At 52.0% G+C, this 144,179-nt stretch overlaps 2 protein-coding genes and 1 long non-coding RNA gene across 4 annotated transcripts in view; 1 reads left to right on the top strand and 2 right to left on the bottom strand.

Annotated features, from left to right (window-relative positions):
• Positions 1–6,963, top strand: part of AGPAT2 (1-acylglycerol-3-phosphate O-acyltransferase 2) — a 37,606-nt gene extending 30,643 nt beyond the window's left edge. Inside the window, exons 3-6 of the mRNA XM_040405982.1 lie at positions 1,699–1,874; positions 2,035–2,130; positions 5,988–6,060; positions 6,606–6,963. Of these exons, the coding sequence (XP_040261916.1) occupies positions 1,699–1,874; positions 2,035–2,130; positions 5,988–6,060; positions 6,606–6,769 (509 nt within the window). The 3' untranslated portion in view covers positions 6,770–6,963. The remainder of the gene's footprint in view (positions 1–1,698; positions 1,875–2,034; positions 2,131–5,987; positions 6,061–6,605) is intronic.
• A 1,666-nt stretch (positions 6,964–8,629) lies between these two features.
• EGFL7 (EGF like domain multiple 7) lies at positions 8,630–28,254 on the bottom strand. Of its 2 annotated transcripts, XM_040405980.1 has the most exons (10): positions 28,099–28,254; positions 25,162–25,214; positions 18,064–18,206; positions 16,551–16,673; positions 15,830–15,936; positions 15,163–15,258; positions 14,901–15,087; positions 14,040–14,106; positions 10,099–10,258; positions 8,630–9,152 (listed from the first exon to the last, which is right to left on the bottom strand). In XM_040405980.1, the coding sequence occupies exons 3-10, from the start codon at positions 18,144–18,146 to the stop codon at positions 9,130–9,132; spliced, it is 846 nt and encodes a 281-aa protein (XP_040261914.1). In that variant the 5' UTR covers positions 18,147–18,206; positions 25,162–25,214; positions 28,099–28,254; the 3' UTR covers positions 8,630–9,129. The 2 variants fall into 2 exon arrangements, with proteins under 2 accessions (XP_040261914.1, XP_040261915.1); XM_040405981.1 differs by lacking the exon at positions 8,630–9,152 and having other exon boundaries at positions 10,023–10,258; positions 14,040–14,104; positions 14,917–15,087.
• Positions 28,255–41,081: 12,827 nt separating this feature from the next.
• Positions 41,082–125,471, bottom strand: LOC120977748. Its single transcript, XR_005773951.1, has 4 exons — positions 125,367–125,471; positions 106,615–106,794; positions 42,249–42,395; positions 41,082–42,125 (listed from the first exon to the last, which is right to left on the bottom strand). It is a non-coding gene; the product is annotated as an uncharacterized LOC120977748 (long non-coding RNA).
• Positions 125,472–144,179: the final 18,708 nt, after the last annotated feature.

The raw sequence follows: 144,179 nt of genomic DNA, 5'->3' as shown, positions 1-144,179 counted from the left end.
CCACTATGCACCACTATGTGATCGGGGTTAAAAGGCAGCTCCACCCACAATGCACCGCTATGTGATCAGGGTTAAAGGGCAGCTCCACCCACTATGCACCACTAGGTGATTGGGATTAAAGGGCAGCTCCACCCACAATGCACCTCTATGTGATCAGGGTTAAAGGGCAGCTCCACCCACAATGCACCGCTAGGTGATTGGGATTAAAGGGCAGCTCCACCCACAATGCACTGCTATTTGATCAGGGTTAAAGGGCAGCTCCACCCACAATGCACCACTATGTGATCGGGGTTAAAGGGCAGCTCCACCCACAATGCACCGCTAGGTGATTGGGATTAAAGGGCAGCTCCACCCACAATGCACTGCTATTTGATCAGGGTTAAAGGGCAGCTCCACCCACAATGCACCACTATGTGATCGGGGTTAAAGGGCAGCTCCACCCACAATGCACTGCTATGTGATTGGGATTAAAGGGCAGCTCCACCCACAATGCACTGCTATGTGATTGGGATTAAAGGGCAGCTCCACCCACAATGCACTGCTATGTGATTGAAATTAAAGGGCAGCTCCACCCACAATGCACTGCTATGTGATTGGGATTAAAGGGCAGCTCCACCCACAATGCACTGCTATGTGATTGGGATTAAAGGGCAGCTCCACCCACAATGCACTGCTATGTGATCGGGATTAAAGGGCAGCTCCACCCACAATGCACTGCTATGTGATTGGGATTAAAGGGCAGCTCCACCCACAATGCACTGCTATGTGATCGGGATTAAAGGGCAGCTCCACCCACAATGCACTGCTATGTGATCGGGATTAAAGGGCAGCTCCACCCACAATGCACTGCTATGTGATTGGGATTAAAGGGCAGCTCCACCCAAAATGCACCGCTAGGTGATTGGGATTAAAGGGCAGCTCCACCCACAATGCACTGCTATTTGATCAGGGTTAAAGGGCAGCTCCACCCACAATGCACCGCTAGGTGATTGGGATTAAAGGGCAGCTCCACCACAATGCACCACTATGTGATCGGGGTTAAAGGGCAGCTCCACCCACAATGCACTGCTATGTGATTGGGATTAAAGGGCAGCTCCACCCACAATGCACTGCTATGTGATTGGGATTAAAGGGCAGCTCCACCCAAAATGCACCGCTAGGTGATTGGGATTAAAGGGCAGCTCCACCCACAATGCACTGCTATGTGATTGGGATTAAAGGGCAGCTCCACCCACAATGCACTGCTATGTGATTGGGATTAAAGGGCAGCTCCACCCAAAATGCACCGCTAGGTGATTGGGATTAAAGGGCAGCTCCACCCACAATGCACCGCTAGGTGATTGGGATTAAAGGGCAGCTCCACCCACAATGCACCACTATGTGATCGGGGTTAAAGGGCAGCTCCACCCACAATGCACTGCTATGTGATTGGGATTAAAGGGCAGCTCCACCCACAATGCACTGCTATGTGATTGGGATTAAAGGGCAGCTCCACCCACAATGCACTGCTATGTGATCGGCATTAAAGGGCAGCTCCACCCAAAATGCACCGCTATGTGATCGGGATTAAAGGGCAGCTCTACCCACAATGCACCGCTATGTTATTGTGATTAAAGGGCAGCTCCACCCACATTGCTGCTCACAGCTCTGTAGGTTGTCGTTACAATGTACCACCTGTCCCTCTTACATCTCTTGCAGGTTTGATGGAAATCCTGCCGCCTCGCTGCGTGCAGATCGCCAAGAGGGAGTTGATGTTTGCCGGCTCGGTGGGCCTCGTCACCTATCTCGGAGGGGTCATTTATATCAACAGGAAACACACACGTGACGCCAAGTCTATCATGGCCGGGGTAGCGCAAGCCATGACAGATGACAATGTAAGCAGTGCCTGGGTTAATGGGCCCCTGTGTCTTTATAAAATGCTGACCGTGCGGACTGCGGCAAAACTACTCAAAAACACTTGACGCTGATTAAATGGCGTCATACGTGATTCTTCCAGTGCGATCTCCCGTCACTCACTCCTGTATTTCTCTGTAGTTGAAGGTCTGGGTGTATCCTGAAGGCACCCGGAATAACAGCGGAGATCTGCTGCCCTTCAAGAAAGGAGCCTTTCATCTGGCGCTTCAGGCGAAGGTAAGAATCGGGCGGCGGTGACGGGAGGAGACAACGCCCGGATTTACTCCAGCCGATCGGGCTGGAAGACAGATCTGGTGTAGACGATCGTGTCTACATTACACAGAATAGGTCTGCATCTTATCCACAAAAAAACGGATCCGCATTTTTGCAGACAGCATAGGGCCATCTGAATGAGACCTTACATGCACAGTTCTGTAAAGTATCACACAGGATAAGATTAGATACACAACTGAGGAGACAGTATCACACAGGATAGGATTAGATACACAGCTCAGCAGTAAGTATCACACAGGATAGGATTAGATACACAGCTCAGCAGACAGTATCACACAGGATAGTATTAGATACACAGCTCAGCAGACAGTATCACACAGGATAGGATTAGATACACAGCTCAGCAGACAGTATCACACAGGATAGGATTAGATACACAGCTCAGCAGACAGTATCACACAGGATATGATTCGATTTTATTATTCACACTTATATATCACTGACATATTCCACAGCGCTGTACAGACATTCTCATCCCTTATATATCACTGACATATTCCACAGCGCTGTACAGACATTCTCATCCCTTATATATCACTGACATATTCCACAGCGCTGTACAGACATTCTCATCCCTTATATATCACTGACATATTCCACAGCGCTGTACAGACATTCTCATCACTTATATATCACTGACATATTCCACAGCGCTGTACAGACATTCTCATCACTGATATATCACTGACATATTCCACAGCACTGTACAGACATTCTCATCCCTTATATATCACTGACATATTCCACAGCACTGTACAGACATTCTCATCACTTATATATCACTGACATATTCCACAGCGCTGTACAGACATTCTCATCACTGATATATCACTGACATATTCCACAGCACTGTACAGACATTCTCATCCCTTATATATCACTGACATATTCCACAGCACTGTACAGACATTCTCATCACTTATATATCACTGACATATTCCACAGCGCTGTACAGACATTCTCATCACTGATATATCACTGACATATTCCACAGCGCTGTACAGACATTCTCATCACTGATATATCACTGACATATTCCACAGCACTGTACAGACATTCTCATCCCTTATATATCACTGACATATTCCACAGCACTGTACAGACATTCTCATCACTTATATATCACTGACATATTCCACAGCGCTGTACAGATATTCTCATCACTTATATATCACTGACATATTCCACAGCGCTGTACAGACATCACTTCTATATCACTGACATATTCCACAGCGCTGTACAGACATTCTCATCACTTATATATCACTGACATATTCCACAGCACTGTACAGACATTCTCATCACTTATATATCACTGACATATTCCACAGCACTGTACAGACATTCTCATCACATATATATATCACTGACATATTCCACAGCGCTGTACAGACATTCTCATCCCTTATATATCACTGACATATTCCACAGCACTGTACAGACATTCTTATCCCTTATATATCACTGACATATTCCACAGCACTGTACAGACATTCTCATCCCTTATATATCACTGACATATTCCACAGCGCTGTACAGACCTTCTCATCACTTATATATCACTGACGTATTCCACAGCGCTGTACAGACATTCTCATCACTTATATATCACTGACATATTCCACAGCGCTGTACAGACATTCTCATCACTTATATATCACTGACATATTCCACAGCGCTGTACAGACATTCTCATCACTTATATATCACTGACATATTCCACAGCGCTGTACAGACATTCTCATCCCTTATATATCACTGACATATTCCACAGCACTGTACAGACATTCTCATCCCTTATATATCACTGACATATTCCACAGCACTGTACAGACATTCTCATCACTTATATATCACTGACATATTCCACAGCGCTGTACAGACATTCTCATCACTGATATATCACTGACATATTCCACAGCGCTGTACAGACATTCTCATCACTGATATATCACTGACATATTCCACAGCACTGTACAGACATTCTCATCCCTTATATATCACTGACATATTCCACAGCACTGTACAGACATTCTCATCACTTATATATCACTGACATATTCCACAGCGCTGTACAGATATTCTCATCACTTATATATCACTGACATATTCCACAGCGCTGTACAGACATCACTTCTATATCACTGACATATTCCACAGCGCTGTACAGACATTCTCATCACTTATATATCACTGACATATTCCACAGCACTGTACAGACATTCTCATCACTTATATATCACTGACATATTCCACAGCACTGTACAGACATTCTCATCACATATATATATCACTGACATATTCCACAGCGCTGTACAGACATTCTCATCCCTTATATATCACTGACATATTCCACAGCACTGTACAGACATTCTTATCCCTTATATATCACTGACATATTCCACAGCACTGTACAGACATTCTCATCCCTTATATATCACTGACATATTCCACAGCGCTGTACAGACCTTCTCATCACTTATATATCACTGACGTATTCCACAGCGCTGTACAGACATTCTCATCACTTATATATCACTGACATATTCCACAGCGCTGTACAGACATTCTCATCACTTATATATCACTGACATATTCCACAGCGCTGTACAGACATTCTCATCACTTATATATCACTGACATATTCCACAGCGCTGTACAGACATTCTCATCCCTTATATATCACTGACATATTCCACAGCGCTGTACAGACATTCTCATCCCTTATATATCACTGACATATTCCACAGCGCTGTACAGACATTCCCATCACTTATATATCACTGACATATTCCACAGCGCTGTACAGACATTCTCATCACTTATATATCACTGACATATTCCACAGCTCTGTACAGACATTCTCATCACTTATATATCACTGACATATTCCACAGCGCTGTACAGACATTCTCATCACTTATATATCACTGACATATTCCACAGCTCTGTACAGACATTCTCATCACTTATATATCACTGACATATTCCACAGCTCTGTACAGACATTCACATCACTTATATATCACTGACATATTCCACAGCGCTGTACAGACATTCTCATCACTTATATATCACTGACATATTCCACAGCGCTGTACAGACATTCTCATCACTTATATATCACTGACATATTCCACAGCGCTGTACAGACATTCTCATCCCTTATATATCACTGACATATTCCACAGCGCTGTACAGACATTCTCATCACTTATATATCACTGACTTATTCCACAGCGCTGTACAGACATTCTCATCACTCTGTCCCCAGGAGCTCACATTCTAGATTTCCTATCTAAGTCTTTGGAGTGTGGTAGGAAACCGGAGAACCTGGAAGAAACCCACACAAAGACAGGGAGACTACAGACTCCATGCAGATGTTGTCCTTGGTTGGATTTGAACCCTGGACCCCAGCGCTAACCACTAAGCCTCCATGCTGCCATTAGATACACAGCTCAGCAGGCAGTATCACACAGGATAGGATTAGATACACAGCTCAGCAGACAGTATCACACAGGGTAGGATTAGATACACAGCTCAGCAGACAGTATCACACAGGATAGGATTAGATACACAGCTCAGCAGACCGTATCACAGTATAGGATTAGATACACAGCTCACACATGACAGGATTAGATACAGTAGATCAGCAGGATTAGATACACTGTATTATGAAGCACAGATGTCTGGTGTCCTCACATTGAGGTGACTTCCCTGACACATTGTAGCAGACTCTTGCTGCGGTTGTAGATTTCCAGTGTCCAGGGCTCCGCTCCCTGTCACTCTCTCTCTTGCAGGTTCCCATCATCCCGGTGGTTTATTCCTCCTTCACCAGCTTCTACGACAAGAAGAAGAGTTTATTCACGGGCGGTACGTGCTGAGATTTACCTCTGGAGCCTGTTTTTTGGAGGCATCTGCTCTTTAAGTTTTCGGTCTTGTATTGATGGGGGGATTATTTACTTTCTGGGTCTGGAGGGGGCGCAGAGATTTGTCTCACATTTGTGGAGCGCAAACTGGTGCAGATCTAGGATGATACAGGGTTATGTGGAGGAGCAGAAAAATGGGGTCGGATTCCCCACCATCCACTTGCTGGATCTCTTGGTTGTTCCAGTCAGTTTTTTTGCCATTTGCCCTCAATGTAGCAGCAAATCTCAGACAAGCCGCCTGCTCTCTCCAGAGGGCGTTACGCGCCATAGAATAGAGGGAGAAGTATGTGGCCACCGTTCCTGCGCAGTTCCTCTTCTTTGACCACCCATTCATAATCGGTCATGATTAGGACTTTGGCCTGCTGGTTCCTACTAAATTTAGTCCAAGGTTTGGGGGGCTCCAGTCCCCATCTTGGTGCTGAACTTGTTTGCCACTTTCTTCTGGGAGATTCTTAGTTTTGTTAACCTTTTTCTTCCTTAAACTTTCAGGAATAATCAAAGTAGAAGTCCTTCCGAAAATAGACATTTCAGGATTGAAGGAAGAGGACATCTCGGGCCTTACAGAACGCTGCTTCAATGACATGAGGCAGGTCTTCTTCAGACTCTCCGGTAAACCTTACACCCCCATAAAACAAAGCTCCTCAAGACAATAGAGCTGCTGAAAGACTGAGAATGGGAGCCTTAATGGACTGTGCTGCGCAGGTCTCTGCACCAAGTGCTCGCACCTCTCAAATTGTGAGGTGAAGTCATCCAAGCTGCTTCATTGCTTTATGTCCGAGAAACTTTGGAAGTGCCTCAAATTTTCACTTTACATCTTTATTATTTTAGGGACTGGACCAAGTCCCTACACAAGTGACCAAAAGTCACATCTGATCTGAGGACCTGATGATGCCAGAGGGTATTGATGCCTGAACGGTGAGCCCTCCGTGATGCTAGACAATGGTGGACCACAGCGAGGTCCATCTCATGTCAAGCAGAGAGCAATATTTGGCCTCAGCACTGAGCGGAGGGCTCTCCGGGCACCAACTCTCTCTATTTGTAAAGTTCTTTAAGAGACTCTGTAATTGGGACACAACTTACTGAACCCAGGAGCTGCTGCTGAGGAGCTCGCAGCTTTGGTGGCCATAGTCTGTGCCGAATGTAACCAGCCAGGGGTTCTGGATACCTGCACCATCCGCCCCTATTGCTGAATACCCATTCTGATAATAGAACCATTGGGCAAGCACCTACAGCGGCAGCTTTACCGGGGGACCACCTCTGGAGGTAAGTGTCCATGTCACTCCGAGACGCTGGGGCCCCCATGGCACATGATCTTCTCTATTCTATGTGCTGTGATGTAATTGCAGGCAGCACTGATTCTGCGGTTATTATAGGAAGCGGACGGGTGTTATTGTGCACTGTTCACACCACGTCTCTATGTATTTTTATACATTCATGTTGCCAAAGCTTTGTTATAACATTCCAACCTTAAAGGGGAAACCCACATCTACAAACCCATTTCGGAAGCAGGTGCACAATGTTTTTATCTATTTATTTCATTACTGGGTTTCCCCCTTCAGGGGGCTCCACGCTCCAGCTCTGCACCCACAATACCACACCCGACCTTCATCAGGGGCGAGGTCGGAGGCTCACAGACGCGCGGGGCCCCTTATGTGCTTCCTGCTCTTTGCAGTGATAATCGATATGTTGAAATGTGCTGGAATTGTCCGGGTTTCTAATCTTTTAGGGAAATCGGTGACTTGGTTGTTGTTGTAGCAAATGTTCATAATCGAACCGGAGTGCCTTCAATAAAACCAGCCAAACGCCGTTCTGTGGAGTCGGAGTCTGTGGTTTTCATCCCCCCACCATTCAATATACTGTAAGGGTAAAAGGGCAGCTCCACTATACGCTGAGGCCGCACCACTATGCGCTGAGGCCGCACCACTATGCGCTGAGGCCGCACCACTATGCGCTGAGGCCGCACCACTATGCGCTGAGGCCGCACCACTATACGCGGAGGCCGCACCACTATACGCGGAGGCCGCACCACTATACGCGGAGGCCGCACCACTATACGCGGAGGCCGCACCACTATACGCGGAGGCCGCACCACTATGCGCGGAGGCCGCACCACTATGCGCTGAGGCCGCACCACTATGCGCTGAGGCCGCACCACTATGCGCTGAGGCCGCACCACTATGCGCTGAGGCCGCACCACTATGCGCTGAGGCCGCACCACTATGCGCTGAGGCCGCACCACTATGCGCTGAGGCCGCACCACTATGCGCTGAGGCCGCACCACTATGCGCTGAGGCCGCACCACTATGCGCGGAGGCCGCACCACTATGCGCGGAGGCCGCACCACTATGCGCGGAGGCCGCACCACTATAGGCGGAGGCCGCACCCATTAGAAAGGGTTTGAGGTTTCATAAATGGGGCGCTCGGCCCAGACTCATCTGCCCCATCGTCTCTATTTGTTGTGACATCACTCTCAGAGCTCCACCCATTACTGGGTTTTTAAAGGACACCATCACTTGGTGCAGATTATATTTTATTGTGCAGCAAAATATTCAAACAAATCGGTCATAAAATACAAGTTATTTCTACAAATCTGAGTCCGGTACCGTGAAACAATAGTGATAAAAGAGTGAAAAGACTCGACTAGTGATCGCGACAACCGTCATCTGCTGCGTCCTGAACGGGAATTACGGCCGTTTTTCTTCTCTCCTTCATTTATGCGGCTGTGATGTGTCTTCTCTCTCCTGTCGTCGAAAACGGACACAGCCTGTAATACCGCTACCCTCCTGTGCATCACCCTTATATTGGTGCATTATATGTTCATATAACGTGTCATGAGCGGCGACCAGCGCACACAAGCCGTTATAATCAGACGGCAGCATGGCGCGATGCGCAGTATAGTCCGGTATGTCCTTCCTGCAGAACTGTTTGCAGTAACGCTGTGAGATACCCAGAGCCGACAGACATTTCCAAGCTGCTCATCCACAGCCGTGATGTGTCCCATTACTTGTGGAGGTCAGAGGTCATTCTTACAGGAACCTAAAATGAGAAGAAAAAAATATGTAAATGCTTCACAGTGACCTAAAAGAGGAAAGGTCACCAAGAAGCTCAGGGAGCCCTGTGACGGCTGCAGCAACATTCACTGGTGTAGTTACCTGCAGCCACCACCAGGGGGAGCCCACTGCTCCTATAGCACTATGCAGAGAGCTCCCCCTGGTGGTGGTGACTGCAGGCAGCAGAACTGTACAATGGATGGATTTGGAGCTCTGTATCATAAAAAGAAATCTTCCCATCGTATGGAATCATTGCTTGGAGGAGGACAGAGACCACATAGCTAAGATTTCTATACTACCGGCAGCTTGACTTTCCTACGTGGCTGGTGTATGACGGGTTATTACCCCGCTTCAGTATAATGATTTTGCGCTGCGGTGTAATTACCAGCGAGCCTGCGTTCAGCCGCCCTCCCAGGAGGGGAGAGTCTATTGTAGATGTCATACGTTCCAGGAGTTTATGGTTTCCAGTCCCGTGGAGATCGCTGTTGGGAAAATATTCAATAATTGTCACGTCTAATGGGATATTTAAATGTGCGCTTCGCGCGGCCCTTACATCCTCTCCGAGTCGGAAGCTTCATGAGCCTTGACGAGGTTTGGATTAAGATCAAGGACAGATTGTGATTTCCGATTATTGGACGCTGTCCTAATAAGCGCAGGAACCTCGTCATAATGTCCAAGCAGAAGCCGAGCAGTAAAAGTGGATGTGAGTCTGGAAACCCAAACTAATTACTGAGCAAACCACCATGTCCGCGCCGGGGCTGTGCGCGGTCCTGACCAGGACAGATGGACCATAAGACGTGGAGGAGGATACGTTAATAGTCGTCACTAATTATGGCGTAATGATGCGATATAGAGGCCAGGAATCAAACGTCACCACTTTCTATTTGGGAAGTTTCCAGATCATGGGACTGACATGCGTGTGTCATACTTACATGTCTCCAGCCGCTCTTCCAGGAATGAGATCTGCTCGCTGAGCGAGTCTATCCTGTCGAGTTGCTGGAAGGAATGCGTTAGGAAGGTGATGGGGCCCGGGCTATCTTCAGGGGACACAGTCGACAGGCCATGAAATGGAGCCAAAACCAACTGCAGTTTCTGTAGGGAGAGAACACAAGAACAGGGTGACCCCCCCGTGATACAAGGGACACGCCCCTTCATAGTCACAGACGATCGGTGCGCGCCATGTTTAGTCCTCAGTATCTCCAGCCCACCAGGATGATGAGGTCTATCTGAGGTCCACACATCACACATATGTAATGGCTGCCGGCGGCTCAGGGCTCTGTGTGCGGTAGCCCTGTCCGCTCCTGGCGAGCCTGCGCCTGCACTTTACTGCAAATCACGTATGACGGTGGATGCTAACAGATGGCGGTCATCAGGGGCGGAAGGGCAGTTCAGTGTGGGCCGATGCCAGTGGAAGTTTTTGGGGATGTATTTTGTGATGAACTGTGGTATTTGGCTCTTTTGAGGCGGTATAATCTGCCACAATATGGTACTGCTGGCCCTGCCTTCCATCAATTTGGATCCGACTACAAAACGGGGCCACTTTTAGTATTTTTTCCAGGGCCGCTTTAAGTTCCCAGTCCGCCCCTGGCGGTCACGTGTGATCACTATATGGAGCAAGGTCACGGAGGTCTAACCCCTTGTGTACCAGTGAAGTTTGGGGTCACAGTCGATATCTATCCTCCATGGTCGGCACACGAGGGGCGAGTATTGGGCTTGGGTTGACTTGTACTGTCTTTGACATGCGGTTGGGCTCATTCAGACGACTGTATTAATAGGTCTGCATCTGTTCCGCAAATTTGTGTCGCCGTTCCATGGCCCCGCAAGAAAGATACAGCAAGCCATGTCTAGCATAGTGCTGGCAAAATACAGAACGCACGCCGTCTGAATGAGCCCCTACTCTGCATATTAAAGCCGTGGCCCAGTACATATTCCTATCTGGTGCCCGGCAAGGTTTTGACTGGTCCCTCCCCATTGTGTGGCACCACTGGTCCTATAGTGATTACTGTCTGCCCCCGAGCCGTCGATTTCCCAGTCTGGTCATTTCTTAATCTTGCCCGTTATTAGATCAGGGTAATAAAGGGTCACCCTCGTCAGGGCTGCTACCCAGGGTAATACAGGGTGGGCGGAGGGCAGGGTCACCCAGGGTAATACAGGGTGGGTGGAGGGCAGGGTCACTCACGTCAGTGCTGCTACCCAGGGTAATACAGGGTGGGCGGAGGGCAGGGTCACCCTCGTCCGGGCTGCTACCCGGGATAATACAGGGTGGGCGGAGGGCAGGGTCACCCTCGTCAGTGCTGCTACCCGGGGTAATACAGGGTGGCGGAGGGCAGGGTCACCCTCGTCAGTGCTGCTACCCGGGGTAATACAGGGTCGGCGGAGGGCAGGGTCACCCTCGTCAGTGCTGCTACCCAGGGTAATACAGGGTGGGCGGAGGGCAGGGTCACCCAGGGTAATACAGGGTGGGTGGAGGGCAGGGTCACTCACGTCAGTGCTGCTACCCAGGGTAATACAGGGTGGGCGGAGGGCAGGGTCACCCTCGTCCGGGCTGCTACCCGGGATAATACAGGGTGGGCGGAGGGCAGGGTCACCCTCGTCAGTGCTGCTACCCGGGGTAATACAGGGTCGGCGGAGGGCAGGGTCACCCTCGTCAGTGCTGCTACCCGGGGTAATACAGGGTCGGCGGAGGGCAGGGTCACCCTCGTCAGTGCTGCTACCTAGGGTAATACAGGGTGGGCGGAGGGCAGGGTCACCCTCGTCAGTGCTGCTACCCAGGGTAATACAGGGTGGGCGGAGGGCAGGGTCACCCTCGTCAGGGCTGCTACCCAGGGTAATACAGGGTGGGCAGGGTCCCCCTCGTCAGGGCTGCTACCCAGGGTAATACAGGGTCCCCCTCGTCAGGGCTGCTACCCAGGGTAATACAGGGTGGGCGGAGGGCAGGGTCACCCTCGTCAGGGCTGCTACCCAGGGTAATACAGGGGGGGCGGAGGGCAGGGTCACCCTCGTCAGTGCTGCTACCCGGGGTAATACAGGGTCGGCGGAGGGCAGGGTCACCCTCGTCAGGGCTGCTACCCAGGGTAATACAGGGTGGGCAGGGTCCCCCTCGTCCGGGCTGCTACCCAGGGTAATACAGGGTGGGCGGAGGGCAGGGTCACCCTCGTCAGTGCTGCTACCCAGGGTAATACAGGGTGGGCGGAGGGCAGGGTCCCCCTCGTCCGGGCTGCTACCCAGGGTAATACAGGGTGGGCGGAGGGCAGGGTCACCCTCGTCAGGGCTGCTACCCAGGGTAATACAGGGTGGGCGGAGGGCAGGGTCACCCTCGTCAGTGCTGCTACCCGGGGTAATACAGGGTCGGCGGAGGGCAGGGTCACCCTCGTCAGGGCTGCTACCCAGGGTAATACAGGGTGGGCAGGGTCCCCCTCGTCCGGGCTGCTACCCAGGGTAATACAGGGTGGGCAGGGTCCCCCTCGTCCGGGCTGCTACCCAGGGTAATACAGGGTGGGCGGAGGGCAGGGTCACCCTCGTCAGTGCTGCTACCCAGGGTAATACAGGGTGGGCGGAGGGCAGGGTCACCCAGGGTAATACAGGGTGGGTGGAGGGCAGGGTCACTCACGTCAGTGCTGCTACCCAGGGTAATACAGGGTGGGCGGAGGGCAGGGTCACCCTCGTCAGTGCTGCTACCCGGGGTAATACAGGGTCGGCGGAGGGCAGGGTCGCCCTCGTCAGTGCTGCTACCCAGGGTAATACAGGGTCGGCGGAGGGCAGGGTCACCCTCGTCCGGGCTGCTACCCAGGGTAATACAGGGTGGGCGGAGGGCAGGGTCACCCTCGTCAGTGCTGCTACCCAGGGTAATACAGGGGGGGCGGAGGGCAGGGTCACCCTCGTCAGTGCTGCTACCCAGGGTAATACAGGGTGGGCTGAGGGCAGGGTCACCCTCGTCAGTGCTGCTACCCAGGGTAATACAGGGTGGGCGGAGGGCAGGGTCACCCTCGTCAGTGCTGCTACCCAGGGTAATACAGGGTGGGCGGAGGGCAGGGTCACCCTCGTCAGTGCTGCTACCCAGGGTAATACAGGGTCGGCGGAGGGCAGGGTCACCCTCGTCCGGGCTGCTACCCAGGGTAATACAGGGTGGGCGGAGGGCAGGGTCACCCTCGTCAGTGCTGCTACCCAGGGTAATACAGGGTGGGTGGAGGGCCACCCTCGTCAGTGCTGCTACCCAGCACGTCTAGGGACAGATCAGGGTTACGCCCTTGCAAATACTTTTCTGCTTTTGGTATTTTTGTTAATCCCGGCTGCCATATTTTAGGGGGTTATGAAAGATGATGTTGCATATTCCCTAATGTAAGAGGTGCGCCTCTGCTCAGTGACTCTTGGGTTCTGCGTTGTTCCCTGCGATGCCTTTTAGTCAATTTGTTTTTGGATTGTGGTGCAGTCACCCCTGCAGGTATTAGAAAGGGAGACGTGACCAGATGCGCCCGGCCCCGGCAGAATGCCTGCTCTTCTCCATCCACAACAAGAACAGCGCCCCCTACCGCCAGACACTTATAATGCGTCTAGTGAAGTGGAAAACTAAGAAGTGACTTCAAAGGATTCAATCACGACTTAGTCCGCTGATGTCATCCCCTTTAAGTATGAGGCTGGTCGCACACGGCTCAATATGGCGATACTGTCACATGCCAGATGAGAAATACACCGAGACAGGGACTGAGCGCTCGTTTCTGAGGCACCTGTACTTCTGTCTGAACCAATCCAGGTGCACCCAGCAGGAAGCGGCATGGGGCTCCAGGGGCCCGAAGAAACTCTGATGAGGCTGCAGTGTAAACACCACAGTCCCTCTGCTTGAGAACCCGCAGACTGGCCCGGACATCGCTCTCACCTGCTCTAGAACCTCGATTTTGCTCCTGAGTTCTTGCATTTCTCGCCACACGGTTTCCGCGTCTCCTGATGGACAGGACAGAGCGTTAGTGAACGGCACAGAAACCAGCTGTTCATATTCTGTGCAAATACAAGAGTTACGGCCGCCATTCCGGCATCCACAGGAGCGGTCACCCAGCTTTCCTGAACCCCTAAAGGGCATACGGGACACGTTATGAAATGCTCATTCCCCGGCTCCTTTCAGGACACTAGGAAAGCTGGGTGACCATTCTTTGTGGAGATTTTATTTCCATTCCTGTAAGTCGTCCTCCAGGATCACGCTTATGTAGGAAAGCTGAGTGACAGCCAACATGGCCGCCACAGCAGGTCTACCTCGTTATGCAGACATTCTGGAGCTGGCACCCAGCTTTCCCAGGAGGAGATGTAACCTGCATATTATTACTATTATTCCTGGGGACGGCTGTTCAGTGACTGGTTCCGCAGGTTCATCCTCCACGTAAATCGATCTCCGATAGTCGCGTCGGCAGCTGCGCATTATTACTCACGGTACGAGTTTGATGTGTCACAGCGCGTACCAAAAGTAATAATGTGCAGCCACCAACCTCACAGGCCTCCGGGACTGTAGTACAACTCTCATCATGTGTAATGCTGCGACCCAGAAGATTCCAGTTTCCTTTTGGCTGCTCCAGATCTGAGCCCTTATTATGCATCGAGGCTGCAGTAAAAATAGATTTCGTCTGGATGTGGAGAATCTGCGAATATAAAGCGTCTGCACCTAATCCACAACCTGCGCCAACATGTTCAGATTCATTATCTCCAGATCCACCTGACATTACTTGTAGTTTCACGTCTTGTCCACAAGGTGGCATTACACTGACCTGTGCCGTTCCCGGGTGCTGGCGGAGCAGTCGCAGGTTCTTCCACTTTACGACACGACTTCCCATCATCAGAAAGGCTGAATCCTCTATGGCAGCCGCAGCGGAAACTTCCTGAGGTGTTGATGCAGCTTTGAGAGCAGCGGTGCCGACCGCTCTCACACTCGTTCACATCTGGAGAGCACAGGAGATGAGACTGAGCCGCTGAGCGCCACGTCACACGTTCTACCGCCGCGCCACGTGTCCTACCTGTCTGGCAGTGGTTTCCACTCCAGCCCTCGGCGCACTGACACCTGTTGTGGCCGACACAAGTTCCTTCATTCTGACATGGAAGCCGGCAAGTCCCTGCAGGAGGAAGGATAAGCGTTACATCAGTCACATGACACCCCTGGACTTTCAGGCTTTGCTGCCCCCGTCCCCCTCTGGTGGAGAGATTTCAGGTGTCTTCTGACCAATACCAGGAACTCTACATTCTGCAAATCACTACAGCTGCTGCAGAAGCTCTTGGCTGGACACCGGTCAGTCCTTAGGCCCCAGTGCCCCCCCCCCTCCTGCCGCTCTGCCCTCCCGGCTGGGACGCTTTACGGCCAATTCTACGCAATAATCAATTACTTCTGTCTGCACAACATCAAAGGCTTTTATGACTGAGACACTTTGGAGCCATTTGGCGGTGACACAATGGGGCACGTCACGGACTCTGACGGCCTGCGGCAAAAATACAAGCCCTGAAATGCGCAAATAACGGGCAACAGCTGCAGGACTCGCTGCGTGATGGGAATAACGGAGACGCAACCAGTAAGTGAAATGCTGGATTATCAGCCCTATATTTCTATATTGTGCTACAGAATGGGCGGGGCTTACAGCGCCTGTGCGCACAGGGGGCGGAGCTCTGCCCTGTATATAAGGACTGCGTTACCTTTGTTACAGCTGTGAGCGTCCGTCCTCCTCCAGCCCGGGCAGCACGTGTACAGCGGCAGCGACGTTTTCTTAGATACTTGTCTGTACGAAATCTTGTACGTCGTTCTACAGAGGAAAAAACGCAAGAAATAGCGGCTGCTGACACAGTGTGACGAATGGGTGAAGTGGCGCAAAATGGCTGACAGCTCGCCAGCCTTGGGTGGTCCTGGTCCCTACAAGGGCATCTGTCAGCAGTTCTGTCCCTCCACTGGCTGACCTGTTACATGTGCGCTCGGCAGCTGAGGACATCCGTGTTGGTCCCGTGTTCATATGTGCCCGCACTGCTAAGAAAAATGGTGTTTTACTATATGCAAATGAGCCTCTAGGTGCAATGGGGGCGTTACCATTACACCTAGAGGCTCTGCTCTCTGCCCTTTGATTAACAGGCAGGCGTGATCTCATTGACACAGCCTGGCCGTGTCAATCACAGTGTAGAGAGCTGAGCCTCTATGTGCAACAGCAACGCCCCCATTGCTCCTAGGGGCTCATTTGCATACATTAAAACATAATTTTTCTTAGTAATGCGGGCACATATGAACACGGGACCAACACGGATGTCCTCAGCTGGCGGGAGCCCATGTGAGAGGTCAGCCAGTGTCAGAACTGCTGACAGATGCCCTTTAATGCAGAAACCTGAATGAAATTGGCGCTGGCGCTGTGAACATAAAACGACCACTGACCTGTAAGTGCTGCAGGCTCGGTGCCCCTCACACATGGTGATCAGCGGCTTGTAAACCGGCTGAACGAACGACTGCGTCACGGACACGAATCCAGTCTGACCGCCGGAAGAACAAATCCGCCTTCTGGAAACGTCAGATGAAAGTTATTGATCAGTGAAATCCCACAAGAAAATGATGATAAAAAACGGTATTATTATAAAGGTACAGGAGAGCGCTGATGTGGCCACTAGATGGCGCCATTTCTATCAGTTACACCTTAAAGGGGTTCTATCCCATGAGCAGCGACCACAGGATAGGAGATGAATGTCTGACCTCATGGACCCCCAGCGACAGAGAACCTGGCCCCTGACTGCGCACGAGGTGACGATGGAGGGGCGGAGAGAAATGCATCCAAGTAACGCAACATTTCACTGGACTACAACTCCCAGCAATTGGCCGCTGAGACTCCATTTCCAAGCATGGCCTGACAGCCTGGGGGTTGTAGTTGCTGTGTAACCTGCTGGGGCTCCTGGGGCCCGAGGATCGCGGGCTGTGACCTGCCGCCGAGTGCGTCTGATAACTGCAATTACCTGTAATCGGCGGGATGTGTAATTAGCGATAACGTGCAGACGATAAGAGGCGACTGTGTGCGGGGGAGGGGAGCAGACGACGAGCATTAGCGCGTATTCAGACGCAGCACTGCTGTGTTTTTCGATGCGCTTGCAGTTTTTACAGGACACATTTAATTTGCGCAGTTCGGCTGCGGTGTTTGAACACATCCCGATGCGGAGTCATGGCGCGGGCCTGACCCCCTCCGGCGGAGCCGCCACGTATGGTTCCCCTTAACCCCCTCTCCAATCGCATGTTTATAAAAACTGCGATTTCTCATAAAACCCCTTTTACAGCCCCCATCACTCCTGGATTACATTCTGCGCCAGGAACAATCCCCCCCATCGGAATGTGGACCCCCACTCTCTCAGCTCCGTATCTCCGAAAATCTGATATCCCCCTTTACCTTCTACAGCGATGGGGGGGTCCTCGCCGCAATCAGCACAGCTTTATAGGTGCCATAAAGACTATTAATTATAACGAGCGGCGATTAACCCCTTCTCATCCCTGCTGGTCATCCGAGGTGACAGACCTGTGCGTATTACGGGACGTAATGAAAACCACATGTCACCTCCGGACTGAGGGAAGGATTCCAGGTACCTGTCAGGCCACACCCACAGTGGGAGGGGCCACCGGACAGGTCCTGACAACCCAGGGAGCAGGTTGTGCCGCCATTAATTAACAGATCAGATATTAATTATTCTGCCGTCGTCCTTCATTATCTGATCCCCCCATAGCTTCTCCACACCTGAGAACTACAACTCCCAGCATGCCATGCAAGCGGCATCATGGTTTATGATCATTATGTTGTCAGACTGTGCACACTGGTTGTCACTTCCTCCCCCCCACACAGCAGGATCCGGTGGGCCTCTGGGTCCATGACAGAGGGGAGACCCCCATGAGAGTCAGAGGACGAGGGTCTTACCCGGAGCGGTGGAGGAGATCGGCGGCCGAGGCCTCCAGGATGAGCAGGCAGCCGGTGACCCAGCAGGCGACTACTCCCCACATTCTGGATTACTGGATGGTGCGTCCTCGGAGCTCCGCGGCCCCCGGCTCTGGAGGAAACCCCTGAAACACAAAGCACACGAGCGATCAGCGGCGCCAATTCACATTTACCTCCGAGACGAGCGCTAAACTATAGCAGATGAACACACGTGTAATACAGCGGGGGAGGAGGAGGAAGAAAAGGGGCGCACCGCCGTACATACATGATCAGGAAGAGCACCCAAAGAGCGGGCACAGCAGACCGTATCACACAGGAGAGGATTAGATACACAGCTCAGCAGGCAGTATCACACAGGACAGGATTAGATACACAGCTCGGCAGACAGTATCACACAGGATAGGATTAGATACACAGCTCGGCAGACAGTATCACACAGGATAGGATTAGATACACGGCTCAGCAGACAGTATCACACAGGATAGGATTAGATACATGGATCAGCAGACAGTATCACACAGGAGAGGATTAGATACACGGCTCAGCAGACAGTATCACACAGGAGAGGATTAGATACACAGCTCAGCAGACCGTATCACACAGGAGAGGATTAGATACACAGCTCAGCAGACAGTATCACACAGGATAGGATTAGATACACAGCTCAACAGACAGTATCACACAGGATAGGATTAGATACACAGCTCAGCAGACAGTATCACACAGGATAGGATTAGATACACGGCTCAGCAGACAATATCACACAGGATAGGATTAGATACGTAGCTCAGCAGACAGTATCACACAGGAGAGGATTAGATACACAGCTCAGCAGACAGTATCACACAGGATAGGATTAAATACGTAGCTCAGCAGACAGTATCACACAGGATAGGATTAGATACACAGCACAGCAGACCGTATCACACAGGAGAGGATTAGATACACAGCTCAGCAGTAAGTATCACACAGGATAGGATTAGATACACGGCTCAGCAGACAGTATCACACATAGTAGGATTAGATACACAGCTCAGCAGACAGTATCACACAGGATAGGATTAGATACACAGCTCAGCAGACAGTATCACACAGGAGAGGATTAGATACACAGCTCAGCAGACAGTATCACACAGGAGAGGATTAGATACACAGCTCAGCAGACAGTATCACACAGGATAGGATTAGATACACAGCTCAGCAGACAGTATCACACAGGATAGGATTAGATACACAGCACAGCAGACCGTATCACACAGGAGAGGATTAGATACACAGCTCAGCAGACAGTATCACACAGGATAGGATTAGATACACGGCTCAGCAGACAGTATCACACAGGATAGGATTAGATACACAGCTCAGCAGACAGTATCACACACGGCTTAGATACACAGCTCAGCAGACAGTATCACACAGGATAGGATTAGATACACAGCTCAGCAGACAGTATCACACAGGATAGGATTAGATACACAGCTCAGCAGACAGTATCACACAGGATAGGATTAGATACACAGCTCAGCAGTCAGTATCACACAGGATAGGATTAGATACACAGCTCAGCGGACAGTATCACACAGGATAGGATTAGATACACAGCGCAGCAGACAGTATCACACATTATAGGATTAGATACACAGCTCAGCAGGCAGTATCACACAGGATAGGATTAGATACACAGCTCAGCAGACAGTATCACACAGGATAAGATTAGATACACAGCTCAGCGGACGGTATCACACAGGAGAGGATTAGATACACAGCTCAGCAGACAGTATCACACAGGATAGGATTAGATACAGAGCTCAGCAGACAGTATCACACAGGACAGGCTTAGATACACAGCTCAGCAGACAGTATCACACAGGACAGGCTTAGATACACAGCTCAGCAGACAGTATCACACAGGATAGGATTAGATACACAGCTCAGCAGGCAGTATCACACAGGACAGGATTAGATACACAGCTCGGCAGACAGTATCACACAGGATAGGATTTGATACACAGCTCGGCAGACAGTATCACACAGGATAGGATTAGATACACAGCTCAGCAGACAGTATCACACAGGACAGGATTAGATACACAGCTCAGCAGACAGTATCACACAGGATAGGATTAGATACACAGCTCAGCAGGCAGTATCAAACAGGAGAGGATTAGATACACAGCTCAGCAGACAGTATCACACAGGATAGGATTAGATACAAAGCTCAGCAGACAGTATCACACAGGAGAGGATTAGATACACAGCTCAGCAGACAGTATCACACAGGAGAGGATTAGATACACAGCTCAGCAGACAGTATCACACAGGATAGGATTAGATACACAGCTCAGCAGACAGTATCACACAGGACAGGATTAGATACACAGCTCAGCAGACAGTATCACACAGGATAGGATTAGATACACAGCTCAGCAGACAGTATCACACTGAATAGGATTAGATACACAGCTCAGCAGACAGTATCACACAGGACAGGATTAGATACACAGCTCAGCAGACAGTATCACATAGGATTAGATACACAGCTCAGCAGAGAGTATCACACAGGATGGGATTAGATACACAGCTCAGCGGGCAGTATCACACAGGATAGGATTAGATACACAGCTCAGCAGACAGTATCACACAGGATAGGATTAGATACACAGCTCAGCAGACAGTATCACACAGGAGAGGATTAGATACACAGCTCAGCAGGCAGTATCACACAGGATAGGATTAGATACACAGCTCAGCAGACAGTATCACACAGGATAGGATTAGATACACAGCTCAGCAGACAGTATCACACAGGATAGGATTAGATACACAGCTCAGCAGACAGTATCACACAGGATAGGATTAGATACACAGCTCAGCGGACAGTATCACACAGGAGAGGATTAGATACACAGCTCAGCAGACAGTATCACACAGGATAGGATTAGATACAGAGCTCAGCAGACAGTATCACACAGGATAGGCTTAGATACACAGCTCAGCAGACAGTATCACACAGGACAGGCTTAGATACACAGCTCGGCAGACAGTATCACACAGGACAGGCTTAGATACACAGCTCGGCAGACAGTATCACACAGGACAGGCTTAGATACACAGCTCAGCAGACAGTATCACACAGGACAGGCTTAGATACACAGCTCGGCAGACAGTATCACACAGGATAGGCTTAGATACACAGCTCAGCAGACTGTATCACACAGGATAGGATTAGATACACAGCTCAGCAGACAGTATCACACAGGATAGGATTAGATACACAGCTCAGCAGACAGTATCACACAGGATAGGATTAGATACACAGCTCAGCAAACAGTATCACACAGGATAGAATTAGATACACAGCTCAGCAGGCAGTATCACAGAGGATAGAATTAGATACACAGTTCAGCAGACAGTATCACACAGGATAGGATTAGATACACAGCTCAGCAGACAGTATCACACAGGATAGGATTAGATACAGAGCTCAGCAGACAGTATCACACAGGATAGGATTAGATACACAGCTCAGCAGGCAGTATCACACAGGATAGGATTAGATACACAGCTCAGCAGACAGTATCACACAGGATAGGATTAGATACACAGCTCAGTAGACATTATCACACAGGATAGGATGAGATACACAGCTCAGCAGACAGTATCACACAGGATAGGATTAGATACACCGCTCAGCAGATAGTACCACACAAGATAGGATTAGATACACAGCTCAGGAGACAGTATCACACAGGATAGGATTAGATACACAGCTCAGCAGACAGTATCACACAGGATAGGATTAGATACACAGCTCAGCAAACAGTATCACACAGGATAGAATTAGATACACAGCTCAGCAGACAGTATCACACAGGATAGGATTAGATACACAGCTCAGCAGACAGTATCACACAGGACAGGCTTAGATACACAGCTCGGCAGACAGTATCACACAGGATAGGCTTAGATACACAGCTCGGCAGTGCACGGTCTCTGGTGACTATGAGTAAATGTCTCTCACGGTCTTAGCTGGCGGATGACAGATGAGTAGTTAATGGCCTGTGATCGGCAGCACTCCCATCATTGTCACATGGCAGCTGTCTGGGGTCAGGCCTGAGAATGCACTTATAATGTACAGTCCTCTATAATAAAGGGTGGCAGGCGAGGAGTCTGCCGCAACACGTGAGCCAGAGACCATGAGCCGGGCCCCTAATAACAGGGGCCCCACACTGTGCCGTCAATGGAGGGTCGATCAGCATCGGGAGCAGTGGTAAAAGATTAATTACAGATTATTGATTACCCTCCAGAGACGCAGTACCACCAGACAGCCAGCAGGCGGCACTGCTCCGGCACTATCAGTTCTGCTGGGGGCAGCACATTCCTGGCACTATCCCCGATCCCCCCCATACACTGATACAATGTATCCAATTATCACATGACAATTGTAATTATGTCTCAACACTATCAGCTGATACAGACTTACAAACAGGAATTTTAAAGGGCCGGTACCCAATCCAGCAGGTTCTGTGAGAACTTCCCCCCCAGGTTCTGCTTTCCATTAGACTGACAGCTGCAATATTGTTGGATGTAATTAACCTTTTCATTCCCAAGGGGAGCGGGCCAAGTAAAAGTCAGCAATCCCAGGGCCGCCCCTCTCCTTGATCTGGACAATGGACCCATACACTGGGGGCGTGCAATGTGACACAGAACATAAGCCGCCATCTGGAGCCCCTCACTATTAATATAAGACCCTGTGAGTGATGTACTGGAGAAGGGGGGGTACAGCACTGGGAGAACTGGAAGCCAGGACAAAGTGCGTAGAAGTTATGACACAGAATATGGGGGCACAGCAATCATGGGGTTAACAATCAGGGGGTGACCCCTGAGGGACCATAGGTCCCAGCATTACCGCCTGCCCAGTGGATCCACTCTTGGACTACACATCCCAACATGCACTGGACCCAGTTCAGACTGCAGCTACAAGTGCAATGACAGCGGGCTTAACTCCTGCACTGCCAGGATACAAGGAAGAGTGGAGGCTGTACTCACTGTTACTCCCAGGTGCAGGACGGGGCTTAGATACAGGAGATACGCTTAGATACACTCGTCCCTGGAGATGGTAATTGCCGCTGGGTTGTTGGTTTAATCCATGGAGTGAACTATACATTGATCTGTAGTGGAAAGTGACAGGGAGTTCTTGGGGCCCCCTCCCCCACGTGCCAGAGGGAATGCCCCCCTCCTCCTCCCATTGGATGGGGCCCAGCACTTACATGACATCACACAGATGATCACCTGGGCCCCTCCCCTCGTGCTGCAGCCTGGACCCCTCGCCAGAGGCAGCAGATGATGGGGCTCCGCAACCTGCAGGTGTCCTCAGCGAGGGGGCAGAGCAATGTGCTGCAGATCTCTAGAGGGGTCAGAGGTGTAATAATCTGCAGGACATATCACTATGTATTTGTCAGGAGGTAGAAAGAACAGAGTGATGATCTGCAGATCTCTAGAGGGGTCAGAGGTGTAATAATCTGCAGGATATATCACTATGTATTTGTCAGGAGGTAGAGAGGACGGAGCGATGTTCTGCATATCTAGAGAGGTCAATGGTGTAATAATCTGCAGGATATATCACTATGTATCTGTCAGGAGGTAGTGAGGACAGAGCGATGTTCTGCAGATCTCTAGAGGGGTCAGAGGTGTAATAATCTGCAGGACATATTACTATGTATTTGTCAGGTGGTAGAGAGGACAGAGCAATGTGCTGCAGATCTCTAGAGAGGTCAGAGGTGTAATAATCTGCAGGATATATCACTATGTATCTGTCAGGAGGTAGTGAGGACAGAGCGATGTTCTGCAGATCTCTAGAGGGGTCAGAGGTGTAATAATCTGCAGGACATATCACTATGTATTTGTCAGGTGGTAGAGAGGACAGAGCAATGTGCTGCAGATCTCTAGAGGGGTCAGAGGTGTAATAATCTGCAGGATATATCACTATGTATTTGTCAGGAGGTAGAGAGGACAGAGCGATGTTCTGCAGATCTCAGGAGAGGTTAGAGGTGTAATAATCTGCAGGATATATCACTGTGTATGTGTCAGGAGGTAGAGAGGACAGAGTGATGTTCTGCAGATCTCTAGAGAGGTCAGTGGTGTAATAATCTGCAGGATATATCACTATGTATCTGTCAGGAGGCAGAGAGGACAGAGCGATGTTCTGCAGATCTCTAGAGAGGTCAGTGGTGTAATAATCTGCAGGATATATCACTATGTATGTGTCAGGAGGTAGAGAGCACAGAGCGATGTTCTGCAGATCTCAGGAGAGGTTAGAGGTGTAATAATCTGCAGGATATATCACTATGTATCTGTCAGGAGGTAGAGAGGACAGAGCGATGTTCTGCAGATCTCTGTAGAGGTCAGTGGTGTAATAATCTGCAGGATATATCACTATGTATCTGTCAGGAGGTAGAGAGGACGGAGCGATGTTCTGCATATCTCTGTAGAGGTCAGAGGTGTAATAATCTGCAGGATATATCACTATGTATTTGTCAGGAGGTAGAGAGGACAGAGTGATGTTCTGCAGATCTCTAGAGAGGTCAGTGGTGTAATAATCTGCAGGATATATCACTATGTATCTGTCAGGAGGTAGAGAGGACGGAGCGATGTTCTGCATATCTCTGTAGAGGTCAGAGGTGTAATAATCTGCAGGATATATCACTATGTATCTGTCAGGAGGTAGAGAGGACAGAGCGATGTTCTGCAGATCTCTGTAGAGGTCAGAGGTGTAATAATCTGCAGGATATATCACTATGTATGTGTCAGGAGGTAGAGAGGACAGAGCGATGTTCTGCAGATCTCAGGAGAGGTTAGAGGTGTAATAATCTGCAGGATCTATCACTATGTATCTGTCAGGAGGTAGAGAGCACAGAGCGATGTTCTGCAGATCTCAGGAGAGGTTAGAGGTGTATATATCACTATGGGAGAGGAGCCGACCCCGACAGGCCCAGCGCTCACCGCTCCTAGCCGCCATTCTTGCACAGTGAGAACAGGGGCAGAAACGGCGCCGCTTATCACAGTCCCCTCTGCACTCACCGCGTCTTCTCCCGGGAATCCTCTGCTCGTGGCGCCGGCTCCTCCTCATGTGACTGCAGGGAGGAAAAGAGAAGACGTTCAGCCTGGGAAAACTGCGCCTCCGGCTAAATCCTATATTTAATGGAGTATTTATAGAGGACAAGCAGAGCGGCGCAGCCCGAGTGCGGAGGGCGGGCTACTGGGGGGTCAATGCAGTGTATAGAATAATATGAATGACCAGAACCAGCGCCGCTCAGTCATTTAACATTCACTACAAACAGTTAGGAGGCGGCTGCACGGACGGCACCGGAGCGCCAGCATCACCGGGAACTTCATGGCGGGGGGGGGGGGGGGGGGGGGGGGTTGCCCCTTTTGGTCTCTTATTTCATCCATGTTTGCAGTAAAACATGCGTGTTACTTAACCCTATAAACCCTGCAGAGCACTTCATGTCCGAGCGGAGGAAGAGCGCGGCTGCAGCCTCGGGGGGCTCTGCCCGTATAAGGCGACTTTCACACCTGCGTTAGGTGCGGATCCGTCTGGTATCTGCACAGACGGATCCGCACCTATAATGCAAACGCTTGATCCGTTCAGAACGCATCCGTCTGCATTACCATGAGCAAAAAAAAAATGTATTTTTTTTTTTGTGTTCATGATAATACAAACGGATCCGTTTTGACTTCCACTGAAAGCCAATGGGAGGCGGATCCGTTTTTAATTGTGTCAGTGACAACGGATCCGTCCCCATTGACTACATTGTAAGTCAGGACGGATCCATTTGGCTCTGCATCGTCAGGCGGACATCAAAAACGCTGCAAGCGGCCTCCAGAGCGGAATGAGGCTGAACGGAGGCAAACTGAAGCTAAACTGATCCGTTTTGGGCCGCTTGTGAGAGCCCTGAAACGGATCTCACAAGCGGACCCAGAAACGCCAGTTAGAGCCGAGGCGGCCCGCCTGGGACACGGAGGGAACCACAAACGTTCAAGATTTGCACTTAACAAGAAGATAATAACCGAGCAGCGAGACGGGTCTACCACGGACATCTAAGCCGTGAAATATCAAACAACCAATCAGAAGGGAGTGATCATTGTGTGCATGGATGAAAGCTGGATCCTGATTGGCTGCCATTACAACAATTATAATTTATACTCTACAAAAACATCAGTAAAATCCCTTTCTAATAGCTGCATAACATAATCCCGCCATGGAGAATCCCTGCATGTGGGGTGCACAGCACTGGACGGGGCACAGGGCGCACAGCACTGGACGGGGCACAGGGCGCACAGCACTGGACGGGGTGCAGGGTGTACAGCACTGGACGGGGTGCAGGGCGCACAGCACTGGACGGGGTGCAGGGCGCACAGCACTGGACGGGGTGCAGGGTGTACAGCACCGTATAGGGAACAGGGCACGGGCGCACAGCACTAGACGGGGCACGGAAGCAGAGCACTGGACGGGGCGCAGGGTGTACAGCACTGGACAGGGCACACAGCACTAGACGGGGCACGGAAGCAGAGCACTGGACGGGGCACGGAAGCAGAGCACTGGACGGGGCGCAAGGCGCACAGCACTGGACAGGGCGCAGGGTGTACAGCAACAAATAGGGGACAGGGCACGGGGTGCACAGCACTAGACGGGGCACGGAAGCAGAGCACTGGACGGGGCGCACAGCACTGGACAGGGCGCAGGGTGTACAGCAACGGATAGGGGACAGGGCACACAGCACTGGACGGGGGCCAGGGTGTACAGCACTGGACAGGGCACACAGCACTAGACGGGGCACGGAAGCAGAGCACTGGACGGGGCACGGAAGCAGAGCACTGGACAGGGCGCAAGGCGCACAGCACTGGACAGGGCGCAGGGTGTACAGCAACAAATAGGGGACAGGGCACGGGGTGCACAGCACTAGACGGGGCACGGAAGCAGAGCACTGGACGGGGCGCACAGCACTGGACAGGGCGCAGGGTGTACAGCAACAAATAGGGGACAGGGCACGGGGTGCACAGCACTAGACGGGGCACGGAAGCAGAGCACTGGACGGGGCGCACAGCACTGGACAGGGCGCAGGGTGTACAGCAACAAATAGGGGACAGGGCACGGGGTGCACAGCACTAGACGGGGCACGGAAGCAGAGCACTGGACGGGGCGCAGGGCGCACAGCACTGGACAGGGCGCAGGGTGTACAGCAACGGATAGGGGACAGGGCACACAGCACTGGACGGGGGCCAGGGTGTACAGCACCAACTGGAGCGCAGGGCATACAGCACTGGACAGTGCACGGGGCGCAGAGCGTACAGCATTGGATGGTGTACAGCACTGGATGGTGCATGGTGCGCACAGCACTGGACAGGGGGGGGGGCAGGGTGTACAGCAGTGCATAGGGCACACAGCACTGGATGGGGGGCAGGGTGTACAGCACTGAACAGTGCACAGGGCTTACAGCACTGGACAGGGCATGGGGCGCAGAGTGTACAGCACTGGATGGTGCATGGTGCGCACAGCACTGGACGGGGGGGGGGGGGGCAGGGTGTACAGCAGTGCATAGGGCACACAGCACTGGATGGGGGGCAGGGTGTACAGCACTAGACGGGGCAAAGGGGTGCACAGCACTGGATGGGGGGCAGTGTGTACAGCACTGGATGGGGGGCAGTGTGTACAGCACTGGATGGTGCACGGAGCGCACAGCACGCAGGCGCAGCGTATACAGCACTTGACAGGGTGCAGAGCACCAGACGGAGGACACACTATACACAAATGTCATTTGGCCAAAAATAAGAAACACAAAAAAATGTTCAGAAGAGAATAAGACCTGGAGATAAAGCCGCCATGCGATCCCTGCAGAGACATTTCATTAAATCTTTTGCTTGTCAGAAAGGGAATCAGTGGTGTCAGCTGAAGGCTCTGGTGTAAATGCTGCACTAAAGGCTCCTCAGGCAGCAGGCGGCAGTGATGGACCTTACCTGCAGGGAGAGGAGGGCGACGGCCCCCATGGCACTCCGGGCTCCTTAGATCTGCTCATCTTGGAAGGAGAAGAGGCTTCTTCAGAGGACCTTGAGGTCTCCTTGTGTCCCACCCTGGAACTGCTTTAAAGCCTCAGTCACTTTACTTTAAATGTCCGAAAGGGACCGTTTTCGGCCCCCCTTCCTGTATAAATCAGGATTGGGCTGGACACTTCAGGAGAGGAAATCCTGTGTGTGTTTGGGGCTGATAAAGCTTTTCTGGTAGAACAAACACTTTGGCGGCCGCGGTCCTGATGAGATTGTCCTCAGCGCCGGACCATAATGGGGACCTGTTTGTTTAGAGAATGGGACTTCAAGGAAGTGTCGGCCCTACAGGCCCGGGGGCCACCGCACGGCATGTCACATAGATGAGAGGTGTCAGAATGGATATCCTCTACAGGATACCAGATGGGCCCTGACAGGCAGCGGCCCGTGGTCTCTATGGGCTTCTGCTGGGACCCTCTAACTCCCCCCTAGGTTCTCCCCTCAAAAGCATAAACCTTTTTTTTATCATGTGCCTTTTGTGTAATTAAAACTTTACTTTTATTAATATGCCTTTAAAATCCTGTATTGTTACCCACAACTTGTACTGGACGGATTAACACTGTCAGTGGTGCGGGCAGCTGGCGTGCGTCACCGCTGTAGATTATACTCTGCGCAGTTATATACCTACTGCTTATGGTTCCTGTACTTTATCTCCTTGTATATGGGGCACATTTACCCTCGAGGTCCCCGGAGCGAAAACTGTATATGGGGCACATTTACCCTGAGGTCCCCGGAGCGCACACTGTATATAGGGTACATTTACCCTGAGGTCCCCAGAGCGCACACTGTATATAGGGTACATTTACCCTGAGACCCCCAGAGCGAAAACTGTATATGGGGTACATTTACCCTGAGGTCCCCAGAGCGCACACTGTATATGGGGCACATTTACCCTGAGACCCCCAGAGCGCACACTGTATATGGGGCACATTTACCCTGAGGTCCCCAGAGCGCACGCTGTATATGGGGCACATTTACCCTGAGGTCCCCGGAGCGCACACTGTATATAGGGTACATTTACCCTGAGACCCCCAGAGCGCACACTGTATATGGGGCACATTTACCCTGAGACCCCGGATCGCACACTGTATATGGGGTACATTTACCCTGAGACCCCCAGAGTGCACACTGTATATGGGGCACATTTACCCTGAGGTCCCCGGAGCGCACACTGTATATAGGGTACATTTACCCTGAGGTCCCCAGAGCGCACACTGTATATGGGGCACATTTACCCTGAGGTCCCCGGAGCGAAAACTGTATATAGGGTACATTTACCCTGAGACCCCCAGAGCGCACACTGTATATGGGGTACATTTACCCTCAGACCCCCAGAGCGCACACTGTATATGGGGTACATTTACCCTGAGGTCCCCAGAGTGCACACTGTATATGGGGCACATTTACCCTGAGACCCCCAGAGCGCACACTGTATATGGGGCACATTTACCCTGAGACCCCCAGAGCGCACACTGTATATGGGGCACATTTACCCTGAGACCCCCAGAGCGCACACTGTATATGGGGCACATTTACCCTGAGACCCCCAGAGCGCACACTGTATATGGGGCACATTTACCCTGAGACCCCCAGAGCGCACACTGTATATGGGGCACATTTACCCTGAGACCCCCAGAGCGCACACTGTATATGGGGCACATTTACCCTGAGACCCCCTGAGCACACACTACATATGGGGTACATTTACCCTGAGGCCCCCGGAGCGCACACTGTATATGGGGCACATTTACCCTGAGACCCCCAGAGCGCACACTGTATATGGGGCACATTTACCCTGAGATCCCCAGAGCGCACACTGTATATGGGGCACATTTACCCTGAGACCCCCAGAGCGCACACTGTATATGGGGCACATTTACCCTGAGACCCCCAGAGCGCACACTGTATATGGGGCACATTTACCCTGAGACCCCCAGAGTGCACACTGTATATGGGACACATTTACCCTGAGACCCCCTGAGCAGACACTACATATGGGGTACATTTATCCTGAGGCCCCCGGATCGCACACTTCATATGGGGCACATTTACCCTGAGGCCCCTGGAGCGCACACTGTATATGGGGCACATTTACCCTCGACACCTCTGGAGCGCACACTGTATATGGGGCACATTTTACCCTCGAGACCCTGGAGCGCACACTGTATATGGGGCACATTTACCCTCGACACCTCTGGAGCGCACACTGTATATGGGGCACATTTTACCCTCGAGACCCTGGAGCGCACACTGTATATGGGGCACATTTACCCTCGACACCTCTGGAGCGCACACTGTATATGGGGCACATTTACCCTCGACACCTCTGGAGCGCACACTGTATATGGGGCACATTTACCCTCGACACCTCTGGAGCGCACACTGTATATGGGGCACATTTACACTCGACACCTCTGGAGCGCACACTGTATATGGGGCACATTTACCCTCGACACCTCTGGAGCGCACACTGTATATGGGGCACATTTACCCTCGACACCTCTGGAGCACACACTGTATATGGGGCACATTTACACTCGACACCTCTGGAGCGCACACTGTATATGGGGCACATTTACCCTCGACACCTCTGGAGCGCACACTGTATATGGGGCACATTTACCCTCGACACCTCTGGAGCGCACACTGTATATGGGGCACATTTACCCTCGACACCTCTGGAGCACACACTGTATATGGGGCACATTTACACTCGACACCTCTGGAGCGCACACTGTATATGGGGCACATTTACCCTCGACACCTCTGGAGCGCACACTGTATATGGGGCACATTTACCCTCGACACCTCTGGAGCACACACTGTATATGGGGCACATTTACACTCGACACCTCTGGAGCGCACACTGTATATGGGGCACATTTACCCTGAGGCCGCTGGGGCGCAAACTGTATATGTAGCGCATGATGGCCTCCGATATTTTCCTGACAGGATTATATTGGCAAAAGTCTCAGCTTTTAATATCTGCATTTATGACTAGCCAGTATAGTCAGTGGCATATCTGTTTGGTGCATTTTTTTCTGTGATTTATATGATTATATTTTCATCCGCACAATGCTCCGTTGTGTAGGATGCCTTTGTGGTGCATGTGGACCGCGCCGACATCCTCCATTGTATGCATTTTTTTGCTGGGGATGGTCGTTTGCTGCGGTCCACATGCGGTGGGACTGCTCCCCCAAGGAGAAACAAGCTACAGTGTTTGGGGTTTGAGCAGTTCCCCCATATTTGCCACTATATTTCTGTGATATTTTTTTTTTTATGTGGCACATTTACCCTGAACCCCCTGGAGCGCAAACTGTATATGGGGCACATTTACCCTGAAGCCCCTGGAGCGCAAACTGTATATGGGGCACATTTACCCTGAGACCCCCAGAGCGCACACTGTATATGGGGCACATTTACCCTGAGATCCCCAGAGCGCACACTGTATATGGGGCACATTTACCCTGAGACCCCAAGAGCGCACACTGTATATGGGGCACATTTACCCTGAGACCCCCAGAGCGCACACTGTATATGGGGCACATTTACCCTGAGATCCCCAGAGCGCACACTGTATATGGGGCACATTTACCCTGAGACCCCCAGAGCGCACACTGTATATGGGGCACATTTACCCTGAGACCCCCTGAGCACACACTGTATATGGGGCACATTTACCCTGAGGCCGCTGGGGCGCACACTGTATATGGGGCACATTTACTCTGAGACCCCGGAGCGCACACTGTATATGGGGCACATTTACTCTGAGACCCCGGAGCGCACACTGTATATGGGGCACATTTACCCTGAGGCCGCTGGGGCGCACACTGTATATGGGGCACATTTACTCTGAGACCCCGGAGCGCACACTGTATATGGGGCACATTTACCCTGAGGCCCTCGAAGCGAACACTGTATATTGGGCACATTTACTCTGAGACCCCGGAGCGCACACTGTATATGGGACACATTTACCCTGAGACCCCGGAGCGCACACTGTATATGGGACACATTTACCCTCGAGACCCTGGAGCGCACACTGTATATGGGACACATTTACCCTCGAGACCCCGGAGCGCACACTGTATATGGGACACATTTACCCTCGAGACCCCGGAGCGCACACTGTATATGGGACACATTTACCCTCGAGACCCCGGATCGCACACTGTATATGGGGCACATTTACCCTCGAGACCCCGGAGCGCACACTGTATATGGGGCACAATTACCCTCGAGACCCCGGAGCACACACTGTTTATGGGGTACATTCACCCTCGAGACCCCGGAGCGCACACTGTATATGGGGCACATTTACTCTGAGACCCCGGAGCGCACACTGTATATGGGGCACAATTACCCTCGAGACCCTGGAGCGCACACTGTATATGGGGCACATTTACCCTGAGACCCCGGAGCGCACACTGTATATGGGACACATTTACCCTCGAGACCCCGGATCGCACACTGTATATGGGGCACAATTACCCTCGAGACCCCGGAGCGCACACTGTATATGGGACACAATTACCCTCGAGACCCCGGAGCGCACACTGTATATGGGACACAATTACCCTCGAGACCCCGGAGCGCACACTGTATATGGGGCACATTTACCCTCGAGACCCCGGAGCGCACACTGTATATGGGACACATTTACCCTCGAGACCCCGGAGCGCACACTGTATATGGGACACAATTACCCTCGAGACCCCGGAGCGCACACTGTATATGGGACACATTTACCCTCGAGACCCCGGATCGCACACTGTATATGGGGCACAATTACCCTCGAGACCCCGGAGCGCACACTGTATATGGGGCACATTTACCCTGAGACCCCAAGAGCGCACACTGTATATGGGGCACATTTACCCTGAGACCCCCAGAGCGCACACTGTATATGGGGCACATTTACCCTGAGATCCCCAGAGCGCACACTGTATATGGGGCACATTTACCCTGAGACCCCCAGAGCGCACACTGTATATGGGGCACATTTACCCTGAGACCCCCTGAGCACACACTGTATATGGGGCACATTTACCCTGAGGCCGCTGGGGCGCACACTGTATATGGGTCACATTTACTCTGAGACCCCGGAGCGCACACTGTATATGGGGCACATTTACCCTGAGACCCCAAGAGCGCACACTGTATATGGGGCACATTTACTCTGAGACCCCGGAGCGCACACTGTATATGGGGCACATTTACCCTGAGGCCGCTGGGGCGCACACTGTATATGGGGCACATTTACTCTGAGACCCCGGAGCGCACACTGTATATGGGGCACATTTACTCTGAGACCCCGGAGCGCACACTGTATATGGGGCACATTTACCCTGAGGCCCTCGAAGCGAACACTGTATATTGGGCACATTTACTCTGAGACCCCGGAGCGCACACTGTATATGGGACACATTTACCCTGAGACCCCGGAGCGCACACTGTATATGGGACACATTTACCCTCGAGACCCTGGAGCGCACACTGTATATGGGACACATTTACCCTCGAGACCCCGGAGCGCACACTGTATATGGGACACATTTACCCTCGAGACCCCGGAGCGCACACTGTATATGGGACACATTTACCCTCGAGACCCCGGATCGCACACTGTATATGGGGCACATTTACCCTCGAGACCCCGGAGCGCACACTGTATATGGGGCACAATTACCCTCGAGACCCCGGAGCACACACTGTTTATGGGGTACATTCACCCTCGAGACCCCGGAGCGCACACTGTATATGGGGCACATTTACTCTGAGACCCCGGAGCGCACACTGTATATGGGGCACAATTACCCTCGAGACCCTGGAGCGCACACTGTATATGGGGCACATTTACCCTGAGACCCCGGAGCGCACACTGTATATGGGACACATTTACCCTCGAGACCCCGGATCGCACACTGTATATGGGGCACAATTACCCTCGAGACCCCGGAGCGCACACTGTATATGGGACACAATTACCCTCGAGACCCCGGAGCGCACACTGTATATGGGACACAATTACCCTCGAGACCCCGGAGCGCACACTGTATATGGGGCACATTTACCCTCGAGACCCCGGAGCGCACACTGTATATGGGACACATTTACCCTCGAGACCCCGGAGCGCACACTGTATATGGGACACAATTACCCTCGAGACCCCGGAGCGCACACTGTATATGGGACACATTTACCCTCGAGACCCCGGATCGCACACTGTATATGGGGCACAATTACCCTCGAGACCCCGGAGCGCACACTGTATATGGGACACAATTACCCTCGAGACCCCGGAGCGCACACTGTATATGGGGCACATTTACCCTCGAGACCCCGGAGCGCACACTGTATACGGGGCACAATTGTCCTTGAGGCTCCCGATGCTCTACGGACGGAGTAATCCCTTCTCTTGTAGTACACACATTCCACACCTGCTTATTAGTTCCACCTCGCTCGCTCCTTCTTGATCCCGGGGACGTCTAATGATTGGCGCACGGTCATTGTATAACTAAATGCCGCTGTTCCCAGGATAACATTCCTGGCAATAACTGCTTTGGAATTCCTGGAATTTTCAGAGATGAATTTAATTAGGCAGAACAGGACCGGGACATGCGACAGACGGGATCCTGACAACAGATTCCCTTAAACCGCTGGGTGACAACCAACATGGCCGCTCTGCTGATGTCAGCTTTCTTACAATGGGTGCGTGCACCTAATGCAGAGTGACCGCCCCTCAGATGGCAGCCATATTGATCGTCACTCAGCTTTTCCAAGATCAGATATAGGTAAACTTCTTCTACCATGATAAACAGAAGAAAGGAGGTCAGTGTGAACAGGGACTGATGAGGGGAGTTAAGAGTCCAGGGGGCGGAGCTATCTGTGGGCACGAGGCTGTCAGTCATTCAGCAGGACCCGGGCTTGCAGGGATTTCCATCCGATCGGACCCGGGGGGCGCTGTGACCAATCACAACTGCGGGTAGGTACACGTCTATGGAGGTAGACAGAACACGCAACACGGAGACAATAGGGGGTGTAGTACTGTGCGGAGCCCACAGACTGTATCTACCATGATAGGATTAGATACACAGCTCAGCAGACAGTATCACATAGGATAGGATTAGATACACAGCTCAGCAGACAGTATCACACAGGATAGGATTAGATACACAGCTCAGCAGACAGTATCACACAGGACAGGATTAGATACACAGCTCAGCAGACAGTATCACACAGGATAGGATTAGATACACAGCTCAGCAGACAGTATCACACAGGATAGGATTAGATACACAGCTCAGCAGACAGTACCACACAGGATAGGATTAGATACACAGCTCAGCAGATAGTATCACACAGTATAAGATTAGATACACAGCTCAGCAGACAGTATCACACAGGATAGGATTAGATACACAGCTCAGCAGACAGTATCACACAGGACAGGATTAGATACACAGCTCAGCAGACAGTATCACACAGGATAGGATTAGATACACAGCTCAGCAGACAGTATCACACAGGATAGGATTAGATACACAGCTCAGCAGACAGTATCACACAGGAGAGGATTAGATACACAGCTCAGCAGACAGTATCACACAGGATAGGATTAGATACACAGCTCAGCAGACAGTATCACACATGAAAGGATTAGATACACAGCTCAGCAGACAGTATCACACAGGATAGGATTAGATACACAGCTCAGCAGACAGTATCACACAGGATAGGATTAGATACACAGCTCAGCAGACAGTATCACACAGGATAGGATTAGATACACAGCTCAGCAGACAGTATAAGTAGACAGTATCACACAGGATAGGATTAGATACACCGCTCAGCAGACAGTATCGCACAGTATAGGATTAGATACACAGCTCAGCAGACAGTATCACACAGGATAGGATTAGATACACAGCTCAGCAGACAGTATCACACAGGATAGGATTAGATACACAGCTCAGCAGGCAGTATCACACAGGATAGGATTAGATACACAGCTCAGCAGACAGTATCACACAGGATAGGATTAGATACACAGCTCAGCAGACAGTATCACACAGGATAGGATTAGATACACAGCTCAGCAGGCAGTATCACACAGGACAGGATTAGATACACAGCTCAGCAGGCAGTATCACACAGGAGAGGATTAGATACACAGCTCAGCAGACAGTATCACACAGGAGAGGATTAGATACACAGCTCAGCAGACAGTATCACACAGGATAGGATTAGATACACAGCTCAGCAGACAGTATCACACAGGAGAGGATTAGATACATAGCTCAGCAGACAGTATCACACAGGATAGGATTAGATACACAGCTCAGCAGACAGTATCACACAGGATAGGATTAGATACACAGCTCAGCAGACAGTATCACACATGATGGGATTAGATACACAGTTCAGCAGACAGTATCACACAGGATAGGATTAGATACACAGATAGCAGACAGTATCACACAGGATAGGATTAGATACACAGTTCAGCAGACAGTATCACACAGGATAGGATTAGATACACAGCTCAGCAGACAGTATCACACAGGATAGGATTAGATACACAGCTCAGCAGACAGTATCACACATGATGGGATTAGATACACAGCTCAGCAGACAGTATCACACAGGATAGGATTAGATACACAGCTCAGCAGACAGTATCACACAGGATAGAATTAGATACACAGCTCAGCAGACAGTATCACACATGATGGGATTAGATACACAGCTCAGCAGACAGTATCACATATGATCGGATTAGATACACAGCTCAGCAGGCAGTATCACACATGATAAGATTAGATACACAGCTCAGCAGGCAGTATCACACAGGATAGGATTAGATACACAGCTCAGCAGGCAGTATCACACATTAGGCTTAGATACAGTGAGCTTTTCTAGCATCCTCCCGCTGTGTATCTAGGCAGGACTCTGGGAAAGCTGGGTGGCCGTCCTGTTGGAGAGCCCTGAGCAGCATTTGCTATAAACGAGCACCCAGCTTTCCTAGAGACAGATAGCAGCACAGCGGGGGAGGATGGGGACATGATTTCCAGGGATTCAGTGATTTCGGGGGATTGATGGGGCCGCCCCTCCCCCACTGGCTCCCTCCGAGAATCCACTCCACATTCCTGACTCCAGGAAAAGGAAGTTCAGGAAAAGCCTTTGTTCAGTAAAAACTCGGACCCAAAATAGCCCCCCCCTCCCCCGTGTCCCCCGATAAACTCCGCAGGTCTGATCATCAATCCCCATCATAAACATTCAGGAGTCTTCGAGGAACCGACGCTGCACATTCAGGATAACCCTGCAGAAGGTCGCACTCTGCAGAGCCTCCAGCAGCTCACTAGGGTCACAAATCTGGACTTCCTCTCGGGCAGGAAACAGGAAGTGAGTGCAGCAGAGCGATGCCGGCCCGCGCTTCCCAGAACAATGAAAACCTCTTTCTGGCAGGAAAACGGACGTGCGTCAAACGGAAACGCACATTTTTGGAAGAGATGAGACAATGAGCTTTTACCAAGAATTCCTTAAAGAATACAAATTCCTAATGGATGGTGAATGGGGCGGCGGCCATGGTGCGAGAATACAGAGCGCGGCTCCAGGAGTCACGTGACGGGACCCGGCACAATGATGACTGATGGACTCACCCCCCCAATAATGGAGGCCGGGGTGGAGTGTGCGCCAAGCAATGAAAGGGTGACGAGAGGGCGTCCAGTCTGGGGGTCCCTCTGTGGTCAGTGGTCGCTGCGCTGTAACCCTTCCTGCCCCTCTGTCCACTGGGCTCAGCCTCTGGATGTGAACGATGGGGGTCATTTACCTGCAGCGCTACCTCAGTATTTGGTGTAGAAAAAGTCACACAAACCTGTTTTACTACCTTTACTAGATTTTGTCGCACAGGTGTTTGTGCAGTGCTCGCCCCCTGGGAAAGACGCCGATCAATACAGTCAGGTCCATAAATATTGGGACATGGACACAACTCTGACATTTTTGCCTCTATTCACCACCACAATGGATGTGAGATGAATCGGACAAGATGTGCTTTACCTGCAGACTGTCAGCTGTAATTAGAGGGGATTTACATCCAAATCAGGTGAACGGTGCAGGAATTACAGCAGTTACATCTGTGCCTCCCACTTGTTAAGGAACCAGAAGTAATGGGACATAATAATCATCATAAATCAAACTCTCACTTTTTAATACTTGGTTACAAATCCTTTGCAGTCAATTACAGCCTGAAGTCTGGAACGCATAGACATCCCCAGACGCTGGTCTCATCCCTGGTGACGCTCTGCCCGGCCTCTACTGCAACGGTCTTCAGCTCCTGCTTGTTCTTGGGGCATTTTCCCTTCAGTTTTGTCTTCAGCAAGTGAAATGCTCAATCGGATTCAGGTCCGGTGATTGACTCGGCCATTGCAGAACATTCCACTTCTTTCCCTTATAAAACTCTTTGGTTGCTTTTGCAGTATGCTTTGGGTCATTGTCCATCTGCCCTGTGAAGCGCCGCCCAATGAGTTCTGAAGCATTTGGCTGAATATCAGCAGATAATATTGCCCGAAACCCTTCAGAAGTCATCCTGCTGCTTTTGTCAGCAGTCACATCATCAATAAATACAAGAGAAGCAGTTCCATTGGCAGCCATACATGCCCACGCCATGACACTACCACCACCATGCTTCACTGATGAGGTGGTATGCTTAGGATCATGAGCAGCTCCTTTCCTTCTCCATACTCTTCTCTTCCCATTGCTCTGGTACAAGTTGATCTTGGTCTTATCTGTCCATAGGATGTTGTTCCAGAACTGTGAAGGCTTTTTTAGATGCCGTTTGGCAAACTCTAATCTGGCCTTCGTGTTTTTGAGGCTCACCAATGGTTTCCATCTTGTGGTGAACCCTCTGTATTCACTCTGGTGAAGTCTTCTCTTGACTTTGACACACATACACCTACCTCCTGGAGAGTGTTCTTGATCCGGCCAACTGTTGTGAAGGGCGTTTTCTTCACCAGGGAAAGAATTCTTCGCTCATCCACCACAGTTGTTTTCCGTGGTCTTCCGGGTCTTTTGGTGTTGCTGAGCTCACCGGTTCGTTCCTTCTTTATAAGAATGTTCCAAGTAGTTGTTTTGGCCAGGCCTAATGTTTTTGCTATCTCTCTGATGGGTTTGTGGTGTTTTTCAGCCTAATGATGGCTTCACTGATAGTGACAGCTCTTTGGATCTCATCTTGAGAGTTGACAGCAACAGATTCCAAATGCAGATATCAGACGTGAAATGACCTCTGGACCTTTATCTGCTGATTGTAATTGGGATAATGAGGGAATAACACACACCGGCCATGGAACAGCTGAGAAGACAATTGTCCCATTACTTCTGGTTCCTTAACAAGTGGGAGGCACAGATACAAACAGTTGTAATTCCTGCACCGTTCACCTGATCTGGATGTAAATCCCCTCAGATTACAGCTGACAGTCTGCAGGTAAAGCACATCTTGTCCGTTTCATTCCACATCCATTGTGGTGGTGAATAGAGCCAAAAATGTTACAATTGTGTCCATGTCCCAATATTTATGCACCTGACTGTAGATTTAGTCAGGAGCCGTCAGATAGGGGCCATGATTAAGGGCCCCCACAGAAAGTAGCTGTCAGGCAGGCAGGGAGCAGTCAGTCAGGGGCCATCAGACGGTGGTCGTCAGTTAGGGGGTAATCAGGCAGGGGCCGTCAGTGAGGAGGCTGTCAGACAGGGGGCCATTATACAGGAGCCGTCAGTCAGGGGCTGTCAGATAGGGGCCCTGATTAAGGGACCCCACAGTAAGGAGCTGTCAGTCAGGGGCCGTAACACAGGGAGGCGTCAGTGAGGAGGCTGTCAGACAGGGGGCCATTATACAGGGGCCGTCAGTCAGGGAGCTGTCAGACAGGAGCCGTCAGTCAGGGGCTGACAGATAGGGGCCATGATTAAGGGGCCCCACAGTAAGGAGCTGTCAGTCAGGCAGGGAGCAGTCAGTCAGGGGGCCATCAGACGGGGGCCGTCAGTCAGGATACTGTCAATCAGGGAGCTGTCAGTCAGGGGCCGTAACACAGGGAGGCGTCAGTGAGGAGGCTGTCAGACAGGGGGCCATTATACAGGGACCGTCAGATAGGGGCCATGATTAAGGGGCCCCACAGTAAGGAGCTGTCAGGCAGGGGGCCATCAGTCAGGATACTGTCAATCAGGGAGCTGTCAGTCAGGGGCCATCAGACAGGGGTTGTGAGTCAGGGGGGGCTGTCAGTCAGGGGGCCGTAACACAGGGAGCAGTCAGTGAGTAGGCTGTCAGTCAGGAGCTATCAGACAGGGGCCGTAACACAGGGAGCCGTCAGTCAAGGGGCCGCAACACAGGGAGGTGTCGGTGAGGAGGCTGTCAGACAGGAGCTATCAGTCAGTGGAACGTCAGGAGCTATCAGACGGGGGCCATCAGTCAGGGAACCATTAGTCAGGGGGCGTCAATCAGGGGGCCATCAGTCAGGGAGCTGTCACTCAGTAAGGGGGCCATCAGACAGGGGTTGTGAGTCAGGGGGCCGTAAAACACAGGGAGCAGTCAGTGAGTAGGCTGTCAGTCAGGAGCTATCAGACAGGGGCCGTCAGTCAGGAGAATGTCAGTCAGGGAGCTGTCACTCAGGTGTCATCAGTCAGTCAGGGGCCATCAGACAGGGGTTGTGAGTCAGGGGGGCTGTCAGTCAGGGGGCCGTAACACAGGGAGCCGTCAGGGAGTAGGCTGTCAGTCAGGAGCTATCAGACAGGGGCCGTAACACAGGGAGCCGTCAGTCAGGGGCCATCAGGCAGGGGCAGTCAGTCAGGGGGTCGTCAGTCGGGGGCCATCAGTCAGGGGGTCGTCAGTCGGGGGCCATCAGACGGGGGTCCTCAATCGGGGGCCGTCAGTCAGTGCCCAGAGTAGTTTTTACTTCAGGAGTGGACTGATCGCTGTGCGCCTAATTTAGGGAGGCCGGACACTTTCTCCGCCAGCGCAGGGGGAAACAAACACCAGAGTAAATTGTTGGCTGTTGTAAATGACTCCCAATATTCTTATTCAAGGACAGCAAGCAGATATCTTATAAATGATGAGGAAACACACATTTACATGAACTGGACTGAAGTCTGCATCAATAAGGTGTAAAAGTAGCAATCACAGGGACGGATCCAGCGGACTGGATAAACCATCGGCTGTATTCACATTAAGAACCGCACATCATCGGCGCGGTCTGGACGCGTTTCGCCCGTACAGTGGTCTTATCATAGACTATGTGGATACTGTAGTAAAGCTGATGTTTTATCTGGATCCCCGTCCCTGTAAGTGCTGCTGTTGTTCTGGGCTTGTCCGAGGATCCGTGACAGGACTTACGGATTTCTTCCACTCCGATGCAGGATTTTAGTCCGACTGCAAAGGCTGAAATCTGCAGCAAACTTGACCGGATGTTCTGCATGGTTTTTCTCCGTCAGGTTTGAACGACTCCATTTCCTCGCATTGTACCGGACACGGTGGCAGATTTCCGGTTCAGAGTCCACACACGGAGACAATTCTGCCAGTCTGAATGTGCCCCAGATGTCTTATTGCACTCGTCTTGCCGCTGACAGCTTCTCATGCCCTTTCACCTGGCCTGGCGTCAGGAGGATTTCCTGGTGGGGTCTTACTTCGGCATTACGCTTCCCGTCAGATGTGACATCAGCTCCGAGAAGCCGAACAGAGATAACGGGATAAAGTCAGGGAGCTGGGAGGGATCCAGACGGAAGGAACCAGCACCAGCCTAAGGCTCATGTGTCCGTCTCACAAGACCCCCGAGAAATACGGCGCAGAAATCATGGTGCAATTGTTACCCTCACCTGCCGTCAGATGTGCAACGAGGTGGTCAGAGGTCAGGTGACATCCTATATACCATGTGGTTGGAAGGTGATGACGTCATTACGTCCTGCGGGCGACACATGAACAGTGTCAGACACCTGTGCCCCCTGGTATCTTCCCGTCCCATGGGTTCTATATAAAGTGAAATCATTGCATAATGAAAAGTTCTACAACTATGTCATATACTCACTGGTTCAGTCCTTGAGTGTAAAACAATGACAGCCTCGTTCACTGACAGCATGCAGTCCAACTGACAGAGCGGATGGGTTTGTTACAGCGCAGTAGGGTTGCAATAAGCCTTGCACTTCAATGGACACAATCAGGGTGATCTGAAGGACTGAAGAGATATAGAGAAAATATTTAACTGACAACAAGCAGTGATACTGATGAAGGTAAAAAAAAAAAGGTAATTAGGAAACTGTAGAACTTTTCAGAGTCCATAGTCTCACTGCTCTTACAGTAAAGAGTCCATAGTCTCACTGCTCTTACAGTATAGAGTCCATAGTCTCACTGCTCTTACAGTAAAGAGTCCATAGTCTCACTGCTCTTACAGTAAAGAGTCCATAGTCTCACTGCTCTTACAGTATAGAGTCCATAGTCTCACTGCTCTTACAGTACAGAGTCCATAGTCTCACAGCTCTTACAGTACAGAGTCCATAGTCTCACTGCTCTTACAGTACAGAGTCCATAGTCTCACCGCTCTTACAGTAAAGAGTCCATAGTCTCACTGCTCTTACAGTACAGAGTCCATAGTCTCACCGCTCTTACAGTAAAGAGTCCATAGTCTCACCGCTCTTACAGTAAAGTGTCCATAGTCTCACTGGTCTTATAGTATAGAGTCCATAGTCTCACTGCTCTTACAGTACAGAGTCCATAGTCTCACTGCTCTTACAGTAAAGAGTCCATAGTCTCACTGCTCTTACAGTAAAGAGTCCATAGTCTCACTGCTCTTACAGTAAAGAGTCCATAGTCTCACTGCTCTTACAGTATAGAGTCCATAGTCTCACTGCTCTTACAGTATAGAGTCCATAGTCTCACTGCTCTTACAGTATAGAGTCCATAGTCTCACTGCTCTTACAGTATAGAGTCCATAGTCTCACTGCTCTTACAGTAAAGAGTCCATAGTCTCACTGCTCTTACAGTAAAGAGTCCATAGTCTCACTGCTCTTACAGTAAAGAGTCCATAGTCTCACTGCTCTTACAGTATAGAGTCCATAGTCTCACCGCTCTTACAGAAAAGAGTCCATAGTCTCACCGCTCTTACAGTATAGAGTCCATAGTCTCACTGCTCTTACAGTAAAGAGTCCATAGTCTCACTGCTCTTACAGTAAAGAGTCCATAGTCTCACTGCTCTTACAGTAAAGAGTCCATAGTCTCACTGCTCTTACAGTATAGAGTCCATAGTCTCACTGCTCTTACAGTAAAGAGTCCATAGTCTCACTGCTCTTACCGTAAAGAGTCCATAGTCTCACTGCTCTTACAGTAAAGAGTCCATAGTCTCACTGCTCTTACAGTATAGAGTCCATAGTCTCACTGCTCTTACAGTATAGAGTCCATAATCTCACTGCTCTTACAGTATAGAGTCCATAGTCTCACTGCTCTTACAGTAAAGAGTCCATAGTCTCACTGCTCTTACAGTAAAGAGTCCATAGTCTCACTGCTCTTACAGTATAGAGTCCATAGTCTCACTGCTCTTACATAATAGAGTCCATAGTCTCACTGCTCTTACAGTAAAGAGTCCATAGTCTCACTGTTCTTACAGTAAAGAGTCCATAGTCTCACTGCTCTTACAGTAAAGAGTCCATAGTCTCACTGCTCTTACAGTAGAGTCCATAGTCTCACTGCTCTTACAGTAAAGAGTCCATAGTCTCACTGCTCTTACAGTAAAGAGTCCATAGTCTCACTGCTCTTACAGTATAGAGTCCATAGTCTCACTGCTCTTACAGTATAGAGTCCATAGTCTCACTGCTCTTACAGTATAGAGTCCATAGTCTCACTGCTCTTACAGTATAGAGTCCATAGTCCTCACTGCTCTTACAGTAAAGAGTCCATAGTCTCACTGCTCTTACAGTAAGGAGTCCATAGTCTCACTGCTCTTACAGTATAGAGTCCATAGTCTCACTGCTCTTACAGTAAAGAGTCCATAGTCTCACTGCTCTTACAGTAAGGAGTCCATAGTCTCACTGCTCTTACAGTATAGAGTCCATAGTCTCACTGCTCTTACAGTAAGGAGTCCATAGTCTCACTGCTCTTACAGTATAGAGTCCATAGTCTCACTGCTCTTACAGTAAAGAGTCCATAGTCTCACTGCTCTTACAGTATAGAGTCCATAGTCTCACTGCTCTTACAGTATAGAGTCCATAGTCTCACTGCTCTTACAGTAAAGAGTCCATAGTCTCACTGCTCTTACAGTAAAGAGTCCATAGTCTCACTGCTCTTACCGTAAAGAGTCCATAGTCTCACTGCTCTTACAGTATAGAGTCCATAGTCTCACTGCTCTTACAGTATAGAGTCCATAATCTCACTGCTCTTACAGTAAAGAGTTCATAGTCTCACTGCTCTTACAGTAAAGAGTCCATAGTCTCACTGCTCTTACAGTATAGAGTCCATAGTCTCACTGCTCTTACAGTAAAGAGTCCATAGTCTCACTGCTCTTACAGTAAAGAGTCCATAGTCTCACTGCTCTTACAGTATAGAGTCCATAGTCTCACTGCTCTTACAGTATAGAGTCCATAGTCTCACTGCTCTTACAGTAAGTAATCCCACCTCTGATTGATGAAACCTTCTTTCCTCTAGAGGGCGCCATCTTGTCATGGACACAGATACTACCCAGCAGACATTATTACAATGTATCAGTTTAGTGCTCTCATTAAGAGAAACAAAATAAGAGTATTGCAGGTTTGATACCTTTTAATGGCTAACAAAAATAGAAGTAATGATGTTACATAGCGAGCTTTCGAGACATCACCAGTCCCTTCATCAGGCGTACTACAAGAATATCGGAAGAAACAGCAATATATATACAATGAGAACAGAGACATGGGGGAATGAATGGACATTTGAAAAAAAACAGAACAACATATTAAAGATCTTGAGTCCTTAATTATCTTACAGATGAGGGGTGTGAAAGTTTTATGGTCTCTAAATTGATGTTCTCTCAGAGCCCTGGTGCCCCGACTAGGTCTATAGAAGACTCTTTAGATCTTGTAGGGTGTCATAAATCCTGGAGACAAATTCAGTCCAGTATTCAAAGTGTCGAGCAGTGTTCTAGCTTTTTGGGATTTGAAGTTACCTTTTAATATGAGAACTTTCATGTGTTCTTCATTGTGTCCTGGGCTACAGAAATGCTTGGCGACAGGAAAGTGCAGCTCCTTCTCTATAATTGTGTGTCGGTGGGACCTCATCCTTGCATTGAGTCTCTGTCCTGTTTCTCCAGCAGGACATTTAGTGCAGAGAATCAGATAAACCACATTAGATGAAGAAGATGTGAATGTCCCAGGGATCCTATAGTCCTGCTGGGTGTTGGGGTCCGGATCTTATCTGTTGTCATTATATGGGCACAGGTCTTGCATCTTCTGATATTACAGGGATGGGGTCCTTTTTCTGTGGTACATGGCCCTGAACTTGATCTGATCAGAATGTTCCTTAGATTTGGAGGTTGTCGGTAAGCTAGTAAGGGGGGGATCTGTTTTTAGTCGTTCATCCTTACGTAGGACATGATGTAATTTTTGGGCAGTTTTCCTCAGTACCTCTAGTCGTGGGTTGTAGGTCACAACCAGAGGTCAGCGCTGCTTCTGCTTCTTTTCCTTGTATTGGAGAAGTTGACTTCTGGGATCTTGGTGGCTCTTGTGATCGGATCTTCTATGGAAGCAGGATGATGGCCCTGGTGTAAAAATGTCCATTTCAGATCTTGTAAATGCTCATCCCTGTCTGATGGGCTGGAGCAGATTCGGGTATATCTGACGGCTTGACTATAGACGATATGTTTGGGGTGGAAGCTGTCCCCTTTGAGGTATGTAGGCCGATCAATAGGTTTCCGATACAGGGATGTCTGTATTGAGCCGTCTTGAAGTTTTATGGTGGTGTCCAGAAAGCGGACTTCTGTGTGGGAAGATGTTCATGTTCGGTCCAGATTATTAGGATGTCATCAATGAAACGGAAGTAGGCCAAGGGTTTTATGAGGCAGGATACCAAAAAGTCATTTTCCAGTTTTGCCATGAAGAGATCCGCATCACACAGACGCAGGGGGACGCTTAGTAACAATACTTTGTAGCACAGATTTTCAGGGAGACTTTCACCCATGTATTCGGTGTTTTCGCTGGGGTGGGGGACGCTGCTCACATACTGGATGAACAGCGTCCTGGACCACGTATTTTAGGACCGTCATTACCAATAGAGATTTAAGAGCAGCATTAAAAAATGCTACATCTGGAGACTCCTGATGAACCCTAAAGCTGGAAGGTGACGCTCTGTGTCAGTGAGGTGGTGAGCGCGGGGCACACAGCGTGGGGTGAGCGGGGGGGCACAGCATGGGGCGAGTGGGGGGCACACAGCATGGGGTGAGCGGGGGGCACACAGCATGGGGCGAGCGGGGGGCACACAGCATGGGGCAAGTGGGGGGCACACAGCATGGGGTGAGCGGGGGTACACAGCATGGGGCGAGTGGGGGGCACACAGCATGGGGTGAGCGGGGGTACACAGCATGGGGCGAGTGGGGGGCACACAGCATGGGGCGAGGGGGGGGGGGCACACAGCATGGGGTGAGCGGGGATCACACAGCATGGGGTGAGCGGGAATCACACAGCATGGGGCGAGGGGGGGGCACACAGCATGGGGCGAGGGGGGGGCACACAGCATGGGGCGAGCGGGGATCACACAGCATGGGGTGAGCGGGGGATCACACAGCATGGGGCGAGTGGGGGGCACACAGCATGAAGGGGGGCACACAGCGCGGGGTGAGCGGGGGTACACAGCATGGGGCGAGCGGGGGGCACACAGCGTGGGGTGAGCGGGGGTACACAGCATGGGGCGAGCGGGGGTACACAGCATGGGGCGAGCGGGGGGCACACAGCATGGGGCGAGTGGGGGGCACACAGCATGGGGCGAGTGGGGGGCACACAGCATGGGGCGAGTGGGGGGCACACAGCATGGGGTGAGCGGGGATCACACAGCATGGGGCGAGTGGGGGGCACACAGCATGGGGCGAGTGGGGGGCACACAGCATGGGGCGAGCGGGGATCACACAGCATGGGGTGAGCGGGGGTACATAGCATGGGGTGAGCGGGGGTACATAGCATGGGGCGAGTGGGGGTACACAGCATGGGGTGAGTGAGGCACACACAATGGGGGAGCGGGGGTACATAGCATGGGGCGAGTGGGGGTACACAGCGTGGGGTGAGCGGGGGGCACACAGCATGGGGCGAGCGGGGGGCACACAGCATGGGGCGAGCGGGGGGCACACAGCATGGGGCGAGCGGGGGGCACACAGCATGGGGCGAGCGGGGGGCACACAGCGTGGGGTGAGCGGGGGGCACACAGCGTGGGGCGAGTGGGGGGCACACAGCATGGGGCGAGCGGGGAGCACACAGCATGGGGCGAGCGGGGATACACAGCATGGGGCAAGCGGGGATACACAGCATGGGGCGAGCGGGGGGCACACAGCGTGGGGTGAGTGAGGAGCACACAGCATGGGGCGAGCGGGGATACACAGCATGGGGCGAGCGGGGAGCACACAGCATGGGGCGAGCGGGGAGCACACAGCATGGGGTGAGCGGGGGGCACACAGCATGGGGTGAGCGGGGGGCACACAGCATGGGGGTGAGCGGGGATACACAGCATGAAGGGGGGCACACAGCATGAAGGGGGGGCACACAGCATGAAGGGGGGGCATTGGGGCTCCTGCAAGTCACCATTTATCAGTCATCTCTAGGACTCTGTTCACAGTTTTATTATATTAAAGGGGTTTTCCATCTCATAAAGTGAGTCTGACCTCTGGGACCCCCACCAATCCGGAGGATGAAGGGGGCACAGTGCTGCATCAACTGTGCCAAATCTTAACACAGGCGGGTGGTCAGGGCCACCAGAGGGGGATACAGCGCCCTTTATTCTCAGAATCGGTAGGGTTCCCAGAGGTCACACCCCCATCAGTCATAAAGTGAAGGCACATCACGCACCATCACTCTATTAGATGGAATGCCCCTTTAAATGCCCAGAACCACTTGTTGTCAATACAGCCGTGCCCGGTGCCACCATCTATTACTGAACCCTCCACTGTCCGATGTGTTATATACTGGGTGTCAGACCCCCCGCTGATCCGTTATTCAGGGGCAGCTCCATGAATGTGTAGTAGAAGGAGCCAGTTACGGCAGCGCTGTCCCATTGAAGTCAATGGTGCAGTGACCAGCTCCTTCTACTACACAATGGACGGAGCTGCCAGGGTCTGCCGAGAGTCGGACCACCACCATTCTGATATCGATGGCCGATCCATTAATATAAAAGGACTGGGCTGCCCCTTCCTGCACGCCCCCGCTGCCCCTCCCTGCACGCCCCCGCCGCCCCTCCCTGCACCCCCCGCCACCCCTCCCTGCACGCCCCTGCTGACCCTGCCTGCACCCCCCGCTGCCCCTCCCTGCACGCCCCCGCTGACCCTGCCTGCACCCCCCTGCTGCCCCTCCCTGCACGCCCCCGCCCCCCCCTCCCTGCACGCCCCCGCTGACCCTGCCTGCACCCCCCGCTGCCCCTCCCTGCACGCCTCTGCTGCCCCTCCCTGCACGCCCCCGCTGACCCTCCCTGCACGCCTCTGCTGCCCCTCCCTGCACGCCCCCCGCTGACCCTCCCTGCTGCCCCTCCCTGGACCCCCCGCCGCCCCTCCCTGCACACCCCCACTGGGGGGGGGCACGCACTGGTTCACGTGGAGCGGAAAACTTATGCGCACGCGGCCGCACATCCACAGCAGTGACATATACGGGGTGACCTGGGGGTCTGCGGAGCAGGAGCCCCCGCATTGCTCTGCACTCGCTGACCGCAGCGTTACTCAGTCAGGGGCCCCTCCAATCGGTGTTACTGAGAGCTTTAACCCTTTCTGGGCCTTGCTGCTCATTTCCAGGGTTCAGGTGTCATGTACATCCGCATGTGGCGGACATGGAATAACCCCCATCATGCACACACATTAGTCGGGGATCCCCCATACATGTAGCGCGCGCCGCAGTCTCTATATACGGCCTCTTACTAATTCAGATCTCAGGAAGAGGGAAAATAAACCTCCCGGAGATGAGAGTTTCCTGCGAGGTGCGGAGTAAAAAAAGGAGCCGTCATCACAAAGCAGCGAGTGCAGGGCGAGATAACGGCGCCTATCACAGGCAGCACTTCCGCCCTTTGTCCCTGAATACGCGGGGTCCTTCCTGAGCAGCCCAGCCCCCGCTCCAGAGGGATTTCTGGATAGTGGCGCAAATAAAACTGTTAACCCTAAAATGGCACAGAGGTCTCGACTGCTCCAAGTATGAGAGGTCAGGACAAGAGGCCGGGTACAGGAGAGGTCAGGGCGAGAGGTCGGGTACAGGAGAGGTCGGGGCGAGATGCCGGATACACCTGAGGTCAGGAGGAGAGGCCGGGTACACCTGAGGTCAGGAGAGGCCGGGTACAGGAGAGGCCGAGTACACCTGAGGTCAGGAGGAGAGGCCGGGTACAGGAGAGGCCGGGTACACCTGAGGCAGGACCAGAGGCCGGGTACACCTGAGGTCAGGAGGAGAGGCCGGCTACAGGAGAGGCCGGGTACACCTGAGGCAGGACCAGAGGCCGAGTACACCTGAGGTCAGGAGGAGAGGCCGGCTACAGGAGAGGCCGGGTACACCTGAGGCAGGACCAGAGGCCGGGTACACCTGAGGTCAGGAGGAGAGGCCGGGTACACCTGAGGTCAGGAGGAGAGGCTTGGTACACCTGAGGTCAGGAGGAGAGGCCGGGTACACCTAAGTTCAGGAGGAGAGGCCGGGTACAGAAGAGGCCGGGTACACCTGAGGTCAGGAGGAGAGGCCGGGTACACCTAAGGTCAGGAGGAGAGGCCGGGTACAGGAGAGGTCGGGGCGAGAGGCCGGGTACAGGAGAGGTCAGGGAGAGAGGCCGGGTACAGGAGAGGTCGGGGCGAGAGGCCGGGTACACCTGAGGTCAGGAGGAGAGGCCGGGTACACCTGAGGTCAGGAGGAGAGGCCGGGTACACCTGAGGTCAGGAGGAGAGGCCGGGTACACCTGAGGTCAGGAGGAGAGGCCGGGTACACCTGAGGTCAGGAGAGGCCGGGTACACCTGAGGTCAGGAGGAGAGGCCGGGTACACCTGAGGCAGGACCAGAGGCTGGGTACACCTGAGGTCAGGAGGAGAGGCCGGGTACACCTGAGGTCAGGACCAGAGGCCGGGTACACCTGAGGTCAGGAGGAGAGGCCGGGTACACCTGAGGTCAGGAGGAGAGGCCGGGTACACCTGAGGTCAGGACCAGAGGCCGGGAGGAGAGGCCGGGTACACCTGAGGTCAGGAGGAGAGGCCGGGTACACCTGAGGTCAGGACCAGAGGCCAGGAGGAGAGGCCGGGTACACCTGAGGTCAGGAGGAGAGGCTGGGTACACCTGAGGTCAGGAGGAGAGGCCGGGTACACCTGAGGTCAGGAGGAGAGGCCGGGTACACCTGAGGTCAGGAGGAGAGGCCGGGTACACCTGAGGTCAGGACCAGAGGCCAGGAGGAGAGGCCGGGTACACCTGAGGTCAGGAGGAGAGGCCGGGTACACCTGAGGCAGGACTAGAGGCCGGGTACACCTGAGGTCAGAAGGAGAGGCCCGGTACAGGAGAGGCCGGGTACACCTGAGGGAGGACCAGAGGCCGGGTACACCTGAGGTCAGGAGGAGAGGCCGGGTACAGGAGAGGCCGGGTACACCTGAGGTCAGGAGGAGAGGCCGGGTACACCTGAGGTCAGGAGGAGAGGCCGGGTACACCTGAGGTCAGGAGGAGAGGCTGGGTACACCTGAGGTCACACTACTATTCACATAATGCAGGGGATCATGACTCCCTAGAACGCTGACACAATAAAACTGGATTAGGCTCCGTTCACACCTGCATCACGGCCTCTGGCAGAGTCGGGTAACGGCCCCTCCCCTGAGGAGCTGTCAGCCATAGCCTTGGTCACCCAGCTTTCCCATCTTCAGAGGGAATAGTTACTCAGAATTTTAGACAGAGGGCGACTCAAGGACTGAATGACCCCGGGAATGACGTCCACTGCTGGAGGTGGTCAGGACTGCTGCAGGGACTGGGGGGCGCTGGGATAATCTAGCGGAGCAGACGTCCGGACAATCCCCCCAATGACAGATTCATGCCTCACACCAGTAGGACACGGCTGACAGGAAGGAGCGGGGGCCGGGGGCCACAGTCACCCAGAAATCACTGTGCTCCCTCTAAATACACAGAGATAAAGATGAGGGCGATGACGAGATGAAAAGAATTACAGGGAAGCGGGGCGCGCAGCACGCCCGGAAAAGACTAAAATAACCGCAAAAACGCGGCACAATAAACATGTCTTCACCAACCGGGGCCTTCAGGGGCCACAGCTCTGGCTCTACAACACACAGAGGGGTCTGCATTAGATCTATCACAGCGCCCCCTCCTGGATTACAGGATTCCTGTTGCAGTACACACAATACCGACTGATTCCCCCCAGGTGTAAAAATAGTACAGTCCAATGGCTTCCTATGGCAGGGCCGGAACCAAGAACCCCAAAACCTGCAGGGGTGCAGCTGACAAACCCCACAGATGGGAAGTGTTCAGCACTGCTACATCTGTAAACAGACTGCACTAATGTGTTACATAGGACTGCACGAGAACGGAAGTGTTCAGCACTGCTACATCTGTAAACAGACTGCACTAATGTGTTACATAGGACTGCACGAGACATCCACTACAAGATCTGTACTCAGAGAGTTATCACTGTGTTATCTGTGTGTTACATAGGACTGCAGGAGGCATCTACTACATTATCTGTACTCAGTTATCACTGCGTTATCTGTGGTGTTACATAGGACTGCAGGTGACATCTACTACATTATCTGTACTCAGAGAGTTATCACTGTGTTATCTGTGGTGTTACATAGGACTGCAGGAGGCATCTACTACATTATCTGTACTCAGTTATCACTGCGTTATCTGTGGTGTTACATAGGACTGCAGGTGACATCTACTACATTATCTGTACTCAGAGAGTTATCACTGTGTTATCTGTGGTGTTACATAGGACTGCAGGAGGCATCTACTACATTATCTGTACTCAGTTATCACTGTGTTATCTGTGGTGTTACATAGGACTGCAGGTGACATCTACTACATTATCTATTCTCAGAGTTATCACTGTTATCTGTGGTGTTACATAGGACTGCAGGTGACTTCTACTATATTATCTGTACTCAGAGAGTTATCACCGTGTTATCTGTGGTGTTACATAGGACTGCAGGAGGCATCAACTACATTATCTGTACTCAGTTATCACTGTGTTATCTGTGGTGTTACATAGGACTGCAGGTGACATCTACTACATTATCTGTACTCAGAGAGTTATCACTGTGTTATCTGTGGTGTTACATAGGACTGCAGGTGACATCTACTACATTATCTGTACTCATAGAGTTATCACTGTGTTATCTGTGGTGTTACATAGGACTGCAGGTGACATCTACTACATTATCTGTACTCAGTTATCACTGTGTTATCTGTGGTGTTACATAGGACTGCAGGTGACATCTACTACATTATCTGTACTCAGAGAGTTATCACTGTGTTATCTGTGGTGTTACATAGGACTGCAGGTGACATCTACTACATTATCTGTACTCAGTTTCACTTGCGTTATCTGTGGTGTTACATAGGACTGCAGGTGACATCTACTACATTATCTGTACTCAGAGAGCTATCACAGTGTTATCTGTGGTGTTACATAGGACTGCAGGAGGCATCTACTACATTATCTGTACTCAGTTATCACTGCGTTATCTGTGGTGTTACATAGGACTGCAGGTGACATCTACTACATTATCTGTACTCAGAGAGCTATCACAGTGTTATCTGTGGTGTTACATAGGACTGCAGGTGACATCTACTACATTATCTGTACTCAGAGAGTTATCACTGTGTTATCTGTGGTGTTACATAGGACTGCAGGAGGCATCTACTACATTATCTGTACTCAGAGAGCTATCACAGTGTTATCTGTGGTGTTACATAGGACTGCAGGAGGCATCTACTACATTATCTGTACTCAGTTATCACTGTGTTATCTGTGGTGTTACATAGGACTGCAGGTGACATCTACTACATTATCTATTCTCAGAGTTATCACTGTGTTATTCTGTGGTGTTACATAGGACTGCAGGTGACATCTACTACATTATCTATTCTCAGAGTTATCACTGTGTTATCTGTGGTGTTACATAGGACTGCAGGTGACTTCTACTATATTATCTGTACTCAGAGAGTTATCACCGTGTTATCTGTGGTGTTACATAGGACTGCAGGAGGCATCAACTACATTATCTGTACTCAGTTATCACTGTGTTATCTGTGGTGTTACATAGGACTGCAGGTGACATCTACTACATTATCTGTACTCAGAGAGTTATCACTGTGTTATCTGTGGTGTTACATAGGACTGCAGGTGACATCTACTACATTATCTGTACTCAGAGTTATCACTGTGTTATCTGTGGTGTTACATAGGACTGCAGGTGACTTCTACTACATTATCTGTACTCAGAGAGTTATCACCGTGTTATCTGTGGTGTTACATAGGACTGCAGGAGGCATCTACTACATTATCTGTACTCAGAGAGTTATCACCGTGTTATCTGTGGTGTGACATAGGACTGCAGGTGACATCTACTACATTATCTGTACTCAGAGAGTTATCACTGTGTTATCTGTGGTGTTACATAGGACTGCAGGTGACATCTACTACATTATCTGTACTCAGAGAGTTATCACCGTGTTATCTGTGGTGTGACATAGGACTGCAGGTAACATCTACTACATTATCTGTACTCAGTTATCACTGTGTTATCTGTGGTGTTACATAGGACTGCAGGTGACATCTACTACATTATCTGTACTCAGAGAGTTATCACTGTGTTATCTGTGGTGTTACATAGGACTGCAGGTGACATCTACTACATTATCTGTACTCAGAGAGTTATCACTGTTATCTGTGGTGTTACATAGGACTGCAGGAGGCATCTACTACATTATCTGTACTCAGTTGTCACTGTGTTATCTGTGGTGTTACATAGGACTGCAGGTGACATCTACTACATTATCTGTACTCAGAGAGTTATCACTGTGGTTATCTGTGGTGTTACATAGGACTGCAGATGACATCTACTACATTATCTGTACTCAGAGAGTTATCACTGTGTTATCTGTGGTGTTACATAGGACTGCAGGTGACATCTACTACATTATCTGTACTCAGAAAGTTATCACTGTTATCTGTGGTGTTACATAGGACTGCAGGTGACATCTCCTACATTATCTTTACTCAGAAAGTTATCACTGTTATCTGTGGTGTTACATAGGACTGCTGGTGATCCTCTCTGTGTCAGGTTCCGAGGCGGTTCCGGACTGAACAGATTACAGTACACTGCAGGAGCGCTGCTCTCCATAACCCTCCATGTAATGAGAGCACTACTGCCCCCTGCTGGTGAGTGCTGGGTCTTCATTGTTCGCTCTCTTTTTATGTCTGTGTAGAAAATATAAGGAAACTGCTCGAACAGCAACTCCCCAGTACAGTGCAGGGTGAGCCATGTGGTAAGAACGCTGCTCTGGAGGACAGAAAGCTGATGACCTCCAACCATTCTGGATACATTATTAGTGTCTGATGAGTGGAGAAAGAGGCGTTTTCTCCAGCAGACACATTTACTATCCATCGTATATGACATACAACACCGAAACGACAGGGGAAGATTCCCAGCCTCGTCTCTACTTGGTCAGCTATGGGACAGGTGACAAATCTGTGCCTGACCAGCAGTAAAGCATCACCCACCGCCTCGGGGGCGGGGTCCCCCCTGTACGGTACCTCACTGCTGAGGAGTACTGAACATGGCAGTGACTGGGGTAGTAGTACTGTACAAACACTCAATATTATAGGCAATCTACAGCCAGTTTTCTACACAGACGAGCGCAATGGCTCCTTCCACCTGGAAACTTACCCTGACAGCCGCAGAGAATAATCCAGATCCTATCACCAGCCGCGGGGAGTCCCATCCTCCACCCGGAGGAGCGCCGCTCCGGAGCTGATGGATTCAAATGTCATATTCTATGGGATAGCGTACACGGATTATATGAGAGCATAACACTGGCCTGTGATCACTGCAAGAGACTTAAAACAGAACAAAGACACCAGCGAGCGAAGCTCCGGAGCATACCAAGGACGTGTGTATACATGACTGCACCAGCAGAATAGTGAGTGCAGCTCTGGAGTATAATACAGGATGTAACTCAGGATCAGTACAGGATAAGTAATGTATGTACACAGTGACTGCACCAGCAGAATAGTGAGTGCAGCTCTGGAGTATAATACAGGATGTAACTCAGGATCAGTACAGGATAAGTAATGTATGTACACAGTGACTGCACCAGCAGAATAGTGAGTGCAGCTCTGGAGTATAATGCAGGATGTAACTCAGGATCAGTACAGGATAAGTAACGTATGTACACAGTGACTGCACCAGCAGAATAGTGAGTGCAGCTCTGGAGTATAATACAGGATGTAACTCAGGATCAGTACAGGATAAGTAATGTATGTACACAGTGACTGCACCAAGCAGAATAGTGAGTGCAGCTCTGGAGTATAATACAGGATGTAACTCAGGATCAGTACAGGATAAGTAATGTAATGTACACAGTGACTGCACCAGCAGAACAGTGAGTGCAGCTCTGGAGTATAATACAGGATGTAACTCAGGATCAGTACAGGATAAGCAACGTATGTACACAGTGAGTGCACCAGCAGAATAGTGAGTGCAGCTCTGGAGTATAATACAGGATGTAACTCAGGATCAGTACAGGATAAGTAATGTAATGTACACAGTGACTGCACCAGCAGAACAGTGAGTGCAGCTCTGGAGTATAATACAGGATGTAACTCAGGATCAGTACAGGATAAGCAACGTATGTACACAGTGAGTGCACCAGCAGAATAGTGAGTGCAGCTCTGGAGTATAATACAGGATGTAACTCAGGATCAGTACAGGATAAGTAAAGTATGTACACAGTGACTGCACCAGCAGAATAGTAAAGTGCAGCTCTGGAGTATAATACAGGATGTACCTCAGGATCAGTACAGGATAAGTAATGTCTGTACACAGTGACTGCACCAGCTGAATAGTGAGTGCAGCTCTGGAGTATAATACAGGATGTAACTCAGGATCAGTACAGGTAAGTAATGTATGTACACTGTGACTGCACCAGCAGAATAGCGAGTGCAGCTCTGGAGTATAATACAGGATGTAACTCAGGATCAGTACAGGGTAAGTAATGTAATGTACACAGTGACTGCACCAGCTGAATAGTGAGTGCAGCTCTGGAGTATAATACAGGATGTAACTCAGGATCAGTAATGTATGTACACAGTGACTACACCAGCAGAATAGTGAGTGCAGCTCTGGAGTATAATACAGGATGTAACTCAGGATCAGTACAGGATAGGTAATGTATGTATCACAGTGACTGCACCAGCAGAATAGTGAGTGCAGCTCTGGAGTATAATACATGATGTAACTCAGGATCAGGACAGGATAAGTAATGTAATGTACACAGTGACTGCACCAGCAGAATAGTGAGTGCAGCTCTGAAGTATAATACAGGATGTAACTCAGGATCAGTGCAGGATAAGTAATGTATGTACACAGTGACTGCACCAGCAGAATAGTGAGTGCAGCTCTGGAGTATAATACAGGATGTAACTCAGAATCAGTACAGGATAAGTAATGTATGTACACAGTGACTGCACCAGCATAATAGTGAGTGCAGAGCTGGAGTATAATACAGGATGTAACTCAGGATCAGTACAGGATAAGTAATGTATGTACACAGTGACTGCACCAGCAGAATAGTGAGGTGCAGCTCTGGAGTATAATACATGATGTAACTCAGGATCAGTACAGGATAAGTAATGTGTGTACACAGTGACTGCACCAGCAGAATAGTGAGTGCAGCTCTGGAGTATAATACAGGATGTAACTCAGGATCAGTAATGTATGTACACAGTGACTGCACCAGCAGAATAGTGAGTGCAGCTCTGGAGTATAATACAGGATGTAACTCAGGATCAGTACAGGATAAGTATGTATGTACACAGTGGACTGCACCAGCAGAATAGTGAGTGCAGCTCTGGAGTATATTACAGGATGTAACTCAGGATCATAAAGGATAAGTAATGTATGTACACAGTGACTGCACCAGCAGAATAGTGAGTGCAGCTCTGGAGTATAATACAGGATGTAACTCAGGATCAGTACAGGATAAGTAATGTAAGTACACAGTGACTGCACCAGCAGAATAGTGAGTGCAGCTCTGGAGTATAAATACAGGATGTAACTCAGGATCAGTACAGGATAAGTAATGTAAGTACACAGTGACTGTATCAGCAGAATAGTGAGTGCAGCTCTGGAGTATAATACAGGATGTAACTCAGGATCAGTACAGGATAAGTAATGTATGTACACAGTGACTGCACCAGCAGAATAGTGAGTGCAGCTCTGGAGTATAATACAGGATGTAACTCAGGATCAGTACAGGATAAGTAATGTATGTACACAGTGACTGCACCAGCAGAATAGTGAGTGCAGCTCTGGAGTATAATACAGGAATGTAACTCAGGATCAGTACAGGATATGTAATGTATGTACACAGTGACTGTATTAGCAGAATAGTGAGTGCAGCTCTGGAGTATAAATACAGGATGTACCTCAGGATCAGTACAGGAATAAGTAATGTATGTACACAATGACTGCACCAGCAGAATAGTGAGTGCAGCTCTGGAGTATAATACAGGATGTAACTCAGGATCAGTACAGGATAAGTAATGTAATGTACACAGTGACTGTATTAGCAGAATAGTGAGTGCAGCTCTGGAGTATAATACAGGATGTAACTCAGGATCATTACAGGGTAAGTAATGTATGTACACAGTGACTGCACCAGCTGAATAGTGAGTGCAGCTCTGGAGTATAATACAGGATGTAACTCAGGATCAGTACAGGATAGGGTAATGTATGTACACTGTGACTGCAACCAGCAGAATGGTGAGTGCAGCTCTGGAGGATAATACATGATGTAACTCAGGATCAGTACAGAATAAGTAATGTATGTACACAGTGGACTGCACCAGCAGAATAGTGAGTGCAGCTCTGGAGTATAATACAGGATGTAACTCAGGATCAGTGCAGGATAAGTAATGTTATGTACACAGTGACTGCACCAGCAGAATAGTGAGTGCAGCTCTGGAGTATAATACAGGATGTAACTCAGGATCAGTACAGGATAAGTAATGTATGTACACAGTGACTGCGCCAGCAGAATAGTGAGTGCAGCTCTGAAGTATAATACAGGATCTAACTCAGGATCAGTGCAGGATAAGTAATGTATGTACACAGTGACTGCACCAGCAGAATAGTGAGTGCAGCTCTGGAGTATAAATACAGGATGTAACTCAGAATCAATACAGGATAAGTAATGTATGTACACAGTGACTGCACCAGCAGAATAGTGAGTGCAGCTCTGGAGTATAATACAGGATGTAACTCAGGATCAGTACAGGATAGTAATGTATGTACACAGTGACTGCACCAGCAGAATAGTGAGTGCAGCTCTGGAGTATAATACAGGATGTAACTCAGGATCAGTAATGTATGTACACAGTGACTGCACCAGCAGAATAGTGAGTGCAGCTCTGGAGTATAATACAGGATGTAACCTCAGGATCAGTACAGGATAAGTAATGTATGTACACAGTGACTGCACCAGCAGAATAGTGAGTGCAGCTCTGGAGTATAATACAGGATGTAACTCAGGATCAGTACAGGATAAGTAATGTGTGTACACAGTGACTGCACCAGCAGAATAGTGAGTGCAGCTCTGGAGTATAATACAGGATGTAACTCAGGATCAGTAATGTATGTACACAGTGACTGCACCAGCAGAATAGTGAGTGCAGCTCTGGAGTATAATACAGGATGTAACTCAGGATCAGTACAGGATAAGTAATGTATGTACACAGTGACTGCACCAGCAGAATAGTGAGTGCAGCTCTGGAGTATAATACAGGATGTAACTCAGGATCAGTACAGGATAAGTAATGTATGTACACAGTGACTGTATCAGCAGAATAGTGAGTGCAGCTCTGGAGACTGTATCAACAGAATAGTGAGTGCAGCTCTGGAGTGTAATACAGGATGTAACTCAGAATCAGTACAGGATAAGTAATGTATGTACACAGTGACTGTACCAGCAGAATAGTGAGTGCAGCTTTGGAGTATAATACAGATGGAACTCAGGGATCAGTAATGTGTATACACGGTGACTGCACCAGCAGAATAGTGAGTGCAGCTCTGGAGTATAATACAGGATGTAACTCAGGATCAGTACAGATAAGTAATGTATGTACACAGTGACTGTAATTAGCAGAATAGTGAGTGCAGCTCTGGAGACTGTATCAGCAGAATAGTGAGTGCAGCTCTGGAGTTATAATACAGGATGTAACCCAGGACCCGTACAGGATAAGTAATGTAGTACACAGTGACTGCACCAGCAGAATAGTGAGTGCAGCTCTGAAGTATAATACAGGATCTAACTCAGTGATCAGTGCAGGATAAGTAATGTATGTACACAGTGACTGCACCAGCAGAATAGTGAGTGCAGCTCTGGAGTATAATACAGGATGTAACTCAGAATCAATACAGGATAAGTAATGTATGTACACAGTGACTGCACCAGCAGAATAGTGAGTGCAGCTCTGGAGTATAATACAGGGATGTAACTCAGGATCAGTAATGTTATGTACACAGTGACTGCACCAGCAGATAGTGAGTGCAGCTCTGGAGTATAATACAGGATGTAACTCAGGATCAGTACAGTATAAGTAATGTATGTACACAGTGACTGCACCAGCAGAATAGTGAGTGCAGCTCTGGAGTATAATACAGGATGTAACTCAGGATCAGTAACAGGATAATAATGTGTGTACACAGTGACTGCAACCAGACAGAATAGAGTTGCAGCTCTGGAGTATAATACAGGATAACTCAGGATCAGTAATGTAATGTACAACAGTGACCTGCACCAGCAGAATAGTGAGTGCAGCTCTGGATTATAATACAGGATGTAACTCAGGATCAGTACAGGATAAGTAATGTATTACACAGTGACTGCACCAGCAGAATAGTGAGTGCAGCTCGGAGTAATAATACAGGATGTAACGTCAGGATCAGTACAGGATAAGTAATGTATGTACACAGTGACTGTATCAGCAGAATAGTGAGTGCAGCTCTGGAGACTGTATCAACAGAATAGTGAGTGCAGCTCTGGAGTGTAATACATGAAGTAACTCAGAATCAGTACAGGATAAGTAATGTATGTACACAGTGACTGTACCAGCAGAATAGTGAGTGCAGCTTTGGAGTATAATACAGGATGGAACTCAGGATCAGTAATGTGTATACACGGTGGACCTGCACCAGCAGAATAGTGAGTGCAGCTCTGGAGTATAATACAGGATGTAACTCAGGATCAGTACAGGATAAGTAATGTATGTACACAGTGACTGTATTAGCAGAATAGTGAGTGCAGCTCTGGAGACTGTAATCAGCAGAATAGTGAGTGCAGCTCTGGAGTATAATACAGGATGTAACTCAGGACCCGTACAGGATAAGTAATGTATGTACACAGTGACTGCACCAGCAGAATAGTGAGTGCAGCTCTGGAGTATAATACAGGATGTAACTCAGGACCCGTACAGGATAAGTAATGTATGTACACAGTGACTGCACCAGCAGAATAATGAGTGCAGCTCTGGAGTATAATACAGGATGTAACTCAGAATCAATACAGGATAAGTAATGTAAGTACACAGTGACTGCACCAGCAGAATAGTGAGTGCAGCTCTGGAGTATAATACAGGATGTAACTCAAGATCAGTACAGGATAAGTAATGTATGTACACAGTGACCTGCACCAGCAGAATAGTGAGTGCAGCTCTGGAGTATAATACAGGATGTACTCAGGATCAGTACAGGATAAGTAATGTAAGTACACAGTGACTGCAACCAGCGAAATAGTTGAGTGCAGCTCTGGAGTATAATACAGATGTAACTCAGGACCCGTACAGATAAGTAATGTATTTACACAGGTGACTGCACCAGCAGAATAATGAGTGCAACTCTGGAGTAGAATACAGGATGTAACTCAGAATCAATACAGGATAAGTAAAGTATGTACACAGTGACTGCACCAGCATGAATAGTGAGTGCAGCTCTGAGTATAATACAGGATGTAACTCAAGATCAGTAGCAGGATAAGTAATGTATGTACACAGTGACTGCACCAGCAGAATAGTGAGTGCAGCTCTGGAGTATAATACAGGATGTAACTCAGGATCAGTACAGGATAAGTAATGTATGTACACAGTGACGGCACCAGCAGAATAGTGAGTGCAGCTCTGGAGTATAATACAGGATGTAACTCAGACCCGTACAGGATAAGTAATTGTATGTACACAGTGACTGCACCAGCAGAATAGTGAGTGCAGCTCTGGAGTATAATACAGCGATGTAACTCAGGATCAGGACTGTCATGTACTGGTATTTACAGTTGGACTCTATAAACGATGCTCTGTCTGTTGCAGATAATGGAGTCTTCATGTCCCTTATTAGACTGCACTTTATTACACGGAGACAGCTTCTGCCTTATCTGTATTAAACCCTGCGTACATGACTTATACGTGTGCTGCTGGTCTGGAGAGCGTCTTGGGTGACACAGGTCTGGGGTGTGAGGCGTCTTGCGGTTGGAGCCTCCCTAGTACAAATATATCTGGGGATTAGAGGTAGGGGCCTCTCCTCGAGGCCTTTGATCCTCTCCATTCTCAGGAGGGTTTACATTAGCCGCTCCACACGTGTTGTGCAGGGAACGGACGGCGACAAGAATGTCACCGTGAAGATAATGTGCCATCCAACAGAAATGGGTGCAGAGCAGGGCCGGGCTCCGGAGGATATAGAACGATCACAGTCATTGTTAATGTGACCCAGCTACTGCGCCCATCCGCGAGCCCCTAGCCCTGCTGGCCTTATGGCCACATTTCGTTCCCAACTAGTGACTCTTCCTGAGGCTGTCCATACTGCGGACATGTTGTAGGGAGCGTCTGCCACCATACCTGATCCTCACTATCCGCCGCTCTCATCACCACGCCGCACAATGGGAACATTCCTGGCGTCCTTGCTGGTAGATTAACCCCTGAACTGCCAGTGCATACCCCCCGAGCCTTCTCATCTCTATATCCCTATCCGTCAATAGAGATCAGCGGTGACATCACTGACAATGCCACCTATCCATTCACTAGAGATCAGCGGTGCCATCACTGAGAATGACGCGCTATCATTCACTAGAGACCAGCGGGGACATCACTGAGAATGCCGCCTATCCATCACTAGAGATCAGCGGTGACATCACTGAGAATGCCGCCTATCTGCTCACTAGAGATCAGCGGTGACATCACTGAGAATGCAGCCTATCCATCACTAGAGATCAGCAGTGACATCACTGAGAATGCCGCCTATCCATTCACTAGAGATCAGCGGTGACCTCACTGAGAATGCAGCCTATCCATCACTAGAGATCAGCGGTGACATCACTGAGAATGCAGCCTATCCATCACTAGAGATCAGCGGTGACATCACTGAATATGCCGACTATCCATCACTAGAGATCAGCGGTGACATCACTGAGAATGCCGCCTATCTGCTCACTAGAGATCAGCGGTGACATCGCTGAGAATGCAGCCTATCTGCTCACTAGAGATCAGCGGTGACATCACTGAGAATGCCGTCTATCCATCACTAGAGATCAGCGGTGACATCACTGAGAATGCCGCCTATCCATCACTAGAGATCAGCAGTGACATCACTGAGAATGCCGCCTATCCATTCACTAGAGATCAGCGGTGACCTCACTGAGAATGCAGCCTATCCATCACTAGAGATCAGCAGTGACATCACTGAGAATGCCGCCTATCCATTCACTAGAGATCAGCGTGACCTCACTGAGATGCCAGCCTATCCATCACTAGAGATCTGCGGTGACATCACTGAGAATGCAGCCTATCCATCACTAGAGATCAGCGTGACATCACTGAATATGCGACTAGTCCATCACTATAGGATCAGCGGTGACATCACTGAGAATGCCGCCTATCTGCTCACTAGAGATCAGCGGTGACAATCGCTGAGAATGCAAGCCTATCTGCTCACTAGAGATCAGGCGGTGACATCACTGAGAATGCCGTCTATCCATCACTAGAGATCAGGCGTGACATCACTGAGAATGCCGCCTATCCATCACTAGAGATCAGCGGTGACATCACTGAGAATGCAGCCTGTCCATCACAGAGAATCAGCGGTGCCATCACTGAGAATGCAGCCTGTCCATCACTAGAGATCAGCGGTGACATCACTGAGAATGCAGCCTATCTATTCACTAGAGATCAGCGGTGCCATCACTGAGAATGCAGCCTATCCATCACTAGAGATCAGCGGTGACATCACTGAGAATGCAGCCTATCCATTCACTAGAGATCAGCGGTGCCATCACTGAGAATGCCGTCTATCCATTCACTAGAGATCAGCGGTGACATCACTGAGAATGCAGCCTATCTATTCACTAGAGATCAGCGGTGCCATCACTGAGAATGCAGCCTATCTATTCACTAGAGATCAGCGGTGCCATCACTGAGAATGCAGCCTATCCATCACTAGAGATCAGAGGTGACATCACTGAGAATGCCGCCTATCCATCACTAGAGATCAGCGGTGACATCACTGAGAATGCCGCCTGTCCTTTACTAGAGATCAGCGGTGACATCACTGAGAATGCCGCCTATCCATCACTAGAGATCAGAGGTGACATCACTGAATGCCGCCTATCCATCACTAGAGATCAGCGGTGACATCACTGGGAATGTTGCCTATCCATCACTAGAGATCAGCGGTGACATCACTGAGAATGCCGCCTATCCATTCACCAGAGATCAGCGGTGACATCACTGAGAATGCTCCCTATCCATCACTAGAGATCAGCGGTGACATCACTGAGAATGCCGCCTATCCATCACTAGAGATCAGCGGTGACATCACTGAGAATGCCGCCTATCCATCACTAGAGATCAGCGGTGACATCACTGAGAATGCCGCCTATCCATCACTAGAGATCAGCGGTGACATCACTGAGAATGCAGCCTATCCATCACTAGAGATCAGCGGTGACATCACTGAGAATGCAGCCTATCCATCACTAGAGATCAGCGGTGACATCACTGAGAATGCCGCCTATCCGTCACTAGAGATCAGCGGTGACATCACTGAGAATGCCGCCTATCCATCACTAGAGATCAGCGGTGACATCACTGAGAATGCCGCCTATCCATTCACCAGAGATCAGCGGTGACATCACTGAGAATGCAGCCTATCCATCACTAGAGATCAGCGGTGACATCACTGAGAATGCAGCCTATCCATCACTACAGATCAGCGGTGCCATCACTGAGAATGCCAGGCCTATCCATCACTATAGATCAGCGGTGACATCACTGAGAGAATGCAGCCTATCCATCACTAGAGATCAGCGGTGACATCACCGAGAATGCCCCCTATTCCGTCACTAGAGATCAGCGGTGACATCACTGAGAATGTAGGCTATCCCTTCACTAGAGATCAGCGGTGACATCACTGAGAATGCCGCCTATCCATCACTAGAGATCAGCGGTGACATCACGAGAATGCCGCCTATCCGTCACTAGAGATCAGCGGTGACATCACTGAGAATGTAGGCTATCCCTTCACTAGAGATCAGCGGTGACATCACTGAGAATGCAGCCTATCCATCACTAGAGATCAGCGGTGACATCACCGAGAATGCCCCCTATCCGTCACTAGAGATCAGCGGTGACATCACTGAGAATGTAGGCTATCCCTTCACTAGAGATCAGCGGTGACATCACTGAGAATGCAGCCTATCCATCACTAGAGATCAGCGGTGACATCACTGAGAATGCCGCCCTATCTATTCACTATAGATCAGCGGTGACATCACTGAGAATGCCGCCTATCCATCACTAGAGATCAGCGGTGACATCACTGAGAATGCAGCCTATCCATCACTAGAGATCAGTGGTGCATCACTGAGAATGGCCGCCTATCCATTCACCAGAGATCAAGCGGTGACATCACTGAGAATGCTGGCCTATCCAACACTAGAGATCAGCGGTGACATCACTGAGAATGCCGCCTATCCATCACTAGAGATCAGCGGTGACATCACTGAGAATGCCGCCTATCCATCACTAGAGATCAGCGGTGACATCACTGAGAATGCCGCCTATCCATCACTAGAGATCAGAGGTGACATACCTGAGAATGCAGCCTATCCATCACTAGAGATCAGCGGTGACATCACTGAGAATGCCGCCTATCCATCACTAGAGATCAGCGGTGACATCACTGAGAATGCAGCCTATCCATCACTAGAGATCAGCGGTGACATCACTGAGAATGCAGCCTATCCATCACTAGAGATCAGCGGTGACATCACTGAGAATGCCGCCTATCCGTCACTAGAGATCAGCGGTGACATCACTGAGAATGCCGCCTATCCGTCACTAGAGATCAGCGTGACATCACTGAGAATGCCGCCTATCATCACTAGAGATCAGCGGTGACATCACTGAGAATGCTGCCTATCCATCACCAGAGATCAGCGGTGACATCACTGAGAATGCAGCCTATCCATCACTAGAGATCAGCGGTGACATCACTGAGAATGCCAGCCTATCCATCACTAGAGATCAGCGGTGCCATCACTGAGGAATGCAGCCTATCCATCACTAGAGATCAGCGGTGACATCACTGAGAATGCAGCCTATCCATCACTAGAGATCAGCGGTGACATCACCGAGAATGCCCCCTATCCGTCACTAGAGATCACGGTGACATCACTGAGAATGTAGGCTATCCCTTCACTAGAGATCAGCGGTGACATCACTGAGAATGCAGCCTATCCATCACTAGAGATCAGCGGTGACATCACTGAGAATGCCGCCTATCTATTCACTAGAGATCAGCGGTGACATCACTGAGAATGCCGCCTATCCATCACTAGAGATCAGCGGTGACATCACTGAGAATGCAGCCTATCCATCACTAGAGATCAGCGGTGACATCACCGAGAATGCCGCCTATCCGTCACTAGAGATCAGCGGTGACATCACTGAGAATGCCGCCTATCCATCACTAGAGATCAGCGGTGACATCACTGAGAATGCCGCCTATCCATCACTAGAGATCAGCGGTGCCATCACTGAGAATGCCGCCTATCCATCACTAGAGATCAGCGGTGCCATGTATATGGGTCTTTCTTGATTTTTGGAGGATCCACGGACATGAAAAGTGAAAAAAAAAACGAAGTCAAGTTTCCATTGAAAATGATATGAAAAACGGACACGGATCACGGACGCGGAGGACTATCTTGTGTGCATCCGTGATTTTTCAATGGGTCCGTGAACCGTTGTCCGTGAAAAAAATAGACAGGTCATATTTTTTTCACGGACTGGAAAAACTGATCACGGACAACGGAAGCCAAAACGGTGCATTTTCAGATTTTTCCACTGACCCATTAAAAGTCAATGGGTCCACGAAAAAAAAACGGAAAACGGAACAATGGCCGTGGATGCACACAACGGTCGTGTGCATGAGGCCTAATCCTGATTTCTTGGCGGTTTTCCTCTCGGGGTCATTAGACTGATGTCACTGTCCAGCGGAGGGTGAGGGGCGGCACCGCTTATCTCATGACAAGTGGATGGAGACCGATGTCCTGTGGAGGTGAAGTGTCATGTAGGGGCCGCACCATCCCCGGACCGCTGATCCTCCCCCGATGCCGCAGCGCAGAATGGGAGGAGCTACATCTGGAGGTCCTGGGGTAAAGCACCGCTGTGTACAACACAAAGGCGCAAAACCAGGAGCCGTGTCCGCCAGAGAGACCGCGCACACCGCCCCGGGGGGCTTCACAAACGTATTCATACATGATAAGTGCCGCAAGATGGTGCCACTAAGGAGTGCGCCCGTCCTGGAGAACATGGGGGGCCTGCATCACTGCATACCTCTGCTTCATGTCAGTGAAAGGTAACACTAGTGTGCACTCCCACCCTGAGCCGGGCACGTCTGTGAATCGTCAGCCATCTTTTGCGGTCAGTTGGACGGGTGATGACGTGTGTAACACAGAATGCATTCCCCGGCACACAGCACAACCGGGGGAGGGGCGTCCTGTATCAGAGACATTAATATAAGGCTGATAGGTCAGTGGGGCTCTGACGGGGTGTGCAGGAAAAACCTGAGGGCCCCACATATACAGCGGTGTACGCCCCCACATATACAGCGGTGTACGCCCCCACATATACAGCGTTGTACACCCCCACATATACAGCGGTGTACGCCCCCACATATACAGCGGTGTTACGCCCCCCACATATACAGCGGTGTACACCCCCCACATATACAGCGGTGTACGCCCCCCACATATACAGCGGTGTACACCCCCCCACATATACAGCGGTGTACAGCCCCCACATATACAGCGGTGTACGCCCCCCACATATACAGCGGTGTACGCCCCCACTTATACAGCGGTGTACACCCCACATATACAGCGGTGTACACCCCCCACATATACAGCGGTGTACGCCCCCCACATATACAGCGGTGTACGCCCCCACATATACAGCGGTGTACGCCCCCCACATATACAGCGGTGTACCCCCCCACATATACAGCGGTGTACACCCCCACATATACAGCGGTGTACACCCCCCACATATACAGCGGTGTACGCCCCCCACATATACAGCGGTGTACGCCCCCCACATATACAGCGGTGTACACCCCCACATATACAGCGGTGTACGCCCCCCACATATACAGCGGTGTACGCCCCCCACATATACAGCGGTGTACACCCCCCCCCATATACAGCGGTGTACACCCCCCACATATACAGCGGTGTACTCCCCCCACATATACAGCGGTATACACCCCCCACATATACAGCAGTGTAACACCCCCCACATATACAGCGGTGTACGCCCCCCCCATATACAGCAGTGTACACCCCCACATATACAGCGGTGTAACGCCCCCACATATACAGCGGTGTACACCCCCCCATATAAAGCGGTGTATACCCTTCACATATACAGCGGTGTACGCCCCCCACATATACAGCGGTGTACACCCCCCCATATAAAGCGGTGTATACCCTTCACATATACAGCGGTGTACGCCCCCACATATACAGCGGTGTACACCCCCCCATATAAAGCGGTGTATACCCTTCACATATACAGCGGTGTACACCCTTCACATATACAGCGGTGTACGCCCCCACATATACAGCGGTATACACCCCCCACATATACAGCAGTGTACGCCCCCACATATACAGCGGTATACACCCCCCACATATACAGCAGTGTACGCCCCCACATATACAGCGGTATACACCCCCCACATATACAGCGGTGTACACCCCCCACATATACAGCGGTGTACGCCCCCACATATACAGCGGTGTACGCCCCCCACATATACAGCAGTGTACACCCCCACATATACAGCGGTGTACGCCCCCCCATATACAGCGGTGTACACCCCCCCATATAAAGCGGTGTATACCCTTCACATATACAGCGGTGTACGCCCCCACATATACAGCGGTGTACGCCCCCCACATATACAGCAGTGTACACCCCCACATATACAGCGGTGTACGCCCCCCATATACAGCGGTGTACACCCCCCATATACAGCGGTGTACACCCCCCATATAAAGCGGTGTATACCCTTCACATATACAGCGGTGTACGCCCCCACATATACAGCGGTGTACACCCCCCATATAAAGCGGTGTATACCCTTCACATATACAGCGGTGTACGCCCCCCACATATACAGCAGTGTATACCCCCCACATATACAGCAGTGTATACCCCCCACATATACAGCGGTGTACACCCCCCCATATAAAGCGTTGTTAAACCCCCCACATATACAGCGGTGTACACCCCCCACATATACAGCGGTGTACACCCCCCACATATACAGCGGTGTACACCCCCCACATATACAGCGGTGTACACCCCCCCATATAAAGCGGTGTATACCCCCCACATATACAGCGGTGTACACCCCCCACATATACAGCGGTGTACACCCCCCCATATAAAGCGGTGTATACCCCCCACATATACAGCGGTGTACACCCCCCATATACAGCAGTGTACACACCCCATATACAGCAGTGTACACCCCCACATATACAGCGGTGTACACCCCCACATATACAGCGGTGTACGCCCCCCCACATATACAGCAGTGTACTCCCCCCACATATACGGCAGTGTATACCCCCACATATACGGCAGTGTATACCCCCCACATATACGGCAGTGTATACTCCCACATATACGGCAGTGTACGCAGTGTATACCCCCCACATATACGGCAGTGTATACCCCCCACATATACAGCAGTGTACACAGTGTATACCCCCCACATATACAGCGGTGTATACCCCCCACATATACAGCGGTGCATACCCCCCACATATACAGCAGTGCATACCCCCCACATATACAGCGGTGTATACCCCCCACATATACAGCGGTGCATACCCCCCACATATACAGCGGTGTATACCCCCCACATATACAGCGGTGCATACCCCCCACATATACAGCAGTGTATACCCCCCACATATACAGCGGTGTATACCCCCCACATATACAGCGGTGCATACCCCCCACAATATACAGCAGTGTATACCCCCCACATATACAGCAGTGTATACCCCCCACATATTCGGCAGTGTACGCAGTGTATACCCCCCACATATACAGCAGTGTACACCCCCCACATATACAGCGGTGTACACCCCCCACATATACAGCGGTGTACGCCCCCCACATATACAGCAGTGTACTCCCCCCCACATATATGGCAGTGTATACCCCCACATATACGGCAGTGTATACCCCCCACATATACGGCAGTGTATACTCCCACATATACGGCAGTGTACGCAGTGTATACCCCCCCACATATACGGCAGTGTATACCCCCCACATATACAGCAGTGTACACAGTGTATACCCCCCACATATACAGCGGTGTATACCCCCCACATATACAGCGGTGCATACCCCCCACATATACAGCGGTGTATACCCCCACATATACAGCGGTGCATACCCCCCACATATACAGCGGTGTATACCCCCCACATATACAGCGGTGCATACCCCCCACATATACAGCGGTGTATACCCCCACATATACAGCGGTGCATACCCCCCACATATACAGCGGTGTATACCCCCCCACATATACAGCGGTGCATACCCCCCACATATACAGCAGTGTACACCCCCCCCACATATACAGCGGTGTATACCCCCCACATATACAGCGGTGCATACCCCCCACATATACAGCAGTGTATACCACCCCACATATACAGCAGTGTATACCCCCCACATATTCGGCAGTGTACGCAGTGTATACCCCCCACATATACAGCAGTGTACACCCCCCACATATACAGCGGGTGTACACCCCCCCACATATACAGCAGTGTATACCCCCCACATATACAGCGGTGCATACCCCCCACATATACAGCAGTGTATACCCCCCACACATACAGCAGTGTATACCCCCCACCATATTCGGCAGTGTACGCAGTGTATACCCCCCACATATACAGCAGTGTACACCCCCCACATATACAGCGGTGTACACCCCCCACATATTACAGCGGTGTACACCCTTCACATATACAGCGGTGCATACCCCCCACATATACAGCGGTGTACACCCCCCACATATACAGCAGTGTACTCCCCCCACATATATGGCAGTGTATACCCCACACATATACAGCGGTGTACACCCCCCACATATACAGCGGTGTACACCCCCACATATACAGCAGTGTATACCCCCCACATATACAGCAGTGTATACCCCCCACATATACAGCAGTGTATACCCCCCACATATACAGCAGTGTATACCCCCCACATATTCGGCAGTGTACGCAGTGTATACCCCCCACATATACAGCAGTGTACACCCCCACATATACAGCGGTGTACACCCCCCCACATATACAGCAGTGTATACCCCCCACATATACAGCGGTGCACACCCCCCACATATACAGCAGTGTATACCCCCCACATATTCGGCAGTGTACGCAGTGTATACCCCCCACATATACAGCAGTGTACACCCCCCACATATACAGCGGTGTACACCCCCCACATATACAGCAGTGTATACCCCCCACATATACAGCGGTATACACCCCCCACATATACAGCAGTGTACACCCCCCCACATATACAGCGGTGTACACCCCCCACATATACGGCAGTGTATACCCCCCACATATATGCCAGTGTACGCAGTGTACACCTCCAACATATACGGCAGTGTATACCCCCCACATATTCGGCAGTGTACGCAGTGTATACCCCCCACATATACAGCAGTGTACACCCCCCACATATACAGCGGTGTACGCCCCCCCACATATAAAGCGGTGTACACCCCCCACATATACAGCGGTGTACACCCACCACATATACAGCGGTGTATACCCCCCACATATACAGCGGTGTACACCCCCCATATACAGCAGTGTACACACCCCATATACAGCAGTGTACACCCCCCACATATACAGCGGTGTACACCCCCCACATATACAGCGGTGTACACCCCCCACATATACAGCGGTGTACACCCCCCACATATACAGCGGTGTACGCCCCCCCACATATACAGCGGTGTACTCCCCCCACATATATGGCAGTGTATACCCCACACATATACGGCAGTGTACACAGTGTGTACCCCCATATATACGGCAGTGTACGCAGTGTATACCCCCCACATATACGGCAGTGTACGCAGTGTATACCCCCCATGCATACAGCAGTGTACACAGTGTATACCCCCCACATATACGGCAGTGTACGCAGTGTATACCCCCCACATATACGGCAGTGTACGCAGTGTATACCCCCACATATACGGCGTGTACGCAGTGTATACCCCCCACATATACGGCAGTGTACGCAGTGTATACCCCCACATATTCGGCAGTGTACGCAGTGTATACCCCCCACATATACGGCAGTGTACACCCCCCACATATACAGCAGTGTATACCCCCCACATATACAAAGTGTATACCCCCCACATATACGGCAGTGTACGCAGTGTACACCCCCCACATATACAGCAGTGTATACCCCCCACATATACAAAGTGTATACCCCCCACATATTCGGCAGTGTACACAGTGTATACCCCCTACATATACGGCAGTGTACACAGTGTATACCCCCCACATATACGGCAGTGTACGCAGTGTATACCCCCCCCATATACAGCAGTGTATACCCCCCACATATACGGCAGTGTACGCAGTGTATACCCCCCCCATATACAGCAGTGTATACCCCCCACATATACGGCAGTGTACGCAGTGTATACCCCCCACATATACGGCAGTGTACGCAGTGTATACCCCCCACATATACGGCAGTGTACGCAGTGTATACCCCCCACATATACGGCAGTGTACGCAGTGTATACCCCCCACACATACGGCAGTGTACGCAGTGTATACCCCCCACACATACAGCGGTGTATGTCCCCCACATATACGGCAGTGTACACCCCCCACATATACAGCGGTGTAAACCCCCCACATATACGGCAGTGTACACCCCCCACATATACAGCGGTGTATGCCCCCCACATATACGCCAGTGTACACAGTGTACACCCCCCACATATATGGCAGTGTACACAGTGTATACCCCCCACATATACGGCAGTGTACACAGTGTATACCCCCCACATATATGGCAGTGTATACCCCCCACATATACGGCAGTGTATACCCCCCACATATACGGCAGTGTACACAGTGTATACCCCCCAAATATATGGCAGTGTACACAGTGTATACCCCCCACATATACGGCAGTGTACACAGTGTATACCCCCCACAAATACAGCAGTGTACACAGTGTATACCTCCCATATATACAGCAGTGTACGCAGTGTATACCCCCCACATATACGGCAGTGTACACCCCCCACATATATGGCAGTGTACACAGTGTATACCCCCCACATATATGGCAGTGTACACCCCCACATATACGGCAGTGTAAACCCCCCACATATACGGCAGTGTACACAGTGTGTACCCCCCACATATATGGCAGTGTACACCCCCCACATATACGGCAGTGTAAACCCCCCACATATACGGCAGTGTATACTCCCACATATACGGCAGTGTACACAGTGTATACCCCCCACATATACGGCAGTGTATACCCCCCACATATACAGCAGTGTACACAGTGTATACCCCCCACATATATGGTAGTGTATACCCCCCACATATACAGCGGTGTATACCCCCCACATATACAGCGGTGCATACCCCCCACATATACAGCAGTGTATACCCCCCACATATACAGCAGTGTATACCCCCCACATATTCGGCAGTGTACGCAGTGTATACCCCCCACATATACAGCAGTGTACACCCCCCACATATACAGCGGTGTACACCCCCCACATATACGGCAGTGTACACAGTGTATACCCGCGCACAGATTTCCTGCTTCCTGTTAATTCACAGCTGAGAAAACACTTGGTGTCACCGATCGGATTCGCCCTCGCTACGGTCAGAATATGAATAATGGAGGACGGTGCCCTCTAACTCCAGGGTGAAGACCCCTCATTTCATGGCTGGAACGTCCCATGGTCAGTGGTCTGTTCTAGGGGAATAAAATGCAGACACCAGAGAGGTGACGGCAGAGGAAACCGATGTGAGAAGGGACAGATGTCCTAATGAAAATGGGGACTTGTACCATCACAGGGGCCCCATCCGGCACATTGAGCCATCAGACAGGGGCGCTCTCTTTGGGGACCCCCTCTATTAGCCAGAGCAGAGAGAAGCGGCACAAGCAGCGAATCTCTGAACAGTTAACGAAATGCCGCCACCTCCCCTCGCCCCTCCCCCCCCGTTATCACAGGCTAATCAATTAATCTGTAGCCGCATTGCTTTGAAGAATTTCCTTGATGAACAGAAAGCAAGAATACCAGTGAGGACTGACACTTGCATAGGAAAGTAGCTCTACTGCGGAAAGAAGGACAACTCTCTGGCGCCACCTACTGGGACAGCGCTCCTACATGTCCAATCCTTCAACAAGCTTTGCAATATGAGGATACACGGCCGACCAGAACCTCCTGCAGTTCTTCCCTGGGAGCATAGCCAGGACTGTACTGCTTCCTGCGACGCCTTACTGGTCCTCATAAGGACAGACCTGCTCCCCCAACACGTGCGCAGGCGTCCATCAGTAGGGTATGGGGGGGCTTAAATCTGAGCAGTGATATCGTATCATGGCTCACTGATACTTGTGCTCTTTAGTCAGTGGGGATTCAAGGGTTAAATCTGTGTCCTGACCAGTGATAAGGAGGCAGACCTACCGACAAGGGCAGGATTGGTGGGGGAGTCAGAGACCTGTTGGGGGGCTCCAGGTGTACGCAGTGTATACCCCCCACATATACAGTTGATTGGAGAGGAGTCAGAGACCTGTTGGGGGGCTCCAGGTGTACGTAGTGTATACCCCCCACTATACAGTTGATTGGAGAGGAGTCAGAGACCTGTTGGGGGGCTCCAGGTGTACGTAGTGTATACCCCCCACATATACAGTTGATGGAGAGGAGTCAGAGACCTGTTGGGGGGGCCCAAGGTGTACGTAGTGTATACCCCCCACATATACAGTTGATTGGCGGGGAGTCAGAGACCTGTTGGGGGGCTCCAGGTGTACGCAGTGTATACCCCCCACATATACAGTCGATTGGAGAGGAGTCAGAGACCTGTTGGGGGGCTCCAGGTGTACGCAGTGTATACCCCCCACATATACAGTCGATTGGCGGGGAGTCAGAGACCTGTTGGGGGGCTCTAGGTGTACGTAGTGTATACCCCCCACATATACAGTCGAGTGGCGGGGAGTCAGAGACCTGTTGGGGGGCTCCAGGTGTACGTAGTGTATACCCCCCACATATAACAGTCGATTGGCGGGGAGTCAGAGACCTGTTGGGGGGCTCCAGGTGTACGTAGTGTATACCCCCCACATATACAGTCGATTGGAGGGGAGTCAGAGACCTGTTGGGGGGCTCCAGGTGTACGTAGTGTATACCCCCCACATATACAGTCGATTGGCGGGGAGTCAGAGACCTGTTGGGGGGCTCCAGGTGTACATAGTGTATACCCCCCACATATACAGTCGATTGGCGGGGAGTCAGAGACCTGTTGGGGGGCTCCAGGTGTACGCAGTGTATACCCCCCACATATACAGTCGATTGGAGGGGAGTCAGAGACCTGTTGGGGGGCTCCAGGTGTACGTAGTGTATACCCCCCACATATACAGTCGATTGGTGGGGAGTCAGAGACCTGTTGGGGGGCTCCAGGTGTACATAGTGTATACCCCCCACATATACAGTTGATTGGCGGGGAGTCAGAGACCTGTTGGGGGGGCTCCAGGTGTACGCAGGTGTATACCCCCCACATATACAGTCGATTGGCGGGGGAGTCAGAGACCTGTTGGGGGCTCCAGGTGGTACGTAGTGTATACCCCCACATACACAGTCGATTAGAGGGGAGTCAGAGACCTGTTGGGGGGCTCCAGGTGTACGTAGTGTATACCCCCCACATATACAGTCGATTGGCGAGGAGTCAGAGACCTGTTGGGGGGCTCCAGGTGTACGTAGTGTATACCCCCCACATATACAGTCGATTGGCGGGAGTCAGAGACCTGTTGGGGGGCTCCAGGTGTACGCAGTGTATACCCCCCACATATTCAGTCGATTGGCGGGGAGTCAGAGACCTGTTGGGGGGCTCCAGGTGTGCGTAGTGTATACCCCCCACATATACAGTCGATTGGCGGGGAGTCAGAGACCTGTTGGAGGGCTCCAGGTGTACGTAGTGTATACCCCCCACATATACAGTCGATTGGAGAGGAGTCAGAGACCTGTTGGGGGGCTCCAGGTGTACGCAGTGTATACCCCCCACATATACAGTTGATTGGAGAGGAGTCAGAGACCTGTTGGGGGGCTCCAGGTGTACGTAGTGCATACCCCCCACATATACAGTCGATTGGAGAGGAGTCAGAGACCTGTTGGGGGGCTCCAGGTGTACGTAGTGTATACCCCCCACATATACAGTTGATTGGAGAGGAGTCAGAGACCTGTTGGGGGGCTCCAGGTGTACGTAGTGCATACCCCCCACATATACAGTCGATTGGAGAGGAGTCAGAGACCTGTTGGGGGGCTCCAGGTGTACGTAGTGTATACCCCCCACATATACAGTCGATTGGAGGGAGTCAGAGACCTGTTGGGGGGCTCCAGGTGTACGTAGTGTATACCCCCCACATATACAGTCGATTGGCGGGGAGTCAGAGACCTGTTGTGGAGCTCCAGGTGTACGCAGTGTATACCCCCCACATATACAGTCGATTGGCGGGGAGTCAGAGACCTGTTGGGGGGGCTCCAGGTGTACGCAGTGTATACCCCCCACATATACAGTTGATTGGAGAGGAGGCAGAGACCTGTTGGGGGGCCCAAGGTGTACGTAGTGTATACCCCCCACATATACAGTTGATTGGAGAGGAGTCAGAATCCTGTTGGAGGGCTCCAGGTGTACGCAGTGTATACCCCCCACATATACAGTTGATTGGAGAGGAGTCAGAGACCTGTTGGGGGGCTCCAGGTGTACGCAGTGTATACCCCCCACATATACAGTTGATTGGAGAGGAGTCAGAGACCTGTTGGGGGGCTCCAGGTGTACGCAGTGTATACCCCCCACATATACAGTTGATTGGAGAGGAGTCAGAGACCTGTTGGGGGGCTCCAGGTGTACGCAGTGTATACCCCCACATATACAGTTGATTGGAGAGGAGTCAGAGACCTGTTGGGGGGCTCCAGGTGTACGTAGTGTATACCCCCACATATACAGTCGATTGGCGGGGAGTCAGAGACCTGTTGGGGGCTCCAGGTGTACGCAGTGTATACCCCCCCATATACAGTCGATTGGCGGGGAGTCAGAGACCTGTTGGGGGGCTCCAGGTGTACGTAGTGTATACCCCCCACATATACAGTTGATTGGAGAGGAGTCAGAGACCTGTTGGGGGGCTCCAGGTGTACGCAGTGTATACCCCCCACATATACAGTCGATTGGAGGGGAGTCAGAGACCTGTTGGGGGGCTCCAGGTGTACGTAGTGTATACCCCCCACATATACAGTCGATTGGCGGGGAGTCAGAGACCTGTTGGGGGGCTCCAGGTGTACGCAGTGTATACCCCCCACATATACAGTCGATTGGCGGGGAGTCAGAGACCTGTTGGGGGGCTCCAGGTGTACGCAGTGTATACCCCCCACATATACAGTTGATTGGAGAGGAGTCAGAGACCTGTTGGGGGGGCCCAAGGTGTACGTAGTGTATACCCCCCACATATACAGTTGATTGGAGAGGAGTCAGAGACCTGTTGGGGGGCTCCAGGTGTACGTAGTGTATACCCCCCACATATACAGTTGATTGGAGAGGAGTCAGAGACCTGTTGGGGGGCTCCAGGTGTACGCAGTGTATACCCCCCACATATACAGTCGATTGGCGGGGAGTCAGAGACCTGTTGGGGGGCTCCAGGTGTACGCAGTGTATACCCCCCACATATACAGTTGATTGGAGAGGAGGTCAGAGACCTGTTGGGGGGCTCCAGGTGTACGCAGTGTATACCCCCCACATATACAGTTGATTGGAAGAGGAGTCAGAGACCTGTTGGGGGGCTCCAGGTGTACGCAGTGTATACCCCCCACATATACAGTTGATTGGAGAGGAGTCAGAGACCTGTTGGGGGGCCCAAGGTGTACGTAGTGTATACCCCCCACATATACAGTTGATTGGAGAGGAGTCAGAGACCTGTTGGGGGGCTCCAGGTGTACGCAGTGTATACCCCCCACATATACAGTCGATTGGCGGGGAGTCAGAGACCTGTTGGGGGGCTCCAGGTGTACGTAGTGTATACCCCCCACCATATACAGTCGATTGGCGGGGAGTCAGAATCCTGTTGTGGGGCTCCAGGTGTACGCAGTGTATACCCCCCACATATACAGTCGATTGGCGGGGAGTCAGAGAACTGTTGGGGGGCTCCAGGTGTACGCAGTGTATACCCCCCACATATACAGTTGATTGGAGAGGAGTCAGAGGACCTGTTGGGGGGCCCAAGGTGTACGTAGTGTATACCCCCCACATATACAGTTGATTGGAGAGGAGTCAGAGACCTGTTGGGGGGCTCCAGGTGTACGTAGTGTATACCCCCCACATATACAGTTGATTGGAGAGGAGTCAGAGACCTGTTGGGGGGCTCCAGGTGTACGCAGTGTATACCCCCACATATACAGTTGATTGGAGAGGAGTCAGAGGACCTGTTGGGGGGCTCCAGGTGTACGCAGTGTATACCCCCCACATATACAGTTGATTGGAGAGGAGTCAGAGACCTGTTGGGGGGCCCAAGGTGTACGCAGTGTATACCCCCCACATATACAGTTGATTGGAGAGGAGTCAGAGACCTGTTGTGGGGCTCCAGGTGTACGCAGTGTATACCCCCCACATATACAGTTGATTGGAGAGGAGTCAGAGATCTGTTGGGGGGCTCCAGGTGTACGCAGTGTATACCCCCCCATATACAGTCGATTGGCGGGGAGTCAGAGACCTGTTGGGGGGCTCCAGGTGTACGTAGTGTATACCCCCCACATATACATTTGATTGGAGAGGAGTCAGAGACCTGTTGGGGGGCTCCAGGTGTACGCAGTGTATACCCCCCACATATACAGTTGATTGGAGAGGAGTCAGAGACCTGTTGGGGGGCTCCAGGTGTACGCAGTGTATACCCCCCACATATACAGTTGATTGGAGAGGAGTCAGAGATCTGTTGGGGGGCTCCAGGTGTACGCAGTGTATACCCCCCCATATACAGTCGATTGGCGGGGAGTCAGAGACCTGTTGTGGGGCTCCAGGTGTACGCAGTGTATACCCCCCACATATACATTTGATTGGAGAGGAGTCAGAGACCTGTTGGGGGGCTCCAGGTGTACGTAGTGTATACCCCCCACATATACAGTCGATTAGAGAGGAGTCAGAGACCTGTTGGGGGGCTCTGTGACAAATCACCATTTACATAAACCTGCAGCCTATAGGAAGCCGGGGACCGACCACCCCGAGACCCCCTGACCTCATAACCATACATCACTGAATCACAGGGGGAAAAGCCTCGAATCCATGACACACAGGGGTCCCGAAGAATAGGGGGCACTTATACATAAAAATATCACTATTCAGTGGCATGACACAGAGATAAGCATGATCGCTTCTCCCTGGATCTGAGGCAGCCACTACCCTCGCCTCAGTCCAGAGAATGACCCCCTCACTGTGTCAGGCTATGGATCAGTCTGCCGGTCAGAAAGCACCAAGTGCGGGGACCAGAGACGGCTGTGCGACCATTATGTTTCACATAAGGTTTGATTGCATCCGTTCACTTCATACGTCATTTATTGAGATTTGTGCAGGACACGTCCTGCAGACCGCGATATTCTGACGCCAATTTAAAGGAGGTTAATAGATATTTTTCAGTCTGTGTTCAGCCCATGTCTACGGATCCGCTGAGGAAACGTGTGAAGAACTTTTCACCACCGAGCAAAACCGTGATGTGAACAGGAACAAAAAACAGAAGCCAGAATTATATCATCAAGAGACTTCATGTGAGAAGGTCCAGAACTGACACGAGGCCGACCCGGCACCAGTACACTGTGACCGGCCTGTTCCTGTGTACACCGCCTGCGCTCCGGGCCTCAGCTCTGCGCTGTAGGTGACGTCTGTTCTTTATTTCAGTCCTGACCCAGTACACTGTGACCGGCCTAATGCTGTGTACACCGCCTGCGCTCCGGGCCTCAGCTCTGCGCTGTAGGTGACGTCCGTTCTTTATTTCAGTCCTGACCCAGTACACTGTGACCGGCCTGTTCCTGTGTACACCGCCTGTGCTCGGGCCTCAGCTCTGCGCTGTAGGTGACGTCCGTTCTTTATTTCAGTCCTGACCCAGTACACTGTGACCGGCCTGTTCCTGTGTACACCGCCTGTGCTCCAGGCCTCAGCTCTGCGCTGTAGGTGACGTCCGTTCTTTATTTCAGTCCTGACCCAGTACACTGTGACTGGCCTGTTCCTGTGTACACAGCCTGTGCTCCGGGCCTCAGCTCTGCGCTGTAGGTGACGTCCGCTCTTTATTTCAGTCCTGACCCAGTACACTGTGACCGGCCTGTCCTGTGTACACCGCCTGTGCTCCGGGCCTCAGCTCTGCGCTGTAGGTGACGTCCGTTCTTTATTTCATTCCTGACCCAGTACACTGTGACCGGCCTGTTCCTGTGTACACCGCCTGTGCTCCTGGCCTCAGCTCTGCGCTGTAGGTAACGTCTGTTCTTTATTTCAGTCCTGACCCAGTACACTGTGACAGGCCTGTTCCTGTGTACACCGCCTGTGCTCCAGGCCTCAGCTCTGCGCTGTAGGTGACGTCCGCTCTTTATTTCAGTCCTGACCCAGTACACTGTGACTGGCCTGTTCCTGTGTACACCGCCTGTGCTCCGGGCCTCAGCTCTGCGCTGTAGGTGACGTCTGTTCTTTATTTCAGTCCTGACCCAGTACACTGTGACAGGCCTGTTCCTGTGTACACCACCTGCGCCGTTTCCAGGTGACGTCGATTCCTTATTTCAGTCCTGACCCAGTACACTGTGACCGGCCTGTTCCTGTGTACACCGCCTGTGCTCCGGGCCTCAGCTCTGCGCTGTAGGTAACGTCTGTTCTTTATTTCAGTCCTGACCCAGTACACTGTGACCGGCCTGTTCCTGTGTACACCGCCTGTGCTCCGGGCCTCAGCTCTGCGCTGTAGGTAACGTCTGTTCTTTATTTCAGTCCTGACCCAAGTACACTGTGACAGGCCTGTTCCTGTGTACACCACCTGCGCCGTTTCCAGGTGACGTCGATTCCTTATTCAGTCCTGACCCAGTACACTGTGACCGGCCTGTTCCTGTGTACACCGCCTGTGCTCCGGGCCTCAGCTCTGCGCTGTAGGTAACGTCTGTTCTTTATTCAGTCCTGACCCAGTACACTGTGACCGGCCTGTTCCTGTGTACACCGCCTGTGCTCCGGGCCTCAGCTCTGCGCTGTAGGTGACGTCCGCTCTTTATTTCAGTCCTGACCCAGTACACTGTGACCGGCCTGTTCCTGTGTACACAGCCTGTGCTCCGGGCCTCAGCTCTGCGCTGTAGGTGACGTCCGCTCTTTATTTCAGTCCTGACCCAGTACACTGTGACCGGCCTGTTCCTGTGTACACCACCTGTGCTCCGGGCCTCAGCTCTGCGCTGTAGGTGACGTCCCGCTCTTTATTTCAGTCCTGACCCAGTACACTGTGACCGGCCTGTTCCTGTGTACACCGCATGTGCTCCGGGCCTCAGCTCTGCGCTGTAGGTGACGTCCGCTCTTTATTTCAGTCCTGACCCAGTACACTGTGACCGGCCTGTTCCTGTGTACACAGCCTGTGCTCCGGGCCTCAGCTCTGCGCTGTAGGTGACGTCCGCTCTTTATTTCAGTCCTGACCCAAGTACACTGTGACCGGCCTGTTCCTGTGTACACCACCTGTGCTCCGGGCCTCAGCTCTGCGCTGTAGGTGACGTCCGCTCTTTATTTCAGTCCTGACCCAGTACACTGTGACCGGCCTGTTCCTGTGTACACAGCCTGTGCTCCGGGCCTCAGCTCTGCGCTGTAGGTGACGTCCCGCTCTTTATTTCAGTCCTGACCCAGTACACTGTGACCGGCCTGTTCCTGTGTACACAGCCTGTGCTCCGGGCCTCAGCTCTGCGCTGTAGGTGACGTCCGCTCTTTATTTCAGTCCTGACCCAGTACACTGTGACCGGGCCTGGTTCCTGTGTACACCACCTGTGCTCCGGGCCTCAGCTCTGCGCTGTAGGTGACGTCCCGCTCTTTATTTCAGTCCTGACCCAGTACACTGTGACCGGCCTGTTCCTGTGTACACAGCCTGTGCTCCGGGCCTCAGCTCTGCGCTGTAGGTGACGTCCGCTCTTTATTTCAGTCCTGACCCAGTACACTGTGACCGGCCTGTTCCTGTGTACACCACCTGTGCTCCGGGCCTCAGCTCTGCGCTGTAGGTAACGTCTGTTCTTTATTTCAGTCCTGACCCAGTACACTGTGACCGGCCTGTTCCTGTGTACACAGCCTGTGCTCCGGGCCTCAGCTCTGCGCTGTAGGTGACGTCCGCTCTTTATTTCAGTCCTGACCCAGTACACTGTGACCGGCCTGTTCCTGTGTACACCACCTGTGCTCCGGGCCTCAGCTCTGCGCTGTAGGTAACGTCTGTTCTTTATTTCAGTCCTGACCCAGTACACTGTGACCGGCCTGTTCCTGTGTACACCGCCTGTGCTCCGGGCCTCAGCTCTGCGCTGTAGGTGACGTCCGTTCTTTATTTCAGTCCTGACCCAGTACACTGTGACTGGCCTGTTCCTGTGTACACCGCCTGTGCTCCGGGCCTCAGCTCTGCGCTGTAGGTGACGTCTGTTCTTTATTTCAGTCCTGACCCAGTACACTGTGACCGGCCTGTTCCTGTGTACACCACCTGTGCTCCGGGCCTCAGCTCTGCGCTGTAGGTAACGTCTGTTCTTTATTTCAGTCCTGACCCAGTACACTGTGACCGGCCTGTTCCTGTGTACACCGCCTGTGCTCCGGGCCTCAGCTCTGCGCTGTAGGTGACGTCCGCTCTTTATTTCAGTCCTGACCCAGTACACTGTGACCGGCCTGTTCCTGTGTACACAGCCTGTGCTCCGGGCCTCAGCTCTGCGCTGTAGGTGACGTCCGCTCTTTATTTCAGTCCTGACCCAGTACACTGTGACCGGCCTGTTCCTGTGTACACCACCTGTGCTCCGGGCCTCAGCTCTGCGCTGTAGGTGACGTCCGCTCTTTATTTCAGTCCTGACCCAGTACACTGTGACCGGCCTGTTCCTGTGTACACAGCCTGTGCTCCGGGCCTCAGCTCTGCGCTGTAGGTGACGTCCGCTCTTTATTTCAGTCCTGACCCAGTACACTGTGACCGGCCTGTTCCTGTGTACACCACCTGTGCTCCGGGCCTCAGCTCTGCGCTGTAGGTAACGTCTGTTCTTTATTTCAGTCCTGACCCAGTACACTGTGACCGGCCTGTTCCTGTGTACACCGCCTGTGCTCCGGGCCTCAGCTCTGCGCTGTAGGTGACGTCCGTTCTTTATTTCAGTCCTGACCCAGTACACTGTGACTGGCCTGTTCCTGTGTACACCGCCTGTGCTCCGGGCCTCAGCTCTGCGCTGTAGGTGACGTCTGTTCTTTATTTCAGTCCTGACCCAGTACACTGTGACAGGCCTGTTCCTGTGTACACCACCTGCGCCGTTTCCAGGTGACGTTGATTCCTTATTTCAGTCCTGACCCAGTACACTGTGACCGGCCTGTTCCTGTGTACACCGCCTGTGCTCCGGGCCTCAGCTCTGCGCTGTAGGTAACGTCTGTTCTTTATTTCAGTCCTGACCCAGTACACTGTGACCGGCCTGTTCCTGTGTACACCGCCTGTGCTCCGGGCCTCAGCTCTGCGCTGTAGGTGACGTCCCGCTCTTTATTTCAGTCCTGACCCAGTACACTGTGACCGGCCTGTTCCTGTGTACACCACCTGTGCTCCGGGCCTCAGCTCTGCGCTGTAGGTGACGTCCGCTCTTTATTTCAGTCCTGACCCAGTACACTGTGACCGGCCTGTTCCTGTGTACACCGCCTGTGCTCGGGCCTCAGCTCTGCGCTGTAGGTGACGTCCGCTCTTTATTTCAGTCCTGACCCAGTACACTGTGACCGGCCTGTTCCTGTGTACACCACCTGTGCTCCGGGCCTCAGCTCTGCGCTGTAGGTGACGTCCGCTCTTTATTTCAGTCCTGACCCAGTACACTGTGACCGGCCTGTTCCTGTGTACACCGCCTGTGCTCCGGGCCTCAGCTCTGCGCTGTAGGTGACGTCCGTTCCTTATTTCAGTCCTGACCCAGTACACTGTGACCGGCCTGTTCCTGTGTACACCGCCTGTGCTCCGGGCCTCAGCTCTGCGCTGTAGGTGACGTCCATTCTTTATTTCAGTCCTGACCCAGTACACTGTGACAGGCCTGTTCCTGTGTACACCGCCTGTGCTCCAGGCCTCAGCTCTGCGCTGTAGGTGACATCCGTTCTTTATTTCAGTCCTGACCCAGTACACTGTGACCGGCCTGTTCCTGTGTACACCGCCTGTGCTCCAGGCCTCAGCTCTGCGCTGTAGGTGACGTCCGCTCTTTATTTCAGTCCTGACCCAGTACACTGTGACCGGCCTGTTCCTGTGTACACCACCTGCGCCGTTTCCAGGTGACGTCCATTCCTTATTTCAGTCCTGACCCAGTACACTGTGACCGGCCTGTTCCTGTGTACACCACCTGCGCTGTTTCCAGGTGACATCCGTTCTTTATTTCAGTCCTGACCCAGTACACTGTGACCGGCCTGTTCCTGTGTACACAGCCTGTGCTCCGGGCCTCAGCTCTGCGCTGTAGGTGACGTCCGCTCTTTATTTCAGTCCTGACCCAGTACACTGTGACCGGCCTGTTCCTGTGTACACCACCTGCGCTGTTTCCAGGTGACATCCGTTCTTTATTTCAGTCCTGACCTTGTATGTCTCCTGACTCAGTCAGCTCAGGAGTTCGCCAGTCTTCGGGCTCAGAGATCCTGAACGCAGTCTTCTGCTTTCTCTGGACTATTAAGAAGGCTGCACCCCAAAACCTTCCAATGCACCAGAATCCAAACATTCCTTACTGCTGCGGTGCATCGCTGGAGACGTGGTGCTTCCACCCGTTCTGATCCGGGTACTGCTGGACTGGATCATACACCGTCTCCTGGGGAGCCCCAGGGGAGATTAGGCTTCAGAGACCCAGGGGGCAGGAACGCTCCTCTTATAACCTGTGTCCATGGTGGGTGCACCCCCCGCCTTCCCCCTGGCGTTAGCGGATTAATGAGAGCATTTCATTACTTACCATTAATAAGCGGACAATTAATTACCGTGCATTCCCCTGAATGAAGGGCGTGACACTGCGGGGGGTGTCCTTCTGTATGCAGCGCAGGAGTCTACGTGTCCGATCAGGACTGGCTCCATCTTCTGGACTTAGGACACGCAAAGGGTCCGCACATGGATTTAGCTCCATTTAGTCTCATCAAGGTGAATTTTTATTTTTTTTATTAAAATATCTGCAGAAAAATCCACCCTGCACGAACCGCGCCGTGGATCCCCACTGGTGGATGTTCAGTGGCATCCGGTAGGGAACATGTAAGGAAAATCAGCAAACCACAGGAACCTGGAAAAGCTGGGTTACAAGAGAGGATCTCAGCATAGAGCCGCAGGGCGGCACAGAGGCCCTACACTTCAGCTTCATGTAAGCTGCCACATCGGGCACCCACAAGGCACAGTAGGGGAGAATACTTCTAGAACACGGCACGGTTCTGGTCCGGCACGGTTCTGGTCCTTGCCGCCAGGGACACATCATCCCTCTGCTGTAAAAGTGATTTAGCATTTTGCACATTTCTTGTAGTACCTCTTTTCGCCACCATCAGCACCACAACCATCCTATAGAAACCACTGGAACAGCGCCCCCACACAAGAATCAGACATCAGAAATCCTCGGCAGATCCAGTCCACCCATCACCAGGTTTCATGGGGAAGACCCCAGTAATGTTACTGACAATGTCCATACGCCAGTGTGGGCGGCTACGTCAGAGGTGAGAAGTGTACGATGGCGTCATCTCACCAGTGTGAACAGAGGACAAGTCTCATCATCAGCAGATACTGGAAACCACAAGAGCTGGAGGGAGTGACCACGCTGACATCTAGTGGCCAAACCAGGAAACACAACACAAATAGGTACACGATGGGGGCAGTAGTGCTGTGCGTTCTCTGAGACAGTACAGGCAGTATCTTCATGTGGGGGGCACTTCAGATACCCGCTCTTCATGTGGGGGGCACTTCTTCAGATACCCGCGCTTCATGTGGGGGGCACTTCAGATACCCGCTCTTCATGTGGGGGGCACTTCAGATACCCGCTCTTCATGTGGGGGGCACTTCAGATACCCGCTCTTCATGTGGGGGGCACTTCAGATACCCGCTCTTCATGTGGGGGGCACTTCTTCAGATACCCGCTCTTCATGTGGGGGGCACTTCAGATACCTGCTCTTCATGTGGGGGGCACTTCAGATACCCGCTCTTCATGTGGGGGGCACTTCGGATACCCGCTCTTCATGTGGGGGGCACCTCAGATACCCGCTCTTCATGTGGGGGGCACTTCAGATACCCGCTCTTCATGTGGGGGGCACTTCAGATACCCGCTCTTCATGTGGGGGGCACCTCAGATACCCGCTCTTCATGTGGGGGGCACTTCAGATACCCGCTCTTCATGTGGGGGGCACTTCAGATACCCGCTCTTCATGTGGGGGGCACCTCAGATACCCGCTCTTCATGTGGGGGGCACTTCAGATACCCGCTCTTCATGTGGGGGGCACTTCAGATACCCGCTCTTCATGTGGGGGGCACCTCAGATAAATTGCTTCCTGTGAATACACATAACCCACAAGGGAACACAATAACACATTGCCCAGTATAATATCAAAATATATTCAATTTATTAAATAAAGTGTCAAAATACATAATTTAAAACATAGATAAAAAAACATCAGAAATGGGTAATGAGACCAAATCACTGTCCACTGACATCAGATGTAAAGAAATACCAGGGGGGGGGGGGGGGGGGGGACATGTGGTGGGATAGAAGATCATAGACAACTAGTAAAAGTGGCCAAAAAATGACTAAACATTCATATAAGAGGGGGACGTCCTAACATCATGACAAAGGGAAACGCGTGGGTGACGTGCCCCCCACAGAAAGAGCGGGGATCTGAAGTGCCCCCCACATAAAGAGCAGGGATCTGAGGTGCCCCCCACATGAAGAGCGGGGATCTGAAGTGCCCCCCACATGAAGAGCGGGGATCTGAAGTGCCCCCCACATGAAGAGCGGGGATCTGAAGTGTCCCCCACATGAAGTGCGGGGATCTGAAGTGCCCCCCACATAAGGAGCAGGGATCTGAAGTGCCCCCCACATGAAGAGCGGGGATCTGAAGTGCCCCCCACATAAAGAGCGGGGATCTGAAGTGCCCCCCACATGAAGAGCGGGGATCTGAAGTCCCCCCCACATGAAGAGCGGGTATCTGAAGTCCCCCCCACATGAAGAGCGGGTATCTGAAGTCCCCCCCACATGAAGAGCGGGTATCTGAGGTGCCCCCCACATAAAGAGCGGGTACCTGAAGTGCCCCCCACATAAAGAGCAGGTATCTGAGGTGCCCCCCACATGAAGAGTGGGCACCCCCTCCCCCTTCTCAGATATTACGCGCACAGTAGTCCATGATAAATAGAGTCCTCATTCGCCGATCTCATTCGCCGTGTTATCGTATATTTAATCACTCAGGATACTTTCACACTAGTGTTTTAGTTTTCCGGTATTGAGATCCGCCATAGGGTCTCAATACCGGAAGAAAAACGCTTCAGTTTTGTCCCCATTCATTGTCAATGGAGACAAAACGTAACGGAATAGAACAGAACGGAGCGCTCCAAAATGCATTCCGTTCCGTTTAGTTGCGTTCTCATCCCGGAGAGCAAAACGCAACATGTTGTAGTTTCAGTTTGCTTTCCATCCTGGGATTCGGCATGACCCCCAATGCAAGTCAATGGGGACGGATCTATTTTCTCTGACACAATAGAAAACGGATTCGTCCCCCATTGACTTTCAGTGGAGGTCATGACGGATCCGTCTTGGCAATGTCACAGATAATACAACCGGATCCGAGAACAGATGCAGACGTCGTATTATCGGTAACGCTGGTGTGGACGGAGCCGGCGTAAGTTTATTCATCCTCAAATCTTTTGCATTCACCTGACGTTACACTTGGTGTCAGAAGTGGGATTTAAGTGAATGAATATCCTCATCGCTGAGAGGGCGTTACATAGAGAGAGGGGAGTCGCCACTCCGAAGGGGAACCCGCACAATCGCGAGAATTAATAATTTACGGGCAGATTATTAGGGTTGCATGTGTTGTGGAGGAGTGAGTGGAGCTGTGAGTGGAGCAGTGAGTGGAGCAGTGAGTGGGGCTGTGAGTGGAGCTGTGAGTGGGGCTGTGAGTGGGGCAGTGAGTGGGGCTGTGAGTGGAGCAGTGAGTGGGGCTGTGAGTGGGGCTGTGAGTGGAGCAGTGAGTGGAGCAGTGAGTGGGGCTGTGAGTGGGGCTGTGAGTGGAGCTGTGAGTGGAGCAGTGAGTGGGGCTGTGAGTGGAGCAGTGAGTGGAGCAGTGAGTGGGGCTGTGAGTGGAGGAGTGAGTGGAGGAGTGAGTGGAGGAGTGAGTGGAGCTGTGAGTGGGGCTGTGAGTGGGGCAGTGAGTGGAGCAGTGAGTGGAGCAGTGAGTGGGGCTGTGAGTGGAGCAGTAAGTGGGGCAGTGAGTGGAGCTGTGAGTGGAGCAGTGAGTGGGGCTGTGAGTGGAGCAGTGAGTAGGGCTGTGAGTGGAGCAGTGAGTGGGGCAGTGAGTAGAGCTGTGAGTGGGGCTGTGAGTGGGGCTGTGAGTGGAGCAGTAAGTGGAGCTGTGAGTGGAGCTGTGAGTGGAGCAGTGAGTGGGGCTGTGAGTGGAGCAGTGAGTAGGGCTGTGAGTGGAGCAGTGAGTGGGGCAGTGAGTAGAGCTGTGAGTGGGGCTGTGAGTGGAGCAGTAAGTGGAGCTGTGAGTGGAGCTGTGAGGGCGGCTGTGAGTGGGGCAGTGAGTGGAGCAGTGAGTGGAGCAGTGAGTGGAGCTGTGAGTAGAGCTGTGAGTGGAGCAGTGAGTGGAGCTGTGAGTAGAGCAGTGAGTGGAGCAGAGAGTGGAGCAGTGAGTGGAGCTGTGAGTGGAGCAGTGAGTGGAGCAGTGAGTGGAGCTGAGAGTGGAGCTGAGAGTGGAGCTGAGAGTGGAGCTGAGAGTGGAGCTGAGAGTGGAGTTGTGAGTGGAGCTGTGAGTGGGGCTGTGAGTGGAGCAGTGAGTGGGGCTGTGAGTGGAGCAGTGAGTGGGGCTGTGAGTGGAGCAGTGAGTGGGGCTGAGTGGAGCTGTGAGTAGAGCTGTGAGTGGAGCTGTGAGTGGAGCAGTGAGTGGGGCTGTGAGTAGGGCTGTGAGTGGAGCAGTGAGAGGGGCTGTGAGTGGAGCAGTGAGTGGAGCTGAGAGAGGAGCAGTGAGTGGGGCTGTGAGTGGGGCTGTGAGTGGAGCAGTGAGTGGGGCTGTGAGTAGGGCTGTGAGTGGAGCAGTGAGAGGGGCTGTGAGTGGAGCAGTGAGTGGAGCTGAGAGTGGAGCAGTGAGTGGGGCTGTGAGTGGAGCTGTGAGTAGAGCAGTGAGTGGGGCTGTGAGTGGAGCAGTGAGTGGAGCTGAGAGTGGAGCAGTGAGTGGAGCAGTGAGTGGAGCAGTGAGTGGGGCTGTGAGTAGAGCTGTGAGTGGAGCTGTGAGTGGAGCTGTGAGTGGAGCAGTGAGTGGAGCTGTGAGTGGAGCAGTGAGTAGAGCAGTGAGTGGAGCAGAGAGTGGAGCTGAGAGTGGAGCTGAGAGTGGAGCTGTGAGTGGAGTTGTGAGTGGGGCTGTGAGTGAAGCAGTGAGTGGAGCAGTGAGTGGAGCTGAGAGTGGAGCTGAGAGTGGAGCTGTGAGTGGAGCAGTGAGTGGAGCTGTGAGTGGAGCAGTGAGTGGAGCAGTGAGTGGAGCTGTAATAGGCTTGGTAGAATCTAGCAATGTTCTTTCGTAAGTTGAAGAACTGAGCAAATTAAAATTAAAATCTGTAAGACTCTGTGAAGTTAGAGCTTGCAGATTGTGGGCATCAGAGCTCCTGTGATGTGGGGGGGGGGGGGGGTCTGATGAGTTGGCAGAGTTAATTATTGACACTAGCAAGAGACAGTGCCCAAGTGTCTACAATGAGCGTCTATCTGAGGTGCCCTCCAGATGAAGAGCAGGTATCTGAAGTGCCCCCCCACATGAAGAGCGGGTATCTGAAGTGCCCCCCACATGAAGAGCGGGTATCTGAAGTGCCCCCCACATGAAGAGCGGGTATCTGAAGTGCCCCCCCACATGAAGAGCGCGTATCTGAAGTGCCCCCCACATGAAGAGCGCGTATCTGAAGTGCCCCCCACATGAAGAGCGCGTATCCGAAGTGCCCCCCACATGAAGAGCGGGTATCTGAAGTGCCCCCTACATGAAGAGCGGGTATCTGAAGTGCCCCCCACATGAAGAGCGGGTATCTGAAGTGCCCCCCACATGAAGAGCGGGTATCTGAAGTGCCCCCCACATGAAGAGCGGGTATCTGAAGTGCCCCCCCACATGAAGAGCGGGTATCTGAAGTGCCCCCCACATGAAGAGCGGGTATCTGAAGTGCCCCCCTCATGAAGAGCGGGTATCTGAAGTGCCCCCTACATGAAGAGCGGGTATCTGAAGTGCCCCCCACATGAAGAGCGGGTATCTGAAGTGCCCCCCACATGAAGAGCGGGTATCTTAAGTGCCCCCCCCATGAAGAGCAGGTATCTGAAGTGCCCCCTACATGAAGAGCGGGTATCTGAAGTGCCCCCCACATGAAGAGCGGGTATCTGAAGTGCCCCCCACATGAAGAGCGGGTATCTGAAGTGCCCCCACATGAAGAGCGGGTATCTGAAGTGCCCCCCACATGAAGAGCGGGTACAGACAAGTCTTTGTTTCAATCCTGCATAATAGAAACCAGATGGATCCTTTATGCTGCCCATAGACTTCTATTATGACGATCAAAACCGAATGCCTCTTAAAAGGGATTCTGTCACCTCTTTTCACCCTATAGAGCTGCAGACATGCACGGCCAGATCGCCACTAGCATGTCCGCAATATACAGTTAGAAGAAAAAGTATGTGAACCCTTTGGAATGATCTGGATTTCTGCACAAATTGGTCATAAAATGTGATCTGATCTTCATCTAAGTCACAACAATAGACAATCACAGTCGGATTAAACTAATAACACACAAAGAGTTAAATGTGACCATGTTTTTATTGAACACACCATGTAAATATTCACAGTGCAGGTGGATAAAGTATGTGAACCCTTGGATTTAATAACTGGTTGAACCTCCTTTGGCAGCAATAACTTCCACCAAACGTTTCCTGTAGTTGCAGATCAGACACAACGGTCAGGAGTAATTCTTCACCATTCCTCTTTACAGAACTGTTTCAGTTCAGCAATATTCTTGGGATGTCTGGTGTGAATCGCTTTCTTGAGGTCATGCCACAGCATCTCAATCGGGTTGAGGTCAGGACTCTGACTGGGCCACTCCAGAAGGCGGATTTTCTTCCGTTTAAGCCATTCTGTTGTTGATTTACTTCTATGCTTTGGGTCGTTGTCCTGTTGCAGCAGCCATCTTCTGTTGAGCTTCAGTTGGTGGACAGATGGCCTTAAGTTCTCCTGCAAAATGTCTTGATAAACTTGGGAATTCATTTTTCCTTCGATGATAGCAATCCGTCCAGGCCCTGACGCAGCAAAGCAGCCCCAAACCATGATGCCCCCTCCACCATACCTCACAGTTGGGATGAGGTTTTGATGTTGGTGTGCTGTGCCTCTTTTTCTCCACACATAGTGTTGTGTGTTTCTTCCAAACAACTCCACTTTGGTTTCATCTGTCCACGGAATATTTTGCCAGTACTGCTGTGGAACATCCAGGTGCTCTTGTGCAAACTGTAAACGTGCAGCAATGTTTTTAGGCAGCAGTGGCTTCCTCTGCGGTATCCTCCCATGAAATCCATTCTTGTTTAGTGTTTTACGTATCGTAGATTCGCTAACAGGGATGTTAGCATATGCCAGAGACTTCTGTAAGTCTTTAGCTGACACTCTAGGATTCTTCTTCACCTCATTGAGCAGTCTGCGCTGTGCTCTTGTAGTCATCTTTACAGGACGGCCACTCCTAGGGAGAGTAGCAGCAGTGCTGAACTTTCTCCATTTATAGACAATTTGTCTTACTGTGGACTAATGATTAGCAAGGCTTTTGGAGATACTTTTATAACCCTTTCCAGCTTTATGCAAGTCAACAATTCTTAGTCGTAGGTCTTCTGACAGCTCTTTTGTCCGAGGCATCATTCACATCAGGCAATGCTTCTTGTGAAAAGCAAACCCAGAACTGGTGTGTGTTTTTTATAGGGCAGGGCAGCTGTAACCAACACCTCCAATCTCATCTCATTGATTGGACTCCAGTTGGCCGACACCTCACTCCAATTAGCTCCTGGAGATGTCATTAGTCTAGGGGTTCACATACTTTTTCCACCTGCACTGTGAGTGTTTACATGGTGTGTTCAATAACAACATGGTAACATTTAATTCTTTGTGTGTTATTAGTTTAAGCAGACTGTGATTGTCTATTGTTGTGACTTAGATGAAGATCAGATCACATTTTATGACCAATTTGTGCAGAAATCCATATCATTCCAAAGGGTTCACATACTTTTTCTTGCAACTGTACCTGTCCCATATCTCTGAGTGGTTTTATTGAATGTAAAAAAAATGGATTTTATATATATGTAAATCAGCCTGGTAAGGAGCCCAAGGGGCTGCACTAACCGTTCTGGAGCCCAGCCACGCCCCCTGTGAAGGAACCCAGCACCGCCTGTATCCAAGAATCTCCTCCTTGCTCACGAAGTCAGATCGCCGTAATCTCGCGCATGCACAGTGTCGGCATAGTGTTCCTTCCCTGTGCTGGCATCAGCCTCAGAAAAGGAACTGCGCATGTGCGAGCTCACGCATCACGAGATTACGGCGATCTGACTTCGTGAGCAAGGAGGAGATTCCTGGATACAGGCGGTGCTTGGTTCCTTCACAGGGGGCGTGGCTGGGCTCCAGAACGGTTAGTGAAGCCCCTTGGGCTCCTTCACAGGGGGCGTGGCCGGGCTCCAGAACGGTTAGTGCAGCCCCTTGGGCTCCTTCACAGGGGCCGTGGCTGGGCTCCAGAACAGTTAGTGCAGCCCCTTGGGCTCCTTCACAGTGGGGCGAGGCTGGGCTCCAGAACGGTTAGTGCAGCCCCTTGGGCTCCTTCACAGGGGGCGTGGCTGGGCTCCAGAACGGTTAGTGCAGCCCCTTGGGCTCCTTCACAGGGGGCGTGGCTGGGCTCCAGAACGGTTAGTGCAGCCCCTTGGGCTCCATCACAGGGGGGCGTGGCTGGGCTCCAGAACAGTTAGTGCAGCCCCTTGGGCTCCTTCACAGTGGGGCGAGGCTGGGCTCCAGAACGGTTAGTGCAGCCCCTTGGGCTCCTTCACAGGGGGCGTGGCTGGGCTCCAGAACAGTTAGTGCAGCCCCTTGGGCTCCTTCACAGGGGGCGGGGCTGGGCTCCAGAACAGTTAGTGCAGCCCCTTGGGCTCCTTCACAGTGGGGCGAGGCTGGGCTCCAGAACGGTTAGTGCAGCCCCTTGGGCTCCTTCACAGGGGGCGTGGCTGGGCTCTAGAACGGTTAGTGCAGCCCCTTGGGCTCCTTCACAGGGGGCGTGGCTGGGCTCCAGAACGGTTAGTGCAGCCCCTTGGGCTCCTTCACAGGGGGCGTGGCCGGGCTCCAGAACGGTTAGTGCAGCCCCTTGGGCTCCTTCACAGGGGGCGTGGCCGGGCTCCAGAACGGTTAGTGCAGCCCCTTGGGCTCCTTCACAGGGGGCGTGGCTGGGCTCCAGAACGGTTAGTGCAGCCCCTTGGGCTCCTTCACAGGGGGCGTGGCCGGGCTCCAGAACGGTTAGTGCAGCCCCTTGGGCTCCTTCACAGGGGGCGTGGCTGGGCTCCAGAACAGTTAGTGCAGCCCCTTGGGCTCCTTCACAGGGGGCGTGGCTGGGCTCCAGAACAGTTAGTGCAGCCCCTTGGGCTCCTTCACAGTGGGGCGAGGCTGGGCTCCAGAACGGTTAGTGCAGCCCCTTGGGCTCCTTCACAGGGGGCGTGGCTGGGCTCTAGAACGGTTAGTGCAGCCCCTTGGGCTCCTTCACAGGGGGCGTGGCTGGGCTCCAGAACGGTTAGTGCAGCCCCTTGGGCTCCTTCACAGGGGGCGTGGCCGGGCTCCAGAACGGTTAGTGCAGCCCCTTGGGCTCCTTCACAGGGGGCGTGGCTGGGCTCCAGAACGGTTAGTGCAGCCCCTTGGGCTCCTTCACAGGGGGGCGTGGCTGGGCTCCAGAACGGTCAGTGCAGCCCCTTGGGCTCCTTCACAGGGGGGCATGGCTGGGCTCCAGAACAGTTAGTGCAGCCCCTTGGGCTCCTTACCAGGTTGATTTACATAAATATAAAATCATTTTTTACATTCAATAAAACCACACAGCCCTATTGGACAGGTATATTGTGGACATGCTAGCGGCGATCTAGCCGTGCATGTCCGCATCTCTATAGGGTAAAAAAAGGTGACAGAATCCCTTTAAAAGATTTCGTTTTGCAATCCGTCCGAGAAATCCGTTATAAACGGAACCTATAATGGAATACCCTAACGCAAGTGCTAACCCGTGACACATGTGACACAGATGGGGGATTAATAACTGATGGGTAATACGGAGCGCTGAGCGTCACTAAAGGAACGCGGCCGGAGAATGAAAGAAATGTAAAAATATTTGCATGTATGAAAAATGTTGCACCAAACAGGGAGGTTCCGGGAATTTCAGTGCAATAGTCTGCAGGGTTTTATCAGTGAAATGTCTAACTAAATCTGATCTGCAAATCCCACGACAAAGAGAAAACGGGAGAGGGTTCCAAAATCTTCCTGAAGGGGGACCCTCCACCCCAACAAACTAGACGTCATCCGGTTTTCCTGGGCACCACATGGTGCACGCTTCCAGGAAACCCCTTTAGATTTCTGCCGTGGATTTGCAGTCTGCAAATCCACGGATTCGGATAGTTTTTTCCGTCTGACGCCAGTAACATACCACTTATTTCAGCAGCGTGGCTAGAAACTCACACAGAGATTTCCCCCGCATCTGACCAGGACACCAGAGACCCCGTTTACACACTGTATATACGGGAGGCAGATTTCACAGGGGTCTCTGTGCGGAATATTTACTGAAATCAGCGTAAAAAGAACGTAATGAGAACACAACCAACCCCACCACATGCAGCAGCAGCAGTCCTCAGTAGCCATACCCACAGTGGCCAGAAGGTGGCAGTCTTGATACATGGAGAGCCAATCCTGGGGATGAAGAGAATAGATGTGTACTGTGTGCAGTCCCTGTGGAGCGCTGGGGCGTCTCATCTGCACCCACAGTGCTAAGCACACTGCTGGTTACAGGGATTATCCACAGCATAGGGATTAGTGTCTGCCTAGTGGGTGTCCGGCTGCTGGGGCCCTACTAATCACTAGAATGGGGCCCCATGTTCCCCTGGATCTGCAGACACATGCACACTGAGGCTGACAGACTAGGTGAACGCTGTACTCACCAGTCTCCGACAGTCCCATACAGCCACCGCCCCCCAGTCTAGTGATCGGCAGGATCCCCTGTAGCCAGACCCCCAAGATCAGACAATTACTCGCTATCCTGCTCATAGGGGTCTGACGTGGGACATCCCCTTTAATGTGAACTAAGGTGACCCGGAGACCCGCCAGTATCAGTGCAGCACATACCACTGGCTGTGGGGCGTTCTGTAGTCTATAGATCATACCCTCTGGCTGTAATGGATTCTCCCAGCGCTCTAACACGGACCTCCCTGTGCTGGGCTTGTGTTTATACACAGCAGCCAATCAGAGGAGGCAGAGCAGCACCCAGCACCAATGATGACACAGGGGTGTGTCTTAGACTATTCCAGTCTCGCTACTCTTTCTATTGGTAGGAGTCCAGTGGGCAGTCCTAATGAGAGACTTATAAGGAAAGCTGTCAAATGACTGATTAGGACCGCCCACCGGACTCCTATAGAAAGAGCAGGGGCGTGAATGAATAAGAACATGTGACGCCCTCCTCCTGCCCGGGGCTGTCGGCATTGACATCTCTGCAGTGAAGGATTCTAAATGTCAATGGCAAAATGCTGTATATTCAGGAAAACGATACGGGCCAGGGGTATCCTCGAATAAACAATGTACGACTACTGTGCAGAGAGCAATCCTCAACCTGCTGCGACCACCGGGCACAGGAGCGCAGCGCGATATAAGCAGCTAGGTGAAGGAGTTACAGACTCCACGGCAGAAACATGGAGGCTATGGTTTGATGAAGTCGTTATGAGGGTGCTCCATTCAGAATCCTGCGCAGGAGCATTCTCCCACATCAGCAGCTCTCTGGTCGTAGTGTCCGCCCCAGTAGGGGGCAGTGTGACCTCTGAAATGGGGATTACTCAGTAACCTCTGATACAGTAACCAAAAGCTCAATCCATTTAGAGTGGAATTACACCATAATACTTCATCCCAGCATTGTAACGCGGGCCGGTCCAGGAGAGGAGCGCTCGGCCAGCAACAGACCACAGAGGAGACTGGCGGCATCTCTCTATATGGAGGGTCTAAGGTCATAGGCTTCACTAATGGGGTCTTCTCATACAGATCTCTGAAGATCAAGTTGTGTCTCTAAGATAAATCATAAATGTAAATGTTCTGCAGCCGCCAACGGACAAGACCCCGAGTATTAACTGCTCCGAAAAAAGTATCATCAGCCGAGGTCACACCGACCCTTGACCCCAAATCGGGGGTTACTGAGGATTACACCCAGTATACAGGACAGGAGAAGTGGTACTGTGCAGTGTATATATATAGGATAAGAGCAGATACTGAGGATTACACCCAGTATACAGGACAGGAAAAGTGGTACTGTGCAGTGTATATATACTGAATAAGAGCAGATACTGAGGATTACACTCAGTATACAGGACAGGAGAAGTGGTACTGTGCAGTGTATATATATATATATATATACAGAATAAGAGCAGATACTGAGGATTACACCCAGTATACAGGACAGGAGAAGTGGTACTGTGCAGTGTATATACATACAGAATAAGAGCAGATACTGAGGATTACACCCAGTATACAGGACAGGAGAAGTGGTACTGTGCAGTGTATATACATACAGAATAAGAGCAGATACTGAGGATTACACCCGGTATACAGGACAGGAGAAGTGGTACTGTGCAGTGTATATATATACAGAATAAGAGCAGATACTGAGGATTACACCCGGTATACAGGACAGGAGAAGTGGTACTGTGCAGTGTATATATATATACAGAATAAGAGCAGATACCGAGGATTACACCCAGTATACAGGACAGGAGAAGTGGTACTGTGCAGTGTGTATATATGAGCTCCAAGAGGTAGTCCCCTGAAATGGTCTTCACTTCACAGGTGTGCCCTGTCAGGTTTAATAAGTGGGATTTCTTGCCTTATAAATGGGGTTGGGACCATCAGTGGCGTTGAGGAGAAGTCAGGTGGATACACAGCTGATAGTCCTACTGAATAGACTGTTAGAATTTGTATTATGGCAAGAAAAAAGCAGCTAAGTAAAGAAAAACGAGTGGCCAACATTACTTTAAGAAATGAAGGTCAGTCAGTCAGCCGAAAAATTGGGAAAACTTTGAAAGTAAGGGCTATTTGACCATGAAGGAGAGTGATGGGGTGCTGCGCCAGATGCCCTGGCCTCCACAGTCACCGGACCTGAACCCAATCGAGATGGTTTGGGGTGAGCTGGACCACAGAGCGAAGGCAAAAGGGCCAACAAGTGCTAAGCATCTCTGGGAACTCCTTCAAGACTGTTGGAAGACCATTTCAGGGGACTACCTCTTGAAGCTCATCAAGAGAATGCCAAGAGTGTGCAAAGCAGTAATCAAAGCAAAAGGTGGCTACTTTGAAGAACCTAGAATATGACATATTTTCAGTTGTTTCACACTTGTTTGTTATGTATATAATTCCACATGTGTAAGGGCTCTTTCACACCTGCGTTATTGTCTTCCGGCATAGAGTTCCGTCGTCGGGGCTCTATGCCGGAAGAATCCTGATCAGGATTATCCTAATGCATTCTGAATGGAGAGTAATCCGCTCAGGATGCATCAGGATGTCTTCAGTTCCGGTACGGAACGTTTGTTGGCCGGAGAAAATACCGCAGCATGCTGCGCTTTTTGCTCCGGCCAAAAATCCGGAACACTTGCCGCAAGGCCGGATCCGGAATTAATGCCCATTGGAAGGCATTGATCCGGATCCGGCCTTAAGCTAAACGTCGTTTCGGCGCATTGCCGGAGCCGACATTTAGCTTTTTCAGAGTGGTTACCATGGCTGCCGGGACGCTAAAGTCCTGACAGCCATGGTAAGTGTAGCGGGGAGCGGGGGAGCAGTGTACTTACCGTCCGTGCGGCTCCCCGGGCGCTCCAGAGTGACGTCAGGGCGCCCCAAGACCATGGATCACGTGATCACATGGATCACGTCATCCATGCGCATGGGGCGCTCTGACGTCATTCTGGAGCGCCCGGGGAGCCGCACGGACTGTAAGTATACCGCTCCCCCGCTCCTACTATGGCAACCAGGACTTTAATAGCGTCCTGGGTGCCATAGTAACACTGAAAGCATTTAGAAGACGGTTCCGTCTTCAAATGCTTTCAGTACACTTGCGTTTTTCCAGATCCGGAGTGTAATTCCGGCAAGTGGAGTACATGCCGGATCCGGACAACGCAAGTGTGAAAGAGGCCTTAATTCATAGTTTTGATGCCTTCATAGTCATGAAAATAAAGAAAACTCTTTGAATGAGAAGGTGTGTCCAAACCTTTGGTCTGTACTGTATATACAGAATAAGAGCAGATACTGAGGATTACACCCAGTATACAGGACAGAAGAAGTGGTACTGTGCAGTGTATATACATACAGAATAAGAGCAGATACTGAGGATTACACCCAGTATACAGGACAGGAGAAGTGGTACTGTGCAGTGTATATATATACAGAATAAGAGCAGATACTGAGGATTACACCCGGTATACAGGACAGGAGAAGTGGTACTGTGCAGTGTATATACATACAGAATAAGAGCAGATACTGAGGATTACACCCAGTATACAGGACAGGAGAAGTGGTACTGTGCAGTGTATATATATACAGAATAAGAGCAGATACTGAGGATTACACCCAGTATACAGGACAGGAGAAGTGGTACTGTGCAGTGTATATACATACAGAATAAGAGCAGATACTGAGGATTACACCCAGTATACAGGACAGGAGAAGTGGTACTGTGCAGTGTATATATATACAGAATAAGAGCAGATACTGAGGATTACACCCGGTATATAGGACAGGAGAAGTGGTACTGTGCAGTGTATATATATACAGAATAAGAGCAGATACCGAGGATTACACCCAGTATACAGGACAGGAGAAGTGGTACTGTGCAGTGTATATACATACAGAATAAGAGCAGATACTGAGGATTACATCTATCCTAGATATCAGAGAGGTGGCACTGTGCAGGGTCTCTGATGGAAGCACAGCACCTGCAGAGCAGAGTTCCCCCTTCACGTTGCTGCCATGATAAGCCCGTCAGATCTAGACTGAGGAGGCGACATGCACAGGTTAATCTCTTCAGTTCGCCCTGACCCCGGCGGCTTCCTCCTGGCAGGGAGTAATTAGTCCGACCATGAGAAGACCTGTAGGATTAATTGTGGGAAAATCACTGATGAAGACATGAGGGAGGCAGACGCTTCACTGAACTCCATCAATACAGACCTTGGGCAAAGCCTGGAGGTGTGAAGAGCCGGGGGCTGGAGCTGGAGGAACACCGCTGTGGGCATCGGCTCTGCACCCAAATAATACACCATGTCCGCACTGCCGACCTTCCATGCACACCTGTCACTATGCTTTTAGTGGCTGTGACCCTGGGGTCCTGGCAGAACTGGGACCACTGAAATTAACCTATTGCTGTAACCAGGGGGCCACTTGTGCCTGCTGTGGGTAAGCCTACTTTCACACTAGTCACGGATCAGCAAAAACGCTTCCGTTACCATAATACAATCGCATGCATCCGTCATGAACGGATCAGGTTGTATTATGTCTTTTATAGCCATGACAGATCCATCATGAACACTATTGAAAGTCAATGGGGGACAGATCCGTTTTCTATTGTGTCAGAGAAAACGGATCCGTCCCCATTGACTTGCATTGTGGGTCATGAAGGATCCGTCTTGCTCCGCATCCCATGACGGAAAGCAAACCGCAGCACGCTGCTCTCCGGTATGGGAACGCAACCAAACGGTAAGGAATGCATTTTGGAGCTCTCTGTTCTGCTCCGTTCAGTTTTGTCCCCATTGACAATAAATGGGGACAAAACGGAAGCGTTTTTTCCAAGTATTGAGCCCCTATGACTGATCTCATTACCGGAAAATTGAAACGCTAATGTGAAAGTATCCTGACCCTGGTGGGAGCAGACACATTGGCGGTGCGGTGATGTAAGCCAAGACCGCCTTAAACTGCACTAAACTTACCACAGGCGCGTCTCCACGCCGTCCAGTCCACATATACAGCACCTATCAAAATCCTGCTGCAAATTATGGGGCACGATGATGCATTTAAGCCACACCTCTTTCTACTAAGCCACGCCCATCCGCTGAGTGTTATAACGTGTCTCAGAGGGACTGTCCGCGTTAAATGAAACCACAGGCAGCGGCAATAAGTGTGATTGACAAAAGAAGCCATATTTACCATTTTTCCTGCCACTTCCAGCACTGCGCTCCAGTCTTCCTCACTGGTATTTTTCCTGCTGCTTCCAGCACTGCGCTCCAGTCTTCCTCACTGGTATTTTTCCTGCTGCTTCCAGCACTGCGCTCCAGTCTTCCTCACCGGTATTTTTCCCGCCACTTCCAGCACTGCGCTCCAGTCTCCCTCACCGGTATTTTTCCTGCCACTTCCAGCACTGCGCTCCAGTCTCCCTCACCGGTATTTTTCCCGCCACTTCCAGCACTGCGCTCCAGTCTCCCTCACCGGTATTTTTCCTGCCACTTCCAGCACTGCGCTCCAGTCTCCCTCACCGGTATTTTTCCTGCCACTTCCAGCACTGCTCTCCAGTCTCCCTCACCGGTATTTTTCCTGCCACTTCCAGCACTGCGCTCCAGTCTTCCTCACCGGTATTTTTCCCGCCACTTCCAGCACTGCGCTCCAGTCTTCCTCACCGGTATATTTCCTGCCACTTCCAGCACTGCGCTCCAGTCTTCCTCACCAGTATTTTTCCCGCCACTTCCAGCACTGCGCTCCAGTCTTCCTCACTGGTATTTTTCCTGCCACTTCCAGCACTGCGCTCCAGTCTTCCTCACCGGTATATTTCCTGCCACTTCCAGCACTGCGCTCCAGTCTTCCTCACCAGTATTTTTCCCGCCACTTCCAGCACTGCGCTCCAGTCTTCCTCACTGGTATTTTTCCTGCCACTTCCAGCACTGCTCTCCAGTCTTCCTCACGGGTATTTTTCCTGCCACTCCCAGCATCATGCTCCAGTCTTCCTCACCGGTATTTTTCCTGCCACTTCCAGCACTACGCTCCAGTCTTCCTCACCAGTATTTTTCCTGCCACTTCCAGCACTGCGCTCCAGTCTTCCTCACCAGTATTTTTCCTGCCACTTCCAGCACTGCGCTCCAGTCTTCCTCACCGCTATTTTTCCTGCAACTTCCAGAACTGCGCTCCAGTCTCCCCGACCGGTATTTTTCCTGCCACTTCCAGCACTGCGCTCCAGTCTTCCTCACCGCTATTTTTCCTGCAACTTCCAGAACTGCGCTCCAGTCTCCCCGACCGGTATTTTTCCTGCTGCTTCCAGCACTGCGCTCCAGTCTTCCTCACTGGTATTTTTCCTGCTGCTTCCAGCACTGCGCTCCAGTCTTCCTCACTGGTATTTTTCCTGCTGCTTCCAGCATCATGCTCCAGTGTTCCTCACTGGTATTTTCCTGGCTGCACTGACGATGTCCTTACACACCTCATTACCACTGCAGCCAATCACTGGCCTCTGCAGTTATGTCCCGTGTACTGCTTAGACCAGTAATTTGCTGCATATCGACCTGTGTGCATGGAACGTCACTGCCGCAGCCAGAAAGAGGAAGCAGTGCGACAGAAAAAAGGGTGGGGTGTGATGCTTTATGTCGTCATTTTATCACATTTATAGCTGCTGAATGAGCTTTTATTTAATTCTGACAACCCCTTCAATGAATGTGGTATAAAACATGCCCGCCAGTCCTTTTTGCGCGAAGTGCAGCAGAATTCTGGAGCATTTTTATTTAAATCTGCAGTGTATTCCACATCCAAACGTAAAATGCTTTCATTAGTAAAGGAGGTAATTTAGAGGAATTACTAATAATACATTCCCTAAGATAACAGTGAAGGGTCGTCCTCCCGTTTACATCGGTTATCCCAGCGATGCGTCCTTCCGTGGTCTATCACAATCCGGCCATTTTCCGGGGAGGATAATACAGGCAGCTGAAGTGGGTGCTGGATTTGAGGGTAATCTCTGGTGTCAGCTCTGCTCCCGGCACCCACTTGTGTCTTTCATTATGGGGGGCATTCCAGCGCTATCCAGATCCAGCGCTCATTCCTCAGCCTCATGTCAAGTAATTGTGATTAAGTCAACCAGGAGCTGCCGGCTATCGTCAGCATGGTCATGGAGATTATTTACGGTCATCAGGGGCCAATGATGAATCAAAGAGAAGCCCGTGAAGGCTTTATCCAACACATTAGGCCTCTGACAGTGCGAGATACCGTATATCCCAGACTGGAGGTCTCTGCGCTCCGCTGAGTGGGATCCCGCAACACCTCCCTATCAGAGGGTGCAACATGGAAATATGGACGCGGCGTGAGCAGGCACCTGGGAAGGAGCCGACTGCCAGGTGGTTGTTACCAGCAAGAACTGCAGCAATACTGCGGTGTCGGAATACGCTTGATATAACGTTCACATGTAGCAGATGCCCGCCTGTTTCCTAGCGTGGAACTGTGGCCAAATCTGCAGAATATTAAAGTGCCGGCTAAGTTAATGGGATTTTACAGAATCACATGCTCACTGACGTGCGGGGTGGATTTTAAATCTGGAGCATGTTCATTTATTCTGAAGACTTCATTCTTTGCAATGCTTTGGGGGAAATCCATGACAAATCAGCAGTAAAATCTGGGACAGGACTGCAGGTAACAAACGTGGATTAGGTCGCAGATTCATGAGGTTTAGAGAGGTTTGTAGGACTGGGGGTCGCAGTCAGGCCACGTGTGGAAGTTGCGAGGTCTACAGTGTCTGGGACACCACCAATGGCAGCCGCTGTCACACCGATTATCAACGGTGGAACTTAACACAAGCGAACACTTGGCTGCTCCAAAACATGGTCGTCTGCCCCTGATTGTGTATGGTAGCATTATCTAATAACCCGCCTGTTGTAGGACGTCCATCACACCCGCATCCTGCCGCTCCCCGTCTTATCCTATTAGCTCAGCCCTCGGGGCCCGCTGCACTGGCCAATGGGAGGTCAGAGGCGACGTCTGGCTGCGATGTCATATGTCCACGAATGAATGGTGACAGGTACTCGCCATCAGTAGGCTTATAGTGGATGGAGGTCAACAGCTGCCAACCATGGATATGGCCAGTGGTCTGACGTACCATGTAGTTCACATTAGCTTACATTATAAGCAAATGACATGGGGCTTGTTACAATGTACCAGTGCAGATTCACCTCTGACCCCAAGAACTGTTACTACTGCCGCCGGCTTCGTGTGATCCGGTGCCCGCGCGGCCTTTATCCTGCCACCACAGAAGAGCACCGCTGTAAAATGAGAGCCCTCAATACGCCACTGACAAAACAGGGGATTGAGGGTGCATGCTTGGCCACCAGTCACCTCCATGGACGCTGTAACACCAGGGGGCGCCATCCTTATCTCATGCTTCTGTTTTAACAGGTAGTAATTGCCAAGATGCTTAAAATAATGTCTGTTGCAAAATAAAGCAAATTCTGTGGCGGAGAAAACCTTTAGCTGAATAGACGTTTGCGCCATACATTCTGCTGCTTTTACAAACCCCAAACCTGTGAACAAGAGACCCTCAGCTGTGTGATATGTACCGCATAAGGACATGGTTCTATTCACCATCAACAAGCAGAGATCTTGAAGACGGCAGAGCCTGTTGACCCTGATGATGCCCGCTCGGTCCCGTCCATACACCTCACTGGAGTCATGTGCCGGCAGCGCCGCTCCCTTTTTTCCACACTACTTGACCTCACGCTAATAACGAGGGGAGTAAACAGCTCTGCGGACAATAGGGAAGGTGATCGCTGCTTCCGGTGATAATTACACAAGTGCTCGCTGGCCGCTCTCCAGCACATTCCCGGTGTCCCGCTTCTATCCACCATCACTCATGGAAAGTGAAATACGGGGAGAGAACGGGAGAGCAAGTGCGACTCTCAAGAATGGCTGACAACAAAAGAGCACTACACGTGCAACATGAGACTCCCAGATCCTGGGCATGTATGTGGCATCCGTACACGCGTGTCACGCTCAGCACAGATGTGATCCGGGGTAAATCTTCATAGACAATCGCACGCACAGACCAGCAGACATCTGGGGGCAGCGTCCACAGTGCCTCCTGCTGGACGCCATGCACATTGCTTCCTCCAACTCTACGTTACCTTATCTCAGGCAATTACTAAAAATGGTGCACGCCAATAATGAATGTGGTGAAAATGGTTTAGACCGGAGCCATCGACCCAGGAACATGGATGGACAATCACAGACGTGGTCCTGCGCGCACGCTTCACACCTGTCCTCTGTACACAGACGGCCGGGGTCACCTGGAACCTCACAGCTCATTATCTAAAACCAGGGGCTAATATGATACCGCCAGATGTGTGCCGGAAACCTCCCCCAGAACAAATCTCCTCGTGGGGGAAGCTACTGCTTGGTCTGGTCTCAGGTCCATCTCCCCCGCTGAGGGGCGCGCACCATGTGAAGTCTGAAAGTCTATGGAGACGTCTGTGACTCTGGAACACAATGCTGGTCGCCAGTCTGCACTGGAGATCAGCGTCACAATCTGGTGGCCGTTTATCTTCGGGGTCTACGTGTTCGGATTCTGCCTCTTGTGATCCAGGTAGGCCGGTTGTACAATGAGTGGCAGCAGTAGGCAGTCCCATGTAAACCGCTTTGTTCTCAGTCTCACGCCAGATGCTGCAGATGACCCCCACGACCAGCTCCATTCATCTCCATATTCATCTGCATTTCTAGTTCTGGGCATGAATGAGAGGTGGCAGCGGCTTCTCACCGACGTCTCCAAGGCAAGCGACACAATTCCTTGGTTAACAGGAAAATTAATTGGGAAGAAGAGATTTCTATTAATCCCTATGGAGGATGACGTCACTCAACTCTACCGTACCAGCCAGACACTGTAAGGCTGCGTTCACACATATCCACGGGTGTCCCTATGACCGCCACTTGGGTGGCGAATCCTGCGTTGTTCACATAGCTGTTCTCTAACATGGAGGTCTAGGAGTGAGGGATGCCGTTATATTGGCAGCGGTCAGAGGCTCTGAAGAAGGTGGCAGTGCCAAGCACTGCGGTGTCCAGGGTCTGCACCATCAGACGGCAGCGTGCCGCGTGTGGCCGACTAGCGTGCAGTCAGGATTCATGGTATCGCCAGAGGAGTCATTAGTACCGATGTAGCATCAGACCGCGTTGACACGTATAGTATGGCAGGCGCCTCTCTCCCGGGGCCCCATATACAGGACGGCATGGACATTGTCTGGCTCACAGAGGGTTAAGCAGATGTAATCATCAGGACGTCGGATTCCTCTTTGTGTTCACAATACTGTGTGGGAAAAAGCCCGGGGCAGAACTTCAACCTGTTTTGCAATGACGCCGAGATGAGCGCTGCTCTGTTTCTACAAGAAATTCTGCCCTTTAACTGCTGGAAATCACTTCACTGCCTGAGCAACAAGTCGAGACAGAGCGCTGCCGCCCCGTGCCAACATCCAGAGCGTGAGAAAATACCAACCTGCAGCCGCCGAGCGGGAAGTCTTCAGGGCGCTGCACCCCAACAGCTGCCGAAACTCACAGGAGAACCACAAGTCCCAGCAGGTCTGCAGTGTGCTTGAGGCTGCGCTGATTTCTTCTTGGCGGCCCCTAAGGGACTATTCAGACGGTGCAGACGGGTTACGTTAAGCCACATATTAAACTGTAAAAAAAAAGAAGAAAAAAAGAGGCCATTGTTGCTGCAGTTTTTGATGCGGTCGCTTTTCTAAATCAAACCTTTCTATTTACCACGTTTCACCAATCATCATCCTAAAAACGTGTTTACCCTGATGCCCTTGGGTTATGTTGGTGGCGGGCGGCTGTTCATGCACCCAGCAGGGATCTGTCCCGCTATGCTGGACTATTCTCTGAGCAGATACGGAGCCCAGATCTATTCTCTCTCTACTGCCCCGTTCATCCATGGTCAGGACTGCTGCGCATGCGCAGACCAGTCCTCTCTGTGGTGGTAGCACAGCAGTCCGGACTGTGTATTCCAGAGACCGTGGTCTGGACTCCATACCTGCAGGACTACGCATGCACAGCAGATAACAGTCCAACCTCTTGCTGTGGTGTCCGGACGGATGCCACTGGACGGCGCAGCAGCTTTCCGTTTGCAGTTTGACTCAATTCTGATAAACAGCAGCAGATCCGTAGTGGTCCACCGAGGCAAAACCTTCCATGTGAACACCCCCCCACTGAGGTTCCCCCCCCCCCCCGCACAGAGCAGCATTTGGTGAAGAGCGGTGTAGAGGGAAACACATCTGCCGCCCAGATGGCACCTTTAGTGCGCTGACACCCTGTGACAATATGGCAGGACTATTACATGTCCCAGCCGCAGATGGCCGAGGACGCTCTGACGGCAGCAGCGCCCCGGGCAGGGAAGGTATGAAACGGGCAGAGTCCTAAGTGTCACCGGAGGGACCCCGACCTGATTCAGCTATGAAGCAATGTGACCTCGTGGACAATGTTAGGCGACATGCACACTAGCGTTCTGTCTGGATCCGGCCTTGCCAGACGCTGCCGGAACGCTGTCCAGCCCCACTGACTATAATGCGGTCCAGCTGGATCTGGCAAATAGGACCAGCCTGCCGGAAGGCCTAAAAGTCCTCCGTGGTCAGGTATGTGGCCACCATGCCTCTTTATCAGCGCCGGTGTCACCATGTGGTCGCGGTAATCATGACATTTTACCCCGGTCTCTGACGACATAACCACTGGGGGGGGGGGGGGGGGCGGAATATAAAAGAAAGTGTAGAAGGTCTTTCTCCACCGCTCCTCAGTCACATCGGCCTCCGAAACCTTCCTTCTCATAGAACCACAGGAGGATTTATGTCCCGACATGTCCCAGAACGAAACCTGCTCCACAAAGCCCTCGACATGCAGCTAATCCCCGGGACAATGACTCTCAGCGGGCGCCGGGGCCGCACTCCTCCACATACTTACTACATACGTGTCCCTCAGAACGGTCACATAGTAAACTACATCAGAAACATGAACCCCACCGACCAGGAGGAGAGCGGCCATAACTGCATCACTGGCCTCAATGTCGGGGGTTTTTGCCACAATTTTCCACGTGTTTTTTTTAACCACAACTGCATTTAAACTGCACAAAAAACATGTGGTTTTATCCACTGCCGTTTTAACTGCACTGTGTGAATGCACCCCAAGAATCTAGATAAAAAAATGGAATCCATAGGCAGGGCTGGATCTAGAAGCAGCACTCACCCTAATCTAAGTGCCCAGAAGGGGCGACCCCCTCCCTGCAGCTAGTCCTAGATCAGGGGGGGCACAAAGCTTTCTGGTGGAGGCCACATTGTCAGACTGAACCAGCATCAAGGGCCAAAAATGAAATGTAAAGGGGTATTAATAACGGAAATCCTGCATTAACGACATACTGAACGTGGTGGGGCTGCGCTCTCGGTGGCGCCATGTATGCCACTTGGAGTAGGGCGAGCCAAGGACACTGGCACCAGCCCTGTCTACAGATGGACGCGGACAAGCAGGGGTACGAAGCTTCCCATGGTCATCCATTCATTTTGCTGGACTGCAGCGTGGAGGGATCACCCCCTCCCATCAGGGTACATATCAGATTAACCCTTGCAGTGCACAGTGAAGCAATCGCCATCTAGTGACACAGTGCAGCGGAGGGCGGCAGCAATGTGGCCCCCGCACCCAATCCTAGCTCTCCAGTAACAACACATTCATGGTGGCAGACATGGCTGCGGGCATTAGTCCGGGGCACATTCCAGGGCTGCGCTCCTCCCAGCGTACCACCCTGGTAATACGGAGTGTTCCTGGCAGAGCAGAGGCGGTTACATTGTGTGCGGAGATAACGCGTCCAGGGTACACACAGTATCACCCTATTGTGAAGTACATACCATGCGTTGACAGCTATGGCTGACAATTAACCCTTTACTTTCCAGGGCTACAGAAAGACCTTCCTTAGGATCAGTGCCATCTTTACATTGTGATTTAGATCAGCCGCTGTGAATCCAGGCCAGAGCCACCAGCTGCCTGCACCCTGCGGACCTGCGGCCATAGATGGGTACGGACTACAGCTGGGCCCGGCGTACTAGGGTGCCCAGCGTTAGGGGTCTGGGCCACAGTCTGAATTAATTTAGGGGTCTGATTCAGATGAGGGGTCTGAATGAGATGAGGGGTCTAGTGTGGGGTCTGAATGAGATGAAGGGTCTAGTGTGGGGTCTGAATGAGATGAGGGGGTCTAGTGTGGGGTCTGAATGAGATGAGAGGTCTAGTGTGGGGTCTGAATGAGATGAGGGGTCTAGTCTGGGGTCTGAATGAGATGAGAGGTCTAGTGTGGGGTCTGAATGAGATGAGGGGGTCTAGTGTGGGGTCTGAATGAGATGAGGGGGTCTAGTGTGGGGTCTAAATGAGATGAGGGGGTCTAGTGTGGGGTCTGAATGAGATGAGGGGGTCTAGTGTGGGGTCTGAATGAGATGAGGGGTCTAGTGTGGGGTCTAAATGAGATGAGGGGTCTAGTGTGGGGTCTAAATGAGATGAGGGGTCTAGTGTGGGGTCTAAATGAGATGAGAGGTCTAGTGTGGGGTCTGAATGAGATGAGGGGGTCTAGTGTGGGGTCTGAATGAGATGAGAGGTCTAGTGTGGGGTCTTAATGAGATGAGGGGTCTAGTGTGGGGTCTGAATGATATGAGGGGTCTAGTGTGGGGTCTGAATGAGATGAGGGGGTCTAGTGTGGGGTCTGAATGAGATGAGGGGGTCTAGTGTGGGGTCTGAATGAGATGAGAGGTCTAGTGTGGGGTCTGAATGAGATGAGGGGGTCTAGTGTGGGGTCTGAATGAGATGAGGGGTCTAGTGTGGGGTCTGAATGAGATGAGGGGGTCTAGTGTGGGGTCTGAATGAGATGAGAGGTCTAGTGTGGGGTCTGAATGAGATGAGAGGTCTAGTCTGGGGTCTGAATGAGATGTGGGGTCTAGTCTGGGGTCTGAATGAGATGAGGGGGTCTAGTGTGGGGTCTGAATGAGATGAGAGGTCTAGTGTGGGGTCTGAATGAGATGAGGGAGTCTAGTGTGGGGTCTGAATGAGATGAGAGGTCTAGTGTGGGGTCTGAATGAGATGAGGGGGTCTAGTGTGGGGTCTGAATGAGATGAGAGGTCTAGTGTGGGGTCTGAATGAGATGAGGGAGTCTAGTGTGGGGTCTGAATGAGATGTGGGGTCTAGTGTGGGGTCTGAATGAGATGAGAGGTCTAGTGTGGGGTCTGAATGAGATGAGGGGTCTAGTGTGGGGTCTGAATGAGATGAGGGGTCTAGTGTGGGGTCTGAATGAGATGAGAGGTCTAGTGTGGGGTCTGAATGAGATGAGGGGGTCTAGTGTAAGGTCTGAATGAGATGAGGGGGTCTAGTGTGGGGTCTGAATGAGATGAGGGGGTCTAGTGTGGGGTCTGAATGAGATGAGGGGTCTAGTGTGGGGTCTGAATGAGATGAGGGGGTCTAGTGTGGGGTCTGAATGAGATGAGGGGTCTAGTGTGGGGTCTGAATGAGATGAGGGGTCTAGTGTGGGGTCTGAATGAGATGAGGGGTCTAGTGTGGGGTCTGAATGAGATGAGGGGTCTAGTGTGGGGTCTGAATGAGATGAGGGGTCTAGTGTGGGGTCTGAATGAGATGAGGGGTCTAGTGTGGGGTCTGAATGAGATGAGGGGTCTAGTGTGGGGTCTGAATGAGATGAGGGGTCTAGTGTGGGGTCTGAATGAGATGAGGGGTCTAGTGTGGGGTCTGAATGAGATGAGGGGTCTAGTGTGGGGTCTGAATGAGATGAGGGGTCTAGTGTGGGGTCTGAATGAGATGTGGGGTCTAGTCTGGGGTCTGAATGAGATGAGGGGGTCTAGTGTGGGGTCTGAATGAGATGAGGGGGTCTAGTGTGGGGTCTGAATGAGATGAGGGGGTCTAGTGTGGGGTCTGAATGAGATGAGGGGGTCTAGTGTGGGGTCTGAATGAGATGAGGGGTCTAGTGTGGGGTCTGAATGAGATGTGGGGTCTAGTCTGGGGTCTGAATGAGATGAGGGGGTCTAGTGTGGGGTCTGAATGAGATGAGGGGGTCTAGTGTGGGGTCTGAATGAGATGAGGGGTCTAGTGTGGGGTCTGAATGAGATGAGGGGTCTAGTGTGGGGTCTGAATGAGATGAGGGGTCTAGTCTGGGGTCTGAATGAGATGAGGGGTCTAGTGTGGGGTCTGAATGAGATGAGGGGGTCTAGTGTGGGGTCTGAATGAGATGAGGGGACTAGTGTGGGGTCTGAATGAGATGTGGGGTCTAGTCTGGGGTCTGAATGAGATGAGGGGTCTAGTGTGGGGTCTGAATGAGATGAGGGGTCTAGTCTGGGGTCTGAATGAGATGAGGGGTCTAGTCTGGGGTCTGAATGAGATGAGGGGGTCTAGTGTGGGGTCTAAATGAGACGAGGGGTCTAGTGTGGGGTCTGAATGAGATGAGGGGGTCTAGTGTGGGGTCTGAATGAGATGAGGGAGTCTAGTCTGGGGTCTGAATGAGATGAGGGGTCTAGTCTGAATAGTGTGGGTCTGAATGAGATTAAGGGTGTGGGGTCTGAATGAGATGAGAGGTCTAGTGTGGGGTCTGAATGAGATAAGGGGTCTGAATGAGATAAGGGGTCTAGTCTGGGGTCTGAATGAGATGAGAGGTCTAGTGTGGGGTCTGAATGAGATGAGAGGTCTAGTGTGGGGTCTGAATGAGATGAGGGGGTCTAGTGTGGGGTCTGAATGAGATGAGGGGTCTAGTGTGGGGTCTGAATGAGATGAGGGGTCTAGTGTGGGGTCTGAATGAGATGAGGGGTCTAGTCTGGGGTCTGAATGAGATGAGAGGTCTAGTGTGGGGTCTGAATGAGATGAGGGGGTCTAGTGTGGGGTCTGAATGAGATGAGGGGTCTAGTGTGGGGTCTGAATGAGATGAGGGGTCTAGTGTGGGGTCTGAATGAGATGAGGGGTCTAGTCTGGGGTCTGAATGAGATGAGAGGTCTAGTGTGGGGTCTGAATGAGATAAGGGGTCTGAATGAGATAAGGGGTCTAGTCTGGGGTCTGAATGAGATGAGGGGTCTAGTCTGAATAGTGTGGGGTCTAAATGAGATTAAGGGTGTGGGGTCTGAATGAGATAAGGGGTCTAGTCTGGGGTCTGAATGAGATAAGGGGTCTAGTCTGGGGTCTGAATGAGATGAGGGGTCTAGTCTGAATAGTGTGGGGTCTGAATGAGATTAAGGGTGTGGGGTCTGAATGAGATGAGAGGTCTAGTGTGGGGTCTGAATGAGATAAGGGGTCTAGTCTGGGGTTTGAATGAGATAAGGGGTCTAGTTTGGGGTCTGAATGAGATGAGGGGTCTAGTCTGAATAGTGTGGGGTCTGAATGAGATTAAGGGTGTGGGGTTTGAATACATTTTTGGGCCCGGTCTGATTTTACCACAAAGTAGAAAGTTTGCAGAATGTTAAGAAGACGACGACATCTTTCCTGTGGGTGCTCAGCTCGGACCCTCACCACAGACCCAGGTAAGTGGTACCTTTCCTAAAACTAGTGGAGTATGGATTTGGACTATGAACCATTGTTGTAAAAAATGCACATTCAATGCTGGGAAAATGGTGCCCCTTGGATGCTCTGGGATAGGAGGGAGGGGACAATTATTTTATCTCCGTGCCAGATGTTGTTGAGCAGATTTAGAAATAAGGTGTTTGCCATTCATGTCGCTACGTGAAGCGGCTCTGGCTTGGAAGGGATGTAAAGTGATAAGTGAAGAGCCTGACATGACCTGAGAAGGTGCACCTGCCTGGCGGTCACTCTACGCCCCGACAGCCGGGTGTGAGTGACGGGTGTCAGGGTGATGCCAGCAGTCGCCTGCTCTAGACATGGACACACGTGTGCAGATGTACAGACTCCAGGAGCAGGGACCTGCGCCCCCGCTGATGGGCACCCCTCCTGCTATGGTTCCTTACTTTTCCACTATGAATTAAGGTCTTGCTTTTACTCTGCCCTGGACATACAGGATCCGGGTGATACCGGTCTTCAAGAGGATTTCTCAGATTCCATCCATACAAGTCCTGGAGTCAACCTCTTCTGACAAGTAGAAAACATTTCAATTCAGTCTCTTAATGATATCGGTGCCTGGAACACACGGCGTGACTACACGGTAATGGATGTCCGGCACAAGGACTTACTCTATACGTACAGACTAAGACGGCCACATGGCCTTTTCAGAACACTTGTGAAAGTGACGTCAGCTCCCACAAAACCAGGTTCTGCTGACCGTACTGTAGGCTGTCCGCCATCCTATAACAGGAACACATCGAGAAAAAACAAACTGCTTACATAGTATGGCGCCACCTGGTGTTCATTTACTTACATAGTATGGCGCCACCTGGTGTTCAGTTACTTACATAGTATGGCGCCACCTGGTGTTCAGTTACTTACATAGTATGGCGCCACCTGGTGTTCAGTTACTTACATAGTATGGCGCCACCTGGTGTTCAGTTACTTACATAGTATGGCGCCACCTGGTGTTCAGTTACTTACATAGTATGGCGCCACCTGGTGTTCATTTACTTACCTAGTATGGCGCCACCTGGTGTTCAGTTACTTACATAGTATGGCGCCACCTGGTGTTCATTTACTTACCTAGTATGGCGCCACCTGGTGTTCAGTTACTTACATAGTATGGCGCCACCTGGTGTTCATTTACTTACATAGTATGGCGCCACCTGGTGTTCATTTACTTACATAGTATGGCGCCACCTGGTGTTCAGTTACTTACATAGTATGGCGCCACCTGGTGTTCAGTTACTTACATAGTATGGCGCCACCTGGTGTTCAGTTACTTACATAGTATGGCGCCACCTGGTGTTCAGTTACTTACATAGTATGGCGCCACCTGGTGTTCAGTTACTTACATAGTATGGCGCCACCTGGTGTTCATTTACTTACATAGTACGGCTCCATGTGGACACACGTGCTCAGTCACCCGGCGGGCACACACGCTCAGTCACCCGGCGGGCACACACGCTCAGTCACCCGGCGGGCACACACGCTCAGTCACCCGGCGGGCACACACGCTCAGTCACCTGGCCCCACACCCAGGTCTCTCCATCTGTCCACTGCAGTACAGCCAACAGAAACCGCCTTCTGCCCTATATGTCAGGGTAGGGGGCAGAGCCCCAGCAGTACGTGGCAATATAACTGACAAGACCACTTCTGCAGGGGAAGCTGCCAGAAGAAGAAGGAGACTGATTCTATCCAGAACCTCCCACAGCAGCAAAGCTTGGCATCACCAAGGTGGAGAAGTGAGATTCTGTACCTGCTCTATCAGGACTATGAGGCTTCCACCTCTCCCATTATTCATGGCCAGAGGTCATTCAGTTTGATCTGCAGCAGGAGCCGTACACTGAGGTGCATGCAGCCAGATGAACCCCCGCTGCTCGCCTTGTGCAGGAACCGCCGGGGTCCGGTCTCCTTTACTGCTGTCTACATATAAACACAGGCACTTCACAGAGCTCAAATCTCCCTCGTAAAAGTGGATTGCCTCTAAATTCAAGTCCAACCACTTTCTCCAGAAGCCTCCGGATGTTTTGGGGTAAACTAAGCAAACGACGAGCAATAAAGAAAGGATTGCAACAATGTATCTATCTATGGTGTATGTAATACCAACACAAGCAGGACACAAGGTGATACTTTGTATTGTCAGGGATTACTGCAGTCTTAGGGTCAGTTCACACTGAGTTTTTTTACGCTGCTTTTAGAGCTTTGGAACATAAGTTTGAGGCGTAAAAATCTGCTTGGATTCAGCGGTGATTTTTTTTTTACACTTTTATTTTGAAAATTAAACTGACCCGAATACCGGGGGGCAGCCTCCTCTCACACCGGGGGGCAGCCTCCTCTCACACCGGGGGGCAGCCTCCTCTCACACCGGGGGGCAGCCTCCTCTCACACCGGGGGGCAGCCTCCTCTCACACCGGGGGGCAGCCTCCTCTCACACCGGGGGGCAGCCTCCTCTCACACCGGGGGGCAGCCTCCTCCCAGACCGGGGGGCAGCCTCCTCCCAGACCGGGGGGCAGCCTCCTCCCAGACCGGGGGGCAGCCTCCTCCCACACCGGGGGCAGCCTCCTCTCACACCGGGGGCAGCCTCCTCCCACACCGGGGGCAGCCTCCTCCCACACCGGGGGCAGCCTCCTCCCACACCAGGGGCAGCCTCCTCCCACACCAGGGGCAGCCTCCTCCCAGACCGGGGACCACCTCTCTACTAGAACCCCTTCCTTTCTGGCAGCGCCTGCCATGGTCAGTACATGGGTCACTATGTGCGCCCCTCCCCAATATACTGGTGTAAGCGCTTTATCTAAAGCCAGATGCCTCCATTATCAGCCTGCCCAGGGACTGACCCGTCTTATCACTGGATTTCGGCTGAATACAGAGGACGCTTTATGGGGCCTGATCTAATTATAAAGCCGCCATTCCTTGAAAACCCTAACATTCTTCTCCCACAGACAGAGGTCGGAGTAAATGGAGGAGAAATCTATATTTGGGGGCTTCATTTTTAACTTTTACTATTTCTATTCTCCAGATAAAGCATCAGCACAAGCCGTGTGGCCCCAGCGATAGGAGCCCGTCCTCTGCAATCATTTCTCTGACAGTTCGGGTCCTTGAGGCGCTCCCATGAAAATCATTCCAGCAGCCGACAGGTCACACGAAGCGATCAGGCTTCCCAGGGACATCAGGAGAACGATTGGCTCTACAGTGTAGAACTACAAATCCCAGGCCCGTCATGGCCACTTAGCCATACACAATGCAAATACAGACTACAGACTACCAAACAGGCAGGAAGCGCACAATCCAGCCAGACCAGAAGACTGGAGGCAACTGCCTCGAGGATCAGGCATGTTGCAGTGTAACCTGCCCAATCCCTTGCATTACTGGAAGATAAGCAGTGCAGGAAGGGGCAGCTGCTTTTCCTCACATCTCCATGGCAATACACACTCTTCCGGGGTTTGCAGCCTGCTCTTCTGCTCCGGTTGTGAGCAGGGGCCTCTGCACAAATGACAGAAGGACCCAGGCTGAAGGCCCCTTTCACACCAGCGTTTTTCTTTTTCCGTCCTAGGGGCTCAATACCAGAAAAGAACTGATCAGTTTTATCCTAATGCATTCTGAATGGAGAGCGATCCGTCCAGGATGCATCAGTTTAGTCCCTTTTACGTTTTTTTAGCCGGAGAAAATATCGCAGCATGCTACAGTTTTCTCTACGGCCAAAAATACTGAACACTTGGCAGAATGCCGGATCCGGCAGTAATATCCATTGAAATTACTGGATTAAAATTGCCGCATTGACGGATACGTTCTTCCGGTCCGCGCATGCACAGACTTTTAAATCTGTGAAAAAAATAAATACTGGATCCGTTTTTCCGGATCACACTGGAGAGATGGATCCGGTATTTCAATGTATTTGTCTGACAAATGCCATCCGTTTGCGTCTGGATTGAGTTCCGACGATGTGAAAGTAGCCTTATCCCAGTTGCACAGATGACTGCAGCATGCTCCTCCGTCAAATCCACACATGAGGTGGCGGTCTGTGCCCTGCATCCTCCACTCCTCTGTGCGCCATTACATAAAGAAAGTATATTTGGGAATGGCTGTGGTGACCGTATCCCCTCCGCACAGAGAAGCGCTGGCTGCAGTAGGTGATGTCGGGGCACGGGCGCTGCGCAGGCCCTTACAAATCCTCATCCTCGGTAGGAGCCCCTGATACAGTGCGGTCCACAGACTCAGGCCATGATCCGGTAGGTCTCTCCTCATACTGGTGTGCGGCGTCTCCATCCGGATCCGTCGTCATCCTACCAGATGCAGAATCATCCACCTGCTGCCCTTAATAATCTCCTCAGCAGCCGTGAAGTCGGCTCCTTGTGATGTCACCTAAAAGCAACATTTGCAAAAAAAAAAAAAAGGAAAATATAAAAACTATACAATAAAAAAAAAAAAGGAAAATCCAAAAATGTGCAGTGAATCTTCTCCCATAGGAGGCTGTGGAGGAGGGATCCCGAGCTGCACAGCAGTGACCGCGGCTCAGAGTAATGACAGGGAGAGATGTGACAGGGCATGGGAGGCAGAAAGCTGGCTTTACCTGTACGTCTGGTTGTTACAATGTAAAGCAAACACAAGTTGTATTACAACCCACACACCTCACGTCAGGACCAGACAGCTTCTGTGCCGCCTGTCACACAATGTAAGATGAACTACAACTCCAAGCATGGTGGCAGGAAACAAGAGCTCATACACATCCCTACTGTGGACTCATTGTACAGCACCTATAGACCTCCCCGGGCCGTACTGTATAGAGTCCATCCAGAGGAGGGTGCCATGAGATGGTACGTGTAGTGTCTGAGAGGGGAGCCATGAGATGGTACGTGTAGTGTCTGAGAGGGGAGCCATGAGATGGTACGTGTAGTGCCTGAGAGGGGAGCCATGAGATGGTACGTGTAGTGCCTGAGAGGGGAGCCATGAGATGGTACGTGTAGTGCCTGAGAGGGGAGCCATGAGATGGTACGTGTAGTGTCTGAGAGGAGCCATGAGATGGTACATGTAGTGTCTGAGAGGGGAGCCATGAGATGGTACGTGTAGTGCCTGAGAGGGGAGCCATGAGATGGTACGTGTAGTGTCTGAGAGGAGCCATGAGATGGTACGTGTAGTGTCTGAGAGGGGAGCCATGAGATGGTACGTGTAGTGTCTGAGAGGGGAGCCATGAGATGGTACGTGTAGTGCCTGAGAGGGGAGCCATGAGATGGTACGTGTAGTGCCTGAGAGGGGAGCCATGAGATGGTACGTGTAGTGCCTGAGAGGGGAGCCATGAGATGGTACGTGTAGTGCCTGAGAGGGGAGCCATGAGATGGTACGTGTAGTGTCTGAGAGGAGCCATGAGATGGTACGTGTAGTGTCTGAGAGGGGAGCCATGAGATGGTACGTGTAGTGTCTGAGAGGGGAGCCATGAGATGGTACGTGTAGTGTCTGAGAGGAGCCATGAGATGGTACGTGTAGTGCCTGAGAGGGGAGCCATGAGATGGTACGTGTAGTGCCTGAGAGGAGCCATGAGATGGTACGTGTAGTGTCTGAGAGGAGCCATGAGATGGTACGTGTAGTGTCTGAGAGGGGAGCCATGAGATGGTACGTGTAGTGCCCGAGAGGGGAGCCATGAGATGGTACGTGTAGTGCCCGAGAGGGGAGCCATGAGATGGTACGTGTAGTGCCTGAGAGGGGAGCCATGAGATGGTACGTGTAGTGTCTGAGAGGAGCCATGAGATGGTACGTGTAGTGTCTGAGAGGAGCCATGAGATGGTACGTGTAGTGTCTGAGAGGAGCCATGAGATGGTACGTGTAGTGCCTGAGAGGGGAGCCATGAGATGGTACGTGTAGTGTCTGAGAGGGGAGCCATGAGATGGTACGTGTAGTGCCTGAGAGGGGAGCCATGAGATGGTACGTGTAGTGCCTGAGAGGGGAGCCATGAGATGGTACGTGTAGTGTCTGAGAGGAGCCATGAGATGGTACGTGTAGTGCCTGAGAGGGGCGCCATGAGATGGTACGTGTAGTGCCTGAGAGGGGAGCCATGAGATGGTACGTGTAGTGCCCGAGGGGAGCCATGAGATGGTACATGTAGTGCCTGAGAGGGGAGCCATGAGATGGTACATGTAGTGCCTGAGAGGGGAGCCATGAGATGGTACATGTAGTGTCTGAGAGGGGAGCCATGAGATGGTACATGTAGTGTCTGAGAGGGGAGCCATGAGATGGTACGTGTAGTGCCTGAGAGGGGAGCCATGAGATGGTACGTGTAGTGTCTGAGAGGGGAGCCATGAGATGGTACGTGTAGTGCCTGAGAGGGGAGCCATGAGATGGTACGTGTAGTGCCTGAGAGGGGAGCCATGAGATGGTACGTGTAGTGTCTGAGAGGGGAGCCATGAGATGGTACGTGTAGTGTCTGAGAGGAGCCATGAGATGGTACGTGTAGTGCCTGAGAGGGGCGCCATGAGATGGTACGTGTAGTGCCTGAGAGGGGCGCCATGAGATGGTACGTGTAGTGCCTGAGAGGGGAGCCATGAGATGGTACGTGTAGTGCCTGAGAGAGGAGCCATGAGATGGTACGTGTAGTGTCTGAGAGGAGCCATGAGATGGTACGTGTAGTGCCTGAGAGGGGAGCCATGAGATGGTACGTGTAGTGCCTGAGAGGGGAGCCATGAGATGGTACATGTAGTGTCTGAGAGGGGAGCCATGAGATGGTACGTGTAGTGCCTGAGAGAGGAGCCATGAGATGGTACGTGTAGTGTCTGAGAGGGGAGCCCTGAGATGGTACGTGTAGTGCCTGAGAGGGGCGCCGGCCTCTCCATAACTTTGGCGTATCCAGCCCAGTTCTAAACGTAAGAGCTTCCTCGCTGTCTTACATATAGTCCATAATACAGGCGTAACAAATGGTAAATTAGAGGGGCCTGCCGGCGCGCCGCTTCCCCTCCCACTTCTTTACACCTGGCGTGAGTGGGGTGAAGTCGCAGATAGTGGCGCAACTAACTGCTGCGCCGCCATCTGGGCCTGAAATACGCCTTGCGTAGGTGCATTTCAGGATAATAACGGAGCCCCTGATAATGCAGATTGGTGGGGATCACCCAGCACGTCGGGGGAGGCCCGCGGAGAAGGGCACCTGCTCCACTGCAGGTCTATAAATCCGTGCGACAAGCCCCGGCACTTCGTGTTTACACGGAACTCTGCTAGTCATGACGAATGCTGGAGAATCGTGGGAACGCACTTTGTGGAGGAACCAGGAGCAGGCTGAGACCTGAAGTCGTCTTAATCCAGTTTCTGGTGATGCAACAGAAAACAATGATTCCTGGGTTATTTACTGTGATCCCTGGCAGGAGAGGAACGAAAAGAGCCCGGACCACCCCGCGCCCCCTCTGCAGACAACCCCACCGACAGGAGAGCCGCCAAAGGCCAATTACCTGCAGCTTACATGATCACAACTCCCATCATACACTGCTGGAAGGTGGACGTGCTTTTGATTCTGACGTTTTTAGCCGAATTCAATGACATTGAGTCCTTTATATCCTGGGCCACCACCAGCGAGATGTCCGCCATGGTGGGTCAGGGTCTATGGGGCAGCCACAAGCACTGCGTCCGCCTGCAGATATTACTCATGGGGCTGCGCCTAGCATTTGATGTAAAATATCTGAAATTTGGCATTTCTGGCGCATAAAGTCACATCAAGTCATAGACCTGTCAATGGAGCGAGAGCTGCTCAGCGAGGGGCGTGGCATAGCAGAAAGGGGCGTGGCTTGGCAGGAGGAAGGGCTTAAGGACGACGTACGCCAAAATTTAGGTGCACATTCAGCCGACCTCTAGTTATTGTGAAGTTAGACGATGGTGCCCAGCCATGCCGCATCTTACATTTCACATACAGAACAAAGTCATCTCGAGTTACTCCAGTCACATCCGAAGCTGCAGGAGCACACACATCCCCGACACCCCCAAAATACAGAGCTTCCACCAGGCGGCATGCGTTTAGTGTGGAGCTGTCATATACGCTGTCTCAGCAGAACTGTGACCGCAGCTCTGGATGTGACTGGAGTATGTTCCGTTCACCCATGGAAGCATCATGACATCATCCAGCGCCAGGACTAAGCCTGCAGTTCACGGAGTCTGTTTCTGGCCGACCAGGATTTGGCAGGGTCACGTTCTGTGATAACGACGCCTATCGCGGGCAAACACAGATAAGCGGCAGACGGCAAATAGACATTTTGTTTCTAAAATGATAATAGAAATCGCACAATAAAGTCTTTGAAATGATTTGAGAAATAAGGAGCCTGGGAACCTCCGCTCAACGTGCCGGCCATAGACACAGCGATCTGCAAAACTACTACTCCCAGCAGACCCCAATAGCCACAGGCAGTCAAGACAAAGCTGTTACGTGTGTGGCCCCAAGTAATGAGGGGCCACTCAGACTGGCCCCAACACCCTCCACATAGGCAGGGGTTAACCCGCCCGTCATCTACAGATCTCCTCCATCCATGTTGAGGTGACAGTCGGGTTCCTGGGTAGATGCCGCCCTTTCCCAGGGAAGTTGGCAGCTCGTCCGCCCAAGGTCAAGAGCAGAGAAGGTCTTGGAGCTGCTGCTCCGCTTCCCCCGCGGTGCGGAGTCGGTTCCTTGGGAAAGAGAAAGGGTTTTCCAGCGAGGTGAAGGTTTCGCCAGATTCCCACAGAAGAATGTGATTTGGATGTAAAAGCCAAGATCTCGAGATGCAGGTCCGGGACATCTCTGCTGTCGCCCGGCCGCTTCATGAGGGCGAGCCGACGCCACGTCCACCACAGGCACAGCTGCGCCCCCTCCGTGCTCAGGACCCCACTCTTAGAAATCGGATTTCTCTCACAGTTTATTTCAGTGCATTTTCTATAAATACTCACGAAGGAAAAAGCCATAAATCTACGGGAAGTGACTTCAGCTCCATGTATCACAATGGATGGGTGAGCGGAGGCAGAATACTGACTGAAGGGCACCAAATACTGGTCCTCCACCTCCGGCATATACCCACCTATAGGGAGGCATTACACAATGGATGGGTGAGCGGAGGCAGAATACTGACTGGAGGGCACCAAATACTGGTCCTCCACCTCTGGCATATACACACCTGTAGGGAGGCATTACACAATGGATGGGTGAGCGGAGGCAGAATACTGACTGGAGGGCACACAATACTGGTCCTCCACCTCTGGCATATACACACCTGTAGGGAGGCCGGAGGGGAGGCATTACACAATGGATGGGTGAGCGGAGGCAGAATACTGACTGGGGGGCACCAAATACTGGTCCTCCACCTCTGGCATATACACACCTGTAGGGAGGCCGGAGGGGAGGCATTACACAATGGATGGGTGAGCGGAGGCAGAATACTGACTGGAGGGCACCAAATACTGGTCCTCCACCTCCGGCATATACCCACCTATAGGGAGGCATTACACAATGGATGGGTGAGCGGAGGCAGAATACTGACTGAAGGGCACCAAATACTGGTCCTCCACCTCCGGCATATACCCACCTATAGGGAGGCATTACACAATGGATGGGTGAGCGGAGGCAGAATACTGACTGGAGGGCACCAAATACTGGTCCTCCACCTCTGGCATATACACACCTGTAGGGAGGCATTACACAATGGATGGGTGAGCGGAGGCAGAATACTAACTGGGGGGCACCAAATACTGGTCCTCCACCTCTGGCATATACACACCTGTAGGGAGGCATTACACAATGGATGGGTGAGCGGAGGCAGAATACTGACTGGAGGGCACCAAATACTGGTCCTCCACCTCCGGCATATACCCACCTATAGGGAGGCATTACACAATGGATGGGTGAGCGGAGGCAGAATACTGACTGGAGGGCACCAAATACTGGTCCTCCACCTCCGGCATATACCCACCTGTAGGGAGGCATTACACAATGGATGGGTGAGCGGAGGCAGAATACTGACTGGAGGGCACCAAATACTGGTCCTCCACCTCCGGCATATACACACCTGTAGGGAGGCATTACACAATGGATGGGTGAGCGGAGGCAGAATACTGACTGGAGGGCACACAATACTGGTCCTCCACCTCCGGCATATACACACTTGTAGGGAGGCATTACACAATGGATGGGTGAGCGGAGGCAGAATACTGACTGGAGGGCACCAAATACTGGTCCTCCACCTCCGGCATATACCGACCTATAGGGAGGCATTACACAATGGATGGGTGAGCGGAGGCAGAATACTGACTGGAGGGCACCAAATACTGGTCCTCCACCTCTGGCATATACCCACCTATAGGGAGGCATTACACAATGGATGGGTGAGCGGAGGCAGAATACTGACTGGAGGGCACCAAATACTGGTCCTCCACCTCCGGCATATACACACCTGTAGGGAGGCATTACACAATGGATGGGTGAGCGGAGGCAGAATACTGACTGGAGGGCACCAAATACTGGTCCTCCACCTCTGGCATATACCCACCTGTAGGGAGGCATTACACAATGGATGGGTGAGCGGAGGCAGAATACTGACTGGAGGGCACCAAATACTGGTCCTCCACCTCCGGCATATACACACCTGTAGGGAGGCATTACACAATGGATGGGTGAGCGGAGGCAGAATACTGACTGGAGGGCACCAAATACTGGTCCTCCACCTCTGGCATATACCCACCTGTAGGGAGGCATTACACAATGGATGGGTGAGCGGAGGCAGAATACTGACTGGAGGGCACCAAATACTGGTCCTCCACCTCTGGCATATACCCACCTGTAGGGAGGCATTACACAATGGATAGGTGAGCGGAGGCAGAATACTGACTGGAGGGCACCAAATACTGGTCCTCCACCTCCGGCATATACACACCTGTAGGGAGGCATTACACAATGGATGGGTGAGCGGAGGCAGAATACTGACTGGAGGGCACCAAATACTGGTCCTCCACCTCTGGCATATACACACCTGTAGGGAGGCATTACACAATGGATGGGTGAGCGGAGGCAGAATACTGACTGGGGGGCACCAAATACTGGTCCTCCACCTCTGGCATATACACACCTGTAGGGAGGCATTACACAATGGATGGGTGAGCGGAGGCAGAATACTGACTGGAGGGCACCAAATACTGGTCCTCCACCTCTGGCATATACCCACCTGTAGGGAGGCATTACACAATGGATGGGTGAGCGGAGGCAGAATACTGACTGGGGGGCACCAAATACTGGTCCTCCACCTCTGGCATATACACACCTGTAGGGAGGCATTACACAATGGATGGGTGAGCGGAGGCAGAATACTGACTGGAGGGCACCAAATACTGGTCCTCCACCTCTGGCATATACACACCTGTAGGGAGGCCGGAGGGGGTGCAGATACTAGGGGCGGGGGGGGAATCATTACACAATGAGGATTATGACTCCCTAATAAAACAATCAGCTTAAAAGGTACTTCCCTGGACAGCAGCTGTTCGGTGGCTATGTCACCCCACACTTGGGTAGTAGCGATGCCGCCGATTACTGCATTACACGGACTGGGGTCTACAGACGTCGGGTCAGCTGGAGCAGCAGTCAGTCACACATCACAGATGACCATGGTAAGGGTCCATTCCCATGGCTCTAAGTGTATCAGCCGCGTTTCTGGAAACACATGGCCAGCCCTATGACAGAAATGCCTATTCTTCTCTTTTTGCGGGGCCACGGAATAGAGCTACGGATGTGGACAGAAATGAATGGGTCCGCACATGTTCCTTAAGATTGCAGAACGGATGCAGACCCCCCAGAAATACGGTCGTGTGAGTGTACCCTAATGTGTACCAGGGCCTAGAATGTCACAGGATAGAAGGGTGGAGTTGGACTTCCACATGTCCGATCCCTCGGGGGACGATCTGTCAGTGGCCTGCCCCCTATTGCCCACCAGACAGTTGACAATGACATGCTGCAAAATAAAAATCTGGAGGCCGAATGATCCTTTGTCCAGCGGGTTTGTAATGCACATGGCCGCCTTACCGGTCCTCCATTGGGGGCTGCCCTGTATTGCAGGAAGGATTTGGGAAGTAGACAATGTCTTTGCAATTTGAGCTCCAGAGCAAGTCTGGGAAGCATGGTGTGAACCTGGCCTCACTGAGCAACGCTCTGCACCTGTGAAACCCCTGCTGCAGGGCACCGCCATCGGCAGACGTTAGGAAAGCAGTCCTGACAGCGAGGCGGAGGGGCGAGGACTGGAGCCACCTGCAATTACCACTCAGATAATTACCGCCTCGTGCCTGAAAATATTCATCGTTGCAGGTTAATATCTTTGAGAACAATGCCCATCGTTATCTGCGCGGCGGTAACCTCCCTCACCTAAAAACACCGCCTCGGGGGAGAGTCTCTAGTAGGGAAGGTGACGGGAAAATCTTCAGAAAGACAAAGAGTCCTTTCTGCCCCTGAGATTCTGCATTTGGGGGGGGGGCAGCTCGGATGAAACCACGCTACAGTCGGGCCATACACCAGGAGGCCATCGCAGGGCCGCTGGATGGGAAAGCATAGCAAACAGCGCACGTAAAGGGCGACAAATGCCTCGCTATGCCAATACAGGGTCACACCCCAGGCAATGTTCCCAATGGACCTCGCTGAAGGCTCAGATGTAAGCGCGTGTTCACACTTCTGGCACACATGAAACATACCTGCAGGGCCCCATGTACCTGATCCTTATGATGTAGGGCACTGCCGTACCCTGCAATGTGAGATGCCATGGACCATAATGTGGGCAACAAACAGGCTACGGGATCCAGTAAGGGTGCGGGGACAGAGCTCCCGGGGGACTGTCGGGACTCATGGGACAGGCTCAGGCGGCTGCACACGTCGTGGCCTCCCCGCAGCTTCTCAATCTCGCCTCGTGTCTGACTGAAGCGTGCGGGCACAAAAGAGGCAGCGAGCCAGACGCCGGGTCACAGGCAGAGAAGGCTGAAGGCTCCCGGCGAGTCCAGGAGAGGACATGCTGGTGGACAGGACGCGGAGCTCGCCCTGCACCCGGAGCAGAAAACATGGGGCTCCTGTGAAGCTGGTTTATCAAAGGGAGCAGAAGACTTATGGAATTACACGGAATTAAAAATGTATCATCGCCACTGAGCTGTTCAGTAACACTTCTCTGCACAGCGTTTCTGCTTTTTTTTGTCCATCTCACTGAGGTGGTCACACGCGCTCAGCTGCCACCAGCCCGATCTCCTGTTAGAAAGTGTGGCAGTTACATAGAGAGCCGCAGCAGAAAGGACACAGCCACGAGGAGAGCCGCAGCAGAAAGGACACAGCCACGAGGAGAGCCGCAGCAGAAGGGACACAGCCACGAGGAGAGCCGCAGCAGAAAGGACACAGCCACGAGGAGAGCCGCAGCAGAAAGGACACAGCCACGAGGAGAGCCGCACCAGAAAGGACACAGCCACGAGGAGAGCCGCACCAGAAAGGACACAGCCACGAGGAGAGCCGCAGCAGAAAGGACACAGCCACGAGGAGAGCCGCAGCAGAAAGGACACAGCCACGAGGAGAGCCGCAGCAGAAAGGACACAGCCACGAGGAGAGCCGCAGCAGAAAGGACACAGCCACGAGGAGAGCCGCAGCAGAAGGGACACAGCCACGAGGAGAGCCGCAGCAGAAGGGACACAGCCACGAGGAGAGCCGCAGCAGAAAGGACACAGCCACGAGGAGAGCCGCAGCAGAAAGGACACAGCCACGAGGAGAGCCGCAGCAGAAAGGACACAGCCACGAGGAGAGCCGCAGCAGAAAGGACACAGCCACGAGGAGAGCCGCAGCAGAAAGGACACAGCCACGAGGAGAGCCGCAGCAGAAAGGACACAGCCACGAGGAGAGCCGCACCAGAAAAGACACAGCCACGAGGAGAGCCGCACCAGAAAAGACACAGCCACGAGGAGAGCCGCACCAGAAAAGACACAGCCACGAGGAGAGCCGCACCAGAAAGGACACAGCCACGAGGAGAGCCGCACCAGAAAGGACACAGCCACGAGGAGAGCCGCACCAGAAAGGACACAGCCACGAGGAGAGCCGCACCAGAAAGGATACACCCTCCCCTGAGCTATGATAGGGAGAGAGCTGCAGCAGAAAGGAAAAGTTCTCTGAGCTGTAATAGGTAGAGAGCTGCAGCAGAAAGGACACACCCCATGAGCTGAGGCTGGGAGAGAGCCGCACAAAGGACACACCTAAAAAGTGAGCTAAGAAATCTGAGGGCCACCCCTGGAAGCGGACTCTGAGCCGATGAATGGAACAAGATCGCCACAGGTGTCACATGCGGAATACAGGACGTCCCCGCTGTAACCTGGCGGAGGCGCCGGATCAGACTGGGCCTGGGAGGTTACATTTTTCTCTTAGGCCCCATTCACATGACCGTATTTTTGCTCCACATCCGCATTTTTTTTTTGCGGGATGGATGTGAACCCATTCATTTCAATGGGTCTGCAAAAAATGGGGCCAGCACTCCATGTACTGTCTGTATGTCGTTCCGCATCTCCGCAAAACAGATAGAACACGTCTTATTCTTGTCCGTTTTGCAGAAAGGAAGAGGCAATGTTATAATAGATGCGCAAAACAAAGGATGTGACACGGACGTCATCCGAATTTTTTGCAGACCACAATACATGCGCCCTAGTTCTAACAGCTTCCATTAGACGACAGCAGTGATTTGCCCAGTGACCGTAGATTCAGGAGCGGGCGAGGCGATAGCGTGCACCTGCTCTCCCCGGGCACGGCGCCAGCCACAGATGTGTACAGAACACCTCCATGCACAACAGCCAAGAGTCAGGCTTATGTCTGCCAAAGTGCTGCCACCTGGGGCTCAGGAGCAAAGCCCGGCTCTCTGCACCTAATCTGACTGCTGGGCACAACCTAAGGTTTTTTGCGGTCCGAAAACTGCGGATTCGCAAAAAACTTTTGCGGCCCTATTGAAGTGAATGGGTCCGCACCCGAGCCGCAAAAACTGCGGCTTGGATGCGGACCTGAAAAACGGTCGTGTGCATGAGGCCTAAACTGTGGGTAATCCTCAGGCAGCAATACTACCCCAGAGCTTCAGGCAGCGCCCCCCATCACCCAGCTTCTACAGCCACGCCAAGCACTGTTACAATAGTATTCCACTGTATTAAAGGGCACCTCCAATAAGGACCCCCACCAACAGGCGTCCCATCAGGACCCCCACCAACAGGCGTCCCATCAGGACCCCCACCAACAGGCGTCCCATCAGGACCCCCACCAACAGGCGTCCCATCAGGACCCCCACCAACAGGCGTCCCATCAGGACCCCCACCAACAGGCGTCCCATCAGGACCCCCACCAACAAGCGTCCCATCAGGACCCCCTCCAACAGGCGTCCCATCAGGACCCCCTCCAACAGGCGTCCCATCAGGACCCCCTCCAACAGGCGTCCCATCAGGACCCCCACCAACAGGCGCCCATCAGGACCCCCACCAACAGGCGCCCATCAGGACCCCCACCAACAGGCGTCCCATCAGGACCCCCTCCAAATGTACGTGAGGTGCTCAGGAAGGGGTTAAGCGCTTTCCAAATTCTGTACTTCTATAGTCAGCCCTGCAGGCAAGTGACATGAAGAATTCCCGTACAAGAAGATATACCGTATAAATACCGCCATACACCGCACTTCTCCCGTATCTCAAGGCGACGCTCCCACCGCAGCCGCGAGGAGGGTTTATGCCGTCATTACATCCCATTAAACCAGAGCAATATCAAAGAGCCAAGGTGGATCCAGGCGGATTATCTCGGGGCGTCGCTGCCACGACGCCAACAGTTCAGTCAGCTGCGCGTCGCTTCCATCTTCATAGTTATAAAAGAATAACGTTTAAAGAAGAAATTTATTTACAAGCATAACCGCGGTTCCTGGGATTCCTCATCTGATCCGCTGCCCCGCTCCGGACAGTCACATGACCGAATACTCCGCGCCTCTCTGCCACAACTTTACCTCACTCTGATTTTGTAGTAAAAAGGTCACAGAGAGGCGCGGAGCCTCCTCGGTCATGTGACCGCTCCGTGTCTCTGCTGTCTTACGGCATCCGCTCGTGTTAGAGAGCAAGAATTAAAGGGGCGGCCTCTGCTTCTGCAAAATGTTAAAGAGCAACTATGTTTTTATTCAACTTTTTTTTAAATGTCCCAAATGCCCTAAAAATAATTTTTCTAATTACTTTATTCATTCATTTTGACTTTTTCCAAAAGAAATTTGCACCTAAAGTCCTGATGTCAACCGCGCTTTAAACTCACTATTCTGGCACGTCTGACTTGTCTGCGGTGTCCGGACTCGTATCAATGGGGCCGCAGCGCATTCCTGCCCCTGCCCCCTGAGGGTGGCTAAGTGCTGGCATAGCCCATGGGTGCCCTGTAACCCTGAGCAGAGCGGCTCCTGCCTGTGCCCCCTGAGGGTGGCTAAGTGCTGGCATAGCCCATGGGTGCCCTGTAACCCTGAGCGGAGCAGCTCCTGCCTGTGCCCCCTGAGGGTGGCTAAGTGCTGGCATAGCCCATGGGTGCCCTGTAACCCTGAGCGGAGCAGCTCCTGCCTGTGCCCCCTGAGGGTGGCTAAGTGCTGACATAGCCCATGGGTGCCCTGTAACCCTGAGCGGAGCGGCTCCTGCCTGTGCCTCCTGAGGGTGGCTAAGTGCTGACATAGCCCATGGGTGCCCTGTAACCCTAAGCGGAGCAGCTCCTGCCTGTGCCCCCTGAGGGTGGCTAAGTGCTGGCATAGCCCATGGGTGCCCTGTAACCCTGAGCGGAGCGGCTCCTGCCTGTGCCCCCTGAGGGTGGCTAAGTGCTGGCATAGCCCATGGGTGCCCTGTAACCCTGAGCGGAGCAGCTCCTGCCTGTGCCCCCTGAGGGTGGCTAAGTGCTGGCATAGCTCATGGGTGCCCTGTAACCCTGAGCGGAGCGGCTCCGGCTCATGGGTGCCCTGTAACCCTAGCCCATGGGTGCCCTGTAACCATTCACTTCACTTCTGTTGCTCCGTACAAAAAAAAATAACCTGTCCTATTCTTGTCCGTTTTGCAGACAAGAATAGGCAGTTATATTAATGGCTGTCCGCACCGTTCTGCAAATTGCGGAACGCACACGGACGCTATCCATGTTTTGCGGATCCGCAACGGTCGTGTGCATGAGGCCTTAGGCTATGTCTGTGACACGGTCTAATTGCTCAGTCAGTGTTCGGTCAGTGATTTCCATCAGTGATTTTGAGCCAAAACCAGGTGCGGCTCTAAACCCAGAACAGGAGCAGATCCTCCCTTTATACCTCATGTCTGTGGAGACTCCAGTCCTGGTCTTGGCTCACAATCACTGATGGAAATCACTGACCGAACACTGACGTGTGAATGAGGCTTAATAGACATACAGCCTTTATTGGTCCCCCAGCTGTTGGCACCACATCGACACCTTGCACCTGTGATCGTGGGAAGCCAATGGTGACAAGGAGCCCTGTGCCTCTAACTGGCTAGATGCAGCAGTCGCTATTGACTGCAGCATCTTGGAAGTTCAGAGGCCGGCATCGGAGTTACAGCAAGAGCCTGGCTTCGGTCAGTGATACGGAGCGCTGTATCAGGGCTCACCGCCCATGTCAGCATTAACGGGGCGGATACAGCGCTCCAGACTACAGAAAGGCTCATGTGTAGAAGTATACAGCAGAGTACAATTGCCTGTACAGGCGTCTATGGACCTTGTCCAGGTGACATGGCCACCTCTAGACAGGATGGTGTCTGGCCATCAAGCATGGCGACCAGATGTGACTACTGCAGCAAACCGCGTCCAGGTAGAAGGAAGCGCTGCACGCAGACGGGCCCTACTGATGGACCCCATGAGGTGGTCAAGAACCAGCAATCCATAGAAGGACAGAGCCGCGTGCCGGACGGACGCAGAGACCATTCCCCAGTCCAGTAAATGTCACAGTATACTGGGAGCAGATAAGTGTTTGTTCAGATTCTCAAACCTCGCCACACACATATTTCAGTCTAAGGCCTCATGCATACGAACGTATTTTCTCTCCATGTCCGTTCCGTTTTTTTTGCGGACTGTATGCGGAAACGTTCACTTCAATGGGTCCACACAAAAAAACGGAAGTTACTCCATGTGCATTCCGTTTCTGTATGTCCGTATTTCCGTTCCACAAAAAAAATAGAACATGTCCTATTATTGTCCGCATTACGGACAAGGACAGGACTGTTCTATTAGGGGCCGGCCGTTCCGTTCTGAAAAATACCGAATGCACACGGACGTCATCCATAATTTTTGCGTAGCCGTTTTTTGCTGGTCACAAAATACATACAGTCGTGTGCATGAGCCCTAAAACTCGCACTCCTGGACTAGGAAGCTCCTACCTGCCACCTGTCCATCTCCACCGATCACCCGGAGTTAGATTATGAGGCAGTAATTCACTACAGACAGCAGAGATATTACCTTCCTCCATCAAAGACCTAACGTACACGAGAAATCACCGCGGCCTCAATGGTCTGGACAAGTAACCCAATGATATTGCCAGACACAAGGAGGTCATATTAATTAAAGGGGTTGTCCAGCATTTCTTACATGGACATCCCCTGACCCCTGACTCTCTCACTCGTGGTTCCAACCTGAATGTTATCTAGGATCCTCCCGTCTCATAACCCACCTGCCTCTGCTCACCTCCATAAATGCCTCCCTCGAGGTGTCTATCTAAGGGCTTATCTTTACAAGAAGCAGGTGGCAGGTCTGCACCAGTATGACCTAAGTGAGGTGGCGGAAAAATCCCACACTCCAAGTGTATACTACATCAGATGTCAGCAGCACAGCAGAGAAGTAAGAACGGATGTCAGGTGAACACGGACCGAAAACTACAGCAACTGCTGTGTAAGAGCAGGAGCACAGACCAGTAGATTTAATATACCGCCCTTACAGAGGAGCACAGACCAGTAGATGTAATATACCGCCCTTACAGAGGAGCACAGACCAGTAGATGTAATATACCGCCCTTACAGAGGAGCACAGACCAGTAGATGTAATATACCGCCCTTACAGAGGAGCACAGACCAGTAGATGTAATATACCGCCCTTACAGAGGAGCACAGACCAGTAGATGTAATATACCGCCCTTACAGAGGAGCACAGACCAGTAGATGTAATATACCGCCCTTACAGAGGAGCACAGACCAGTAGATGTAATATACCGCCCTTACAGAGAAGCACAGACCAGTAGTAATATACCGCCCTTACAGAGGAGCACAGACCAGTAGATGTAATATACCGCCCTTACAGAGGAGCACAGACCAGTAGATGTAATATACCGCCCTTACAGAGGAGCACAGACCAGTAGCTGTAATATACCGCCCTTACAGAGGAGCACAGACCAGTAGTAATATACCGCCCTTACAGAGGAGCACAGACCAGTAGATGTAATATACCGCCCTTACAGAGGAGCACAGACCAGTAGATGTAATATACCGCCCTTACAGAGGAGCACAGACCAGTAGTAATATACCGCCCTTACAGAGGAGCACAGACCAGTAGATGTAATATACCGCCCTTACAGAGGAGCACAGACCAGTAGATGTAATATACCGCCCTTACAGAGGAGCACAGACCAGTAGCTGTAATATACCGCCCTTACAGAGGAGCACAGACCAGTAGTAATATACCGCCCTTACAGAGGAGCACAGACCAGTAGTAATATACCGCCCTTACAGAGGAGCACAGACCAGTAGATGTAATATACCGCCCTTACAGAGGAGCACAGACCAGTAGATGTAATATACAGCCCTTACAGAGGAGCACAGACCAGTAGATGTAATATACCGCCCTTACAGAGGAGCACAGACCAGTAGATGTAATATACCGCCCTTACAGAGGAGCACAGACCAGTAGATGTAATATACCGCCCTTACAGAGGAGCACAGACCAGTAGATGTAATATACCGCCCTTACAGAGGAGCACAGACCAGTAGATGCAATATACCGCCCTTACAGAGGAGCACAGACCAGTAGATGTAATATACCGCCCTTACAGAGGAGCACAGACCAGTAGCTGTAATATACCGCCCTTACAGAGGAGCACAGACCAGTAGATGTAATATACCGCCCTTACAGAGGAGCACAGACCAGTAGATGTAATATACCGCCCTTACAGAGGAGCACAGACCAGTAGATGTAATATACCGCCCTTACAGAGGAGCACAGACCAGTAGATGTAATATACCGCCCTTACAGAGGAGCACAGACCAGTAGATGTAATATACCGCCCTTACAGAGAAGCACAGACCAGTAGATGTAATATACCGCCCTTACAGAGAAGCACAGACCAGTAGATGTAATATACCGCCTTTACAGAGGAGCACAGACCAGTAGATGCAATATACCGCCCTTACAGAGGAGCACAGACCAGTAGATGTAATATACCGCCCTTACAGAGGAGCACAGACCAGTAGATGTAATATACCGCCCTTACAGAGGAGCACAGACCAGTAGATGTAATATACCGCCCTTACAAAGGAGCACAGACCAGTAGATGTAATATACCGCCCTTACAGAGGAGCACAGACCAGTAGATGTAATATACCGCCCTTACAGAGGAGCACAGACCAGTAGATGTAATATACCGCCCTTACAGAGGAGCACAGACCAGTAGATGTAATATACCGCCCTTACAGAGGAGCACAGACCAGTAGATGTAATATACCGCCCTTACAGAGGAGCACAGACCAGTAGATGTAATATACCGCCCTTACAGAGGAGCACAGACCAGTAGATGTAATATACCGCCCTTACAGAGGAGCACAGACCAGTAGATGCAATATACCGCCCTTACAGAGGAGCACAGACCAGTAGATGTAATATACCGCCCTTACAGAGGAGCACAGACCAGTAGATGTAATATACCGCCCTTACAGAGGAGCACAGACCAGTAGATGTAATATACCGCCCTTACAGAGGAGCACAGACCAGTAGATGTAATATACCGCCCTTACAGAGGAGCACAGACCAGTAGATGCAATATACCGCCCTTACAGAGGAGCACAGACCAGCAGATGTATATTCACTCCTGTAGTGCTCACAGCACTTGCCATCTCCCTGCATACACAACATACAATACTCAGCAGGGGGCGACTGAGCAGGAAATTCCAATGTACATCAAACTGCGCACACTACAAAACCCAATGCAAATTCTCATTGAGTTTTTAAACTACATAATATAATCCAGAGAAGTAAACTTTTTCGATCCACGGACTTTCTTCCGACCATCTGTACAGGTATTATATAGAATGCACCCTATATTCTGCATATATACTGTATAACACGGTGACTTATAGGGCCAGATAGTAGCACAGTATTAGGAGTAGCGGCAGAATCCACTGATGACCTGTACAATATGACGGCGTCACCTAAGATTGTGACTCCTGTGGTGTCTCACATGGTAATTGAGGGGGTAGATGTGTCTCCCAGGTTCCTAACATATGCTGAGGATAGGGTTACAACCTGTAGCCTGGGTCCTGATGAGGAGCACCTGGCGAGGCGCCCCAGTTCACTGGCTCTCCGCCTTGGGAGAAGAAGCCCCATCTCTGTGAGAGACACTGACGGGCCTAGGCAAGGAAACCGCAAGTATCACAGGTCGCTGTTCAGACGGTGGACTGAGGATAGCGCAGCCACGTCCTAGAGAGGGGCCTAATGTTCAGTCAGAGCCCAGACAAGGCGAGGGGTCGTGTTAATGATTTTGTTTTATGCAGCCTGTGGAAATAAAACCGGCAGGACGTCCGTTTAAACGCACGTCGTCTCCTGCGTCCTCCTTGTGCGTAACAGACTGACTCTTCCCCTACCTTTCACCCCTGGAAAGGAGAGCTGGCAAGACGCGTTGTCACACTCCACAGTGAGGGACGTATACCTAATAGAGTAGAACGGCTTCACCGAGCAGCGATGTGACGCGATCCATGACGATTGAAAAGATATTGTGTCCTATCAGGATAGAGGAGGAAGAAAGCGCTGGTAGAAATGGAGAACTCTGTGTAACAGTCATATACAGGAGCAGGTATCGGAGCCATCACTTGTAAGGGATATAACGTGTGTACAGATGGTCTGAAGGTCAGTGGACCACGAGTGTTAGTCATTTTGGAGCGTGCAGCAATCGACATTCATTAAAGGGGTTTTCAGGGACTCCTAATGATGGCCACCCCTCCGGCTAGGCCCTCAATATGGGATCGGTGAGGGTCTGACACCTGATCAGCTGCAGTAGTCGGGTGCTGCCTCTTCCAGTGACGTCACGTGGCCTAGTTCACGTGAATAGGCCTCTACTGCAATACCAAGCACTGAGGCTACCCACGTACCAGAGCACCCCACCGATCAGAGACTGAGGACAGGTCATTGATATACAAGTGCCAGAGAGAAAACCCCTTTAATGTCTAGGTTAGGGAGCTTACTTTTAGGATTTGGTCAGTGGAGAGATGTGCACCATGTGAAGGAGGCCCTAACCAGGGTGAGGTGGTCTTCAATCATGAGCACAGAACATGTAATCTGTGCAGCGTCAACATTCACCCGACCCAAAGCTCGGGGTCCGAGGTCTGACAAAGCGCCGTCGCCTCCTGGACCTACGCTCTTCATCGTCACACGTCACTTAGCAGTCCGAGAGGTTTTCCTGAGACACCATAATGACCTCAGTTCCCAGCGGGACGGTCTGAGCGGACAAATACGAGGACAGATTCGCACATCCTTCATTATCAAGGGTAGTTTAAAAAAAGAAAGAAAACACAACATAAAACGCCCACGAAGCAGCAAACATCCTCTGAGCCCGAACCTGCTGAAAAGAGCCATTTCCTGCCGGCTAATGAGCAGCGCAGACGTCTGACCCATGAGAAACCGACGGGGACAATGGCCGTCAGGCTGCCCCTATACCCCACCAGCGTCATCTCCGCCTCACACAGAGTGGGCAACACCCCTGGGTACAGCCGTCAGGCTGCCCCTATACCTCCCCAGCGTCATCTCCGCCTCACACAGAGTGGGCAACACCCCTGGGTACAGCCGTCAGGCTGCCCCTATACCTCACACAGAGTGGGTAACACCCCTGGGTACAGCCGTCGGGCTGCCCTTATACCCCACCAGCGTCATCTCCACCTCACACAGAGTGGGCAACATCCCTGGGTACAGCCGTCAGGCTGCCCCTATACCCCACCAGCGTCATCTCCGCCTCACACAGAGTGGGCAACATCCCTGGGTACAGCCGTCAGGCTGCCCCTATACCCCACCAGCGTCATCTCCACCTCACACAGAGTGGGCAACACCCCTGGGTACAGCCGTCAGGCTGCCCCTATACCTCACCAGCGTCATCTCCGCCTCACACAGAGTGGGCAACACCCCTGGGTACAGCAGTCAGGCTGCCCCTATACCCCACCAGCGTCATCTCCGCCTCACACAGAGTGGGCAACACCCCTGGGTACAGCCGTCAGGCTGCCCTTATACCCCACCAGCGTCATCTCCGCCTCACACAGAGTGGGCAACACCCCTGGGTACAGCCGTCAGGCTGCCCTTATACCCCACCAGCGTCATCTCCGCCTCACACAGAGTAGGCAACACCCCTGGGTACAGCCGTCAGGCTGCCCCTATATCTCACCAGCGTCATCTCCGCCTCACACAGAGTGGGCAACACCCCTGGGTACAGCCGTCAGGCTGCCCTTATACCCCACCAGCGTCATCTCCGCCTCACACAGAGTGGGCAACACCCCTGGGTACAGCCGTCAGGCTGCCCCTATATCCCACCAGCGTCATCTCCGCCTCACACAGAGTAGGCAACACCTCTGGGTACAGCCGTCAGGCTGCCCCTATATCCCACCAGCGTCATCTCCGCCTCACACAGAGTAGGCAACACCCCTGGGTACAGCCGTCAGGCTGCCCCTATACCTCACACAGAGTGGGTAACACCCCTGGGTACAGCCGTCGGGCTGCCCTTATACCCCACCAGCGTCATCTCCACCTCACACAGAGTGGGCAACACCCCTGGGTACAGCCGTCAGGCTGCCCCTATACCTCACACAGAGTGGGTAACACCCCTGGGTACAGCCGTCGGGCTGCCCTTATACCCCACCAGCGTCATCTCCACCTCACACAGAGTGGGCAACACCCCTGGGTACAGCCGTCAGGCTGCCCTTATACCCCTCCAGCGTCATCTCCACCTCACACAGAGTGGGCAACATCCCTGGGTACAGCCGTCAGGCTGCCCCTATACCCCACCAGCGTCATCTCCGCCTCACACAGAGTGGGCAACACCCCTGGGTACAGCCGTCAGGCTGCCCTTATACCCCACCAGCGTCATCTCCACCTCACACAGAGTGGGCAACACCCCTGGGTACAGCTGTCAGGCTGCCCTTTTACCCCACCAGCGTCATCTCCGCCTCAAACAGAGTGGGCAACACCCCTGGGTACAGCCGTCTGGCTGCCCTTATACCCCACCAGCATCATCTCCACCTCACACAGAGTGGGTAACACCCCTTGGTACAGCCGTCAGACTGCCCCTATACCCCCCCAGCGTCATCTCCGCCTCACACAGAGTGGGCAACACCTCTGGGTACAGCCGTCAGGCTGCCGCTATACCCCACCAGCGTCATCTCCGCCTCACACAGAGTGGGCAACACCCCTGGGTACAGCCGTCAGGCTGCCCTTATACCCCACCAGCGTCATCTCCGCCTCACACAGAGTGGGCAACACCCCTGGGTACAGCCGTCAGGCTGCCCTTATACCCCACCAGCGTCATCTCCGCCTCACACAGAGTGGGCAACACCCCTGGGTACAGCTTCACCCCAACGTTGTGCACCTTGTCCCCAAGAAAAAGCTGCGTGCTGGAAATAAAGGCAGCCGTAGCTGTAGGGATGAAGACGTCTCCATTAGACAGCAGTGACAGATGATGACCCTGCAGACGGGGCCCCAGGGTGCGCAGATACCAGGAGGACACTGACCTCTCCGTACACCTTACCTCCTTTTCTCAACACACGTGGAGTGCACAGTGCACATAAAATCAATCAGTCACCGACTTCCATTGTAACTATGTATGTCTGTACCATCAGAGAGTCGCGATCCAGCTGTCAGACGGGAGATAGAAGGAACTGGCTGCCCCTTGTAACCCATAGACACATTTGGACACCTCCCCGGGGGCTTTTGGACACCTCCCCGGGGGCTTTTGGACACCTCCCCGGGGGCTTTTGGACACCTCCTCCCCGGGAGGCTTTTGGACACGTGGCTCAGCCCCACTGAACGAGTCTAAATGTACGGCAAACTGCAAATCCACCCGGAAATCCAAGGTTCGCCCTCAGATTTCTGCCGTGGATTTTGCAGCAGAGACAATCTTAGGGTTTATTCACCCATCGTGGTTTTTGCTGCAATCTAAGAAAACCACAGGAAAATGAAAGCGACTGCAGCATGTGAATAAACCCTTGTAAGGGTCACTGACACTGAACTGATTACAATGCGCCTCTGGTGAGACCCCCAAGCGTTACAGGCAGGGACATGCCAGGTCTAACCATTAGTCGTCGTCGTCCCCCCCACTATTAGAGTAAAATTCCATGACCGGGCATTCCTATGGGCAGCTGCTGAGGTCTGCCCGTCATACTGGGGACGTCTCCTCACTGGAGGTGCCAGGATTTCAGAGGGAGATGCTCTATGACGCCACTGTGACATCTATTAACATGTGGTATTATCTGTTCTGCCCCCTACAGGTCAGTCAAGGAATAGGATTAGGCCATTAATGAGGCTTCCCTCTGTCCCTCTTTGATGTTGGATCCAGGACACTCGCCCAAAGAGCTTCCGTTCTATCAAACTAGAAATATTTAATTAAACTGCAGTTTTCAGTCTTTCCTCACTTGCTGGCACCAGGTGGCGGCGTCTGCAGCACAACGCTCACTCCTCTGCCCACTACAAACTAATTGTGACCAGCGGCTCCGCAGACGGCTTTTTGTTGTTTTTTCATTTTTAGATTTGGATCCAGTTTATCAGTCCAGAACCTCCCGCTCCCTCTCTGGGCTGACATCACATTCACATCCAGAGCTGCAGTCACAGACCTCTCCTCTCTGGGCTGACATCACATTCACATCCAGAGCTGCAGTCACAGACCTCTCCTCTCTGGGGGATATCATGTCCTGTCACATCCAAAGCTGCAGTCACAGACCTCTCCTCTCTGGGGGATGTCATACTCCTGTCACATCCAGAGCTGCAGTCACAGACCTCTCCTCTCTGGGGGATATCATGTCCTCTCATACTCCTGTCACATCCAGAGCTGCAGTCACAGACCTCTCCTCTCTGGAGGATATCACAACCTGTCATACTCTTGTCACATCCAGAGCTGCAGTCACAGACCTCTCCTCTCTGGGGGATATCACAATCTGTCATACTCCTGTCACATCCAGAGCTGCAGTCACAGACCTCTCCTCTCTGGGCTGACATCACATTCACATCCAGAGCTGCAGTCACAGACCTCTCCTCTCTGGAGGATATCATGTCCTCTCATACTCCTGTCACATCCAGAGCTGCAGTCACAAACCTCTCCTCTCTGGAGGATAGCATGTCCTCTCATACTCCTGTTACATCCAGAGCTGCAGTCACAGACCTCTCCTCTCTGGGGGATATCACGACCTGTCATGCTCCTGTCACATCCAGAGCTGCAGTCACAGATCTCTCCTCTCTGGAGGATATCATGTCCTCTCATACTCCTGTTACATCCAGAGCTGCAGTCACATACCTCTCCTCTCTGGAGGATAGCATGTCCTCTCATACTCCTGTCACATCCAGAGCTGCAGTCACAGACCTCTCCTCTCTGGGGGATATCATGTCCTGTCATACTCCTGTCCCATCCAGAGCTGCAGTCACAGACCCCTCCTCACAGCAGCTGCCCAATGACTGATGACGATCCCCGGCTTCAGTGCAGACACCTGTGAGATGGAAGAAGTCCGATGTGGACACGTTAGTGGCTCTCGTGGCCCGCAGCTGCAGTGTGTGATCTGCACTCATCCATGTAAGGCCTAGTTCACACTAGCGTTGTTTGAATCCGGCGTTCAATTCCGTCTCCGGAACTGCCCGCCGGATCCGGAAAAACGTGTGAAAACGGGTTACATTTGAATCCTGATCAGGATTTTGATCACAATGAACAAAACGCATTGGAAAAAACGGATCCGCCATTTATGGACTTGAACTTTTTTTTCACATTTTTTGGGTTTAACATGCAAAAGCCGGATCCGGTTCAGTCAAAGTGTTCCGGATTTTTGTCCGGAGGTAAAAATACAACATGCTACGGTTTTCTGAAAAGCCTGATCAGTCAAAAAGACTGAAGTGAAGACGTCCTGATGCATCCTGAGCGGATTACTCTCCATTCAGAATGCTTGGGGATAAAACTGATCAGTTCTTCTCCGGTATTGAGCCCCTAGGACGGAACTCAGCGCCGGAAAAGAAAAACGCTAGTGTGAAAGTAGCCTTACACCCAGGAATACATGCTGGATCAGTGTGTCCAGGATACTGCTGCCTTCCATGGATTTGCTCCCCTCTCCACACTCTGATCAGCTGTGTGCGGCCTCCTGCTCCCAGCAACCAGACACAGGGGCCGAGCTCTGATGGACTCTGCGGTCTGAAGAAGTGGAATTCCAGGAAGGTTCTATGTCCACAGGACTGGGAATAAGCGTCTGATCGCTCCCCCCCCAATCAATGGAGGTCCCATTCCCCAAAACTGAATGGACCAGAATGACTGCTGCCGCTCCATTCAATCTCTATGAACCTGCTGGGACACATTGGGGTCACCGCCGAGCGCACCGGGTGGGGTCACCGCCGAGCGCACCGGGTGGGGTCACCGCCGAGCGCACCGGGTGGGGTCACCGCCGAGCGCACCGGGTGGGGTCAGTGGGGTCACCGCCGAGCGCACCGGGTGGGGTCACCGCCGAGCGCACCGGGAGGGGTCACCGCCGAGCGCACCGGGTGGGGTCACCGCCGAGCGCACTGGGGTCACCGCCGAGCGCACTGGGTGGGGTCACCGCCGAGCGCACTGGGTGGGGTCACCGCGGAGCGCACTGGGTGGGGTCACCGCCGAGCGCACTGGGTGGGGTCACCGCCGAGCGCACTGGGTGGGGTCACCGCCGAGCGCACTGGGTGGGGTCACCGCCGAGCGCACTGGGTGGGGTCACCGCCGAGCGCACTGGGTGGGGTCACCGCCGAGCGCACAGGGTGGGGTCACCGCCGAGCGCACCGGGTGGGGTCACCGCCGAGCGCACCGGGAGGGGTCACCGCCGAGCGCACCGGGTGGGGTCACCGCCGAGCGCACTGGGGTCACCGCCGAGCGCACTGGGTGGGGTCACCGCCGAGCGCACTGGGTGGGGTCACCGCCGAGCGCACTGGGTGGGGTCACCGCCGAGCGCACTGGGTGGGGTCACCGCCGAGCGCACTGGGTGGGGTCACCGCCGAGCGCACTGGGTGGGGTCACCGCTAAGCGCACTGGGTGGGGTTACCGCCGAGCGCACTGGGGTCACCGCCGAGCGCACTGGGGTCACCGCCGAGCGCACTGGGTGGGGTCACCGCCGAGCGCACTGGGTGGGGTCACCGCCGAGCGCACTGGGTGGGGTCACCGCCGAGCGCACTGGGTGGGGTCACCGCCGAGCGCACTGGGTGGGGTCACCGCCGAGCGCACTGGGTGGGGTCACCGCCGAGCGCACTGGGTGGGGTCACCGCTGAGCGCACTGGGTGGGGTCACCGCCGAGCGCACTGGGTGGGGTCACCGCCAAGCGCACTGGGTGGGGTTACCGCCGAGCGCACTGGGGTCACCGCCGAGCGCACTGGGGTCACCGCCGAGCGCACTGGGTGGGGTCACCGCCGAGCGCACTGGGTGGGGTCACCGCCGAGCGCACTGGGTGGGGTCACCGCCGAGCGCACTGGGTGGGGTCACCGCCGAGCGCACTGGGTGGGGTCACCGCCGAGCGCACTGGGTGGGGTCACCGCCGAGCGCACTGGGTGGGGTCACCGCCGAGCGCACTGGGTGGGGTCACCGCCGAGCGCACTGGGTGGGGTCACCGCCGAGCGCACTGGGTGGGGTCACCGCCGAGCGCACTGGGGTCACCGCCGAGCGCACTGGGGTCACCGCCGAGCGCACTGGGGTCACCGCCGAGCGCACTGGGTGGGGTGACCACTGGTGTTGAGCGAACTTGTGTTTTAAGTTTGGAGTCTAAAGTTCGGGTTATCGAAGAATGGCGTTATGGATTCCGCTACCACGGACCACAATGGAATTTAGAATCCATAACGCGATTCCTCGATAACCCCTTGTGGTGCCGCCATACTGAGGGTCGCCCACTATAATTGGTTCCTCTCTGGAATACTCTGCCCCGGAATATCACCCCTCCCCCACCAACTCCATCCTCTACAGTCCCACAAAGCAGATCGGCTCAAATCCTACTTCTCACAATCACCTGTCACCGATTCCTCCTAGATTGTAAGCTCTTGTGACCAGGGCCCGGACTCCTGGTGTCTCAGTTACATATTAGCTGGTTTGTTTTGTACATGAACCCTATGACTCTGTAAAGCTATAGGAATATGGCGGCGCTATAGGAATATTATTAATAACTACACAGCAGAGAGTCCAGGGCTGGCGCCATCCTGGTGCCGTACACTGCGGTTACCTCACAGACACTCACCGCTTCCCGCCTCTGTCAGAGCCCACACTCCCCGACCATATCTGCGCGCTGAGGTAAATGCAGGCGGCGCGGAGCCTTGTGGGAATTGTAGTCTCCTTCTGTGCAGCGCGCCCTCTACTAGAACCAATCAGGAACTACCGCTCCCGTGATGCCTTGTGCTCAGGGAGTATCAGGTGATCGCAAAGAGCCAATCAGATGGAGGAACGCTGCCCGCACACCCTGGAGGTTCTCTTCTGTCAGAGTTGTCGGGTCACTGCGCTGCCGGGTTGTCGGGAGTACAGGGTGTCGGGTCCCTGCGGTGCCTGGTTGTCAGGAGTACAGGGTGCGGGGTTGTCAGGAGTACAGGGTGTCGGGTCCCTGCGGTGCCTGGTTGTCAGGAGTACGGGGTGTCGGGTCCCTGCGGTGCAGGGTTGTCAGGAGTACAGGGTGTCGGGTCCCTGCGGTGCAGGGTTGTCAGGAGTACAGGGTGTCGGGTCCCTGCGGTGCCTGGTTGTCAGGAGTACAGGGTGTCGGGTCCCTGCGGTACCGGGTTGTCAGGAGTACAGGGTGTCGGGTCTCTGCGGTGCCTGGTTGTCAGGAGTACAGGGTGTCGGGTCCCTGCGGTGCAGGGTTGTCAGGAGTACAGGGTGTCGGGTCCCTGCAGTGCCTGGTTGTCAGGAGTACAGGGTGTCGGGTCCCTGCAGTGCCTGGTTGTCAGGAGTACAGGGTGTCGGGTCCCTGCAGTGCCTGGTTGTCAGGAGTACAGGGTGTCGGGTCCCTGCGGTGCAGGGTTGTCAGGAGTACAGGGTGTCGGGTCCCTGCGGTGCCGGGTTGTCAGGTTCAGTACTGTAAGCCCTTAGTAATACTTCTGTTCATATAAAGTAATGGACTCGAGCTTGGAAATCTCACGTATTTCAAGATCTCTGCTAGCTGCCTGTGAATGGAAACAGGATCTGAAGGCTGAAAACAGGTAAAGACCTGAAACGTGTGAACAGCCTGATCACTGCGGCAGAGTCCGCTACAGTGTGTCAGTGCAGTGACATGTATCAGCCTGCTGTCACAGGGGACTATCTGGACTGGATGCCATTGTTACAAACCCTCAGCTGTGAGGAGTATTAAATAGGCGGTCCCACATAAAACAAATCGGCAGGTAAACTGGTAAAAGCACACGGAAGCTGTACTGTCGGTCAGACAGACGCCGCGTCCATCCCCCACACGGCGTTGTTTACATGACCACCGCAGCCAATCGGTGACCTGCTGAGGGGGGCGCTCTCTGCTTCCAGCTCCACCCAGTATGTTCATGGTCATGCTGGGAACAGCAGTGTCCATGTGAGCTGGGCGGCAGTACCCCAGCATGGCCAGTACATGGTGGGGGACGCTCTCTTCTTCAGTATCTGGAAGCCGGAGAACCCCTTTAAGCCTATGTTTTTCCGCTCCGGGGTGGTCCGACCTCCGGACATACAGCACAGACAGGTGTCAGCTCCGCGGCCCAGTGACTGCATTCTGAGCTGCACAGGGAGGTAGAGATCCAGGGTGTCTGACCCGAGCCCAGCAGGAGACGCCCAGTTGGTGCCTGCTTTGCTCTGTCTCCCTAGTGTTTTGTGCCTCCAAATAGGAGACCCTAATATATTTCTACTTACAGGCTTGTCACTCAAGACGCTGCCTAATGGGGTCACGACCCCTGATCTTCCTGAGGCGGGCGCCGTGCCAGTGTGATACACAGGGTGCAGCCTGGCGTTCCCCTCCTCATGGGTGTCCAGGCCGAGGAATCTGTGACAACTGCGCCTCTTGTCTTAAAGCAGCGGCGTCTGCTATGCATGACATGGGACATCAGACACCGTCCGACAACAACTGCCGTCACCCCTGCCCCTCCGCAGAGGA

Source organism: Bufo bufo, chromosome 8 (genome assembly GCF_905171765.1).
Source record: "Bufo bufo chromosome 8, aBufBuf1.1, whole genome shotgun sequence".
Taxonomy (NCBI): domain Eukaryota; kingdom Metazoa; phylum Chordata; class Amphibia; order Anura; family Bufonidae; genus Bufo; species Bufo bufo.
The sequence above is the reverse complement of the archived record's forward strand: the minus strand, read 5'-3'. Positions and strand labels throughout refer to the sequence as shown.

What these genes read in the sequence shown, in the direction of transcription:
- EGFL7 (XM_040405980.1), bottom strand. Translation starts at nt 18,146, where the DNA reads ATGTGGGGAGTAGTCGCCTGCTGGGTCACCGGCTGCCTGCTCATCCTG. An exon ending in CGAGCCTGCAGCACTTACAG is followed by an intron (nt 15,937 to 16,550) that starts GTCAGTGGTCGT and finishes TTTCCTCTGTAG; the next exon opens with AACGACGTACAAGATTTCGT. An exon ending in GGAAGAGCGGCTGGAGACAT is followed by an intron (nt 9,153 to 10,098) that starts GTAAGTATGACA and finishes TTCTCATTTTAG; the next exon opens with GTTCCTGTAAGAATGACCTC.